Consider the following 144,179-nt stretch of genomic DNA (forward strand, 5'->3'; position numbering starts at 1 on the left):
AACAATAATTACAATTATACAATAGATGTACAAGTCCTACACATAGAGGAAAGGGACCCAAACTCAACCAATGAGAAATTTTAGAAATTAAAAAACAGATGTGTATATCCCCACACCTATTATTAAACGAGCAAACCAATTCAATTATTCACCTCTTTTAGATAAGATCGCAACCCCTGGATTGAGGCAATACTTTGGACCGCAGTCCATCATAGTTAAAATTATCTTAGCTGATGCTTAACTTTAGTCCAATCATTGTAGTATAAATGGTGAATGTGTAATAATGGATGCAATTTGTTAAAAAATGGTCATTGATGTAAGTGTACATTAAGCTATGGATCTACACCTAAGAAGTCAAGATTATCTTTGCATTGGAGTCACGTTTATCATCTTTGGGAAACAGTAATGTACTTGAAAATGGGCTTATAACCAGAAACCTAGGTTGTGCTATAACATTAATAATAAATTGTGAAACAAGACTAAAAACAATGTTTGTTTAGGTATAATATATTGCATACACGTGTAAATTTATCTATTTCCTCTCGCAATTTGCTTCAAATCATCAACTTCCTTATCGATCTTGCACTGTACTGAAGGGACTCTTAACATCCTACGTAATACTGAATGAATATAGCCTTACTTGTATCGACTGGGATGCATCGGCACATGTTAGGTTCCTAAACATCCCGAAATTCTATTTACCATTTACTTTTGAAATGATTAACTGAATGTAATTAAGGATATTTTCTTTCTTTGTTTCTAAAATAAATAATGATTTATGATACATGGTAGACATTTATGCTGCAACCTGCCTGATATCTTCCTCATTCGCGTAAAATTTAATTATTGAGTCATCGACGGACCTTTCACGGCAATGCATCTTAATTCTTATATTTTAACGACAGCAAGTCACTGATGTCTGAAACTTGGTAGATCGACGTATTACAATATTTATCTAAAACCTTTTGCCTACTCAACGTAGGAAGACGTTCAGTAGGATCACCAATGAACCTTGGCTATGTTTTCTCTGGGGAAGATTTTACATTGAGTTACATGCATTTCTGAGTTACATAACGTGTCTGCGAGCATTTCTTCTTTCGTAGTAAGATACGCACTTGTTCCGTGGGAAACTCACATACCAGTTTCCACAAGAACACTGGTCAGCCAGTACATTATGACCACAGACCTACTATCCACATAAGACCGTCCAAGAGATAATAGCTGCGTCACCTGGCGTGGAATGACTGCTAGTCAGACACATGCACGGTCCGTGAAGTATCAGTGAGCGTGCTGTCCGTGTGTAGAACGGGAAAGTCGCTCGTTCTATCAGAGTTTGATCGAAGGCAGATTGTGATGGCCTGGCGGCTCAGCCCGAACATTTCGCAAACTCCACGACTTTTCGGGTGTTCTAAGAGTGCTGTGGCGAGTATCTTCAACACTTGACGAAACCAAGGTAAAACCACTTCCAGGCGTCGTGAAGTCAACCGGCCACCCCTTATTACAGATTTCACACGTCGTAGTCTGGGCATACTCACAAGACAGAACACGAAGCGAAACATGGCGGAACTAACTTCAGACTTTAACTCTGGGCAGAGTACAAAAATGGCTGCACCGAACACTCCTAAAGCTGGGCCTCCGCAACCGACGACCCACACAAGTGTCTATGTTAACACCACGGCTACTACGGCTGAAATCGTCACCTAACCATCGTCAGTGTGCTTTGGTGCAGTGAGAAAGTGTTGCACGGTCTGATGAATCGCGATATCTTCATCATGCCGATGGGTGCGAATCCATAGTCTTACTGTTCCTTTACACTAGTGCTGCTGGATGGAGACAAGCTGGCGGTGGCTCCTTTATGCTCTGGGAAGTATTCAAGTGGGCATCCAAGGGTCCAATGGAGCTTGTCTACATCTCCATCTACATGATTACTCTGAAATTCACATTTAAGTGCTTTGCAGAGGGTTCATCGAACCACAATCATACTGTCTCTCTACCATTCCACTCCCGAACAGCGCGCGGGAAAAACGAACACCTAAACCTTTCTGTTCGAGCTCTGATTTCTCTTATTTTATTTTGGTGATAATTCCTACCTATGTAGGTTGGGCTCAACAAAATATTTTCGCATTCGGAAGAGAAAGTTGGTGACTGAAATTTCGTAAATAGATCTCGCCGCGACGAAAAACGTCTTTGCTTTAATGACTTCCATCCCAACTCGCGTATCATATCTGCCACACTCCCTCCCCTAATACGTGATAATACAAAACGAGCTGCTCTTTTTTGCACCCTTTCGATGTCCTCCGTCAATCCCACCTGGTAAGGATCCCACACCGCGCAGCAATATTCTAACAGAGGACGAACAAGTGTAGTGTAAGCTGTCTCTTCAGTGGACTTGTTGCATCTTCTAAGTGTCCTACCAATGAAACGCAACCTTTGGCTCGCCTTCCCCACAATATTGTCTCTGTGGTCTTTCCAACTGAAGTTGTTCGTAATTTTAACACCCAGGTACTTAGTTGAATTGACAGCCTTGAGAATTGTACTATTTATCGAGTAATCGAATTCCAATGGATTTCTTTTTGAACTCATGTGGATCACCTCACACTTTTCGTTATTTAGCGTCAACTGCCACCTGCCACACAATACAGCAATCTTTTCTAAATCGTTTTGCAACTGATACTGGTCTTCGGATGACCTTACTAGACGGTAAATTGTAGCATCATCTGCGAACAACCTAAGTGAACTGCTCAGATAGTCACCCAGGTCATTTATATACATCAGGAACAGCAGAGGTCCCAGGACGCTTCCCTGGGGAACACCTGATATCACATCGGTTTTACTCGATGATTTGCCGTCCATTACTACTAACTGCGACCTTCGTGACAGGAAATCACGAATACAGTCGCACAACTGAGACGATACCCCATAGGCCCGCAGCTTGATTAGAAGTCGCTTGTGCTAGCCATCACAGCGGCCAAGGAGTGTCGTACACTGATTGTAGATCACATAGACTCCTTCATGTCGATCATGTATCTCTGTGGTAGTGGTATTTTTAAACCAAATAATGCGCCATTTTCAGAAGTCCAGGAGTGTGATAAAGTGTTTCATGGAACACAATGGCGGGTTCCAGTTTGATGTGCAGGCCCCCAGTTCATCATATCTCAACCCGATCGCACACGTATGAGATGTGATGTAGCTTGGTGTCAGAGATCATGGCCCCTCTCACCGGAATTTACGGGAATTAGGTGACTTGTGCGTGTGCAGATATGATGCCACCTCCTTCAGCGACCTACTAAGCCCTCATTGCTTCCATGTCACGACGTGTCAGACGTAAATTTAAGAATATTTGAATGAGGACGAAATTGGCGCGTGGGAGATCTCGGGATATGTTTCGGTGCTAGTAGAAGTACCAACAAATTGAAGCATTGACTCAGTCAGAAATACGTCCGCCATTCGAAGTGAATCTCTCACCATCTTCGCGCGGACACGGAAGAACCTGGTTGGAAATGTACGTTCATTAGTATGAATATTAAAATTTCAGACCAAAGTACCAAGGGACTCTCGTACGGATTAAGAAGATAGTATCCCGGTTTCTGTAAGACAGTGTAGCCTTACTGGTATTGTATCGAAAAATGTGGAAATTAAGTATCGAATACTACGATAAAAAACGGAGATAAAACTGATTGAAAGGATCAGGAAATGTACTTATTTTATTGTTCACTATAGGCTCCGTTTGAGGACCGACTGAAGAAAAAATGAAAGTAACATACTTCATACAATTCGGACTTCCATATCATGTCGCTTCATGGTCTTTTCTCTTTCAGTACTGCTTTATTTCTTAACTTCTCCTGGATACAACACTTTTAGTGAAATTTTGATCGATCTCTTTTATTTCCTCAGATTTTTTTTCTTTTTCGTTTGGAAGGCCTTTTGTTTAAGAGTACCGTATGGCCTATCATTTCTGCCTTCCTTCGCTCCATTTTTTGTGAGCGTAGGAGTTGTGTCGTTTTCCACACCTATTTCAGGTCTTGCCTTTCGTGTCCACAAACTCTTAGTTAGTTTTCTCCGTATCCATATTGTTGTTTCTTCCGAATGGAATTGGTTTTCGTGCCTACAATACAGGTTGCAGTTTTATGTATGAGTGCGCTAGAGACACAAGTCATTTACTTATTAAGTAAACAGAGATAATTAAACTTCATAGATGTTTATTTATAAAGCTATAAATTTTTTCGAAGATGTTTCGTGTCTGTTGTGGACAGCATTAAAAAATCTTGCTAGTCATACACCAACTGTAAACTAAAGTAACGACTTTCACTAAAATTTATTTGTCTCTTGTGTTATGAAACAGCGTTATGACTTGAACGATATGGTTTTAAGCGTAAACAGTAGGAACTCAGTTAGAGGTTCTAAATGGTTTTTGCACGTTTTCAAGTATGACTGTAGCCTGAGATGCTTATAAGCATTAAAAATTTATTATACGTGTCGTTCACCGCTTTCAAAATCAGGTGAATCCGATGTCAGGCAGAAATGTAAACTGCCTTCCTGTCAAAATCGGAAGCCCCTAAATCTGTGTTTGACATTAATGTGAACCACGGCTTAAGCTCTTGAAATTTCAAAAAGAGGAAGTATTTGGATCGACTCTAATGCGACAGTGACGAAGTGGATTATACTTCCAACACTGGTTAAACTGTTTTAGTACCAGTCCTGAATCAGTTAATTTGTACCAAAAGTTTAATGGACGTGTGCAGGCCAGCAACAAGATTTAGATTTTTTCGACCTTTTATTTTCAGGCCCTAACAGGATATTACATTTACAGCAATCCCTTCTGCGATAAAGTTTAAGGGACATGTAGGTGACTGCAGTTAGTACATACTACTTTGGTTCTTAGATCAACTTCATGATTTGTGCATAAATAATATGTATGGCCAAGTGCATGTGCTATGTATAAATATTTTTGTAACTTTGGCCTACATTTCTGCCATTTACAATTTGCGGAATAACACATTGACTTAAATTTAATGCAACTGGGCGTCATGCTCTAAATGAGACACCTACATTTAAAAACAAACCAGTTATCTCTGTACCACACATGTAACTAGATTTTAACTGAAAATTTGTCTACAGAAGAAATGATTTGACTATTAATCCCAAAATTGGCTTTTCCCCTCGTGGTACGTTTTATATTAATGGGCAAACGATTATAGACTTTTTGTTGCTGCGTAATTAACACCTCTCCGGATCTAATAATAAATTTTTTTTTGTGGAATGTCAAGACATTTCTTCATAGCGTGGTGCTTGATGATAATTCTTTCTTTCTACGTTGATAAAGTGACCGAGAAAATTACTTGCCAAAATCACCTAGGCGAAATATTAAAAAGAGCTTATATCTTGGATTCTTTGTTTCTGAAACAACTATTAACGAAAAGCACACATTTTCTGAACTTCATTGTTAGGGAATTTCACTTAGGTATTACTTCCAGCTGGCATTTTCTTCTATATACACAAACACATTTTCGGACCATTTTCCTGTACTCGCTGAGTCTAGTAGCTGTCTTATATTAATAAAAGAATAAGTGTATATTTACTACACTTAGACGAGCAATCCTTCTAAAACCAAAGTTTTATGTACTAAGTACCTGTTTGTACTAAAGCATGGTACAACAGCACAGAATACCACATAGTAGAGTTGGTTATAGATAGATATTAGTAAAGGAACTGCATGACCGTTAATAACATTTTTGTTTTCATCACTATTATCAAGAGGTTTAACAATGGCGTATCTGGTTCTGCCCATAAAATACACACTTAATGTTGCAGCACAAATATCAGTAAGAAAGTGATAAGTTAGAACGACTGTTTAGATTTCTGTCTAGTGTTGCATTAACACCATGTAAGATCTTGCAATTGAAACGTTCATAATACCATGAAATTTTTACAAATAATTTCGGTGTTAGTATCAGTTGCTTCGTTCTTTGTAGAGTGAAGTCTTCAGTACACTACATTCCTCCTTGGTGTGGATTAAATGATTCTACTTCACTTACTCCAGTTGACTATTAAATGTTACTTATAAGTCGCAGTTTAGGCATTGAATTAAGTCGTCTTGAGTACTAGGTGTTTCTACCGTCTTTCATTCGACAATAAGCCGCACAATTATTCATATAACGAAATGATTGCACCATTTGTGGTCTCTCTCTCTCTCTCTCTCTCTTCCTCCTTTATTTCTTGATTCGAACCATATAGGTTTCAGGAATTTATTCTTACCTTTAAGTGTGGTGAGAGATACATAATATCTAATGGGACGTCTTCATTTGTGTAGTTTGAGTATAGTTTTACTGCAATCTTTTCTCCATTTATTGGCGTGCCATTGTAACCCGCTTCTCCGTCAAGAAATTTGCAGTCACACGTGATTCATGGTGATCTACTTCAATAAAAGTAGTTGAAAGTTTGGCAGCACGAACTGCATTTCATCTAAGACCATTTATGGACAATAAAGTGTTCGATACTAGGAATATGGAGTCTCGCGTACTGGGTAGTGCATAGAGTCGACTTGTAAAACTCGACGGACTTACTGTCACTGATGTAGTGCCCTCAGGTCCTGACAGCTACCTCAAGCGCCGGAAGTAGGGGATTTTCTGATAGGCTGAATACTATAGGTCAGTCGAAGTGTGAAAATAAAGAAGGGAAATATTGGTCAAAAAATTATTAATCATAAGTAACTGAGAATGCGATAGAAAACAGTTCCCAAAAATTAAAGAGAAATACCTAATTTATCATCGTATTCACTTTCAAGACCGGAATTTTGATGCTGAATTTTGATAGAGATCACGGAAAGAAACTGGTATCTACTATTGTGCGGTACTATTGTTTGTAAATTGTGCGTGTCGGTTAGGAAATTTGAGAGTATAAAATTTTAATTTGTATATTTCTTTCGTTAGTAAAATAGAAAATTTTGAACTTACAGATTGTGTCCCGTCTTCCTCTAGGTCTCTTGGAATCCCACAATTCACCATCCGCTTAGAATGCTCCGGGCTGACAACAACTTGCCTTTATTAAAGAAATTATTACTTCCACTCCAGTGTGTTCCCTGATCCATTTACTTGTTTTCTTGTTTCTTCCAGTAATTACCCATATCCATCTCTCCATTGCATGCTCTGTAACTTCCACTTCTTCAGTGATTTTCTCGTTAAGAGCTGATAGTACACAGTGATTTTAATTCTTTCATTTCAGACCGATAAGAATCTCAGTTCTGAAAACCGTATTTAGATTTCCCAAACATCTCCAAGCCATTATTATCATCTCTTTATTATCTGTTTATAGAAACATAACTTAAGCGTTCCTTCATACTTTAAGGGTTTGTCATTATTAAGTGAATCACTGGGAAAAGAATGGCAAATTTTGAGCTGCGCGTTGTAGTATTAGAGTGAAACTTAGGAATTACCCCAAATTTAAGTGTTAGCTATGCAGTGCAGGTTTCTTCGGACTTTTCATTTAAATATTAAGAACCAGTCATGAAATCCTGAGACGCAGGATGAGAATCGGAATTAGTATTGCAGAATAGTGTGGCAGGAACACGAACAGCGGTAGTTGTTATTAAACAGGGACCTGCAAGTTCGCTACCAAGCAATCCCTAAAAATCGATTAGAGGTCGCAGCCAACAAGAGAAGTGCGTGCAGATATTCCATAGCATAAGAGAGAAATGCTAGTCACGTCGGCTGAGCAAGCAGCACGAGTAGACGAAGAACAGACGTCGCTCGCAGGCAGAAATAAGAAATGGAATGTTACTGGAAGGAGATACAGGACATAACAAGAAATAGTGAGCAAACCTCAACTGTTGGGGAAATGATCTGCTGGCGCTTGGTGGAGGATACTGCCAAATTACATCGCCAGATGGCCGAACTCAATTGAAACATATGAATTCTCATACTAGAAGCCAGTATAAGCCACCGAAAACTTGCAACACAAACTGTGCACTGAGACAGTGACCAAGCCAGAGGGATTTGAGATGAGCTCTGGTCGTTAGAACACACGCTTAAAGGCCACCTCAGAAGTAGTATCGGAATGGGGTTTCGAGAGCATGTTGCGTTAGCATTTTTCTTCTTGAAACTTCCTGGCAGATTAAAACTGTGTGGCCGACCGAGACTCGCCTTTCGCGGGCAAGTGCTCTACCAACTGAGCTACCGAAGCACGACTCACGCCCGGTACTCACAGCTTTACTTCTGCCAGTATCTCGTCTCCTACCTTCCAAACTTCACAGAAGTTCTCCTGCGAACCTTGCAGAACTAGCACTCCTGAAAGATAGGATATAACGGAGACATGGCTTAGCCACAGCCTGGGGGATGTTTACAGAATGAGATTTTCACTCTGCAGCGGAGTGTGCGCTGATATGAAACTTCCTGGCAGATTAAAACTGTGTGCCCGACCGAGACTCGAACTCGGGACCTCTGCCTTTCGCGGGCAAGTGCTCTACCAACTGAGCTACCGAAGCACGACTCACGCCCGGTACTCACAGCTTTACTTCTGCCAGTATTTTTCTTCTTCTTCTGTCGTGGCCCATATTGTGTCATCCATCGCCCAGTTGGCTGTCCGAATTGAGAAGCTTACTGTGATCCACGTGCTGTTTGTGGCTTATCCATTCATCCCGGCACTTTTCTGCTGTCTACAGAAAGCCGTGTAGAGTTGCCTCTGGGGATGACCACCTACGTATTAATGTTTCATTTCACTCTTTATGTAATCTATCAGTGAAACACCACCCTAAGAAATGCCGTTTCGGTTAACTTAACTCTGCTCCTATCTACACTCCTGGAAATTGAAATAAGAACACCGTGAATTCATTGTCCCAGGAAGGGGAAACTTTATTGACACATTCCTGGGGTCAGATACATCACATGATCACACTGACAGAACCACAGGCACATAGACACAGGCAACAGAGCATGCACAATGTCGGCACTAGTACAGTGTATATCCACCTTTCGCAGCAATGCAGGCTGCTATTCTCCCATGGAGACGATCGTAGAGATGCTGGATGTAGTCCTGTGGAACGGCTTGCCATGCCATTTCCACCTGGCACCTCAGTTGGACCAGCGTTCGTGCTGGACGTGCAGACCGCGTGAGACGACGCTTCATCCAGTCCCAAACATGCTCAATGGGGGACAGATCCGGAGATCTTGCTGGCCAGGGTAGTTGACTTACACCTTCTAGAGCACGTTGGGTGGCACGGGATACATGCGGACGTGCATTGTCCTGTTGGAACAGCAAGTTCCCTTGACGGTCTAGGAATAGTAGAACGATGGGTTCGATGACGGTTTGGATGTACCGTGCACTATTCAGTGTCCCCTCGACGATCACCAGTGGTGTACGGCCAGTGTAGGAGATCGCTCCCCACACCATGATGCCGGGTGTTGGCCCTGTGTGCCTCGGTCGTATGCAGTCCTGATTGTGGCGCTCACCTGCACGGCGCCAAACACGCATACGACCATCATTGGCACCAAGGCAGAAGCGACTCCCATCGCTGAAGACAACACGTCTCCATTCGTCCCTCCATTCACGCCTGTCGCGACACCACTGGAGGCGGGCTGCACGATGTTGGGGCGTGAGCGGAAGACGGCCTAACGGTGTGCGGGACCGTAGCCCAGCTTCATGGAGACGGTTGCGAATGGTCCTCGCCGATACCTCAGGAGCAACAGTGTCCCTAATTTGCTGGGAAGTGGCGGTGCGGTCCCCTACGGCACTGCGTAGGATCCTACGGTCTTGGCGTGCATCCGTGCGTCGCTGCGGTCCGGTCCCAGGTCGACGGGCACGTGCACCTTCCGCCGACCACTGGCGACAACATCGATGTACTGTGGAGACCTCACGCCCCACGTGTTGAGCAATTCGGCGGTACGTCCACCCGGCCTCCCGCATGCCCACTATACGCCCTCGCTCAAAGTCCGTCAACTGCACATACGGTTCACGTCCACGCTGTCGCGGCATGCTACCAGTGTTAAAGACTGCGATGGAGCTCCGTATGCCACGGCAAACTGGCTGACACTGACGGTGGCGGTGCACAAATCCTGCGCAGCTAGCGCCATTCGACGGCCAACACCGCGGTTCCTGGTGTGTCCGCTGTGCCGTGCGTGTGATCATTGCTTGTACAGCCCTCTCGCAGTGTCCGGAGCAAGTATGGTGGGTCTGACACACCGGTGTCAATGTGTTCTTTTTTCCATTTCCAGGAGTGTATAAACGTCGCATTCCGCGTTTCGCTTTAAGTATTTACATGGCTTTGTAAGACAATATTTGTGTGTGCGTAATGGCTCTAATTCTCAGTATTCTCGTAATTGTTACACAACAGAAATTATATCTTCCAGTTATGTGATTAATTTCTACTTGATTTTGATACAGTAAATGATATACAAGGAAGTCACAATTTGACAGCTGAAAGATGACACTATTAAAATCTAAATGATTAAAATTCTTAGAAAGAGGAGATGATATTTATGTAAACCAACCAATTTCCAGACAAGACGAACCACGTCCACAACTAACATATCAAATACAACTCTGATGCTAATAATGGAAATGAGGTAAACGGAGTACAGTTTCAGTACGTGATATAATTACAAAATGTAACTGTCTCACAAACGACGGAAAACAGATGGGAATGAAGCGTAGGCCACAGTCCAACAGCAATCTTCCGAGCTCTCAACTTTCCACCACAAGTTGGGACGATAGTCTCCAGTGAGGGTATTCTCACTACAGTCGTCCGAAGAGGAATTTCTACGTATACTGACAATTCATACTATTACGAGCTCATCCAACAGATGATGCTCCTGCCGTGTGATTCTGAAGTTCAGCTTACTCATTTCAATCACTCGTGTTATGGTTAAAGGAAACGCTCTATTTTAGTCCGAAAATAGTGTTCATAATTGGATTATGCGCAGAAAAGAGAAAGACTACTTCTGTGCCCGAAACAAATAGTGCGAGTACGTCAGCGGCATCCTAGTGAATGAAAATGTTGGAAACTTAAGAGCTCGAGTGATCATATAATGCATGCTCTCATGAACCGTATTTATATCCATGGCGCCATAGGTCTCTTGGGCCTTAGACCATTGTCTAACGCAAGTTTTCCACCTAACGTGTGTAGCTGGAAACATCCCCAGAGTTACACTGACATAATTCGTTGTTTAACTTGTCAAAAAAGAGTTTTTAGGTTTTAATGTTTTAAATGATTCGAATATTGTTGGAGAGGCCATATGGACGGTCACTTTAGCAGACCAAAGTGGGCAAATATACAGAGACGATTAGTATCTCAGAGCTTGGGGTGCCTCATTCCACAGTTGGTGAAGCGTTACACAAGAAACATTTTTCTCACCATTGACTCACAATGATAGGTTCCCGGTTACGTGATTGGCTCGTTGTCTTCTTGAGTGACAGAAGCCAGTGCGACATATTACATAAATCGGTATAAATGTTTGTTGCTTTCTTGGTTAACTGAAAGAATATAATATGCCGTTCTTCGACTTAATATGCGCCGTAGGGGTAACCAGGAAAGATACTTTTCGATTTAGAATCCGGTATGTTGTCCTCAACGGTGAGTGTTCATGAGAGACAAGAGTGAGTACACTAGTGCTCCAAGGAATGTGTCAGGACAGCTATTGTTCTCTGTATTCATAAATGGTCTGACAGACACAGTGAGCAGATTGTTTTCAGATGGACACTAAAGCACATGGAAAGTATCGTCGTTGAGAGCCTGGAAGAGAATACGGAATGACTTATAGGAATTTCTATTTGGTGTGATGAACGGCAGCTCGCTGTACATGTACAGAAATTAAAGTTAGTGAAAGCGAGTAGGGAAAGCAATCCGCAAATGACCAAGTACTACATCTGTGATGTGCGGCGTGACACGGCCACGTCGAATAGATATGCAGACGTAACGATGCGAAGCAATATGAAATGGGACGACTACGCAAGATTGGTAGAAGGGAAGACGAATGGGCGGTTTGGTTTATTGGGCGAATTTTAGGGAAGTGTAGCTCATCTATAAAGTAGACAGCACATAGAATATTGGTGCGACCTATTCTTGAGCACTGCTCGAGTGTTTAGGATCACCACCATGTAGGTATAATGGAGCACATCGAAGCAATTCTGAGGCGCGCTGTTAGATTTGTCACCAGTAGCTTCCATGAATCTGAATATCTGGAGAGAACACGACAATCTTTAAGTGAAACGCTACTGACAAACCTCAAAGAACCACATTTGCAGCTGAATGCAGAACGATTCTACTGGCCCCAACGTTCGTATCAGTACGGACGGTGAAGACAATTTAAGAGAATTTAGGACATGAGAAAGCAGGGATCGTACAGAGCAACACAGTCGTTTATCTCTCCTTTCATTCGTAGGCGGAAGAGGAAAGGGGTAAAAGGTAGGAGTGACCACACGATGACTTGCGGATAATGGGTGTAGATGCAGATGTAGACTGACATATCAGTAGTGACTGGATGGCTGGTGTATTTTCAGAGGGCATTTTCCAAAATCACTACCCAGAATCACTCCGCCAAAATTCCATTTTGTTCGTGAATGGTAACGTCTGTTATATTAGGACTGAGAGAGATGGCATAGTGATAAGACAATGGAGTTGCGTAGAGAGGGAAAGTGGTTCATTCCCCCCTCGGCCGTATGACGTTATGTTTCGCAAATTTTCCGTCAATCGCTTAATCACGGGTCAGATTTTTTGAAATGGACACAGCTGACTTCGTTCTGCTGTCCCCCTTCGTCGAACTTATGCTTCCTCTCTAATGACCATATCATCGCCGTGACGTTGTCTATTAATCTTCCATCCTAATTAATCCCAGTAGGAAGGTTTTACGAGACCGCGTACTGGACAGTTTTACAATTTCGCATTACTAGCCAGGATGGCGGGTCTAAGGGCACAGTGACATTCCAAGTTTTATTCTCCTCTAAAATGTCTAACGCACAATATTTACAGCGTTTTCTTTGTCAGCAGTGTATTCATTCTTTTTGGGATAACCCCAATGTCTCTTTATAGTGCCAATATTAGTTGTACAACAAAATGAAAACTCTCGGTGTCTTGGGTACTACATTTAGTAAAGTATCTGTGCTCCTCTGACGGGTTTTCCGTCACATGAGAACCGGACTGTCATAGAGCTGGGCCTCAATGAGATTGGAACTGGATTAAAGAAAATCATTATCGAAGATTCATTATGTAATCTTTTTTTCCTTTTCTCTTTTTTCCGATTTTGCTCCCTGCGACACATGTCAAGGAACTGGTCGGTAGCAAAATTTGGCGAATTTGTCCTCTTTCGTATTATGCAAGCATTAAGTGCGACAGGCGGCTGCCTCTGCTTCGGGTCAGGAGGTAACGGCAGCTTTCATTCACAGAATTACAAACGACCAGAAAGTATGCAGAATACACGTCACAGCAGTCAATGAAACAATCCTACCTTTACGAACCGGATCTGTATCTCTTTGCACTCATACTTAGAATGTCACAAATAAAATTCATTTATCAAGCTGTAATACCCGCAAACCGACAGGAAAACCTACATATATTACGTTTCATGGAATGTGCCGCATCAGCTTGGTGGGTGAATACTTACGGCTTCCATCAGCTTGTCTCCACAGCGACAGAGCAGAAACAGCTGGAATATGGCCAGTACGAGGTACGTCATTAAGTTTGTGCCTTTTAAAGGGCTCGCCAGGTCTGCTGACTGGAATTAGAGAGCAAATGGAAAACAATAACATGATAGAATTTGTCTGTGTACACTGAAAAACGAGAATAAATATTGTTATTTAAGATGTAGGCGTATTTTGTAACGAGTATGAAGCACAAACATTTCCATTCAAAGATTACTTCACTAAATTTTAGAAATGACGCAGGAGTCAGTAATTAGAATCAGTACTTACTGCTGTGGCCTCGAAAGCAGAAAAGCTCAGTATGATGAGTTGTAGAACGAAGTTTACGAGCATAGACGTCCAGTGTAGGTCCTCTATGTCACCAACGATCCTGCAATATGAGCGGTCTCATGTACGTTTTGGTTACAACAAAAAAAAGAAAAAGTAGAATAGAGGAAATTATTGTCAATTCTGATACGGTGATAAATGTTACATGGAACAGTCATCATAGTGCAGTAAGTATCATATAGAATATTTGAGACACTAAGCTAAACCATGAAGATAAGATCATATCTAAGGAAAACGTTCGAGGTGACTGCAGCAGACTAAATGAGATGAAAACAATCGAACGTTCCTGGCCTCCACTACACGTATATACTACCCCTAGAAATTGAAATAACTCGTAATATGTCTCATGTTTCATTTCTTTCCACATGCTTGCTCTCAATGGGATTTCATTCATTTATGAGTTTTCAAATATCTTTGGATATTGATAAATCACGAGGACCCATCTCTGTGGAAGTTCAACAAATTAAACAGCTTTTTCTCTCTTGAAACATGCATAGTCTATAAATTCGTGACGAATCTCCATCACAGAGTGAAAACTGTATATTCTCACGCATCAAAGGTTTTCTCGATGCAGATGTAACCTAGTAAAATGTATTTCCTAGCATCCTTTCATTATGTAAGTTCCTTCAACAGATATCGGCGGTGAAGAAATAAACTCTTTAATAAAATATTTGAGAATCAAATTCAGTTACATAAAATGTCAGCAAATTTACTATTACCTTACAACTGTTTAATCACTAGGCATACAATGAATGCTACTACCAATGCACTCATTAATAAACATGCAGGAGATAGAAACACAAAACATGATCGGTAATGATGGATATTTCAATTACACTTTTAGAAGTGGACGACTATGCATAATTCTGAATGTAGACTCATGATAAGAGTTTAACCCCAACTGAACACCGGTGGCCTACTGCAAGTTTCGAATAAGTCTACCATATCAAGGAAGGTTTATTTGAACCCACTATAAGAAGGTTTAAAAACGAAGCGAAAGAGCTTAACTGTGTGGAAAATTTATAGAGCTTGCCTGTCTGAACACCACATAGCCACAGGGTTAGAGAAGGTAAATCAAAAAGATGACACTCTAATACTTTCTAATGAAGAATTTGGGAAAAGAGTTGTTTCACACACACACACAAAAAGATAAGAAGTTGAATAACACTGAAACAAATATATTCTGTTAGGAACCAACACACATAAGGGTGTGCTTGTGAATTAATACGGTAAGATAGATCACTCTCACAGCAAAAGTGGCCTATCGTAAGCTGTCATATTTTTATGTATTTTTGGTTAGGTATAAGACAGTTATCAAGCACATGTTCACATGCAGAGATGTCAAGGTCACAAGAATCTTCAAGGCGAAAAGGATGTTGAAAATCGCAATAAAAATACAAGTGATATTTATTATCTTTGTTAACAACAAGAGTTGAATAGTTTCACTAAAATTTTCGAATATTCTTTTCACCAGAAATTGCCTGTGTCGATGACGTTCGTGCAATAGGTGGCGAATAATGGTCGTCCACTTCATCCGTCGGCACATTAAAGAATTTTCTACAATGGATCAAACCTATGGAAAACAAAGAAGTAAAAATGTGGTGTTACCGCCAGACACCACACTTGCTAGGTGGTAGCTTTTAAATCGGCCGCGGTCCGCTAGTATACGTCGGACCCGCGTGTCGCCACTATCAGTGATTGCAGACCGAGCGCCGCCACACGGCAGGTCTATAGAGACTTACTAGCACTCTCCCCAGTTGTACAGCCGACGTTGCTAGGAAAGGTTCACTGAGAATTACGCTCTCATTTGCCGAGACGATAGTTAGCATAGCCTTCAGCTAAGTCAATTGCTACGACCTAGCAAGGCGCCAATTATCCTTTGCTATGTATCTAAAGAAGCATGTACAGCAACAAGACCAATGTTCACCAATTGTGGATTAAAGTATACCAGCAGCTACGTACTTTTCTTTATAGCATTCATTACGTATCCTGTTTCAGACCTCACGCTAGCCTGCATGAGTTTAAGCGCGTGCCTTTCGGTTACCTGTCACCGTGGACTGGCTGTCTTGTCACCCCACAACAAAAAATATTAACATTCTCTTTCACTAGTAACTGAATATACATCTTCACTGAGAAATTTTGAAATGTTTATAAGATAACTGGATTCTTTGCTATGCTGTATGTTAGACAACAACAAGCTGTTAATAGTGTTTGGTGATTTCTGAAGGGATTCCTCCAGTAAAATGATCTGAAAAGCCTATTTCGGTTTTTTAATTGAGTCTCTGTAAGATATAATGCATAGTAATTTATCATAAATGAGATAATATCTAACAGTTTTCCTCTATCTGAAAATAAGAATTAGTAATAAAATTTCTAAGAACGTTCTACAAGAGATGATCTGGTAAGAGAGTTACAGTGAACTAATGATAAATTTGCCCTGTTTCATGATAAACTCATAACATTATTTGAAAATAGCTTTACTCATCATCTAATCAGAAAGGACGTTAAATACCTATGAAAAATTATAGATTACCACGAAAATTAATCCATAGGGAGATGAGGAGGGACATGAACCTGTATGAAGAACGAATACAGATCCTGTGATAGTTGCATACCACAGAGACTACTCCAATCTGAAAAATAAATCAAAATCAAGGAACTTGCACATTATATTAGAAACCAATAATTCCCATAGAAGACTTAAGTCTACATAAATGTCTTGAAACATGAATCAGAGCAACAGTCAAATAACACAATAACTCCAACGTTTTACAAATGATGACATATGGTAGGCACGTTTAATAACGATTTCATAAATGCAATGTAATATGTATTGACAAGCACTTCATGAGAAAAATCAAAACAATGTGTTGAAAAAGCAACTCACACAAAATTCAATGATTATAATGTATGGCCCATTCCTCCTTCTAAAAGTAAGAAAAATATATATTATCCCAAAAGAATATGTTCATTTCAAAGTTTTTCTAACAGAGCACTAAGGTTTTCTTTGCATATAGTAAATACTGTCTTGTCCGAAATATGTAATGCATAACTAACGGAGGATTGAAATATTTCATTGTAAGAGGTACCAGTAAGTACTAACAGTTTCTCATATGAAATAATTTTCCAAAAGTCTTTAGAAATTGATATATTCTAGATTAGGAATCTGATTGAAACACAAAATAACAGTTTGGATTTCATAAGATTTGCTCAAATGAGAATTTCATTTGCACATACACACACCAAACTGTGCAAGCATTAAATAAAGAGTTAACTGGTAAATTATATCACCTATCTAAGACATTTGACTTCGTTACTCACATTATCACCACTGATAAACACAGTTCTTGTGGAACCAAAGGTATGTTCTACCAATGTAAAATGTCAGAGATAAACAAAGGAATACAAAATATTGTAATTAGTAATTCAACTAATGGGAGTACGGGAGATTAACTTATTTGAGCAGAAATCATTTATAGGGCCCCACAAAGAACAATATAAGATCCACTATTATTTTCATATATGTAAGTGACCTTCCATCTCATATACAACAAGGAGAAACAGTTCCTTGTGCAGATAAAACCAATATTGAGATCAGTCTGTAACCTCCCCCCTCACTTACCGACCTTAATGACAGTGAGAAATTAAACCGCGTGTACCTAATGGAAATTTGGGAAAAGCAATCGTCACCGAAGTTAACCTGTCGGTAAAGAGGGAGGAAAGGGTTACATCTAAATGAAAAGAAAAATGCAAATGAAACTGGTGGAAATTAATTTTGAAAAGGGATAAAGTTAATAAAGAAAGTAAATGTGCGGCCGTTACGTTAACAATTAACTAGCGGTAATTAGATATTTGAGATTTGGAGGAAATCACGGTCGCCAGTCCTAAGGACAATTACTATAGTAACTGAAAAAGTAAGGTTATTACACATATAATTAGCACTAGAAGCGTGGCAACTGAAGGTTGACACGTGTAGTGTGAAAACTGAAAGTTTGTCAGAAGTAATAAATTTCGCTACACTCTGACTTAATTTAGCAGAAGAATTAATAAAACCAGAAAACTGAAAGTTAATTTAGTGACTGAAATTAATAAGAAGCTTTCTTTCTGAAGCACATCGAAATCCAGTAAAATACGGTTAGTCTTGGACTACCTCAACAATCATTTCAAAAGCAACTTGACTCTACGCAATTTAGAAACAAGAGATTTAACTTTGAACTTGAATTAAATGATTCTGAACAATTAACAATAGTAAAATTTAGTACGTACCAAGCTGAGCTGCAGTCACAGGTAAGCTAAAATATGCTGACAAAACTCGCACTCTAAATTTGTGCTCGTGTAACCTAAATATTGTAGCCAGCTACTGAACTTTGAAATTAAAGCAGTGAAATCTAATCATATTATTTTAATGCTGGCGTTTGAATTTCAACGACACTCGGGTTCATTTCGGAAAAGGAAGGGACCCTGCTTGGCAATGCAATTGGGACAATGAGCAACAAAGGTTCATGCTAAGTTGCTGTAATTTTGCGAGGCAAATGGAACAATTTGAAAAGCTGAGGTCTGCCATACAGTTCTGAAACTTTACGTGCTTTTAGTCTTCCTTGTTGGTTGATTGAAGGTTTGAAGCCGTCGATCGAGGAGGTGGCGACGGTCACTCATTGTCGGCCGTCGCTGTTGCAGAAGCTGGATGTTGGCGCGCCTTCTTCTCGACACGGTCACCAGGCGAAACGGGCTCTTGATGTGCGCCAGCTAATGCTTCCCGTCCGCGACACCATGTCAGAAACTATCATCGCGAGTCGAGCGCAATTACATGCTGCCAAACCCCGAAAGCGCGGCAACTCGCGGGAGCGTCACACAACACCTGCTCCACTCGCTACTCCCGCCAGACTCTCACCGTTCTGCCCGTGCTCCACGCGGCAGAGTTCACACTACCAAAGATCCTACACACTTTGATTCGTCACACGACCTATCGACGTAATCGTTCGATAGCAGTTTTCCCTAGGCAAGACCCAGCGTAAAAATACAAATAATATTTACGAAACAAACCAATTATACATCGACATGAGTGCATAAATATATATATACAAACAGTAAAACAATTACAATATATAAAGAGACAGAAATGTCATATCTTGAGGTAACAAAACAAGGAAAAAAAATAATAGTACAATAGATGGAAATAGGAGTATATGCATTTCCGGCGTTACACGTGCCCCACATTGTCTGAGGATGTTCGTGTAACGTAAACAGACTCAGAAAATGTCCCAAAAAAGAAACAGCGGAAATGCATATGCTCAAAACATCAACAAAATTTAGCATTCGTCTAATTAATCATAAATCAATTTTTAGACCATAATAATTGAGTGGGGACACTCCTAATCTTATTCCACTCTGTCATCTTGCACAAAATAAAACAGGTTGACAACATATTAAAATTCATAGAAGATATAGAAAATGGTTTAGCTATTCCAAAATCATTAAAATTCGTAACACTATGAGAAATGGAATACTATTTGCAAAATTAATCAGAGTACATGGTCATAAAAACAGGTAGATCAAAATACGCAAATTAATAATTAATTACATAGAATACACATATTTATGTAACCTTTTCATAATTAATATTCTCGTCATGTCCAATTAACGCTAAACAAGAAAATAATATACAGCAGATAAAATAAAACATAAATATTGACAGCAGAATCCTTTCACATCAGCTGTCCGGGAAGAAAAGCAACTCCACATTCCGTACTCGCGAGTACAAAGGATGCCGACAGCGGCACAAGAGCCAACAGCGGCACAAGAGTCGACAGCGGCTCGCCTCGCCAGTATTGTTGCGCCCGCGTGTGCGGCACGCTTGATCTCACTCGCCCTTGTGACGGCGTTTCCAGAACGTCCGTTTCACTGAATTCTTTAGGAAAAACTCACTCCCGAGTAATCTCAAGGAGTCCCTTAATACTATCACAGTGGATAACTCAACACTGTCCATCATCACACGCATGTACTAGCCTGAAACTTAAAACAGCGTCTAAGTACATCGGCAATGACTAGTAAAACACATATTCATGAAATCTTACAGCTAGTTACAAAATCATATTTACGTTGCTTAATCTACTGTGATTCAGCTGAAAACTTAAATTAGCAGCTTGGATTTTTCAATTGATAAATAATCACTTTCTCTTAAATCATTTAGTCAAAATTAATTACTTATTAATTACAACTTCTTTAATGTCCTCTTGGTCAGGCAAAAGCATGGCAATCTAGCAAACCTTAAATCTTACACTCTATTTTACATACTGTATAAATTACCCATTGTGTGGTATTAATCGATCCTAGGTTGGTACAATTTCAAGTCTACAATATTCCGTAAGCATTTGTGTGAGGTATACCAATGACTTTATATGGTCCATTATAAACAAACTTAAATTTAGAGATTTCATGGTCTATCTCGCTCGATTTCTCATGAGCTTTTACAAGTACTAAGTCTCCGATTGCAAACTTAGCAAAACGCGCTTTAGCGTCATGACGACGTATGCGAGCATCGGCTTTTAGCTTCATTACTTCTCGCAAACGATCCTTTTTCACACCAATACTAATGTTAATCCGTGGAGGGAATTTGATTATCTCTTCCAATTCACTTTCTACACTTTTGTCAATGCCGAAATTCCTCATGTTACGGCAGTTCAAACTCATTCCTACGTCAATGTCATCCGGCCAGTTAACAATGTGCATAGGCTGGTATTGCCTATGCACACCGTCTCCTGCCTCGTCAAAACCAACTGCCATTGTTTTATCTAGTGACATACATGTCAAAGTTTTCCTTTCGCAGTTAATCACTGCACGGTACTTTAATAGCCAATCTAACCCGATAATTACTTCCGTAGTTAAGTCTGGCACGACGACAAACTCTTGTTCAAATCGTGCCCCACATGTCTCGAAGTTGACAAAAATCTGTTTTGTGACCGGTTTACTGGCCTTCCCAGTAGCACCGATAATTTTCACTCCTGTTACTGGCATAACTACGATGCCAGGTCTGTCTTTCAGTAACTCAAATATTTTCCCAGATACAGCACTCAATTCTGCACCGGTGTCAATCAACACGTTTAGTTGTAGGTCGTGCATATTAACAGACACTACTATCTGTCTACACTTGTCCTCGACTGTTTCTATATTTTCCCACAGTAAATCCTCGTCTATATCCAGGTCATTCCAGAAAAAACCATCCGGCTTTGATCCTAAATCCGGTTTATCTGGCGGCCTTTTCAGCCTCTGTTCACATACAGTTTTAATTTCAACACGTTTGTCCTGAGGCTTAGTCTGTAGCGTCGCCTCCAATACCGAAACCTTTTCCTGTAACTCGTCAACTAGTGAGTGTTGCTTTGCTATCAATTCACTAATTGTCACCTTCGTTGATTCCTCTTTAATCAGATTGATCTCATCTGCCAATCTACCTGGAGACATGTGCCCAGTAGTATCTGCAATTACTTCCTCTGGATCTGCGCAACCCACACTGCTATCGTCTGACAGTATAACGTCAGCTCTAACCACATACACACTGTAATCTACGTGGTTTTCTACCAATCGTGTCCGGCTATCACTAAAATTTTCGTCATCTTTCTCCTTAATACTCTCGCAATGTTTAAACTGGATGTTCGCGTCGGATGGGTCGGCTACTTCTACCATTACAACTTTCGGTAAAGTCTGCCGGTTAGGGCCAGAACTTTCCGTTACTACTTCAACATTCAACTCCTGCGGGACGAAACACGACGAATCTTGCTCGTGCTCCCCATTAACATCAACTATTTCTGGTAAAGTCTGCCGGTTAGGGCCAGAACTTTCAATCACTTCACAAATACTATCTTCCTGTGGGACGAGACGCGGCAAATACTGCACGCGCTCCCCATAAACACTTCTCCCATACAGACCCCTATAATCTCTTAGTTCGTCGTATAAGCGACCGAACTGCCTCAACCAGACCTCATCCCTCTCTGCATCCCCTTGCTCGATGACGGACGTTTTATCCGACATCTGATCTTCTCTCAACAATTGCGAATCATTCTTAAACTCAATCTCCAGTTCCGCTGTGGGTATTACAGCTGGCAACTTATAATCGATTTCCGGAACACTACTTAAATTGTTCTCACTGACAGTGAATGTACCTTCTACTGCCGTGTATACAGCTGATCTACTACTTGTGGGCGCACTCCTTTCTCTTAACACTGGCACACTCTCCCGCCGTTGATTATTCCACACGGAATTTTCATATCGACGACACCTGGGTTTTCTCCTGCTATTGGGCCGCCAAAATTTCTCCACGCCCGGTCGGCCCCTCACCGGCGCAGCTAATGGTTTCCCTGTCTCGTCCCAGCAGATACGGTCCCCGGATGCTGCTGAGGCGGCTGATCACACCCTCTGGCGTTATTACTATTGCGCGAAGCCCGTATCACGCTAGTATGATACTGGTTTCCGTTATTCCTGTTATTATTTGCATTGTACCGATTGTTATTACGGTCCGAACCATTATTGTTATTGCTGCCTTGGTTGCGGTAGGCATTATTCCCATGGTTATCGTAGTTGTGGTACCCATTGTTGTTACCACGGCCTCTACCACTGTCGCGATTATTGCGCCAATTGTCCTCATCCTCCACTCTTTCCAGGAAATTATTTATTGTTCTGTAATTGCTCCCTACGTAGCGTTTTGTGTCATCTGGAAGCTATTTGTAGAGTTCCCAGACTATTTCGGATTCCGTGCGGCGATCACGCAAGTATTCCAACTTGCGGATCCAGCCCTCACAAAACTCCTTCATCCAGCCGCGCGAATTCGCATCGAAAGGCCTCGATACGACAAATTCGCGCCAGACACTTTGCTGTTTTTGCTCTGACCAGTATTCAGCCAGAAACAAATTTTTAAACTCGTCAAAAGTCAGGTTCGTAATGTTGAGGTTTAAGCCCCAACGCTTGGCATCACCAGCCAACACATCAATAATTGCATTAATTTTTCTCTCATCAGTCCATGATCTGGGTAAAACTCTTTCACAATTTTTAATGAAATCCGTCGGGTGTATACCGCCTTTTTTCAAGGGGTCGAACCGCTCCTCTTTCGTCAACAACTCCGAACTATGTGCACAGATTGGCACATAGCTCTGTTTTTCGTCAAGTTTCCTTTCTAATTCCGACACCCTCGTAATCACTTGGCAAGTGGTTGTCGCAAGCGTTTCCACTTCCCTCTTTTTCTCTTCGCAGGTATTAGCCTGCTTCGTCACTTTGGTATCTACTTCGGATACTAAAGCCTTTAAAGTTTCCACCTTCTGTTGATCCTCTTTTCTCACTAATTGAATTTGTTCCGTCACCTTATTCTCGATGATCGGAGCAACTGCGTCTCCTACACTTTTCTCGATCCTGCTAATTTCGGAATCAAAACGAGTATTTATGCTCGCAATTTCCGCCTGAACATCTATCATTTCCTGTTTAAGATTACCGATTTCGGTATTAATCACAACAATATCTTCTTTGATTTTATCAACTTTTGTGTTAACAACTCCAACATTGTTGTTAACAACGTTAATAGCTTTGTTCTGATTGTCTAGCATCCGTTCAAATTTTTCAGACTGAGCTTCTTGCTTGACCGATTGACTCTTGATTTCGTTAATCAAAACGTTCAATAAATCAGTTAAATTCCCGGAAACTACCGGTTTTACTTCCGTAGCGGCTTCCTCTTTAATTGTCCCCCCGTATTCGTCATCAAGGGATTCAGATTTGATTTTCACTTCTGATTCCGAAACATTTTCTAAAGTTTGGAATTCCATTTCTGCTCTTTGTTGCGGTTCGCCGGTCGCGTCTTTCATGCTAGCCGCCTGCCCCTGAACAATGGGTACCGCGGTGCGCGTTTCCCACAGTTCGACCGATTGTTCCGTATCCAAGTCTACCAAATTTTGGTAATTGTTGCCTTCACTCATTTTAATAATTTTCAATATAAATGCCAAATCTCAAATCTAATTAGGATTCCTCACACTAATATTCTCGCTGACGTATCGACCATTTCGTAACCAGTACTTTGTTACGAGATTTGTACAATGCAAAATTCGTGTCCAGAACAACCTCAAATTTGAAGATTGTCCTGTCACGAGTCGCCACGTGTAACCTCCCCCCTCACTTATCGACCTTAAAGACAGTGAAAAATTAAACCGCGTGTACCTAATGGAAATTTGGGAAAAGCAATCGTCACCGAAGTTAACCTGTCGGTAAAGAGGGAGGAAAGGGTTACATCTAAATGAAAAGAAAAATGCAAATGAAACTGGTGGAAATTAATTTTGAAAAGGGATAAAGTTAATAAAGAAAGTAAATGTGCGGCCGTTACGTTAACAATTAACTAGCGGTAATTAGATATTTGAGATTTGGAGGAAATCACGGTCGCCAGTCCTAAGGACAATTACTATAGTAACTGAAAAAGTAAGGTTATTACACATATAATTAGCACTAGAAGCGTGGCAACTGAAGGTTGACACGTGTAGTGTGAAAACTGAAAGTTTGTCAGAAGTAATAAATTTCGCTACACTCTGACTTAATTTAGCAGAAGAATTAATAAAACCAGAAAACTGAAAGTTAATTTAGTGACTGAAATTAATAAGAAGCTTTCTTTCTGAAGCACATCGAAATCCAGTAAAATACGGTTAGTCTTGGACTACCTCAACAATCATTTCAAAAGCAACTTGACTCTACGCAATTTAGAAACAAGAGATTTAACTTTGAACTTGAATTAAATGATTCTGAACAATTAACAATAGTAAAATTTAGTACGTACCAAGCTGAGCTGCAGTCACAGGTAAGCTAAAATATGCTGACAAAACTCGCACTCTAAATTTGTGCTCGTGTAACCTAAATATTGTAGCCAGCTACTGAACTTTGAAATTAAAGCAGTGAAATCTAATCATATTATTTTAATGCTGGCGTTTGAATTTCAACGACACTCGGGTTCATTTCGGAAAAGGAAGGGACCCTGCTTGGCAATGCAATTGGGACAATGAGCAACAAAGGTTCATGCTAAGTTGCTGTAATTTTGCGAGGCAAATGGAACAATTTGAAAAGCTGAGGTCTGCCATACAGTTCTGAAACTTTACGTGCTTTTAGTCTTCCTTGTTGGTTGATTGAAGGTTTGAAGCCGTCGATCGAGGAGGTGGCGACGGTCACTCATTGTCGGCCGTCGCTGTTGCAGAAGCTGGATGTTGGCGCGCCTTCTTCTCGACACGGTCACCAGGCGAAACGGGCTCTTGATGTGCGCCAGCTAATGCTTCCCGTCCGCGACACCATGTCAGAAACTATCATCGCGAGTCGAGCGCAATTACATGCTGCCAAACCCCGAAAGCGCGGCAACTCGCGGGAGCGTCACACAACACCTGCTCCACTCGCTACTCCCGCCAGACTCTCACCGTTCTGCCCGTGCTCCACGCGGCAGAGTTCACACTACCAAAGATCCTACACACTTTGATTCGTCACACGACCTATCGACGTAATCGTTCGATAGCAGTTTTCCCTAGGCAAGACCCAGCGTAAAAATACAAATAATATTTACGAAACAAACCAATTATACATCGACATGAGTGCATAAATATATATATACAAACAGTAAAACAATTACAATATATAAAGAGACAGAAATGTCATATCTTGAGGTAACAAAACAAGGAAAAAAAATAATAGTACAATAGATGGAAATAGGAGTATATGCATTTCCGGCGTTACAAGTCCAACAGGAAACAGAAGAAACGAAAAATTATGATCTTAAAGAAATTATTGAGTGATTCTCCCCAAGTGCCCTCACTCTTAATTTCAAAAAGTCACTTGTTCAGTGGAGCACATCTTGAGGTACTATAGCAATGCTAAATGTACAATAACTAAGGCAGAAAGCAAAAAAATTTCTAGGCCTAACAATCTTGAGAATTTAAACATGAGAAACACATTTTTGAACGTGTACGAGCTACAAATCTTAGGGAGAGACAGATCAGAAAGTGAACATATTTTGCCAGTTTTCCTTCTGTAACATTCAATGGAATAATGTTTTACAGTAATTTACCTTTAAGAAAGCTTTTTGTGCTGAAAGGCCTGCTGCATAATAATATACTCACCCGGGATTGTCCTTTAGACACTTTCAAAGTGTACAGGACGTCCCAATAATCTTGGTCTCTATTCAAGGATATTACACGAACAATCATTCGAAGCAAAAATGCCTAGTAAACATGGGGTCTAAAAAGCATATCTTGCGAACTATGAAAATTGTTTCTTCGATAGTGAAAACAATTTTCCTCTACTGCAACGTTTTTGCGTTCCGTATTTTGGGAGGAGTTAGTAGGGCCAAAACAAGAAAAAATAATCTTGCAAAAGTGGGCCCTAAAATGTATACCTTAACAACCATGAGCACATTTTTTGTCTTCGCTGTTGTGAAATACATTTTTCCTAGTAAACGTGTGCTCACAGTTCATAAGGTATGCAAGGAGCTTGTTGTAGAAGGGGCGGTTACACAGTATCAGGGATGAAGAACTGTTCAAAGCCCTTAAGGTATGGATTTTAAAGCTCATGTTTACAAGACGTTTTTGCTTCACGTGGCTGTTCCTGTCATATCCCTAAATCCTGATCGTTCCTCCGCGGATACTGGGTAATTATAAACCCCCCAACCATGGAACTTTGTTCCAAAAGACACACTTCAGTTCAAAAGGAACAGATACAATACCTGCAGGAAAATATACATTGATTTTTTCCCATTATGGTAGTCGTTCCTACGAAGTTGCTCCTCCAAAGTTTTCGATCACTCACATGGTCATATAAAAGTCAGACATATAGTTAAATTCAAAAACGGCTCACCTCCAGAGGACGTCATGTTTACAAGTAGATATGAAATTGGCATACTTCGTCAAAATATAAGAGGTATTAGAGATAAAGTTAGTGAACTGCTCATAGATATTGACTCTGAAATAATTTTTATATCGGAGCACCACTTACATAATTTGCCAATTCAGAGGTTTTCTTAACCAGAATGCAGATTAGCTGGTAGTTTTTCATAGAGTTCCTCGGAGGGAGGTGAAAACAGTATTTCATTTGAGTCCGGACACATATCGCGGCACTACACTGAACAGATATTTGGATGTTGTGCAGAGGCAGTTGAGTTAAGTGAAATTAAACTTCTAATATTTGTTATTTATAGGTCCCGTGACTCTGACTTCAGAATATTTCTGCTCAAGCAAGAGAGGTTCTTGATTCACTTTGTAGGAAATACTAGAAATTAGTTCCATGTGGTGACTTCATTACAAATATTTTATGTGATGGAGCAAGAAAAAGGATGTTGGAAGGTCTAAATTCATATGATCTGATGCAGAATATGTTTTTTACAACTAAGGTGCAGGGGAACACTAGCACAGCCATAGGCCACATTTTTATTGCTCGAACAGTCCACGGGTGTACTGCCGATCCATAGTGTCCAACGGGCAAAATATTTCGGCAATCAGACATGTCGCCATCGTCAGGTGCGCTGACGAACTGAGCTCCTGAGGGTGGGCTGTCGTCTTAAATCCCCTTTCCACGCGATGCGTTCTTCCGGCGGTCCGCGCCCGCGCGTCAGTGGTCGGTGAGACGCTGGCATCGGCGTCTGTGGTGGCGTCGGTGTAATTGCCTCGTCCGTCCTAGTCGCCCGTTCGTTTCCTTTGCTGAGCGTCTTTTTAATTAGACTCAATGCTGGTTCCCATGCCCTGCTGAGGTTGTAGCCGCAATCTCGGTTGATGAGTCCGTCCCTGGCATGAAACTCGATAGCCTCTCTACCGACGCTGCCCAGTATTTAGATGTCTATGGAGGACCCAGGTATGTTGGTAGCCCATTTCGTGAGTTTCGGACAAACAGTGCTCTGCGACCGCCGACTTGTTGTGGTACCCACGTCGAGTGTGCCTCCGATGGTCTTGGCAACGATTTTCAATTGTGCACACTGTCTGTCCAATATAAGTCTTCCCAGAATGACACGGAATCTGGTATATACCGGCCTTCCGCAAACCGAGATCGTGTTTGACTCTTCCCAATGATGCTCGCGTTTTGTTTGGTGGGCAGAAGACAGTTCCTACTCAGTGTTTCCTCAATATTCGTCCTATTTTCCCCGATAGTGCGCCAGTATACGGTATCTAGGCAGTGTCTATCTCTTTTTCCGTGACTTCTTCCGTCTCTACACTCTATATTGTAGAGGTGGGGCGGAGAGCGCGTCTGAATGGCAATTCAGAGTACCCGTTTTCCCGGAATACAGTTTTGAGGTGTTCCAGCTCTTGGGACAGACTCTCTGCGTCAGAGATGGTGCGCGCCCTGTGCACCAGTGTTTTTAGCACCCCATTCCTCTGTGCAGGATGGTGGCAGCCATCCACTTGCAAATACATGTCGGTGTGCGTTTTCTTCCTATATACCCCGTGGCCCAGGATGCCATCCGCTCTTCTTTTGACCATGGCGTCCAGGAATTGTAATCTTCCTTCTGCTTCGGTCTCCATAGTGAATTTGATGTTCGGATGGATGGAGTTCAGGTGTGTAAAGAAGTCCTGGAACTTTTCCCTTCCTTGGGGCCATATCACGAACGTGTCATCCAAATAACGTAGAAAACAAGAAGGTTTCCATTTGGATGACGCCGAAGCTTCCTCCTCGAAGTACTCCTCATAGAAATTCGCGACCACAGGCGAGAGTGGGCTCCCCATTGCCACTCCGTTTGTTCACAGTATTCTCCATTAAAGAGAAAATACGTGGAGGTCAGAAAGTGCTTGAAAAGTTCGGTCGTCTTCTTGTCAAATTTCTATGCAATAAGCTCAACTGACTCTCGAAGAGGCACCCTGGTGAATAATAAAACAACGTCAAAACTTACCAAGATCTCTGAGTCTTTCAGCTTGAAGTTGTCGAGGCGTTTTACGAAATCGACAGGATTACGAACGTGATGAGGGAATTTACCCACATAAGGGCTTAGTAATTCTGCCAGGTATTTGGCCAGTAAATATGTAGGTGCCCTAAAGTTGTTGATAATTGGGCGTAACGGCACCCCTTCTTTGTGGACCTTAGTGAGTCCATAAAGTCTTGACGGTACAGGTCCTTGAGGTGTCAAATCATGGCGACCCCCTCCGCTAAATCTGCGTCCTTGAGAAGAGCTCTAGTCTTGTTCTCCACCTTCTTTGTGGTGTCAGCGTTGATCTTCGTGTAAGATTCGCCACTTAGCGGGCTCAGCATCTTCTCAATGTAGTCCTTATGGGAAAGAACAATCGAAGCATTGCCTTTGTCAGCAGGTAAGACAAAAATCTCAGAACTCTGTCTCAGGTCTCGAATGACGGCCCTCTCCCTGCTGGTAATATTCGATTTGATCGGTTTAGTTCTCGTCAGAGCACGGCAGGTAATTCTTCAGTTGCTTCAGGTGGTTGTTGCGCAGCAACCTGTTCAAGTGCACTGACAATGTCCGCTACTGGCGTGAACCTAGGTGTGGGTGCAAAATTAAGTCCATTCTCCGGAAAAGAAAGTGCATCCCCAGTCAGCTCGATGTCCGTGAGATTGATGACCGTCTTGCATGGAGCTTCCAGAAATGGTTTGTCAGAGAGACGACAGAATTTAGGTATCTGACGTCCCGAGGTCTTCTTATGTGCAGAATCGGCGGTCACCCAGGTAACACCATCAATCCAGTCCCAGGTCTCGGAATTAAAATGTTGGCAAGTTGTATATGTAGTGTAAGTAGTTCCTGGGAGTTGTACTCAAGGTTGCGTCTGGTAAAGTGTACCCTCTCACATACCAAAGCGAGGCTAGCATGCTTCATAATTCTCTTACCCCGGGGCTACGGGGTACACAGGAAGAAAACTTACACGGACCCGTGTTTCCAAGCAGATAGGTGCCACCACCCTTCGCAGAGGAATGAGGTGCTAAGAACACTGGTGCACAGGGCGCGCACCATCTCTGACGCAGAGAGTCTGTCCAAAGAGCTGGAACACCTCAAAACTGTATTCCGGGAAAACGGGTACTCTGAACTGCCATTCAGACGCGCTCTCCGCCCCACCTCTACAATATAGTGTGTGGAGACGGAAGAAGTCACGGAGAAAGAGATAGCCTCTGCCTATACACCGTATATTCGCGCACTATCGGGGAAAATAGGAGGAATTTTGAGGAAACACAGAGTAGGAACTGTCTTCTGCCCACCAAATAAAACGCGAGCATTATTGGGAAGTGTCAAAGACGATCCCGGTTTGCGGAAGGCCGGTATATACCAGATTCCGTGACATTGTGGATGACTTATATTGAACAGACAATGCGCACCATCGAAGATCGTTACCCTGAACATCAGACTACCCCAACAAGGCGGCGGTCGCAGAGCGCTGTTTGCCCGAAAGTCAAGAAATGGACTACCAAAATACCAGGGTCCTGGCGCAGATATCTAAATACTGGGACAACGTCGTTAGAGAGGCTATCGAATTTCATGCCAGGGTCGGACTCATCAACCGAGATTGCGGCTGCAACCTCAGCAGGGCATGGGAACCAACACTGAGTCTAATTAAAAAGACGCTCAGTAAAGAAAACGAGCGGGCGACTAGGGCGGACGAGGCAACTACACCGACGCCACCACAGACGCCGACGCCAGCTTCCCACCGACCGCTGACGCGCGGGCGCGGACCGCGGAAAGAACGCCTCGCGAGGGGAGGGGATTTAAGACGACCGCCCTCCCTCAGGAGCACAGTTCGTCAGCGCACCTGACGATGGCGTCATGTCTGATCGCCGAAATATTGTGCCCGTTGGACACTATGAACCGGCAGTACACCCATGGATTATTCGAGCAAGAAATACGCCGGGTGAAACTGAACCATCACATCATATTTTAATTCATTCTTCATTACTAGATGTGCATTCTGTTAGTAAAAGAGAGAATGCCCTTTCAGGCCATGGTGCACAAATTTTAACACGAAAAGGCTTTTGTACTCAAACAAATGTCACATATAATTACAAATTCTTAAGGGAAGTTAATCCAACGGCAATAGAGAGTTTTTTAATTACAGTTTGTAGTAAAAATATTTCTGTTACTGACAATTCAAAAATATGTACTGTATTTAACAATCGTTTACTGTGCATTGCTGGCGAACTAAATAAAAATTTAATTTCTACAGGGAATCATGTAACTCTCTTTGAAAATGCCTTTCCGAGACTGACGTCTGAAATACTCCTCTGTGGTACTGACAAAGGACTCTCATGGGATAATATAGACAGTTTCAGACCTGTTTCTAAGCCATCAGTGTTTGCTGAAGTTCTTGAAAATGCTATGTATGTAAGAACAATTGATCATTTTATGTCACATAATTTGCTATCAAGTGTACAGTTCAGTTTTAGAAATGCTATATTCTCTTTTCCCTGAGAGGTACTGGATTGATTAAACAAAAGTTGTCAAACGCTAGGCATTTTTTTTTTGATTTAACTAAGGCGTTTGATTTTGTTGATCGCAAAATATTGTTCCAGAAGTTGGACCATTATGGAATATGGGGAACAGCTCACAGTTGGTTCACTTGTTACTTTAACAACAGACAGCAGAAGCTCATTATTCACAGTGATGAGAATGGCTATGATGTGGGGTCTGAGTGGGGTATGGTCAATGGCGGAGTGTCCCAGGGATCAGTGTTGGGTCCACTCCTGTTTATTATTCATATAAATGATATGCCCTCTTGTATTATGGATAACTCTAAAATATTTCTGTTTGCTGATGACACTAGCTTGGTAGTAAAGGATGTTGTGAGCAACAGTGGCTCCGATTCAGACAGTGCAGTCAATGACGTAAGTTCATTGCTTGTAGAAAATAAAGTAATGCTAAATCACAGTAAGACTCAGTTTTTACAGTTGTAACTCACATTTCAACAAAACCCGACGTTTTAATTTCATACAATGGCCATGTGGTTACAGAAAGTGAACAGTTCAAATTTCTAGGTGTTCAGACAGATAGTAAACTGTCATGGAAAGCCAACATTCATGATCTTGTTCAAAGACTTCTGACGTAAGGAAATATTATTACTGTTATTCTTTCTTTCCTCAGACGTTATGTCTGGTCCAAAAATGGAAAGTGATGTGGACCTTGATCAAGCGTGACTTCCTTTTAACTGTACGGTATATGTTACATTGCATTTAGGAACTTTCAGGTAATTGAACATGTATCAATAATTACAGATTTCTGTAGTTGTATATATAAGTTTGGATGTAGCTGTATTGTGTTGATGTACTGGTGGATATTGTGTGGTATGACTCCTGTAGTTGATAGTATAATTGGTATAATGTCAACTTTATCCTGATGCCACATGCCCTTGACTTCCTCAGCCAGTTGGATGTATTTTTCAATTTTTTCTCCTACTTTCTTTTGTATATTTGTCGTATTGGGTATGGATATTTCGATTAGTTGTGTTAATATCTTCTTTTTATTGGTGGGTATGATGTCAGGTTTGTTATGTGGTGTTGGTTTATCTGCAATAATGGTTCTGTTCCAGTATAATTTCTATTCATCATTCTCCAGTACATTTTGTGGTGCATACTTGTATGTGGGAACGTGTTGTTTTATACGTTTATGTTGTATAAGTTTATGTTATTATTGTTATTATTATTATTATTATTATTATTATTCATCAGATTGAGAAGGGGAAGCAACATATGCTTGCGTGGCTCCCTTCCCAGTTTAGAAAGTGCCGCGTACCATTGTGGAACAGTGAGACTTTGTGAGAGCGATGTGCGATTTGAGAAGTGAACTTTTGCTAAGAATTTCCAGGACGTCACTGGCACTGAAAATGTACCTAAGTACCAGTTTAAAACTAAGTTTGAAGAATATTACAAGGGGGGAATATAAGTAGTATGTTAACGTCGGCCTCTTCTGTCCACACGAAACTGTGAAAAAACTTGGCACATAGAAAGTAAATGATTAAGGTTGTTCAACTACCAAAGAAAACAAAAATTTAGAGTAATTGGCACTATAATTACGAGCTTGGATTTAACACAGAGATAACATGTTAACACCTACGTCAATGCCAATCACAGAGCGTGAGTCGTTTGAAAAGTTTAGAAGTCACATAGAAATGTTCATTCGTTAACCACTCTGCGTTTTTCACACACACTAGTCCCACATGCAACAACGCGACAGGTTTTAACAAATTTCAATTCTTATAATGACGCCTGTGTAATGTTGCGTCCGTATTACACAGAAGATAAAAAGTGGACGATGGGTTGTGCGCTTGTTTTTTGTAATATTCAAATGTCTTCAGAGTTTGTTTTTAACATCATTGTTTTTACGCGCGCTCTAAGTTAGTCTGTAGTTTCTTAGGCACTTCAGTGGCGCTGGATTCATTTCGCCTGGTAAATCGTCATAATACACCATTACAATGCGTAGTTAAATACTATACATTGGCAAATAAATGGGTCTTGGCCTCTTCCCTTACTCAAATCAGTGGTTTACGTGACGAGATGTGGCGGTGTGAAAATACAACATCTCCGACTTATTGCTACCATTTTTACTACTCGAACGGTATCTGAAATGAGTGATGGTTCGACACGAAAATTAGTCTACTTTGCTTGTTTTCATTCGCTTATGTCATTTGGTATTATATTTTGGCGTAATTCTTCCAATTCTAAAAGGATGTTTTTGGCTTAGAAACGAGCGATTTGGGCAATAAGTGGTGTAAGTTCGTGAAACTCTTGTGGACCCCTGTTCAATAGTCTGGGTATTTTGACATTGGCCTCTCAATATATATATTCTTTACTGTCGTTTCTTGTTAACAATATAAGCTTCTTCACAAGAACAAGCAGTTTTCACTCAGTTAATTCTCGGCAGAAATCTGACCAGCGTTTGGATCGGACATCCTTAATTCTTGTGCAGAAAGATGTGCAGTGAACTTCTGCATCCATTTTCAATAAGCTACCACAAGAATTCAAAAATCTTAGAAGTAATCCACACGCTTGCAAATCGAAACTGAAGAGTTTCCTCGTGGGTCACTCTTTCTATTCTATTGAGAAATTCCTTCAACACTTAAGCAGATTCTTATATTGCTGACTTCATTTACTGAAACTTGTTGCTCTACTTTTTTTGGGTTCATAAACTTTTTATTTTTATCTGTTATTACATTCATTTTGTAATTTCATGTACTGACACGATCCATCACCTTGGAGATTTGCTTCTCAAGTTGGTCATACACAACTTGACGTGTAAATAACTGTAAATATTTCTTCTTCACAACTCTTTTATTCTAAAAGGTAACCTATTTATTTTTATATAAATGGTGGTGGGCTGGAAGTACTTATTAACACTGCATTAAAAAAAAAAGCCTTCGAAACTGTCGGTATTTACACATATTCTTATATGAATTTAAAGGATGTATGTGAAATGACTTCTTCCAGTTCATTATGATTAACTGTCTTCCTCTTCTTGCGGTTTATCTACGGTTGGCGCCCCTTCTACGCATCCCCCCCCCTCCCGCCCCCCCCCCCCTCGCCATCTTATCCTGTCTTCACTTTCCTCAAGAATCATATTCCTTGCTCACATTGTCTCCTCCACATCATTATTCCTGTTGCGTCGTGTGTGATCCCTTTTCTTCCGCTGATTTGATGTCTGGCGTGGTATTCTATTTGGAATCTTGTCTTCATTCATCCTATTCTCATTGACTTTTCTTCCGCTGTGATGATGTCCATCGTGGTATCCTATATGTTGTTCGGTCTTCATTCATCCTATTCACTTGGCGCATTCACATAAGCTATTTTCTGGGATGTCGTCACATATATCCCCAACCATTTTCATCCTTTGTCAGATTACGTCATTTATTATCCTATCCATTCTAGTACAGCTTGAGCATTGTCTTACCTAATCCCTCTTTGTGGCAAGCAGATTATTCTAATTCTGTTTTGCTTTAGTCTCAGGCCTTTGCTCCTTGCAAAACTACTCGCAGAACTGGAGTCTAATAGATTCTCTGCATCGTTGTCCTACTTATCTTTTTGTTCCACAGAACAGAGCTCGTTGCCCTAGTCACAGCTCGTCCCTTATTAAATCTACAACTTTATTAAACTAGTTTATTAAATAATACCCATTTATTAAATATTTACGAAAGATATTTTGCCTGTTCCCTACTTAGAATTACTTCTGCATCGACCTCCAAATTATTTACTTTTTCTGATCCAGTAGCCAAGCACTCACACTTCTTCATGTTTCTCTTCAGGCCAACCTTTCTACATTCCTCTTTAAGCTTTCTTATCATACAGATCACATCATCTTCATCTTCTGCTATTAAAATCTGGTCGTTGCAAAATACAGGCTGAATATCTTGACAGCCCTTGCTGTCACTCCTATAACCTGATATTTTTTACGCAAGTCTGCACGACTGCTCCTAGAAACAACTTAAAGAGGGCCTGTGAAAGACCACATCCCTGCTACAGACTACTCATCTCGTATTTTTCTGTTCAGCTATTCCAAGTCCTTACTCTCGCTGTGTTGTGTTCATGTAATTTCATAACAGACTTTAGCAACCTTTGATCTAACTCTCTCTCTTTCAACTTTCCGCACAATTTGTTGGTAGGTGCAGTATCGTATGCTTTCTCTAAATCAACCAGTGCAACGTGTGTCTCCAGTACAGCATTTGTAGGTTTTTCACATATCAGTAACTGTACTAACGATATATGGAACATAAAATTAGGTGAAGCCGCTAATCTATGCGCCATCAGCTAGCACTAAGGTTCCATGCTTTGGTGGATCTGCGTAGAAGTGGTCATACAGTACGTGCCATCGACAGTCTCCGAGAATCCTGGGGCCTGTATACTTTCCACCAGCGTAACCGAGAGCCAGTACTATTCGCTGCTCCGTTCAGACACATAACCAAGCTGATATGGTTTTCTGCATCAGCAAGGATGCTGCCCATGGCAAGCTACCACTCAGTATATGTTGCAAACTCCTTCCTAGTAACAGTCATCACTTCCAATGCTACCGTTGATAATCCGTGTCGAAGGCATCAAAATAACAGACGTTGTTGAGTAAGCATTCTCAACTCCGCACTTGGTGCACTACTGGAGAATCCATACCACAGCTTCGCCAATAGATACACGTACTCGTGTCATTCAAACTGCCGGTTGTACCATAGTTAAAACTTCATCGATCAAAGAACAATGAGGATTAGCGGAGATGAAATATGCAGATCTTAACAGGAACTACGATCTTTGTAGGTGAGGTACCTATCGTTTGGATTATGAACACATTAGCAGGTTGTGGTGTGCATACTGTAAGACCTTCGGTACACACACCATCAGATTATTTGACTCGTCGCTCTAACGAAGTAGGCGAGTGTCAGCAATATGTCTCGTGGTCTTATCGTGGCGTGTTTATCTTCTGCCGTTAGGTCAGACGATAGAAATGCCACTTGCATGCTTAGAGTAGCAGATTGACGGTGACCAACATTTATTAAAATAATTACAAGCATAAACATTACGTAACTTGATTCTGGAGGCTGTTTATAGTTGACGATCTGAAGTTCCTTTGGTCTTGGTACGTTAATCTTATTCTCACATATCTCTGATACTTGACAAAGGGTCTATACATTTCTCTTCATGGCTACGTACAGGAATATGATAATCTTATTAGGCGCAAACTGAAACTTGACTGTAGACTGGTACAGACTAATGCAGACTGGTACAGACTAATGCAGACTCTAATCGGAGATCTGTACACTCGTTATAATACCTCGAGCGTTCAGGTATCACTGCACGAGAGTGATCCACGAGGAGAAAAGGTTCTACGTTAGCAGCGATCTCATTGGCTGCGTAACATATTAATACGCACGAGCACTGCGCCTACACTGTTGTGCTTAAAGAGGCGCGCTCTAGTGGAAAAGTTGTGTACGCGCTGACTACGCGGAACTATGTAAACAACACAGGTTCTGGACTGTTGCCAAGATGGCGGCAGTTGCTTGAGCAGTATGTCGTGGTGCTGGACACAGTGAGAAGAGTGTTTGTGAGTGACAGCACTTGTTTACCTGAGCAGCATGTCGTGGTACTGGACACAGTGAGAAGAGTGCTTATGAGTGACAGCAGTTAAGTGGGTAGCATTCCAGGGTACTGCACAGAGTGAGTAGAGTATCTGTGAGTGGAGCCAGTTACCCGAGCAGCATGTCATAGTAATCGGCGCTGTGAGCAGAGTGTTTGTGAGTGGCAGCACTTGTTTACCTGAGCAGCATGTCGTGGTACTGGACGCAGTGCGCAACCACATTGTGCAGCTCTCTCTCCTGCGTGGTCCCTGCACGGCGCAGTGTCCTGGCGGCAGCGATCTCCCAGCAGTTTCGCAGTTTATCTCCCAGCTCCTGTGGGCACAGTTTCGCGAGTTGAAAAAGTACATGAAGATATATTTCTCTACACAGCTCTTCAAAAGTTGTTTAATGTAGGCTAGCACTTCTGTAGCACAAAGATTTACTGACCACAGACATTAAAGAGATATGCTTTACCGACGTAAGGATACAACAATGTGTACAACATTACACTGTATGAATGTAATATGTCTCGGTGTTCTGAACTCAGTTACTTGTCCACATTGGTGCAATAGGTTTATATTCTCACAAAACCTTTTACTGTAGGAAGACGAGTGTAATATGCATTAAGTTCAAGAAAGAAGGTGGAACAATAAAAATGAAGACCAAGAGAGATGTGCATGGATTATAGGGGTGTTAGGTCAGGATGCGATTTTTCTTTTCTGTTCAGTCTGTATGTGGGATAAGCAATGAAGGAAAGAAAATAAAGGTTCAGAAGTGGAATTTAAATTAAGGACAGTAAGATTTAAAAGACTGTCTGATAAAATTGATTACATGCATATACCAGAAGAAGGATTACAGGATATATTAAATATAATGAACAGTATACCGGGTACAGAGTACCGATTCAGAGTGAATAAAAAGAAGGACATGAGGGTAGTAGAAATCAGATAGGGACAAACGTAACATGATTTTCGAGGGCCACATACTTGACGAAAGGGAGTAACTCTGCTGCCTTTGATCCAAATAACACATGTTGGACGAATCAAAGACTAGGCATGAAGGAGACTAACAAAAACAAACAGAGCATTTCCTTGGAATCACAAGTGTTCTAGTATGAAACATAGAAATTAATTAAAAATAAATATATTGTACCGTGGAGCTCACAATAGTATGTGAGTGAATCATGCAATGTTGGAAAACCGGAAAAGAAGAAAATCGAGTGGTTTCTGATGTAGTTTCGCAGAAGAAAGTTGCAGATTGGTAGACTTGTAAAGTGTGATGTCAGGGAGTTCTCGGCAGATGTTCAAAAAAGTTCAAATATATGTGAAATCTTATGGGACTTAACTACTAAGGTCATCAATCCCTAAGCTTACACACTACTTAACTTAAATTATCCTAAGAACAAACACACGCACCCATGCCCGAGGGAGGACTCGAGCCTCCGCCGGGACCGTTCTCGGCAGAATCGGCTTTGAAAAGACTATATGCAAAATACTAAGTAGAATGATAACTTCATACAACATTTGTTAACACATATGGGAATAACTGCTATGCCGTTAGAGGGAACGTTTTCCGGTGACACATTTAGAAGAAGATAGAGAATCGAATATGTGCAACAATTAATTCAAGATATATCGCAATACGAGTACTCCAGAAACAAAGTCATTGGCACCCAGGACACCCATGAGAAAAATTTTGAGTTCATGTTGGCTAATTCATGTAATGGCAAATCAGGGTTGGGCACTAAACTAATTCGTATTGGAATGGATGAGTATGGTAGGTTTTCTATATGAGAGTGCCTAATGAAAGGAAAATGTAAGTTTAAATATGTGCAAAATGTGCAAAGGAATGTTAGCGCAAAAGAGATTTTTGTGTATGGTCAGAAGTGAAAGTCCTTACGACTTACAACATGGAATGATAAAACGATAAAATAATATGAGTTCGTTACGGATACAGAGGGAAATTTTCGTGTACTAAAACCAACAAAAGGACTGTGAGTTAAATTATGCTGTCCTATATAGATGAGATTAGTAGATATGTGCTCCCTCCGTCGGAGGTTCGAGTCCTCCCTCGGGCATGGGTGTGTGTGTTCTCCTTCGCGTAAGATAGTTTAAGTTAGATTAAGTAGTGTGTAAGCTTAGGGACCGATGACCACAGCAGTTTGGTACCATACGATCTTTCCACAAATTTCCAAATATGTATTTATGTGATAATTCGTGTTCTTCTGTTCCTGTATGTGTTATCCCTTTCAGACGAAATGCATTCCTTAACTTTTATTATACATCTTGAGGAGGAAATATCTATAGGAAATTTTGAATTACTTCGTTTTATTACGTATTATTTTATATCATCATTTACGTTTGTAGATTTATGTTGCATACAAATTTTCTCAGGAAATATTTGTCACATATTTGCATTCTGCTCGCCCGCATTCTTACACCATATTACCAGAAGTATCCCTACATCACTATGTAATGCGCCGTACCTCGAACTGGCCGCAGGTGAGCAGCATGAGCGTGATGAACATGATGTCGGTGACCATGATGAGCATGCCGGCAAAGTAGATGGCCAGGCACTGGAAGGCGTACACGGCGCCGTACACCCGCCGCTGGCGCACGTCGAACGGGTACCAGGCGCCGCTGGGGAACTCCGCCGTCTCTGACATCCGGCTGCGGGCACGCGTCACAGCACTGCACGGCGTGGCACATCCAGCCAGCAACACGTCTTCTGATACATCACGTCTAAGTCTTACAGTTGCCGGTAAAACACTCAGAACAAATACAATGTTTTGGGAACGACTGGTTTTCTAAATTTCCTGGTGTCAGTCAACGAACTGGCTCTATAATATGCTGGGAAGGGGACACAGACTGATGGTATTTGCCAAACGTACACTTGTCACCGTTTTCGATAGTCAACCTCTGTCAGCATGTAATGTCTCTTGCAGCGGTCTCTCCGCGATATTTTCAGAAATTTTATAAATTATATAACTCAGTTCATATCTCGAAATATCTCTCCTTATCTTACCGATTATCAATGCAAAGTAGTTTCAAGCCCAATTATTCCTTGGAGCGTCCATTTACTCCATGGAATAGCTTCTCTGCTATCTATGTTTTCTCTTATGAAAAGAATAGGAACTTCTTGCCGATGAGTCGTAAAAGAAGGATCTATATTGTCAGCTTACTACGCCGTGTTGCACGGGATCAGTGGGGAACGTCTGCTTTACACTGGACGAACCTGCCGTTTTGAATGCTCAAGATATCCAGTTACTTTAAATAAATAGGCTAACACGGTCTCACCAGCAGATCACCGAAAAATAATAATTATTACAAATGTTTCCAGGAGATCGACTGACAATTTTCGTCGCACCGAGACTTCGAAATTGCTTCACTGCCTTATGGAATTTAAGTTAAGCTTAATTTAATCAGGACAGAACAGTATTGAACTGTGTGAATGTGATAAGCCTGCTTTGTCAATGAAAATTCCCTTAATATACGCATGTTTTTGCTATCCTGATCAGTGAAGCTAAATCAGGCCGGTGTGAGAGAGGTTCTTTAAATTTTAGAAATATTAAAAGCACGTAGGTCCCTATGCCGCGAGACTGTCCTACAAACATGTAGTTGACGCTAGAGGACCATTTATTCTAGAACGTTTGCAGTCAATACCTTTTTCAAGATAACTAAGCATTATGACTTCAGTAAGACAAATTATTTGAACGATTACAATTTTAAAATATATACAGTTGTTATTAAATCATCAATACAAGTACAAATCTCAAAGATAATTTGTCTGGACATACACGTGACACAGCAACTGAGCAAATAAGGGCCAGAGGGTGGGAGAGGACTGTTTCATAGAAAAACTCGATAGAGTCAGTTTTCCATGAAGGCGTGTGAGGATGATGAAAGGACTTTGGCATGTGTCTATCACTCCCTGTTGTTTATGTGGCAGCGTGTTGACAGATGGCCGCTTTCATCTCACGTGTTCTCAGCTTTACGGACGAGGCCGTGAGTGGAGTAGGTCATTCCTTCTCCGACGGCAGGTGAGATAATAGGCACAGCGATCTCAGCGGCGGCCGACGTGGTGTTGCTCTCCTCGGGCACCTGGCGACTATGTCTGCGTTAATTGTATCGCAGAAATGGCGTAGCATGATATTAGGAGGCTGAGGCCTACAAAGGAAATTTGTTGTTGCTTAACGATTTGCCCACTCGACGTGGATCTAAAATGAGTATGTAAGAAAGTCACGACAAAAAATCATTATGAACCGCAGTGGTCTGACTCAGAATCAAAAGACTGAATCCATCACAGATTACCATTCCTCCAGAAGACAAAAGTCGCTCTCTCTTGTGATTCTCGTGATTGTAATCACTGAACATTCAGTTGAGCGGACAATTGGTAATTTTTACTATTTGTAGTATAACGGTAATATAACTGAGGAAGTCACACTTTTAACTCCTTAGTCATCAGCTGCTTCTTGCACGATGAATATATGTTGTCTAACTCCAAATCTCTCTCACTCTCTCTCTCTCTCTCTCTCTCTCTCTCTCTGTCTCTCCCTCTCTCTCTATCTCTCTCTCTCTCTCTCTCTCTCTCTTTCTCTTTGTCCCAACCTCTCTCTCTCCGTCCGATCAGACGTTGAAGGCCCCACGGTATCGACCGACCGCCATGTCATCCTCGGAACACAGGTGTCACTGGATGCGGATATCGAGAGGTGTGCCGTTTTCAGTTCTACGTGGTTGGTGCCGCTACTTCTCAGTCGAGTGGTTCCTCAATTAGTCTCAGAGGGGCTGTGTGTACTCCGCTTTCCAAAAGCGCTCTGCAGACGCTGGCGGCCAGCCATCCAAGTGCTAGTTAAGTCCGACAGTGTTTAACTTCGGTGGTCTGACGGGAACCGGTGTGACAGCTGCGACAAGGTCCTTGCCTATGTTGTCTAAACTATTTCAGAGCATTTGGTCTGCTGACAACTTGACTAAACAATAGCAAACAGCGTAATCTACATTTGTACCATGTAAGCCATATTACGTCGGGTAACGGAAGGTACTTCTGGAGCCACTAACCGATCCCCTCTTCACTTTTCCAGTCACGGATGGCGCATTGAAACATCGATTATCGGTAAACTTCTGTATAAGCTCTAACTTCTCGAACTTTATCGTGTTGATTATTCCGAGACTTATATGGGCGGAAGCTATAATTTGTTGACTGCTTCCTCAAGGCACTCTCACGGAATTACAATAGTAAACCTCTCTGTGATGTCCAACGCTTCACTTGTAGTATCCGCCACTGGAGTTTGTTGACTATTTCTGTAAAGCTCGCTCGCCGAATAAACGGTCCCATGACGAAAGGCCTCACTTTTCGTTGGACTTTCTCTGTTTCCTCATTTAGTTCAACTGTCGTCAAGGAATCAAAGAGGGCACCCCAGATTGCATATCCTTGAAGAACACCAGATGTGTATTTCGTTTCATTACATGGGTTCCTCTCAATTAACTGTAGACTTTTCATTCGCAGACCTGAGGCGATTATCAGCAGGTCCGCAATTTCATTATGAACCGCTTGTAACGAACTGTCAAAAATGCCTTTTGAAAATCTATATTTCGTTAAATATTTTTTCTAAAACTTCAAGTATTGGTTTGCAAACTTATATGTGGAGCGTTTAGCTACCGTTAAGGCACTCCTTTTCTAGTGAAAGTTAGAGGGCTATTGGAAAGTGGAGTGCACACAGCCCTTGTGAGACTAATTGAGGAACTACTCGACTGAGAAGTAGTGGTTCCAGCCACGTAAAACTGAAAACGGCACAGCCACATGCCCCTTCATATCCCTATCCCGTGACACCTGTGTGTTGAGAAAGACACTGCGGTCGGTCGATACCGTTGGGCCTTCAACGTTAAGCAGTACCACGAAACGAGAACCATTAGGTGATGAATCTTTCTGGCAGGTTAAAACTATGTGCCAGAATGAGACTCGAACCTGGGGCCCTCACATTTCGTGTGCGTGTGTTCTACATTCTGAGCTAACCAAGCACCACTCACAACCCATTCTCACTGCATTACTTTGTCAGTACCTGATCTCCTACAGCCGGCCGGTGTGGCCGTGCGGTTCTAGGCGCTTCAGTCAGGAACCGCGTGACCGCTACGGTCGCAGGTTCGAATCCTGCTTCGGGCATGGATGTGTCTGATGTCCTTAGGATAGTTAGGTTTAAGTAGTTCTAAGTTACAGGGGACTGATGACCACCGATGTTAAGTCCGATAGTGCTCAGAGCCATTTGAACGATTTGTTTTGATCTCCTACATTGAGAGTTTCATAGAAGTTCTGTATACCTTGCGGGACTGACACTTCTGGAAGAAAGGGTATTTCGGAGACATGGCTTAATTACAGCCAGGGAGATTGTTTCCAGAATGAATGATCACTCAGCAGCGGAGTGTGTGCTGATTGTAATTGTCATGTTTTATACTGTGCTGAAACAAGAAACGTAATATCAGTGGTGAATTGAAGCAGACGGTGCTGGAACAGCTTCGTACGATTTCGGTGCTCTCAATCCGACGAATGCAGGTTGCTGCGTGTGGAGTGCTTGTTATATTGGGTTTGCGTTTGGAGAGAGGGACGAGGCGGAGCGCTGCTGACCTGTGGTTGGTGCTGTTGGTGCTGAACATGGTGTGCGTGGTCTGCTGGATGAGCAGCGGGTGGCCCAGCCAGAAGAGGCAGACGACGGTGCCGTACACGAAGTAGACGAGCGTGTAGGCGCGCGACCGCCGCAACCAGCGACGCATGCGCCCGGGAGCGCCTCGGCGGAAGCTCTCCCCCACCTGCGGGCACAAACCTTGCTCGCGCTCTACACTTACTACTACGACCAAATTAACTATTGTCTGGTGCTTCAGAATGTGCATCACCAATGAATACTTTTTTCCTCTAATCAAACTGAGCCCCAAGGCATCCTCCCTCTTAATTCTGTTCACTACCTCATTACGTACTTAGTCAATTACTACAGTATGTAATTTCGCTGTCTCTCTTTGCTTTGTTATTGCTCGCGTAACTAATATATTAGATAAAATATGTTGCTACGAAAAGAGCCCTGAAATTCTTTTTAGGGTTGTTGTGCGGTGACTTTCTTTGGATCATTAATTTTCGACAAAACAAAATATATTATGTTCTTATTATTCTGGGTTTGGGGTTCTATTAAAGGAACATTGTTTCGTTACTGTAACTCGCTATAAAGTTCAACATATCTTCCTTACTTAACAGTTATGGAAAAGGTTACTGAAAATTATTTCGTTATCAATACTGATGTTACAGTACGCAATGTTTGTTCAACATCAAAATTTTGCACTGGATTTTTGTTAAGAGTAAAACACCAATAAGTACCACGACTAACACGAGTATATGAGACCACTATCAGAGAAAAAGATGTTTTCACTATAATGTTTGGCAGACCAGAACTACGCACAGCAAGATTTCTTTTATGTTATGAAGGTAAATTATGTTTTTGCACTGTTAATATATCATCCGTAGCCCGCGTCCACCTGTAAAACATATCATAAAATCTGCTGCTCTGCCCTGTAATTCCGAAAGCTTACAGAAGTAATTTTAGTTCACTATTACCTTTCCGCATCTTTGCGGTATGATTGGTTTCATTTAATGGAGTCTGAATGCGCTGCTGCAGCGGCTTGTTCGTTCGTAGCGCAGCTCTGCACCACGAATAATATTTAAATATCTCAAAACGACACAGATATTATCTTAAAAAAAATCTGTACATAATTCTATACAAGTATAAAACATGACACATAATGCTTTCTCTTTATTACATAAAGTTCACACAATCGTTGTCCACGCAATTACAATCACCCAGTTCAATTATTCTTTTCTCCTTCCTTACCACATATAATATGCGTTTTGCTAAGAGACGTTACAGTAGCTTTCTTCGGTAGTAGCAGATTTTATAATCTTACATTCTCTACTTTTCTAATCTCTTTACCACTCAAGTACTACTTCCATGTTACACTATATTACAAGTACTTCAAGTGTTGGCAGTGCGTAAAACTAGTACTGTCTCTGACTAAAGAAGCAGTGTTACTTTCAGTGTTCTTACACGTCTCCATATCTCTCCGAAGACAGAGGCGAGGGTTGTTCAAGATCCAGTCTATTGTACAGCCAGCTTTTTCAGCTAAATAAGCAGCTACACCAAATAATTTGTCTACCCCACGAGACGTCGTGCTACACATAGTGCAACACCGCTTCTGTACTCGATAACAACGTCAGGTCGCCGAGGAACGTGAAGCGATAGGTCCAAATATGGCAATAATGTGACTTAATGGGTGCAACGTCTACTGTTATTGTACTTTTTTTCTGTCTTTAAATGAACGTATTGCGTGTCATCTCCGCCACGCTTGGCTTTCCAACTTCCGTATCTTGTCTTAGGCTGTTACAACCTCAAAATCCTAAATTTGAGATGAGTTTCAACTACATTTTACTGACTGTCCCAGTGAGATTATCATACGGTAAAACTTTCCAACTTTCACGGTGTATGTTTGCGTTCACCAGTCATTGTACTACATCACATATTTCTGTTAAAATTAAATGTAATTATATGAAATGGGCTATCTTTAATTAAAGTATTTCGCTATGGAAACATTGCTGAAAGGCTCGATCAATAGGACCAGTAATAAAGAAGGCTATTTTGATTATCCCAGGCGTTCTATAATTGTTATAAATGACGTGACTAGTTTCTCGATTAGTCTGTCCTCTAGCCTGAATTAAAAGTTAAATTGCTTCTGATTGATATCTGTAAACGTATATCCACTATAGCTATACAGTAGATTTTGTAAAGAAGTGGGGTACATAGTTTCCCTTTGAGGTCGAAGTAGTATACTGAAACTTCCATAGCTCTTTTAATTAGCGAAGTTGTATTGGGCAGTGATAGCTACCTAACAACGAAATACTACGAAATTACTAACACGACCACCACTTCCCACAGTACATGTTACTACTAAAGTTTCTCTCCGTTTTAGTTCAGACTATGTGTAAGGTGTTTTGGCTGTTATGAGTCACACTCGGTTACGACTAACTACGTTGACAAAATTCGTAAATGGTACGTATCACTTCCGGTATAAAAGGTTTGCTATATTATTATTTCAGCAAAATCTAGTAACCAATTTTAATGTTCTCCTGCGAACATTCTCAGTGATGGGTATCGTCGTCTTTTTCTCACTGGAGATCCAAACTCACGGATACAGAATGACACACAACACTCCATAATCTAATTAAGAGAAATACGTGACATAGGCTGTGATGTTGATTTTCGACGATAAGTTAATTTTTACTGCATTTATGCAAGGCATAAATGTCGTTCTCTTTTTCACAACAGGAAAATCCAGACCATTCACTTAATTTATATCCCTTGTGAGCTAAAACTACCTGTACTTTGGTGACGAAAAGCTTATGCTTCGTATATTCAAACACTGTGACTGTGGCTCTCAGCTACAAATTCGGTGTGAACAAGAACTGGTGGCTAAAGATGATGATTTGTAGATGACACGCATCTCCCTGGCTAGGTACGACAACTGATACCGAAGTTCCTTCATGTAAGCTGTGCAGAGGACTCTGCGAAGGAGGAATGTTTGTGGCTCACCGCTCATCAAAGAAAGATCATTCGTCGAGTCTCACCGAGTAAATGTTCCGTTGTAAATCAATTGAGGACCGATTTCTTCACAGATGAGCTCCATTTAAAGAAAGGGAACTTACATATTAGATGTTTTGATGTCTTATAAAACCTGAATCCATGAAATATTAGTGAAAGATGTGGCTACTGATCAGAAAGAAGTCCTGCGATGCACGGTTAAGTAGAGTGTATGCAACGTAACTCTACTCCTATGCGGATATATAAGTAATGATACGTAGGTAAGGGATTGGCATGCCATTCGTATCTGTCGGCCGTGCGTGCGGTAAATGCAGCAATATGACCTATTGCGCCATTATTACCAAATGCGTTCAAACAGGACCAACGTGCGGTTACTCATTTCTTGGCTGCCTTTGGACAAACACCGGTAGACATCCAACGGTTAATGAACATTGTGTATGGGACACGACGTCTGTCGAAATCCATCGTTGGGGAATGATGTACCAGGTTCTGCGCTACTGCTTCATGATAACGCGCTTCCCCACATCGCAAATAGTGCAACGCAGAAGTTAGGCCAACTCAAGTGGAAGACACTCAAGCGCCCAACTAATAATCCTGATCTCTCCCCATGCGGTGGTCACCTCTTCGGTCTCATATAAAAGGCTCTGTGAGGCCTACGATATCTGTCGGACGAGGATGTGCAGCTGGCAGTTACCGACTTACATGCTCAGCAGAATAGCTGGTTGAAGGCGGTTGTCTTCAAGCGCATGCGCGGTGGCATCATTGTCTCAATGTTCACGGCCATTTTGCCTCCCTTCATGCTTGGCGTATCAATTATGGTCTGTTTCGTCTTATAACAGAAATTTTTTAGTCAATCCTTATAGATTTATAAGCCTCCGTAATTTTACAAGTTGATAGTTACGTCTTCTGTACAAAAATAAGGTCACTTGAACGTCATACAGGTGCGGTAGGTAAATTTTTGACTGTGAAACAGTGACTGATCGCCGAGAGACCGTGTTATAGGCGAACAATTTAATTGCTAAGTATTTCAGCTCGAACTCTCGATTTTAATCATGTAGATTATGTTTGTTTAGCTCTCTGTTTTATCACCAGAGTCTAAACTCGAAGACTTACACACTGAGTTCTAGCAACTCTCCTACATATGTGCTAGCTACGATAAAGGCAAGTTTGACAGCCTCATGACAGTTACTTCCTGTCGTGATACATAAAACCCATTAATAGTAACAAAATGATTGTGCAGCTGCTCGGGTTGCCACATTTTTCATATATGTGACCTTTGATACACAAAACAAGTTTCCTACGTTTCAAAATTATTTGAATGCATAACTAATTTACATACCATGTTTTATGCAACTAAAACATCTTGAAAAATATTTAACATGAGATTCATGTTGTCGGAAATCTGACTGAAGAGATATTGATTCATAAGCCTATTTAAGTACCATGCGACGAAAAGCGTTCTGAGACTCTATAGTTCACTGAAAAAAGTGAACTGTATTGTTTTAGCTATTAAGAAACACAGTGTTCTTAATGGCGTGTATGGCTCTGATGCCTCTCCTCTTAGACGCCAAGCTAGTGCTAACACTGTAAGACAGAAAAGTATTTCCGTAAGGTATTACCTACATATACTACGAAATAAGAGTGTGTAGTGTGGTATGACGATATTCATAACATTAGTGGCCTTCATGATAGACAAGACTTTGGTTTATATAGCAATTTGACAATGAGAAGTTATTAACTATCGCCTCACGTAGCTCAGTCCATGATGATACTACATTGAAGACAATGTCTTGACATTGATGAACCCGGAATCATATGTTCTCAGGAATTTAGTTTACATGCCTTCATAACATTGCAGGAGTGATAAAAATCGTGATATACATCGTATCAAGTGTGTTACTTCGTCTCTTCGGCATATAAAATAGATACTTACCACTGAGTCATGTCAGCTAGAATAACAAGTAGATAGTTTGAAATCTATATAAAATGAATAACGACACTTTTGAAAGTTATTAAACCAAATAACATTTTATTCCATCCTTAACCCATATAATACATTCTATTCGGTGAATTTCACTCATCTATGTGACACAGTCCCGTCACAAAAAGGAGCATAAACACGTTCCCTGCGTAAATTTTTATATCTTTTAAGTACCAACAATTTTCAAAATTAAAGGTGTATGAAAATTCCAGGCATATGGTGGCAATGGACGTAGCTTTCACTGCTGCGTATTAATCCAGTGTGATGGGCTCGAATATTACTGCAAAGTGTCTTTGGGCGAGAAACTGAAGTTTCGAGATACCGTACCAATGAACCGATAATTTTCAGTCCACCTAACCGCAATAAATTGGAAACGCAATCCCCTCATTAGATAAATTGCCACGTTGTTCATAGGTACCGCATAAGTTCCCTAATTCGATTTATCCAGAGCTCATCACTTCTATAATCAGCGTAAATTCTACACACAAATCTCATATTTCCATTCAGCGTTCAATCAACAGATTCTCATTTCTAATACACGTTCGTCACACACGTAAATACTTTTCCATCTTAAGCCGAAGCAATCTTGCAGTATTGAAACAATATTCGGTTCAATTCCACTGTAATTTAAAGCCTGCAAATTCTGAAGAACTCCATTAACTAGGTGTTTATTATAAGACAAACCTTAAGAAACGTTTTCAAGATCAGTTATTGAGAAAGCACATGCCTAATATTGAAACGGATGCTTATTTTCGAGGATGTGTACATAACACTGAGAGGGTATGAGGCACCAGCATATAGTGAAGCATTTTTGACTGATTCACGACAGTCGCAAGGTATGTTCAAATGCTTTACTAACAACAACAGTTTCATATAAAATGGAGAAATCAGTGACATACTAGGTGGACAGAAATAGGTACAGAAAAATATTAATGGACTTGACAAACGTACTATGTTTTAGTGGTGCAACGAGTAGGAGAGTAAATAAGCATCCTACATTAAAAATATGACCTGTTTCGTCAATGTCTATTAAATTTAAAAAGTGAATTTTAGTTTCAGTCCTGTAATAGCCATCCTGACACACAAGTAGCATTATCACATTTTAAAAAAGTACGAAACAAAAACGGACGATATAAGAATCTAAGTTTACCCAGGGCCAGTTGCATGTAGTTTGCCTACTATAGTATTACACCAATGATTCTTTGATTCTTGTTCACATGGGGCCTAGTATAGGCTGGCAGTAAAATATATGCCTAAGATGAAATATATTTGGTCCACTTGGGACAGCATGCGCTACCTAATGTTCCATAACGACGTACATAAAAGTAAGATTTTTCCAGGCCTCATACTTCGGGTTCTGTTAGGTCAGGTGTTTTGGGTAGTCCTTGGGCAGGGGAGCATTTGTATATCCAGCATAGTGATCGTCTTATTGTAACGATCCTACTGTATAAAAATTTGAAAGGTACATACTTCTTCCAGCTTGTGCAAATACAGCAAATATATGGTCTACTATATGCCTTAACAGGCAACATTTAGTTCGTGGGAGGTTCCTAAAATAACTGAAAAACAGAGTTTTTGGTCACGAAAACCAATCTACGATTTGAAGGTGGCTATGCACAGCAAAAGCCTGAACTTTTTTGCATACATTACTAAGATCCCGATCGCGAAGAATCTTGAAAGTATTTTCTTGGTGTCTCTATCTGCATTCGACATACAAAGGTTCAAAGTTAACCGACTTCTACATGAAAGAAAGGCACATAATATCCGGTGTGAGGCGAAAATGTATTATATAAAGTGACGTACCACGGAGAAATATGCTGTAAAGTCTCTCCTCCATCATCAGAAGGGTTCTGGGAACACCATGTACTTCAGCACATGTAAAATGTTTGTGTACGTAAAATATGACCTGAGATGTAAAATTAGTTTTGGGATACTTTAGATTGATCGAATTATGCTATTAAAATTCTACTGACAAATAAAGTTCTGTTTATATGAGTTACATGCCCTGATGTAGCAGGAAAAAGAAAGGAACGAGCGGAAAAATACTCGTATCATAGCACAGAAAAGTATGCTCCAGTTTTAAAAGACTCTGACTTAAAAGTAAGGCACTTTCTTCAGCACCTTCAAATATTCGCCAAAAATTCTGTTTTTTTTAAGGTAATAAGTACTTACTGTAAGATAGTACGTGGATAAAGAGCGAAGGAGACAATGACAGTGAAAGAGAAAGTGTTGGAGACAGTGGCAGTGAAACATATTTGACAACGACAGAATATTCCTAGGATAAGAGTGAAGGAGACAGTACCAGCGAGAGCGAAATAATGAGAAGGAGACAGTGGAAGTAGTGGAGAGCCAGTAATAATGAGATACAGAGACACTGACAATGACAGTGAGGAACCGAGATATAGTGACAGTGAGAAGATATTTTAACATTGGGAAGGAATGAATGAGACAGCGGCAGTAACAGAGAGCAAGGGACAGACAGTAACAGCGAGAGGCGACAAAAGTAGTATAATACAAGGAAGGAGACTGTGGCTCTGATACTGGAGACAGTTACAGAAATTTAAAGAGACAGTGAAGATGATTTGGACTGAATGAGCGTGTGAGAAAGGACAAATGGGCGTGGATGAGTACGAGCGATTTACAGCAATGGAGTAATTGGCGTTAACGAGTTAACGTTAGGAGAGCCTCTCTGACAAGGACAATGAGGAATAGAGAGGAAGTGGCAGTGAGAAGAGACGATTGCAATGGGGAAGAATGAATGGGATACAATAGAATCAGTAATGGAGTGCAAGATACAGATAGTGGCAATGAGAGGAGACAAGTTAGTAATAGAACATAACGAAGGAGACAGTGGCTGTGAGACAGGAGATAGTGACAGAGAGGCCCAAAGAGATGATGACAATGCCTTGTGCTGAATGAGTGAGTGGAAATGGGCATATGGGCGATTTACAGCAGTGAGTGTGACTGAGTTAAAATTAGGAAAGTTGGAGCGAGTACGAGGTTAGTTGCATTTTAAAAGTATGTCAATTTGTTTGAATGCCAAAATATTTAAGAGAAACTTCAAAGGTGCTGAGGGACCTAGAATGACCCTGCTGGTACGCCACTTTTCACTCAGAGTCCTTTAATAAAGAGAAACATAGTAGCTTTTTTTGTGCTGTGATAGGTGATTCACGTGGAAATGTTCCTCAAGTGATTGTGGTTGCACGATGGGAATTAACAGATTTTGCGTGTGCATTGGTAGTTGGAGCTAGACACATGGGACATTCAGTTTCGTAATTCGTTAGGGAATACAGTATTCTAAGATCTACAGTGTTAAGAGTATTTTGAGAACACCACATTTCAGGCATTACCTCTTACTAAGGACAACACAGTGGTTCATGGCAGTAGTAGGGTAAAGCTGATATGAGGACAATTTCGATATAAAATTGTTACATAATTGATATGCTAATTAATTACATTCATCAATGAACTTCCCCCATCTGATTATATCATGGGTATTCCCCAGCCAGCATATGTCCCCTTCAGTAACCCCTCAGGGAAGTCCCCTCCCCTCCTGCCCTCCTACTTCCCCTCCTGCCTCCACTGACCGTGAAAGAAATGGCATTAAAAATCGCTCAGTCCATGTTACACAGCTGGACAGCAAGCATCTCACGACACTAACACACTGTCAATCAAATTCTCTTACACAATTCAAGACATTGGAATATTGTTTAAGCAATTTGTGGGGTGGATTTCACATTGTTTATTCAATTTATTCAAACACTTTATTGACACTAATCAAGGATTGGAGATTTGGAGCGGAACGTCTCTGTGTGCTCGCAATATCGATGTTTATTTGTAGGATTTGAGGCAGTATAGAATATTCTTTATTTAAACAATTAATGGGTGAATGTCTCACTACCAGTTTTGGTTGGAATGTCATGGTATGCTTGGACTGGGAGGACTGTGGTTGGTGAGAACAAAATAACGAAATCATTAGTCCAATCGCACATGGTGGAATACTTTAATTACACTTTCTTGCTAAATATGTCTTATACTCACGTATCGGCCGCACGGAGTGGCTACGCGGTTAGAGGCACCATGTCACGGACTGCACAACCCCTCCTGCTGGAGGTTTGAGTCCTCCCTTGGGAATGTGTGTGTGTGTTTTCGTTAGCTTAAGTTAGTTTAGGTAGGGTGTAAGTCTAGGGACCGATGACCTCAGTAGTTTGGTCCCTTAGGCATTCACGCTCGTTTACTCACCTGTCATCATCAGGTGATTACAAATACGTTATAGCACAAATCAAGTCTGACCAATTCGACAATGCTTGAGCATCACACACACACACACACACACACACACACACACACACACACATCTTCATAATGCCAAGAGAAAGAATATCACGTAATTAAATTCCGATGACAAATACATCGACAGGTCACATTCGAGAAACTGATCCACTCACTATCCCACTAAATATATGTGTCAGAGCACATCTGACGCTGCTAGAGATGTGTATCAGTGCCACGTGTCACCATTCATTGACTACGTGAGTAACAGGAACAGCAGCTGCACTGGCCAGCAAATAGCATATTTCCACACAAACCACTTGCGAGTTAACCCCTTCTCAAGTGGCTACTTGTTCTTGAACAAAGCATCAGGTTGTAGTAACCGCTTGATATTTGATATTTGGCAAACCACCCCTGATCTCTCTCAGCTGGCTAATCCCTGTTTGTGAGTGAACAACTAACCTTACAAATTAATTGTTGAAAAATTACAAGAGCCAAATAGATTGCTTAAAATACTCACCACCACCTTACGATGATCCTTCCTCATAATGTAACATATTTTCAACATTTGAGAACCACATGCAAACATCATTCAAATGGAGGAAATAAATATATGCCACAAATTATTCGCAGGGCTAAATATATCCAAGGTCTTCTATGCACTGACGTTAAAGAACACAAGCAATCTCTCTCCCTCTACAACGTTGGCACAAAGCGTATCTGGCGAAAGAAATCTTCTGATCGCACACACTCGCCATCATGGGTCACATGCTGCCTGCCGACTAACAGAGAGCGACGGCTGTGCTGGCAACATTGGCAGCTTGTCTCCACGTATCCACACACCAGCCACATGAAGTGCTCTGGGGCTAGAGAGACTGTTACCATTGCCATATAGCTGCCTACCAATCACTTACATAAAGGGAGAATAATCGTCCAATGTAAACACTCACCATACTGTATTTTCACACGCAACACAAATGTTCACTTCAGTCGCCGCTCTACCAGCATACTGACTTGTTCACTATTGAGCCATTCAGAGGGCGCCGCCACTGAGACTTGTCCCTATCACAAGAGTCGTTAGATCAGACCATTCTTTGTACCCACCAGTTGCTTGAGGCTAAACTGCGGCTTCCAGTCATTTTCTGTGTATACTGCAAGACAAGCACATGGGGCTTGGATGTATAGTTGTAACTGCAGTTCAACCCCAAAAACAGATTCCCCAGTTTAAAAGACCCAGTTCACCTGTTGGAAATGGAGATGCTGTTATCCAAACACCTTGAATTTCTCCAGCAAAAATGTAGATTCCTTCTTTTTCTGCGAGTTATTTTCTAAGACAGGAGAAATCGGACCATACAGGCGTTTTCACATCGCTAAAGAATCGTTACATCTCAAAATACAGTTCAAAAGTATGATACAGACTATATTTCTTCTAAGTATTGTCTCATCAGGTAAAAAGTCTGTTCTTATCAACATAATACCTGTTATGTCCTACATCCCTGGCCTTGGAAACTACACTCATTTTTTGCTCATAACAAAGTGCTCAGAGTATCACTTTATTGATTCCGTAATATAGCTGATTTTATTACGATGGCCGTGTGCCCCTTTGTGGGAGATTGCAATTTTGTTAAAAGTTCTCGCAGCAACGAAACAACGCTTGATTATCACTCCTACTCGTGAAGCATATGGTGATACACTCGCCTTCGCTTCCATATGCCTGGCGGCACATTATTGATATAAAATTATACACTAATTAATTAAACAGATCATGAGAGCCCCTTTGTATGGGGAGTAATTTTTTTTCTTGCAGTCAGATTGCACTCGGCAGGTAGCTTAAATGGGGATCCCTGGAAAAAGGCGATGTACTTTTCGAAGGGCACTGTTGTCAAACGACGTTCGAACCAAACTGCAGAAGTATTCTACATCCGCGATCAAACATTTCGCGTAAGGACGACAAAAACTAGATACGAGAAACGAACGTATATGCGGCTTTTCGCGGATGAAGCTGTAGTATACAGAGAAGTTGCAGCATTAGAAAATTGTAGCGAAATGCAGAAAGATCTGCAGCGGATAGGCACTTGGTGCAGGGAGTGGCAACTGTCCCTTAACATAGACAAATGTAATGTATTGCGAATACATAGAAAGAAGGATCCTTTATTATGTGATTATATGATAGCGGAACAAACACTGGTAGCAGTTACTTCTGTAAATTATCTGGGAGTATGCGTGCGGAACGATTTGAAGTGGAATGATCATATAAAATTAATTGTTGGTAAGGCGGGTACCAGGTTGAGATTCATTGGGAGAGTGCTTAGAAAATGAAGTCCATCAACAAAGGAGGTGGCTTACAAAACACTCGTTCGACCTATACTTGAGTATTGCTCATCAGTGTGGGATCCGTACCAGATCGGTTTGATGGAGGAGATAGAGAAGATCCAAAGAAGAGCGGCGCGTTTCGTCACAGGGTTATTTGGTAACCGTGATAGCGTTACGGAGACGTTTAATAAACTCAAGTGGCAGACTCTGCAAGAGAGGGGCTCTGCATGGCGGTGTAGATTGCTCGCCAGGTTTCGAGACGGTGCGTTTCTGGATGAGGTATTGAATATATTACTTCCCCCTACTTATACCTCCCGAGGAGATCACGAATGTAAAATTAGAGAGATTAGAGCGCGCATGGAGGCTTTCAGACAGTCGTTCTTCCCGCGAACCATACGCGACTGGAACATGAAAGGCAGGTAATGACAGTGGCACGTAAAGAGCACTCCGCCATACACCGTTGGGTGGCTTGCGGAGTATAAATGTAGATGTTGATGTAGATGTAGATATACAGACAGTCTTCGTTTTCCCTGCTCTACGGGCGAGTGGAATAGGAAAGGAAACGACAAGACATTGTGCAGGGTACCCTCCTCAACCCTCCGTACAATGGACGAAAGATACAGCGTCCAAAGATTTGGAGGTCAGGATAACCACCAGCTAGAACACCGGAACAGCGATCCTAGTGCTGGGCGCAGTTTGCACCACCAGTGTGAGGAATCAACGCTCTTGGCCTCTTCGAAAGTGGAACACCGATACCTCTGCTACCCTGTCACTGTGGAAGATGAGTTTTAATGTCATCACCTTCAAAAAATTATTTGGAAAGCTCTACAATGCCGCAAATTCTTGCACTTTCCATATGCTGCCATGTCTTCGATATTTTTGTCAATAACGAACACCGTATTTGCCTTTTTTTTCAACCGTCCTGTGTGTTGTGGTAGCAGATTAGCTCCCATCATGCCACATCCCGTTCTCAGTGAAAGCTAACGGATCGAAACGTGTTAATGTTGGTTTAGCACCTGAGGAAGACCTCAAAGTCATGGTACAAAAACAAAATGTGTGGCTGTGTATGCAGATGTAGTCATACACTTATCGAATGTATTTCAGCAAAAAACAATGTATCAAACCGCTTATGAAACAACAGGATAATCCTCTGTGGTGACTGATAGTGTGAGGTATATGGTCTTCATACAGGCGACAAAACCTTACAGAAGTCGGCGCAAGTGCCCTCGATTACTGGCTGCCTGCTCCAATGGAGCAATGCAGGTATTTTAAATGGGATTGCCACATATGGTCGATGTCAACACGCAGACTGTATTTTTTTCGGCATATTGGAAGAGAGAGACGCGGTAAAGTCCTAGAGTTCTCTACTAGGTGACTTAGCAAAGTTTCTATAGTTCACAGTTTCACTCCCTTGGATGCTACAGCCGGCCAGTGTGGCCGTGCGGTTCTAGGCGCTTCAGTCTGGAACCGCGTGACCGCTACGGTCGCATGTTCGAATCCTGCCTCGGGCATGGATGTGTGTGATGTCTTTAGCTTAGTTACGCTTAAGTAGTTCTAAGTTGTAGGGGACTGATGACCGTAGATGTTAAGTCCCATAGTGCTCAGAGCCATTTGAACCATTTGATCCCTTGGATGCTACAAAAGTAACAAGGAGAGAGGGACAGAGATAGACGGACTGTGCTGTAAACACCATTACACTGTCGTATTTCTGTCGTGCTAATCATAGTTATACTTTAAAGGGGATTAGGACATGTTCAGAAGGATATTTGTAGACAGTCATTCAATATCAATGAATTGTATGTGTTACGCTTTTGAATTGCTTTGTGCAGTGCACGTATTCTCCACATGGTTATCAATATCCTCGTGTACGTTAGCGGTCTACCTTTCTCCTTGTGTTAGCTTTCTATTTAGTCAGTGACGAGTGAAGGACTAGACAGTCTTGTAACTAATGGAACAGTGCTGGCGGAATGTGAGAGCTTTCATGAGACGTGGAGGGGAACATATCTTACTTGTCGCAATTAGGTGGTTTCAGATGATATACCCTACTGGCCATTAAAACTGCTACACCACGAAGATAACGTGCTACAGACGCGAAATTTAACCGACAGGAAGAAGATGCTGTGATATGCAAATGATTAGCTTTTCAGAGCATTCACACAAGGTTGGCGCCGGTGGTGACACCTACAACGTGCTGACATGAGGAAAGTTTCCAACCGATATCTCAAACACAAACAGCAGTTGACCGGCGCTGCCTGGTGAAACTTTGTTGTGATGCCTCGTGTGAGGAGGAGAAATGCGTACCATCACGTTTCCGACTTTGATAAAGGGCGGATTGTAGACTATCGCGACTGCGGTTTATCGTATCGCCACATTGCTGCTCGGTTTGGTCCAGATCCAATTACTGTTAGCAGAATATGGAATCGGAGGGTTCAGGAGGGTAATACGGAACGCCGTGCTGGATCCCGACGGCCTCGTATCACTAGCAGTCGAGAAGACAGGCATCTTATCCGCACGGCTGTAACGGATCGTGCAGCCACGTCTCGATCATGAGTCAACAGATGGGGACGTTTGCAAGACAACAACCATCTGCACGAACAGTTCGACGACGTTTGCAGCAGCATGGACTATCAGCTCGGAGACCATGGCTGAGGTTACCCTTGACGCTGCATCATAGACAGGAGCGCCTGCGATGGTGTACTCAACGACGAACCTGGGTGCACGAATGGCAAAACGTAATTTTTTTCGAATGAATCCAGGTTCTGTTTACAGCATCATGATGGTCGCATCCGTGTTTGGCGACGTCGAGGTGAACGCACATTGGAAGCGTATATTCGTCATCGGCATACTGGCGTATCACCCAGCGTGATGGTACGGGGTGCCATTGGTTACACGTCTCGGTCACCTCTTGTTCGCACTGAAGGATCTTTGAACAGTGGGCGTTACATTTCAGATGTATTACGACCCGTGGCTCTACCCTTCATTCGATCCTTGATAAACCCTACATTTCAGTAGGATAAAGCACGACTGCATGTTTCCGGTCCCGTAGTGGCCTTTCTGGATACAGAAATTGTTCGACTCCTGCCCTGGCGAGCACATTATCCAGATATATCACCAATTGAAAACGTCTGGGCAATGGTGGCCGAGCAAATGATTCGTCACAATACGCCAGTCACTACTCTTGATGAAGTGTGGTATCGTGTTTAAGCTGCATGGGCAGCTGTACCTGTGCACGCCATTCAAGTTCTGTTTGACTCAATGCCGCTATTACGGCCAGAGGTGGTTGTTCTGGGTACTGATTTCTCAGGATCTATGCAAGAATACTGTTACGGTTCAAATGGTTCAAATGGCTCTGAGCACTATGGGACTCAACTGCTGAGGTCATTAGTCCCCTAGAACTTAGAACTAGTTAAACCTAACTAACCTAAGGACATCACAAACAGCCATGCCCGAGGCAGGATTCGAACCTGCGACCGGAGCGGTCTTGCGGTTCCAGACTGCAGCGCCTTTAACCGCACGGCCACTTCGGCCGGCTAATACTGTTACGAAAGGGACTTCAGGGTTGGGCTCTATACCGTTTCTTCTAAGTACTATGGAGAAACATATACTTCCTCTCACATACGTCTCGGGAAGTGACTGCAGTGAGACAGTTAGGAGGTGATACGCAGGTTTTTACCGAAGGTCAATCAGCGGCTCAAATTCCATGTTTTGTTTCCACGACAGATAAGCGACAACATTCTTTTGTGAGTTTCGTTTGTCTATAAACGAATGGGGTGACATCTTAATAGGTCTACATCTATATGCATACTTCGCAAGCCATCACGCAGCGCATGGGGGAGGGTACCCCGCAGTCACAACCTTTCCTATTCCACTCGCCAATAGACAGAGGGAAAGAAAGACAGTCTATATTCCTCTGTAGAGCGTTCGTTTTTCGTATCCTGTTTTTGTCGTCCTTACGCGAAATGTATTTAGGCATTGGTAAAATCCTTCTGCTGTCTGCTTCAAATGTTGTTTCCAATAGTGTTCGTTGAATAGAACATCGCATTCGCTCGAGGGCTTCCCATTTGAGTTAGAAGTTGCGTGTAATCAGACTGAAAATAAAAGAATTACTGCCCATGCAAAGGGACTCTCATGATCAATTTAATTTTTTAGTCAATCAATTTAATATCAATGACGTGCCGCCAGACGTGTGGAACCGAGGGTGAAAGTGCCACTCACATATTTCACGAGTAGGAGTGATAATAAAGTGTTTCTTCGTTGCGCGGAGACCTTTTAACGAAATTGGGCAGAGAGATGCGGTTATCGTAGTAAAATCAGCTACATTACTGAATAAACAAAGTGATACTTAAAATTAACGTGATAGTCGAGCATGCTGCTAGGACTATATCAGGAGCCAAAAATAAGTTTACTATTCTCGGCCTCTGATGCAGGACGTTAATGACATTAAGCTTAATGCTTTTTTATCAGCTGAGAGAATTCTTAGAGGAAATACAGCCTATATCACACTGTTGGACTGGATTTTCACAAGTAACGATACTACAGCGATTTGAAAACTCGTGTATGATCTGATTTCTTCTGTCTTTGAAAATAACTAGTAGAAAAAATAGCGAATCTACATTTCGCCTGAGAGTATCGGGATGTATGGACAACAACATCGGCATTTCGGATTGATAAAGCGGATTCCTTAAACCGGGGTGCCTATGTTGGGGTGGTATGGCAGTTAGAACTATACGTCCCAGCCATGCGTGCTTGTATCGCAGTGTCCAAAGCCAGCAACCGACCGAAAGCCATGGCTTACCCTCACGTGGGCGGTGGGTACAAAGAATGTTCCAACCTATTGCATCTTGCCCGCTGCGACAGGGGAGGGTCCCGGAGGCGTCGCCCTCTGGATGGCTGAATAATGGACAAGTCAGTATTCTGGTAGACCGCCGACAGAAGCGGGCGTGTGTGTGGCGTGAGGAGATTCAGTATGGGGTGTGTTTTTGCTGGACTGTTATTCCCCCACGTTGATCGGTTGACAGCTGAGCAGTCAGGATGACAGTCTCTCTGGCCCCGAAATGTCTCGTACGGCCGGCGTGTGCGTATGTGGAGGTCAGTCTGCAACCACTGGCATGGCTGGCGTGGCCACGGCTCTCTGGCAGCCGGCAGCTGGCGAGTCTTTGCGAGCGTGAGCAGTCGGATGGCTTTTTTCGTTGTGGTGGCTATGGGACTCTGTAAATTAGCTTGTGCCGAGTATATGGAGATTTTGAGGGCCACCTCGCTGCCCATTCATCAGATACTCTCGTGAGACTCTTTCTATGGCTTCTCCGAATTCGTTGGTTAAAGTCATAGACCTATGACTAATTTCTCCTTCACGGAAGGTTCGCTGTGTTTTCTGTTTATGGGAGTTCGTTCAAAAGAACTAAAGTTTACCTTAATGGAAGCAAATCGTTTTCAATGCAGACGTTAGTCGCCACTGTTTGTGAAGTGTGTAGAAGATGCGTGGTCTATGTTACAGATCTAGTGGAGTTACGTTAATCAGAACTGCCTGTTAAATTGCTTATATTACAAGTGTCTAACTGTCGACATTGTTGAGGGCTGAACTGTGTATTGTTCTTTAAATACTGTAAAGTGTAACTTCTTAGGGTCTTTTCATCGCAATCATTTTGGTTAAGTATTTGTAAAGCATTTTATTGAGGTGTTAGTTGATCCGCCCTGAGACTTCTGTTGCAGATTCTGCTAAAATAAGAATGTACTTTCCCACGGTAGCCGTTGCTGGCGACCCGGTGAACAAAGTTTCATATATGGCATTCGGTTACTGAGCTACTTCAACTAGTGGAGTTTACATTGGTAAGATGTTGTTCAAATGTGTGTGAATATCTAATGGACCTAACTACTGAGGTTATCGGTCCCCAGACTTACAAACTAATTAAACTAACTGAAGCTACCTTATGCTGAGAACAACACACACACCCATGCCCGAGGGAGGACTCGAACCTCTGGTGGGAGGAGCCCTAAACCGCGCGGCCACTCTGCGTGCCCATTCGTAAGAGCTGCCCGATTCGTTAGTTACGGCTAGCGTCTTACTGCAAAAAGTGTCAGAGGCCAGCGAGTTAGAATTTTCTCCCACTTGAAAACAATGTTTAATGAGTATTCCTGCAGTATAATTAGTAGAAGTAGCTGTTTGTCAATAATTTTTGGGGCGTGTAAGCTTTATTAGTTTTCTCATTCCTGTAACAAGAGTGCTACCCAGTTGTTAAGCGCTTTGTTGCTTATCAATATATTCGCTGATTGCGCAGAAGCTTGTTTTTCATTCGTTCGTGTTCGGCTCTTAAATGGTAATATAATGAAATATGTGGTACCATTTGTAAAGCTGTGCGCTGTTAATAGTTCTCTAAGATAGTTTCTTAGTGTACTGTAGTTCACGTTGTGTGGGGCCCGCCCCATCCACCAGCACATTCATTGCTGGGGAGTTCACGCCACCCACCTTGTCCATCAGGTTATCCTGCCTAACACGAGGCTAAATCTTACCTCTACAACTTCTCCTGGTTCTGAGTTTTTGTCTGCAATGGACGTTGGCTTGTGCGGCTACTGTTAAGTGCTATCAAATCTGCTGCAGTTATTTAAGATTTTATACTGAAAAGCCAATTGAAATTTTTTGTAAATATTAAGGTTTTGATTACTAAATGCAGCTTGGCTGACTTCAGATACCTGTTAATGTTTGAAAGATTGCTTCGTTTCATAATTGTTTAAAAGACTTTTTGCTGACATCAGTTGCTAACATCATTTCGTCGTTAATATTTGACAAGTTGTTTAATTTCTTGATTGATTTAAAAAAACTATTTTACTGAGGTCACAAGGTTTTTGACTGTTATTTAAATAAAAGATACCGCATATTATCAACTGTGTGCGCTGCATTCTTGTTTCGGACCGAGCCCTGTCACTTAACAGAATATTAAGCTGAATTAAGGTATCTGCACCCATTTCACAAACGTTGTGGTGGAGGAGTGGGCTTGAGTCGTCAAACATCAGTGCATACAAGACATTGGACATATTTAGCACCATGATCTATTTGTGGTGGAAATTTGATTACTTGATTTGTACAATGTTTGCATGTGATTCTCAAGCGTTTAGAATATGTTTTATCATGAGGAAGAATGATCGTTAGGTGGTAGTGAGTGTTTTAAGCGATTTTTTCTGACTCCTGTAGTTTGTCGACAATTAATTTGGTTGGATAGTGCAAAGGGATTATTTCCCTCTGTTCCCATCATTAGCCGATAGGAATATAGTGAAGAAGGATGTTTGGAGACGCTTGTTCACACACACACACACACACACACACACACACACACACACACACACACACACACACACACACACACACACGGGACGTAACCACTGGGGTGGAGGTGGTTTTCCAGGTATCAAATATCAGAAGGTTTGTTCGACGTAAAGTAGCCGCTTGAGAGGGTCGTATGCACATGCAATCCTCCAGACATGTCCAGCCAACATGCACGGGAATACACGATGTGCTACCTGGCACAGCTGTGGTTCCTCGGACTCATGAGGTCAGTGGATGGTAATATGCGGCTCCAATGCGCATCTTTAGCTGTGTTCGACGTGCTATGTATATTTATTTAGTGTATTATTGGTGTGGGTCAGTAGTCTCAAAAGGGACCAGTCGATGTATTCATGATCAGAATTTATCTACCTTTCTTTCGCAGTCAGAAGACATGAGTGTGTAGTGCTCGTTTTTGATGACTTCATACATGATTAGTGCTACAAAATATTTGTAATTATCTGTTTTAGATGTGTGCTTCTCAGAAATATTTAACGGCAACTGTAATTACAGTATCTAACATGTGTGATCAGAATACCACTTTAATTACTATGTGCTCTCCAATCAATATGCACCCGCTGGAAGCACACAAAGACATGCCCACCGACTCTGGTGGTGAGACATCCTTTCACAAATTGTTTAAATAATATTGCACACTGCCTTGGCTCTTGAAAATAAACATCGATATAGGGAGCACACAAAGGCATCCCCGTCAAACTGACAATGCTTGGTAGTGCAAACAAAATGTTTAACTTTATTAAATGTACAATTGAAAATCCACCCCACTGTTCGTTTAAACAATGTTCCAGTTTCCTCAGCTGTTTAATGGAACGTAATTGACAAAATATTACTGTCGTGAGATGCTCCCAGTCCTGCAGCTCAGCACAGACCGAGTGATTTATCCCGCAATTTTCTTTCCAGCTGTGGGTGGATGGAGGAGGGATAGGGATTGAGATATCCCAGATGGGTGGCAGAAGGGGACATGTGCCGGCTATGGGAAACCCATGACGTCATGAGGCGGAGGGGGTAATAAATATCTTAATTTAAACAGATAGCATATAAATAAGATATCAAACGTGTCCTCGTATTGGCTTCACCCTATTACATCTACATTTCCATCGATACTCCGCAATCCACCTAGCGGAGGGCACCCCATAGCATTAGTAGTCAGTTCCTTTCCTGTACCACTCGCAAACAGAACGAGGAAGAAATGACTGTCTATATGCCTCCATATTAGGCCAAATTCCTCAGATCTTAACTTCGTCGTCCGTTCGTGTAATACGTGTTGGAAGCCACACAATCGTTTTGCAGTTAGCCGCAAATGCCGGTTCCCTAAATTTTTTCAGTAGTGTTCCTCGAAAAGAATGTCACCTTCCCTCTGGGGATTGCCTGAAACGTCTCAGTAAAACTTACTTGCTTTTCCAGCCTACCAGTAAAACATCTAGCATCTCACCTATGAATTCCTTCGATGTCTTTCTTTAATCCGATCTATTGTGGATCCCGCAGTACTCAAAAATACGCTGCGTTAGCGTCCTATATGCAGTCTCCTCTACAGATGAACCACATTTTCTTTGAATTCTCTCACTAAACCGAACTCGACCATTTAACTTTCCTAAACAATCATCTCAAGGTCGCTCCAACTCACATCGGTTTGCAACGTTACGCCCAGATATTTAAACGACCTGAGTGTGAGAAGCAGGACGCTACTAATACTGTATCCGAACATTACTGGTTTGTTTTTCCTATTAAGCCACGTTATCTTACATTTATCTACATTAACTTACATTTCTCTACATTCAGAGCTAGCTGGCATTCATCAAACCAACAAGAAATCTGGTCTAAGTCTTCATGTATCCTCCTGCAGTAGTCAGTCAAGTTGGACACCTTACCTTTACCACATCATCATCAGGAAGCAATCGCTGATTGCTGCCCACACTGTCCACCGAATCGTTCATATATATCTAGAGAATAACAGTGGGCTTAACACATTTACCTCGGGAGTTCCTGACAATTCACTTGTCTCTGATGAACAGTCGCCGTCGAGGGCAACAAACAGGGTTCTGTTACTTAAAAAGTTTTCGAGCCACTCACATATCTGTTAACTTATTCCGTATGCTTGTGCTAGTCTCCAGCGTGAACGATTTCTTGAAAGTAACATTTAAGATTTCGGCTTTCGTCTTGGTATTTTCAGCTACCACACCAGACTGATGAAAAAGAGATTGGATGGAAGCCTTAGACCCACTCAGCGATTTTACAGAGGACCGGAACGTTCTCGGGTTCTCTGCCAGATCTGTTGCTAAGTTATGACGGTGTTAGTAGCTGTATGCTTCGCGCATGGATCTTTTGAGAGACTGACGAATCCCTGCTAACCCTTGGTTGATACTAGGCCTACTGACGGCCTTCACTTAACTACCGAGAGAAGCGGCGATTGCTGTGAATTGTCAGAGCTAACTGACAAATAACACTTCGCGAAACAACCCCAGAAATCAATTTGGGACGCATGAAGAATGTATTTGTTAGAACATTGCGGACAAAAAAATGGCGTTGATGGGCTCTGGTAGTAGACGACCGAGGCGAGTTGTTGAGCCTCCACCACATTTAGGTGCTGCTCTCTGCCGGTCTAAAGCAGATCCGATACGATGTTAGGAGATATCCCATGACTTTTGTTTCCTCAGTGTCTATCCCTCGGAACATACTGACGGAATATTTTTCTCTCTAACTACTGTCACCAACTAGTACACATGTTATGTGATGTACCATTTACATGGCGTTAAATTATGGTCCCTGAATGGTCAAATAGTGAATACGGTAACTTGGTATTCACTAAAGATGCAGTGGAAGTGATTTCGGAAGAATAATCGGTAAGTCACGTGACAGTACCTACAAACCCAAAATTTCGATAGTATGTCCACAGGGATGTACAATAGCAGTATAGTGGCTAAAATATTTTCATTTAGACAGTTAGTTCAAGCAGTGTACTCCCTAACTTGAGCCTGAACGTACTGCTGAATCATCTACACTAATGCTGCCGGTGAAACGTATTCAATACGTTGCCACATGCACTGGAGATTCTTATTCACAGAGTTCCTTTGTAATAAATATCGACCAGTTTCGTCACTGTTATAGACCTCGCTGTCATTGAAAATACGCGATTCTTGGAAATGAAAGGTTATACGGCGCAAACAAACTGGTTCTCTACATCTGAAAAAAAACCTTTTAAATAATAAAACATGACCTACACAAGGAATCTGACTACCCCTGTTAGTCATGGTCAAAAAAATTGGCATAGTCTTTTTCAGAACGTGCAGAATCTTATGCGGAACCAATAAGACGCCAATTTTAATTTAAATATGGTATGCCAATGTTTACGTAAAAAAATTTGGTAATTCAGTACAATTATTATATAGATGCGTTAAATCACTTTAACGGGAGCCAAATGAACAATTAAAGTCAATATAATTCCAGTAAACCTGCAAAAGTAAAAAAAAAATAAATGTAGGAGCCTACATAGACATCGCGCCTCTGCTAGATGCCCACGAAATAACTAATTTTGTTTTGAAGCTGACAGCCAATGAGAAAATAGGTGCAAAAACACTATTGGTCAGTTTTCAAGCAGTAATGGCGGACAGCATCAGCTGGTAATATATGTAATTTTATGGAAGCTAATTATATTGCACAAAAAATAAAATGTACTCCCTCTATAAGAAGTTACACACAAACATTAAAATAAAATTATGATGAGCACCAAAATGTCTGAGAAGAATTTTGAAAAAAAATTATTAATGGAACTTTAATTTGGCGGGTTTTCAGCACTGTCAACAAGACGAAATAATGGAAAGAATATTTATTGGAACCAAACAATATTGAACCTTGATAGTGTGCAGGATTTTTAAAATAGATAATTTAACTGCAATTGTCTTTGATTTTGAAAAGAGAGAGACCGTAATAATTTTCTTTTATTGTCTTATCTGTTGCTGCAGGCAGTGCGATGACGTCGGCGGTGGTCCGTGCGGACGATGTGTGAAGCTAATCCTGGTTCGTGGCTTGAAGATAATGATGGATCCTCCTGTTTCATTAATATTCCAGTTACGGCGGTAGTCCACGTCTCCGTTGTTGTCGAATCAACTGGCAACACTGGCGCGATAATAATAGTTGCAGTGTGTGCGTTGTCGTTGCGCTTTCACGCAATTCTAACAGTTAGTGTCTCCACACGACAATGGTGTCTAGTTCACGGCTAATTGTCACAAGTTCACACAGTATGTAAAAGCGTCACCGCAAACACTCGATATACTTTTCAGGTTTTACTGTTCACTTAATACTGCACGACCTTCTATTAACACAGCGGACGCACTGTAATTAATTGTTCCTCCGCGTATCACCGTCTTTCATGCCGAACTTTGCAACGTTTCTCTACCCGCGAACCGGCCACGATACCACAACAGCTCGCACGCTCTCTATCGATAGTCGTTCGCTGTCTCTCTGACACAGTACTTCCCCTAGCCTAACCAAAGATTTACAAAGCATATAAAACCAGAACATTCATATTCGTACAATGTAAAATACAAAACAGTAGCAAAATGAATGAAGAAACAATGTGACGTATTAACAAATAAAGAATAGTTTAAATAAATGATACATACGTACTATGACAAGGTAATGCACAAAGGAAAGAAAATATTATCGACTTTCGGAGAGAGCAATGTCTTTACAACGGACAAGCCAAAATGTTGACCACTGCCCATCGCAACGTAGGATGTCGTGTGGTAGCGTTTCGGGCGGGTGATGCGGTAGCGGAAGTATGCAAGCGAAGCAGACACGGATGGGGATCACCCAAGCGAAGTTATGGGCTGCAAATACGGAAATCTATTGAGATAAGCCACTTTGATAAAGGGCAGATTATTGTCACGGAGGCCTGTGAACAAGGATCTCGAAATCGGAGAAGCTGGTCGAATGCTCACGTGCTACTGTCATGAGCATATACGGAAAGAGGTAGAAGGATAGTGAAACTACTACTAGGTGCTAAATAGCAAGTCTTCCACGACTATTCACAGAACGTGGTTTCCGGAGGCTTGTCTGATCTGTAAAATAGAATACATGATGGTGTGTGACATCTCTGCCGAAAGAGCTCACCGTTCACCGTATGTTGTTGAACATGGAGTTCCGCAACAGACCATCCCCACGTCTTCACATGGTGATTCTACGACATACCCAAATACAATTTAGTGGACACAGGACCATCGGGATTCCACCGTCGATTAATGGAAACGTATCGACACTTCTGGTGATCACGTTTTGTTACACTACCTTGATGGATAGTTGTCTCCACAAACACAGTCGTAAAAGTGAATGGCGGCTCGAAAGTCCGCAGCTCGTGGTCGTGCGTTCTCGCTTCCCACGCCCGAGTTCCCGGGTTCGATTCCCGGCGGGGTCAGGGATTTTCTCTGCCTCGTGATGACTGGGTGTTTTGTGATGTCCTTAGGTTAGTTCTAGGGGACTGATGTCCATAGATGTTAAGTCCCATAGTGCTCAGAGCCATTTGAACCATTTTTTGGCGGCTCGAAATGTGCAGCACACCATGGACGCACGTTAGTGACAGCAGTGTTATACTATGGGACACATTCTCCCGCGCTTGTATAAGATGTGTTATACTAATCGGAGAGATGTTGTCAGCTGCGAACCGTGTTCCCCGACTGCTTTGTCATCTTTAAGCAGTATAATTGTCCTTGCCTCGGAGCCATAACCGTGGTCAGTGGTTTGAGGAGCATTATAGTGAACTCACGTTGATGTCTCGGCGACCAAATTCTTCTGACGTAAATCCTATGGAACGCGTTTGGGTCGCTATCGGGCGCCAACAACACGTAAGCAAATCAGCAGCCCGTTATTTAACAGAATTACATACATGTGCGTAGACATCTAATGATACGTACCTCCACAAACCTTCGGATCCGTGATACGCAGAATCATTTATGTATTTTGTTGTGAAGGCTGAAAAACAAGCTGTCGAGCAGGATTCATTTTTTGGCTCACAAGTGTATACTGGTGCAATGAGAAGTAGGGAACAACCAAGTCTTTGATATTTTAACAATTTAGCAGACTTACAGTTAAACATACATCTTAATTGCAGTCTTTCTCTTTTATTAGAATCACTCACTTCATGATATTGAAGTAAATATTCCTAAAGAGGTTCTATTTTGGAAGTTAACTTTTAAAGGTGCTTTGAATGCAGCGGATAATAAAACCGGAAGAAATAACTGCTACCTTCCGTTGCAAAAGCGGCAACCGCAAAATACTGGGAGATACTCCCGCCAGATAGGGAAACTGTCACATCCACGGCTCCGAGAAAAGCGGAGCACAAAGAGACACCAGCGTGCGCGAAACAATTAGCACGGTGTCATCTTCACCGGTTTAGCCGCAGAGAGGGCAGAGCGGTTTCAGCAAGGTGTGGGGAACACGGTGTCTGGCGGCGGGGCTGGAAAACGCTTGCCGCAGTGTGTGCCGGAGTGCTTCGTCAGCACAGCGACGCACGACTAAGTGTCTGCTCACGTCTGCCACTCGCTCCTGTTGCCACTGTAGGAAAATATGTATGGAGATGGTATATGTTCGACCATGCAGCACTTTACAAAGAAATGATAACTAAATCAAGACCATACACTCGACAGACGTTGAAATACATCAAAGGGGACAGTTGAAAAAGTGTGCCCCGACCAGGGCTCGAACCTGGGATCTCCAGCTTAAATGGCACTTGCTCTATCCAACTGAGCCACCGAAGGCGCAAAGGATAGTTCGACTGCAGGTATTTATCCCTTACACTCTCCCCGTGAGACCCACATTCCCAGCTTAATGTCCACACACCACATTCGTAGTCTGTGTCTGCCGCAATTAATGAGTATAGTGGGAAGGGGCACTACGAATGTAGTGTGTGGACATTAAGTTGGGAATGTTGGTATTACGGGGAGAGTGTAAGGGATAAATACCTGCAGTCGCACAATTTGCTTTGCCCTCGGTGGCTCAGATGGACAGAGCGTCTGCCATGTTAGCAGGAGATCCCAGGTTCGAGTCCCGGTCGGGGCACACATTTTCAACTGTCCCCTTTGATGTATTTCAACGTCTGTCGACAGCGTATGGTCTTGATTTCATTATCATTTCAGTGTCGAAAAATGTGGACGATTTGAGTTCATCTCCTTGTCAACGTCGATAACAGTGGATACCTTATTGCACTGTGTGTGCTGTTGAGGAGAACGATGCAACGTTCCTTCGGACTTGCATGCATGTCCATGCGTCATACACTAATAGCCAAAGCGGTTAAGGCGACCGCTAGCGCAAAGCGTGAAGTCCAGTTTCGAGACCCGGTCCGGCAGAAATTTTCATTGTCGTCATTCGTTTATACAGCTGATGATTGTTCGTATTCGCAACTGCGATTGCATTTCATGGATAACAGTGAAAGCTTGTCTGGAAGGGATCTATGGAGCTACTATAGACCCACAACTAGGAAGACCAGAAATGAAACTGAACCAATGTCTTCCCTAATGTGAGGTTTACTCTTGCTGCACTTGCGGAAAGTATGGGCACTAGTCGATATACTAACTGTATTTGCATAAAGTAAGGGGAATACTGTCATAATGCGGAAGAACACTTTTAATACCACACTATTTTAACAGGCATAGTGTTGCAGAGTGTATGTCTTAGCCTTCCTCTGTCAACTGAAGTGACTTACCCAGTGAAACGGATGAGAACTACAGCGTGATGCTGACTCGGAACCCCGTTACAACTCGGCGTTTGTCACGTAAGCAAACCAGTACCAAAAGTGAGAGAAGCGATAAGTGTCAGAACGAAATACGAGGAACAAGTGAGACTGGGCCATAGAAATTCAAGTTTTATACTTCCATTTTGTATTCAAACAAGCATGTTTCTACTTTTGCCTCAATTCAAATGGTTCAAATGGCTCTGAGAACTATGGGACTTAACTTCTGAGGTCATCAGTCCCCTAGAACTCAGAACTACTTAAACCTAACCAACCTAAGGACATCACACACATCGATGCCAGAGGCAGGACTCAAACGTGCGCGGTTCCAGACTGTAGTGACTCGAATCGCTCGGCCACTCCGGCCGGCTCGCCTCAATTTTGCGGTCATCAGTCCTTTAATTGGTTTCATGCCACCCACCAAGCATTCCTCTCTTCCACTAACCTCTTCGTCTCGGCGCAGCAAGTACAAGAAATATACTCTATTATTGAATGTGGTCGAGTCTCCACCTTCCCGTACAGATTTTGCCCTCTAATTCGTCCTCTGTTGCCGTGGACGACATTCCCCGATTCCTAACACGCGTTACCTCGTATGTCCATTCTCATCTGTCCCTACTCCTAATCAGAGTTTCCCATACACTCATTCCCTCCTGCTTTCGTACCTCGTCAGAAGACTCAGTTTTCTGCATCGTTCTGTAACACCGTATCTTTGAAACACTTTAGTTTTCTACTTTTGAAGATTTATCACTATCCATGATTCATTTCAGTTAAATACTCTGCTCCAGATGCGCAATTGTGAGAATGTATTCTTCAAACAAGCACCTATGTTTGATATTCGACGTACAAGTGGTCCCATACTCGGGGAATGACTGTAGGAGATGCAGGAATCATGCATTGCCGTTCTAGATAATTTGCTAGTCGGGTAGTTTTCCGTTACCTCTTTCTGACCTTTTATGAACAGTCCAGTAGGTATTTGTGTTGTACGAATGTTTGCGTTCACTTTTTATACTGTATTGTCTTGCGTTTGTGCTGTTATGGATGAAGGGAAGGGAGAGGGTGGAGCACGTTGGCAGCACATAGGGCACTTCTCTCCAATTGCGCAAATGGAACCGCTGAGCTTAACATCAGTCTATGTCGGATGGATCACTATCAGCAGTGTCAAATGCACTTTTGTGAAGGATGACGGATATGTCTGGACTTTAATGGCGCAAAGACAGGTGATCAGCAACCTTACGCCACCACCTATCCTCCTCTTGCTGGCCAAATGCTTGCAGTGAAAATTTCATACACCACCAGGATTCGAACTGGCATACCTCCCAGTCCAGTGGTATCGCACAAGGGTGCGTTATCGGCCTCGAATACGGAGGCGGGTATGTTTGATATCTTTAAGCTGCCTTCGCCTGCTTATTATATCCTGCTTGCCTCGTCCCTGATGAGTTACTTTACCTCGAAAGTAGCAGAATTCCTAAACATAGTCTACTACGTGCTTGAGTGTTATCAGTAACCTAATTAAACTATTCCAAAATAATTCGGCCGTTCTTTTGCTTACTCCCAGTCCACTTTTCCACTTCCTGAGCTCATCAGACATTCTATTCAAAACGTCATACACGAATCTTATAATTGATATCCCTTAACCTAGGATTTTGATTAAATTTTTGAATCTTTCTCTCAAAAGTACCATTGCTTCATCTCTGTAAAAATAGAACAGTAGGGGAGAAATATTGCAACCGTGCATTACGACGTTTTTAAATCGAGCACTCCTCTTTTAGCCTTCGATTCTTATTTTACCTCCTGGTTCTTTCACTCAAGGTATATTCCCAATTTGTCCCTCCAGTTTTTATCTATTTTATGAGATTTCATGTAACAATTAGCTGTTTTTAATAACTTCTACTTGAAACGATAACTTATCGCAGTTTCAGCAGTAATTTTTTCCCCTGCAGCATTCCATGTTGCATTTGTTTACGTTACTATTTCTTTGTATTAACTGATACGTTACTACTCTGATTAGATCCCAAGAGGTTTCCTGTCCATCTTTGTTGGAAGCATTATAATCGGTGACATATCTTGTACTCATATCGTAGACGTAGCGTGGACTTCCTCGTCACTGTGGTTGTTTATAATATTTAGACAGAATACTTACAATTCAGCACACGATTTAACGAGGCACTCGTATACCATTATCCAAGCTCCATCCATCTCTTTTGACGATTGTCTTCTATTTACCTTCCAACAGCAATGACGTAATTAATCTTGATGCATGTAAGTGGTGTTAGAGCTTCCTGTTGACTAAACACTGTGTGTTCAGGACTGCGTCTAGGTTCGTAAGTTGCAACCGAATGAGAAACGCCTGACGGGCAATTCTTGATTGTCAGAGCTAGTCACTATTCTGTTGTATTCCGAGTTCATACGTAGCAAAGTAAAAATTGTGAAGTTGTGTAAGCATCCGATTCTATTTTGGTTTAATTATCTCTGTGATAGTTTGTAACGGGTGAGAAAGAATGGTTGCGCATTCTTCGTATTCCACGTTATAAGCATGGGCATTCTTCCAAAGATTACCATTTAAATTCCTTATGCGTCACTGATACTCTTTTCTACGGACTGTACTAATCTGTTACGAGCCTACGAGCGTGTCATAGATATTTTTCATGACAGCTGCCATGCCTCCTTAACAAGGACCTCCCATGACGAAGTAGTAATTCAGAATTTGTCGCCTCAGAGTGTGGCATTCCGCTTCTTTTACAGATTTCCACATTCTCCCATAATTTCCGCAACAGACCTAACGAGTAAGTCTGTCATTCGTCTTCTCTAATACTGACTTCGCTGGCTCATCACATTCCGCATTTACAGCACATGACGCGTTCCAATTATTTACCGCTCACCACGTTATCGCATTTTGTCAAGTTTTTATGTTTGTTGTTGTTAATATTATACTTTAAAAGCAAGTTGTACTAAATCACAGGAAGTAGGAATGTCATGAGCAGAAAATGTGACAGACCCGGTTACCCGATCATTTACACGTATCAATGTTTTAACATTGATGTTTCTATCGTATATCTCCGAAATTATCAGCTGTAATGTATATTTCCGTCAAATATTCGTCGACGAGTACCATGTACTAGGTTCAGTCCGCCCAAATTCTTCGGCGAAATAAGTAATTTATAAATATGCTCTCAATGATAGAATTTTGATATCACTCGAGCATGTGTTACAGTTTCGAATGTCTTTCGGAGATTTATGAAGACATAACTTAGTTGTTCTCGTGTGACTAATGTTTTAGATTTTTCGAATGCGAAAAGGACGAGCTGTGTCTCTCGTGAATGGCGCTTCTGATACGAACGCTTACTGTTTGCGAGAGGCATTTTCCAGGAACGTCATTGTGTTTCAGCTTAGAATAAGTTCAAAGGTCCTCTGACAGACGAACGTTGGGTATATGGTCTTTTATGCTCTGCGTCTATTCATACCGTTTTTTCACAGCAACTGCCTCTGATGTCTTCCATTCACAGTGCTACGGATTCTACATACATAGGTGCAGAGAAGCATTCAAATGTACCGTGTATTCTGCAGAAAGAGAACGTTTAAAGGCGAAAACATACGCACTAAAAGAAACCTATTATACACTTTTAACACACATTTTTTCATTCAGAATATCGCATCCATTTACTTAAATTATACATAAACACATTTTCGTGATGGAAACAGAAATGTGTTCTCCCAATACTTGGACGTAAGTACTCAAATAAACAAAACACAGCGCTCTGGTACTTCGTTATCGTACCTTTCCTATGAATAAATGCTGCCTAACTTCTTGGCATTGAGTGTACGTGCTTGCTGGTTAATTTCTAATCAATATTATTCCATTCCTGCAAAATACTGTCTTTCAGTCTCTTTTAATTGTGATGTGGCGTTTACTGATCCTACCTTCTAATTCTTACCAGATGGTCTCGATCGGGAACAAGACAGGTGAATCATTTAATGTTTTGAGTATAAGTGGTGTGTTGTATACGATCAGCGGCTGGAAATTAAAATTATTTCCCAGATTTAGTTTTTGAGTGCGTCTGCGCTGATGTTTTTGTAGTATTGAAAGTTTACCGTCTAACCTCCTTGCCTAGGGACGCCAGATGAAAGTTGATGTCGTCAAGCCATGAATGAAAATTGCGCAACGGAAAACTGGGGAGGGGAGTTTGAGAGTGCTACCTAGAGAACGTGCCCTTTCTGTACGATACTAAGCAAGGGGCTGGAGGGCTCACACGCTGATGTGTTGGTCCCTGCATTCTATAGCTTTTATTTAAAATAAATTCCTTTAACTTGATTTCTTTGTGATTTTCAAGGTATGTTAAAGATTGATGACAGTTGATTACATATTTATTTTAAACAATATCAGTCGACTTTACAGCGATTGCAGCAACTGTTTCAGTTTACAGATATTACAATTTTACAACTTATAGCTCGGGTATATTATATACTAATCATCACTCACATTTCTACGGGCAAGATGGAATTGCGTTGACCAAATGTATACCACACAAAGTCTCCCAATATTTTACATAGGACATTCACTATGTGAGGAGGATAACGGGCAAACTGGTGACCAGATACTTTAACACAGGGGGTCAAATTTCCGGAATTTAACGAGCACATTCATTTCCTTACACAATCCGAAGCTGTAAATAAAAGAATTAGTACAAATATTCAAATACCTCTTTCCATGCGTGAAAATTGAGACAGACGCACTGAGAGCACGTCTGCTCACTTAGCCCCTTTCTGTAACACTCCCCAGAATATGGCGGGCACCCGGAGGTCTTCCTGGGCCCCGGTGGAGGATATGGTGGAACCATTTGGCTGTGACCAACCTCCCCACCCCAAATCTTGTGACACTGGAAAGTCTTTGACATTTACCTGCCTGTGTCTGCCCCGGTAGCTGAGTGGTCAGCGTGACAGACTGTCAATCCTAAGGGCCCGGGTTCGATTCCCGGCTGGGTCGGAGATTTTCTCCGCTCAGGGACTGGGTGTTGTGTTGTCATCATTATCATCATTTCATCCCCATCGACGCGCAGGTCGCCGAAGTGGCGTCAAATCGAAAGATCTGCACCAGGCCAACGATCTACCCGACGGGAGGCCCTAGCCACACGACATTTCCATTTTTTTACCTGCCTGTGCTGTCTCTCTGATCCACTACCCAGGAGTAAGGTTGGCACTACTGTACTACAGAACTACTTCCCAACAAAGATTTGGCCACGCTTTACGGAAAGGTGTGAGGAGGATTAGGAAAGATCATGTGCAGATTCACATTCACGTACCAAAAATGCATAATACACGACACATATAAATTATGAAGCCTGACACATTTCTTTCCACCCGTCCACATGGGTTCTGTTGCACCCGCAGCCGGCCGCGTCGTGTAATAAATCTGGCTGCGGACCCGCCTCAGTTTATATTTCCCGGCGCGAGCGAGCAGCAAAACCTGCTGCTTATAGAGCGGAAACTACTGTACCGTTTCTTAACATACTTGTCTATGTTGCCACCAATGAAACCAGGCTCACCCCCACCACCTGACGCTATACGTCCCCATACAATCACGTTGCCGTTCCCATCTTTGGCCGTAGCTTCCATAGTTTTAGGATTCTACTCAGTATTCTTCAGCTTCCACCCGTTTATTCGTCCATCACTGCGGTATACACTGAATTACCTTTCATCTGACCATAAGACACGAACCCAGAACTCATTTTTCTTCGTTACCTATTCAGTGGTAAGGTCTAAATACTTGTCCTTGACTCCGTTACTAACACAAGGGTTTTTCTGGGAATTATACCCACTAATGTTCAGAGATCTACGAACTGTTCTTTCACGAACCGCCTTCTACTCAAAAATGAGACGTGCTTATTCATATGATCCAGTTTCTGTTGCTGCTATTCTGGAATTTTGCTTCAACATTTTCATCATTTGCCTATTATTTCTAGAAGGAAATTTTGGCCCAGTACCCGTCCTAGCCTGGTTTAGTGTGGTATCACTCGCGTTATAGCGTTGGGTGATACAGTACACAGTGGACGGATTCCTGTGTACAGCTTCTCCAATGTCCTAGCGTGTCTTACTTTGCTCATGCGTACACTGGATCGTTGTTCCCTTCGATAGGGTCGTAAGTTTTCGCTCCACGCGGACTGTAGCCGTTAGCAGCTGAACGAGCTTGCGTACTGTACGGCAGCAGACACGAATGAGGAGCTCCGCAGGTACAAACAACAACAATTCCACCATTTACTGTATTTACCCCTGTATCATACAGCGCCCTTGAATACGTGGGTCATAAGGTGAAGTAAAGTTGTTACAGGGATTCATATGCCCAATAATATAAACTAATATACACAAATTCTTATCATTTGCGTACTTTTTATGTGTATGAACCAAACGATAAGGCATAACTGGCTCACAAAATAACAAATATTTCCACCATCTGTGTCGATTAATTCAATATTTATAACTGCGTACACCCGCCCACAACCTCCCACCCCCCTCATGTTGTTGTTGTGGTCTTCAGTCCTGAGACTGGTTTGATGCAGCCCTCCATGCTACTCTATCCTGTGCAAGCCTTTTCATCTCCCAGTACCTACTGCAACCCACATCCTTCCGAATCTGCTTAGTGCATTCATCTCTTGGTCTCCCTCTACGATTTTTACCCTCCACGCTGCCCTCCAATACTAAATTGGTGATCCCTTGATGTCTCAGAACATGTCCTACCAACCGATCCCTTCTTCTGGTCAAGTTGTGCCACAAACTTCTCTTCTCCCCAATCCTATTCATTACTTCCTCATTAGTTATGTGATCTACCCATCTAATCTTCAGCATTCTTCTGTAGCACCACATTTCGAAAGCTTCTATTCTCTTCTTGTCCAAACTATTTATCGTCCATGTTTCACTTCCATACTTGGCTACACTCCATACGAATACTTTCAGAAATGACTTCCTGACACTTAAATCAATACTACTACTTTAAGTGCCTCATTTCCTAATCTAATTCCCTCAGCATCACCCGACTTAATTACACTACATTCCGTTATCCTTGTTTTGCTTTTGTTGATGTTCATCTTATATCCTCCTTTCAAGACACTGTCCATTCCATTCAACTGCTCTTCCAAGTCCTTTGCTGTCTCTGACAGACTTACAATGTCATCGGCGAACCTCAAAGTTTTTATTTCTTCTCCATGAATTTTAATACCCACTCCGAATTTTTCTTTTGTTTCCTTTACTGCTTGCTCAATATACAGATTGAACAACATCGGGGTGAGGCTACAACCCTGTCTTACTCCCTTCCCAACCACTGCTTCCCTTTCATGTCCCTCGACTCTTGTAACTGCCATCTGCTTTCTGTACAAATTGTAAATAGCCTTTCGCTCCCTGTATTTTACCCCTGCCACCTTTAGAATTTGAAAGAGGGTATTCCAGTCAACATTGTCAAAAGCTTTCTCTAAGTCTACAAATGCTAGAAACGTAGGTTTGCCTTTCCTTAATCTTTCTTCTAAGATAAGTCGTAAGGTCAGTATTGCCTCACGTGTTCCAGTGTTTCTATGGAATCCAAACTGATTTTCCCCGAGGTTGGCTTCTACTAGTTTTTCCATTCGTCTGTAAAGAATTCGTCTTAGTATTTTGCAGCTGTGACTTATTAAGCTGATAGTTCGGTAATTTTCACATCTGTCAACACCTGCTTTCTTTGGGATTGGAATTATTATATTCTTCTTGAAGTCTGAGGGTATTTCGCCTGTTTCATACATCTTACTCACCAGATGGTAGAGTTTTCTCAGGACTGGCTCTCCCACGGCCGTCAGTAGTTCCAATGGAATATTGTCTACTCCGGGGGCCTTGTTTCGACTCAGGTCTTTCAGTGCTCTGTCAAACTCTTCACGCAGTATAATATCTCCCATTTCATCTTCATCTACATCCTCTTCCATTTCCATAATATTGTCCTCAAGTACATCTCCCTTGTATAGACCCTCTATATACTCCTTCCACCTTTCTGCTTTCCCTTCTTTGCTTAGAACTGGGTTTCCATCTGAGCTCTTGATATTTATACAAGTCGTTCTCTTATCTCCAAAGGTCTCTCTAATTTTCCTGTAGGCGGTATCTATCTTACCCCTAGTGAGATAGGCCTCTACATCCTTACATTTGTCCTCTAGCCATCCCTGCTTAGCCATTTTGCACTTCTTATCGATCTCATTTTTGAGACGTTTGTATTCCTTTTTGCCTGTTTCACTTACTGCATTTTTATATTTTCTCCTTTCATCAATCAAATTCAATATTTCTTCTGTTACCCAAGGATTTCTACTAGCCCTCGTCTTTTTACCTACTTGATCCTCTGCAGCCTTCACTACTTCATCCCTCAAAGCTACCCACTCTTCTTCTACTGTATTTATTTCCCCCATTCCTGTCAATTGCTCCCTTATGCTCTCCCTGAATCTCTGTACCACCTCTGGTTCTTTTAGTTTATCCAGGTCCCATCTCCCTAAATTCCCACCTTTTTGCAGTTTCTTCAGTTTTAATCTACAGGTCATAACCAATAGATTGTGGTCAGAATCCACATCTGCCCCTGGATATGTCTTACAATTTAAAACCTGGTTCCTAAATCTCTGTCTTACCATTATATAATCTATCTGATACCTTTTAGTATCTTCAGGGTTCTTCCATGTATACAACCTTCTTTCATGATTCTTAAACCAAGTGTTACTTATGATTATGTTGTGCTCTGTGCAAAATTCGACCAGGCGGCTTCCTCTTTCATTTCTGTCCCCCAATCCATATTTACCTACTATGTTTCCTACTCTCCCTTTTCCTACACTCGAATTCCAGTCACCCATGACTATTCAATTTTCGTCTCCCTTCACAATCTGAATAATTTCTTTTATTTCATCATACATTTCTTCAATTTCTTCGTCATCTGCAGAGCTAGTTGGCATATAAACTTGTACTACTGTAGTAGGCGTGGGCTTCGTATCTATCTTGGCCACAATAATGCGTTCACTATGCTGTTTGTAGTAGCTTACCCGCATTCCTATTTTTCTATTCATTATTAAACCTACTCCTGCATTACCCCTATTTGATTTTGTGTTTATAACCCTGTAGTCACCTGACCAGAAGTCTTGTTCCTCCTGCCACCGAACTTCACTAATTCCCACTATATCTAACTTCAACCTATCCATTTCCCTTTTTAAATTTTCTAACCTACCTGCCCGATTAATGGATCTGACATTCCACGCTCCGATCCGTAGAACGCCAGTTTTGTTTCTCCTGATAACGACATCCTCTTGAGTAGTCCCCGCCCGGAGATCCGAATGGGGGACTATTTTACCTCCGGAATATTTTACCCAAGAGGACGCCATCATCATGTAATCATACAGTAAAGCTGCATGCCCTCGGGAAAAATTACGGCTGTAGTTTCCCCTTGCTTTCAGCCGTTCGCAGTACCAGCACAGCAAGGCCGTTTTGGTTATTGTTACAAGGCCAGATCAGTCAATCATCCAGACTGTTGCCCTTGCAACTACTGAAAAGGCTGCTGCCCCTCTTCAGGAACCACACGTTTGTCTGGCCTCTCAGCAGATACCCCTCCGTTGTGGTTGCACCTACGGTACGGCTATCTGTATCGCTGAGGCACGCAAGCCTCCCCACCAACGGCAAGGTCCATGGTTCATGGGGGGAAGACCCCCCTCATATATATATATATATATATATATATATATATATATATATATATATTCAATGCAACCCTCAACGCTTTCAAACACCATGCACAAAATGTTCATATTCTCTTGCTAACTAAGGGCAAACCATTAGCTTCTCTACAGCGATAATGAAAGGAGTTTTTTGTACTGTTGCTGTGCTGCGGTATGTGTCTGCATCAGTGGCTGGACTTAAGAGTTTTAAAGAAAGAGATGTAGCTGTGTACAAGATCTTTCGAATTTCTGAGTTCGCCAACAAAGACTATATTGAGTTCACTTATCAACCTGATGCTCCTCTCGTTTTTCATACAAAAAGGACCTGCTCATTTTTTCTGTAGGATTAATAGTGTGTACATAATGAGAGAGAGAGAATAAGAAAATCTCTGAAGTAGTTTTTGAAGGCCTTGTGAGTCACAGTAAACCCATTGGTAGGGGCAGCTGATTCACCACCCTCTGTATATAGTGTGTGTGTTTGTGTGTGTGTGTGTGTGTGTGTGTGTGTGTGTGTGTGTGTGTGCGCGCGTTCCAAGTGGATACGAATTTAGATGTAGGATTACTGTATATCTTTTTGTAGACTTCAGATCCAATTTCAGATGCACGTCATTCCGGGTGGAAATTATTGACCTCTTTATTGAATGTGAAGGGGCTAACAATTTCTGCCATCTTCTGACACATAATTTGCATAGCTGTGACTGAATAAACTACTGTAGACTTAATACATTACCCATGTTAGGAATTCCCAGTTAGCATTAAAGTTTCGTTATTAATATCTCTACATTTTCTTAAGCAGGGAAAGTGTAAAACTTGGGTTGCAGCAACAGTCTTTCTGTAGTACTATAAACATAGGTTGTTCTTTAAATTTTATTATTATTTTGCTCATATATGTATATTTGTCAGAAACGCCGTCTAAGATGTGCTAAAATCATAACCCTCTCCGTCGTACGTGGATTAGATGTTCACATTCCGTGTTTGAAGCGGGTTATTACAAATTATTTATCAGCATTCGTTGCTTTAATACCAGAATCGTCGCTAAAGCTTGTTTTCTTGAGAATACCCTAAAAAAGATCAAGTCTCTTCTTAGCAGCACAGGGCTTCCTAGAAGTTGGGCTGTTGTCTGATAACGTCTGATCAGTGCTCCGAAAGACTGTAATTAGCACCGACATTGTATGAGCGATTTTCCTTTCATTCCGTGCTAGGGAATGTACACCATCTGTGAATAATTTTGCGACTGACGTCCTGAAGCCGATGACAGATGCATCCTACCAACGACAAGTAAACAACGTCTATCATTGTTATTTATTCTGATTCCTATGTATCCGTTCATGATCTCGGTAGACTAAATGTTTCTGAATTTTACTGTAAACACCCCAACTCCAGGTGAGAATTCACCATATCTATCCTTTATAATTCTCATACGGTGTTTCTAGCGGCAGCAGACCAGAAGGCCTTAATCATTCCTTGGGAGCATCGTGTGAATTAATACCAATTTTGAGACGCAATTAATAGAGGGTAGCTGCATTCTCCATAACACCTGTCTCCCGGATAATCTAAAAGCAGTCTCAGTTCAAAAGCGATTGACATCGTTGGAGTTTCGTAATTTATTACGACCTGCGTATTCGACTGCTCCTGAGATGACTTCTTTCACCTTCCTGGGAATTTTTCTTTCGTCACTCACTGAGTCCCCGCTGGATTTTTTCCCTTGGAGGACCGTAAGTCCCATGAGATTGAGTACTATGCACTGAAGTGTTCGCAGTCCCCTCTTATGGCTGCCTACATGAACGAACAACTGCAGGTGAGGCAAGGCTTGCTGCCTTTACCTTCTCATCATCGTTGGGAACAAGAGTTCAAATGGTTCTGTGCACTATGGGACTTAACATCTATGGTCATCAGTCCCCTAGAACTTAGAACTACTTAAACCTAACTAACCGAAGGACATCACACAACACCCAGTCATCGCGAGGCAGAGAAAATCCCTGACCCCGCCGGGAATCGAACCCGGGAACCCGGGCGTGTGAAGCGAGAACGCTACCGCACAACCACGAGCTGCGGACGGGAACAAGAGTCATGAGTTTCTTAACACACAACGTATACAACAGCTTTTTCCTCCGTAAAGCTCACTAATATCCTGAATCACGTGAAGAACCTGTGGACTGTCTTCCACACCCAATTCAAGCCATTATCGAGGCTACAGGCAGTGTTACACGATATTAGCTCGATGTCACCTGTGAGTGACCTATATTTTGTTCTGTCTTGTAGTATTCAGAGGCCGAAAAAGAGTAATTTATATACATTTGATTTTGAAACATGGACATCTGTGCCGTGAGTATAAACTTTCCGTAAAGTTTTGGTATTTTTCCAACTTTTTACTCCTCTGGTGTAATCGCTGGTTGTGTAGAATCTTTGCCAGAGAAACTTCTGGCGCGGATGAGGCCCGCAAGCCGGAGTTGATGGGCAGCGACGGGAGTCTTGAGTTCGCAGCAGCACGAGGAAAGCCGGCCGGGCTGGCCGAGCGGTTCTAGGCGCTATGAGACCGCTACGGTCGCAGGTTCGAATCCTGCCTCGGGCATGGATGTGTGTGTTGTCCTTAGGTTAGTTGGGTTTAAGTAGTTCTATGGGACTGATGACCGCAGAAGTTAACTCCCATAGTGCTCAGAGCCATTTTTTGAGCACGAGGAAAGTGGCGAGGCGGTCCCTGTATTGGGAGCAGCCCGTGTACATGCCGGAAAACGACTTGATCGCACCTGGTGTGATAGCGCGGCCTAGTTCTAGTTGGGAGCCGTTGTTGGAAAGCTGTAATTTGGAAAGGAGCACCCCTTTGGCAAGAAAGAGAGCTTCAGTTGCACAATACTGGTGTAGGAGATCGGCGGTTAAAGCAACGTTTTGAACTCTCTACTGCCTTCACTATACTGTCGTTGCACCCTGATTTCATTTACACACGAGTACTGGATAACTCCACATGAAGCTGAATTACCTTGTTGTCAAGAATTTACCATTTTGTGCGTTTTAGTTGTTCGTCATGCGAAATTGTAATTGAGTTTGCCCTTGTCAGGTGCCACTATTTCCACTCTTATAGACTGGTCATTTGTTTGTTTTAACTGTTCATATCACAAGACCGTGACTGTGTTTCCTCTGGTGGGTGCCATTATTTTGTATGCTTTATGGTTGCAGCGGTAACTGATTTATGTTCCAGATCATATCACGCTCATTTAATGATGTGTGTAATGTATTGCCAGGAAGTGTGTGCAAGACTGATACGTGAAATAAAATAAGATTGCAAGATTTCGGCTCTGTAAACCCATTGAATTATCATCGGGTGAATTTTAGTCCTGCTCATTTGTTCTTGAGTTAAGTAATTACATTTTGTAACTGAACAGTTCGCATCTCTTACTTAGACGTTTATCTGAAGCACTTTCGCATCCACATTTGTTTTGAAATTGTTCGCTACTTCTCTCCAGTAAGAGTGCAAATCATAAACTGTGGCACGAGAAAAACTGGTGTATTCAAACCTGTGATAAGGGGGTCTCGCTGTAATTTGCTGTTATGTATTTGAAGTGCTTTTGTGAAATTGGATTTCTCTGGCGACTATTTTTAGGTTTGAATTGCTGTCAGTTTGTTATTATAAATTTGTTTAAGAGGTACTACATGTATTTTTCAGATAGCATTGAGGATTTTAATTTTTTATCACAAGTAGCCCTCGAGTTTGAGTTGAAACTTTTAATTGATGTTATAATTGGGTTGGGCTCAAATTTGACTCTACTGCATCACCGGTATTTTATACTTGATATTGGATCAGTGTAAATATTAACAATTAAAAGTAAGCCTTGCAATGGCTACCGTTTAAAAGAAGAAAAAAAAAAAATAAAAGGGATAGAACGATATGTTTTTAATAACCGTTGAGTAAGAATTGTTTGTTAATAAATTTGTTTTAAAGGATGTCTGAATTAATGTTAGCCCAGTACTGTACCACCCCTTCATAGTGCCTTCCATAGCATAATCTTTACTCTGATTCAATGAAAATAGTTAAAAACTAAGCTTTTCTTTTAATGTGTGTGTGGTTCTGTGTTATTGGCCTTCCCTTCACCGAAGCAACCACAGCTGCATAAATTATATTGTTGTTGATTAGCAAATCAAGCCCTCAATATCTTTTAATATATTGCTATATTTGTACCATTGTTTCGGCTACTGCGATGTCCAGATTAAAATTTACAGATTGTAAAGAAAAAAACATCAGAAGAGGCACCAATGTTAGCACGGAATAGGGGATCCTGGAGGAATATTATAAAGGGGACTATGCTCCAGACTGAACGCTGAAATGCATAATCAGTCATAAATGATGATGATGATGATGTAAAAAAATTATTATCGATACTGACATTGCAATTGCATTTCCAAATTCTATTTCAATCTAATGACAGTAGCTGAAACAGAGTTATACATAGTTATTCACTGTTTGTATGAACGCCTGTCAGTGAAGGCACCAGAGAAGCACCCAAAAGACGTAATCGTATGTCAGTGTACCTTCGTACACGTAGCCACCTACTGCGGGTATGCAAACGATTGGAATGACAGTTCTGTGGGAATCGTACAACTGCCTCCAAAGTGCATTAGTGTAAATCTATTTCAGTATTAAATCAAGACGTGCTACGGCATAAAAGAGACGTCACGGATTCACGTGTCGAATGATCACTGTGGAGGGCATAGAGATGTCACATGTCACACAGCGTGATAAGTGGCTGACAGACTTTGATAAGGCTCTGGGCCAGTTGGTCGAATCGTGCAATTTCCCTGTTTGGGGGCAAATTGGATGCGACAGTGGCCCGTTGTTAGACTGTATGGGAATTCGAGGGAAGGCATAATTTTCGTCGAGGTTAGGGTCGACAATGTCTGACCACCATCACAGACGTCCGCTGTGTGGCGCACCAAGCGCATCGAAGTGCCTTCAGATACGCTCCTGCCATCTCGGAATACGTAATGAACTACTTGACACATTCTATGTCATTCCGAACCATGTGTCACAGAAAAGGAGCAGCCGGGATAGTGAATTACGGCCCCTTGCACAGGCTGCCGTGAACAGCACAACGGGAACCGCTCAGTGTGACCAGGAAGAATGGTCCGCAGATGAATGGTGTCACACCGTGGTCGGTGACGAATCGCGATTCTGCACTCACTACCTCCAAAGATCATCAACGGCGAGTATGGCGGCGACCTAAGGAAAACATATGAGATGGTGCCCCATTGTAGGCAGCTGACGAAGCTACGGGCAAGTGGAAGAAGTGGACAGATATGTGAGTGGCTCGAAGACTTCTCAAGTAATAGAACCCAGTGGTCTTCCTCGACGGCGAGTGTTCAGCAGAGAAAAAGGTATCGTCAGGAGTGCCCAGGGAAGTGTAATAGGACCACTGTTGTACTGTATAGACATAAATGTTTTGGCGGACATGGTAGGCAGAAATCTGCAATTGTTTGGCTTATGATGCTGTGGTGTACGGTGTGGTGTCGAAGGTGAGTGACCGTAGAGTTAGATAAAACACCCAGTTGGTGTGACGAAAGGCAGTTACAAAAAATGCAAGTTAATGGGGATCAGTAGGATGAACCAACGTTTAATATTCGGATGCACTATTACTAGTGTCCAGTTTGACACAGTCAAGTTATTCAAAGTCTGGACGTATGAAATGAAACGAACAAATGAGAACTGTGGTTGGGAAGGCGAATGGTCGACTTCGGTTTATTGGGAGAATTATAGGAATGAATGCTTGACATGTGAAGGAGACCGCATATATATCACTGGCGCGAACTATTCTTCAGTACAAACGGCCGTGGTGGCCGAGCGGTTGTAGGTGCTTCAGTCCGGAACCGCGAGACTGCTACGGTCGCAGGTTCGAATCTTGCCCCAGGCATGGATGTATGTGATGTCCTTAGGTTAGTTAGGTTTAAGTAGTTCTAAGTTCTAGGGGACTGATGACCTCAGATGTTAAGTCCCAAAGTGCTCAGAGCCATTTGAACCATTTGTTTTTATTCTTGAGTACTGCTTGAGTGTTTGGGATCCGTACCAGGTCGGATTGAAGAAGGACATCGAAGCAATTCAGAGGCGGGCTGCTAGATTTTGTACCGATAGGTTCAAGCAACACTTCAGTGTTACGGAGATGCTTTGGGCAGTCCCTAGAGGAGAGCGACGATCTTTTAGAGAACCACTGTTCAGATAATATAGAGAACCGACTTTTTAAGCTGACTGCCAAACGATTGTACTGCCGCCGGCGTACATTGCACGAAAGAATCACGAAGACAAGATGGGAGAAATTAGGTCTCATACGGAGGCAGAGAGACAATAGATTTTCTCTCATTCTGTTTGCGAGTGGAACGGGAAAGGAAATGGCTAGTACTGGTACAGGTTACCCTAAGCCACACACCGTACGGTGGCTTCCGAAATATCTTTGTAGATGTAGATGTAGGTCCCATCCATCCAACGTTTTGGTGACGCACAGCAGTCTTACTCCTGGTCTTATAGAATGGCGACCCAAAGGGTATGATTTCGGACCACAGCTATTATTGATCGAGTAAACTCTGACTTCACTACGCTACACCACGGATGTCCTGCTCCCTCGAGTGTTATCTCTGATGTGACACTAAACGTAGAGCCGTTTCTTCTGCAGCACACACGTCACGTGTGTGCCTATGAACTGTGTGAGTGATGCTGATCTCCAGTGATGGGTAAGATCTCCAGCTCAAGCCCCGACAGGACTTGCGTGGCACCAGTGCGAAAGTCAACACCGTCCTAATGCTGTATTCTGCAGAGGAAGAACAGCAGTAAGCCAGCTTGCCTCAAGAGAGGATATAAATGCTTTGTGGTGCCCTTCTTAACAAAATGTACATGCCCGTAGGACACAGAAGAGGTAACGTCGAAGTAATAGCTGCGTTCATACTGCCAAGTTCTTGTTGATCCGATTTTGCAATCATCGACGTAACTCAAAGCATGAAGTTTCTTTCCGTTTCCTCAACAACTTTTCTATTTTGTCAAGCGGCTTGTATTAAGCTATCTGGATGTATTTATTCATAAAATATCCTCAACTGATTGCGGTCGCTTTCAAGCAATTTCTTTTCTGTATTGGTGATATGATCGTTGCTAGTCTACCTCATGTAGTCTGGAACACAGGAACCTTTAGAAATCACATTTCGGACTAGAGGATCTCTTGATAATCAAGGTACAGCAAAGGTCGTCCAGATGCGTTAGCCCTACAGACATGCGAGACAGCGAGTGACCTTGGACACGAGCCGCCAGTAGGCGTCCCTGCGGAGTGTGAAGTAGGACAGCCGGTACCAGGAGCCGCCCACCAGACTGGAGACGGGCAGGTTCTTGCCCAGCTGCTGCACGTCCGCGATGTTGAGGCCGATGTCGGCCAGCTCGCACAGCAGGTGCATCAGCAGGCACGACCACACCAGCGGCTGGATAGTGGCCCACAGCGGCTGGCCTGCGAAACCAGTCACCTCTTAAGCGGCATACAGCTGCGAAAGAGCGTCAGGCATGCGAGCGCCGCGTATTCGTGTTCATTTTTATTTCAGTTTTGTGTAACTGGACATATCTTGCATTGTTGGCTTCTGGAAAAATCGTCAGATTGTAACAGATAACAAAAAAGTCCAGAAAATTCCTAAAATTGAATTACGATATTGTCAGATTGAAAGTAATATGGGAAACAGTATTACATACAAATAATAATAATAATAATAATAATAATACCCGTGGAGGCCCGGGCAAAGAATAGGCCTCCGGTATGTTCTGCCAGTCGTAAAAGGCACGAAAAGAACAAACCACTAATAGGGCTAACCCCCCTTTTAGTGTGATTAGTTGGTTCAGGACAGAGCTAATGAAGCCTCGGACAAGCGCTGTCATGGTCGGGGACGACGTTTGAACCCTATGACGTCCACAATGGTAACGACACTGCTAGCCACACGGAAAATGATATAAATCCAAATAGAAGTGTTTTGCAGGATATGCTTCCTGGAACCACTCTAGGAGGAAAACAAAGACAGAAGATGAGATGGTCAGATGAAGTTAACAGACACCTCATGTTCTGTTATTACCAAGCAACAAACTTAGGAGCCAACACAACTGGATACAGATCACAAGTATGCACAACATTTATTACCAGACAGCCACCGAGCGAGGTGGCGCAGTGGTTAGACACTGGACTCGCATTCGGAAGGACGACGGTTCAATCCCGCGTCCGGCCATCCTGATTTAGGTTTTCCGTGATTTCCCTAAATCGCTCCAGGCAAATGCCGGGATGGTTCCTCTGAAAGGGCACGGCCGACTTCCTTCCCAATCCTTCCCTAATCCGATGAGACCGATGACCACGCTGTCTGGTCTCCTTCCCCAAACCAACCAACCAACCAACCAGACAGCCAGAATTAAAATTTTTACCAGAACAACGACTAGCTGATCAGATCCGTATAATAATCAAAAATAACAGGATACCCCAGTCAGAATTAGAAAACATCAAACAACAAGTACAACTAATACTGGAACAAAATAATGTGCAATCAGAAGAAGAAGAAGAAGAAGAAAATACAGTAATGGACTTAAACATCCCAGAGCAAACAAACAAAGAACAACACGCATCAATTAAACAATCAGAGGAAAACGAAATCTTAAGACAGCCACCAGAACAAGCACAAATAGAACACGAAATGACACACATGTTACATATAGAAGAAAAATTTCAGTTGACATATATAGAATACAAAGACACAAATACAGACATTAGACCATTCTTGCATAGACCACCAAATAACCCACAAGTCGAAACAACAATAACAACTATCAACACAATCATACACAACAAAATAAATGAAAATACAACTATGGAAGAGTTACAACTACTGGTTTATATAGGAGCACTCACTACACTAAATATACACACTAGGCAGAGATCAAAACCAAACAACACACAGAAGAAACCCACAAAACCAGCATGGCAACACAGGCTACAGACCAGAATAGAAAAACTGAGAAAAGACATCAGGCAGCTAACACAATTTATAAGAAATGAAATGTCACACAAAAAACGAAGAAGGTTAGGCAAAATCTCACAACAAGAAGCGATAGAGCAATTAGATGAAAAGATGCAGAAAATACAAGCATTGGCTAAACGACTTAAAGGATACAAAAAAAAGTGAAAATAGAAGGAAACAAAACCAAATATTCAACACAAACCAAAAGAAGTTTTACCAGACAATAGATAACACACACATTAAAATAGACAATCCACCAAACATAACAGACGTGGAACACTTCTGGAGCAACATATGGTCAAACCCGGTACAGCATAACAGGAATTCACGGTGGATACAATCAAAAAACAGACGCATACAAGATAATACCACAAATGCCTGAAGTGATAATTTTGCAACATGAAGTCACCCAAGCAATTAATTCTATTCACAATTGGAAAGCCCCTGGGAAAGATAAAACAGCAAATTTCTGGCTAAAGAAGTTCACCTCAACACATTCACATTAAACTAAATTATTTAACAGTTACATTGCAGACCCATACACATTCCCTGATACACTTACACATGGAATAACTTATCTGAAACCTAAAGATCAAGCAGACTCAGCAAACCCAGCTAAGGATCGCCCCATAACATGCCTACCAACAATATACAAAATATTAACTTCAGTCATTACACAGAAATTAATGACACATACAACACAGAACAAAATTATAAATGAAGAACAAAAAGGCTGTAGCAAAGGAGCACAAGGATGTAAAGATCAACTGATAATAGATGCAGTGGTGACATATCAAGCTATAACTAGACGTCGCTACACTACGCATGCATTGATCACCAAAAAGCTTTTGATAGTGTACCCCGCTCATGGTTACTACAAATATTGGAAATATACAAAGTAGATCCTAATTGATACAGTTACTAAACATAGTAATGAAAAATTGGAAAACCACACTTAATATCCAAAGAAATTCAAATAATATCACATCACAGCCAATACAGATTAGGCGTGGAATATACCAAGGAGACTCATTAAGTCCTTTCTGGTTCTGCCTTGCTCTGAACCCACTATCCAACATGCTAAATAATACAAATTATGGATACAATATTACTGGCACATACCCACAAAAAATCACACATTTACAATACATGGATGATCTAAAACTATTGGCAGCAACAAATCAACAACTCAACCAATTACTAAAGATAACAGAAGTATTCAGCAATGATATAAATAAGGCTTTTGGAACAGACAAATGTTAGAAAAATATCATAGTCAAGGGAAAACACACTAAACCAGAAGTTTACATATTGGATAACCACAACGACTGCATAGAAGCGATGGAAGAAACAGATGCCTATAAATATCTAGGATACAGACAAAAATAGGAATAGATAATACAAATATTAAAGAAGAACTAAAGGAAAAATATAGACAAAGACTAACAAAAATACTGAAAACAGAGCTGACAGCATGAAACAAGACAAAAGCTGTAGATACTTATGCTATACCAATATTGACCTACTCATTTGGAGTAGTGAAATGGAGTAACACAGACCTAGAAGCACTCAGTACACTTACACAATCACAATGCCACAAATATAGAATACATCACATACATTCAGCAACAGAAAGATTCACATTAAGCGGGAAGGAAGGAGGAAGGGGATTTATCGACATAAAAAACCTGCATTATGGACAGGTAGACAATTTAAGAAAATTCTTTCTAGAATGAGCAGAAACTAGCAAAATACACAAAGCAATCACCCATATAAATACATTGGCTACACCATTGTAATTTCATAACCACTTCTACAACCCTTTAGGTCACATAACATCAACAGATACGAAGAAAGTAAATTGGAGAAAGAAAGCACTACAAGGCAAGCACCTGTATCTTCTAACACAGCCACACATTGATCAAGACGCATCCAACACATGGCTTTGAAAAGGCAATATATACAGTGAGATGGAAGGATTCATGATTGCCATACAGGATCAAACAATAAACACCAGATATTACAGCAAGGATATTATTAAATATCCCAATACTACAACAGATAAATGCAGGCTTTGCAAACAACAAATAGAAACAGTAGATCACATCACAAGCGGATGTACAACACTAGCAAATATAGAATACCCCAGAAGACATGACAATGTAGCAAAAATAATACATCAACAACTTGCCATACAACATTAACTAATAAAACAACATGTTCCCACATACAAGTATGCACCACAAAATGTACTGGAGAATGATGAATACAAATTATACTGGAACAGAACCATTATAACAGATAAAACAACATCACATAACAAACCTGACATCATACTCACCAATAAAAAGAAGAAATTAACACAAGTAATCGAAATATCCATACCCAATACAACAAATATACAGAAGAAAACAGGAGAAAAAATTGAAAAATACATCCAACTGGCTGAGGAAGTCAAGGACATTTGGCATCAGGATAAAGTTGACATTATACCAATTATATTATCAACTACAGGAGTCATACCACACAATATCCACCAGTACATCAACGCAATACAGCTACATACAAACTTATATATACAGCTACAGAAATCTGTAATTATTGATACATGTTCAATTACCAGGAAGTTCCTAAATGCAATGTAACATACACCTTACAGTTAAAAGGAAGTCACGCTAGATCAAGGTCCACGTCGCTTTCCATTTTTGACCAGACGTAACGTCTGAGAAAAGAAAGAAAGATAATAATAATAGCAATCACAATCATATTGAAACACTTAACCGTACAAATTGCAACAAAAAAGAAATCAAGGTGGAATGTCGCATCGTTTTGTAATTAGAAGAGGAGTGAGGAAAGATGATAAACTCCTACCAAAGCGCTTGTACTGTGTTTAGAGAAAGTGGTCCAAGAGAGGCGAAAACTAAAATCTGGGCTTAAAATCGGCGAAACAATGAAATAGAAAAGAAAAAATATTACGACATTCTCCTACCTACTGCAGATGGACTGGCGATTCTACGACAGCACACTTAAACAACATTAAAAACTCTTAAAGAAATGGTAAAAAGAGTGTTCCTCCAAATGTAAGTGGAACGTCAGTGCTCGTCTGGCAACAAAGTGGGACCCAAGATTCGTAATACTAAATACGAGAAAAATGGAGAGTTTTCCACTTCAAATATTTAGTTGAAACTCTTCAGGAAACTGTGAAGGGAAATAGTGACTACGATACTCTTTGTCATAAAATCTGAAGCAGCTTTCTGACTCACAAGAGACGACTTTTACAAGAAATTTATCTTAAGATACACAACGTAGACACTACATCACATTCACCAATCCCGAGTGTCTTTATGGACCTGAAACAATTTTTAACGGAAAGAGATATACTGAAGAAGTCCAAAAGGCAGAACGAAAAGTAATTAGGAACCTTTTAAACCCAAATTATAGTGTAAATGCAATAGTCTCGAAGTGAAAAGTACACCACCGTATATTTGGATATGGAAAAAGAAAAACAGGCTAAAATGTTTCTACTTCTTTTTCTTGTGCTTTTCACCCGAATTGTCATAGGCTCGGGACGGTTATTAACGGACTTAGGATGGTCAATTTAAGGGGTGCCCAGATGCCCTCAAGCCACCGCCTCTGTACCCCTCGGGAGGGAATATGTGTACGCCAACTGTCTGCTTGCGACGGTCGGAGTGACCGTGCGGTTCTAGGCGCTACAGTCTGGAGCCGAGTGACCGCTACGGTCACAGGTTCGAATCCTGCCTCGAGCATGGATGTGTGTGATGTCTTTAGGTTAGTTAGGTTTAATTAGTTTTAAGTTCTAGGCGACTGCTGACCTCAGAAGTTAAGTCGCATAGCGCTCAGAGCCATTTTGTCTGCTTGCTGCGTTATTCATGCGAAACTGAGAGAAAGATTAATTGTTTGTTATTCGTGTAACTGAAGCGGGATCTTGGTACCTTCCCGGTATTCACGTAGTTGAATGTGGAAAACCACCTAAACACCACATTCAGGGTGGCCGACACACCAGCCCTCGTCGTTAATTCGCAGCACCGGGCGGACTCGGTCTGTCCTGGCGCATCTCCCCGTCTCTGAAGCGCCGTTTTAAAATGCACAGCTATCCATGCGAGTGCAGGATAAAATTCATTAGATAATACATGAATGGAAAAACTCAGATTAACTGTTCAGATTGTGTAATTCTGCGGAACATGCTGTAAAGCTAAAATCGAATAATAAGCATTTTTATGCAGAAAATTCACGAATGGACATTTCGCATGGCGGAAAAACTAGGCAACGCAGGAACAACTTGATCTAGTGAGCGATTTGGATTCCATCCTGAGAGAATGGAGGTAATAAGTTCACAACGAAAGGCTTAGACAATAATCAGAAAATGTCCCATGTTGTCAATGACATGTTCCAGAACGGTCCAACCTGATTAATATCTATAATAATCTGATAATAATGTGAAATGAATTTCCATTAACCAGCGGAGTGAGCACTAAACTGAAACTCCCTAACCGATGGCTACTGTGTGCCGGACTGTTGCTGTAACCCAGAAACTTTGCCTTCGCAGCCAATACCTCTACTTTTAAGTCAAGCACGTATGACCCTCCTCTACGAGTTCGGCACGTAGGAGGGAAGATACTCGCCAGTGGTTCGTGAACGGTTCCTGGATATTTTAGTAGGTACAACAATTCCCAAGAAAGACAATGGCTCTGGGTTCGAGACCCCGTCAGGCGCACAGTTACTATCGGACTGTGTGCTACAGCACCGTTGCTAGATGCTTTAATCTGTGTAAAGTGAAAACAGTAATGGCTGTAAAGGGCAAAAATCTATATTTCTTCAAGAAAAGAAAGTCAACGAAAATAAATTACAGGCAGGCAGGGCCCAGTGGGAGCTGTAATTACCATATGCCAGTGAAACATGGTAGACATGCTAATGCGTTAATGTGGAACCGATTTACGATGGAAAAAAGTGGTTCCAATTTTTACCACCTTATGGAAATTTGATGCAATAGAGCAACTTGTCCATGTCGCCGGTCCTCATACAGAACACATTGTGTAAGCGGCAGTTAATAATGACATCGACGATATGTATTTCCCACTCCTTTCACTTATTCCGCCCACGTCTCGTTCCTAATCCACTACACATGGAAAAACTTCTATACGTCTTTCCTGCATTAACAGCGCCAAATATGCACTTGGTGGCTAAAATTGGAACTAATTTTTTTTCCAGCGTACATCAATTCCACATTAACGCATGAGAATATCTACCGAGTTTCGCTGTCATATGGCAATTACAACCTTCACTAAACCTCTGTAAGTAGCTGCACTTTAATTATAGCCACCTGGTACATTTGAACTGAGAGCGCTGATAGTAAATGACGTTACTAAAGTTGTGGGATAGTAGGAAAGATATGGCTCTGAGCACTATGGGACTTAACTACTGAGGTCATCAGTCCCCAAGAACTTAGAACTACTTAAACCTAACTAACCTAAGGACATCACACACATCCATGCTCGAGGCAGGATTCGAACCTGCGACCGTAGCGGTCACGCGGTTCCAAACTGACGCGCTTAGAACCGCACGGCCACACCGGCCGGCGGAGTAGGAAAGAAAGACGAACGTACCGAACACAAAGAATAAAGAGTAGGGAAAACAAAGAGGCGTCATTGACTGCGATACGGTAAGAGCAAATAGGTAAGACAGGAGTAATGTAGAGCATTTGATTTAGTGTTCGATTGAGACAGCTATCCTTATAAGTTAATTTTTGGGGAAAATTACGAGCGAGCTGGTGCGTTCCTGACGCCAGTTTCCGACAATTGTCATCTAGATCTTTGAGTCGACTTCGATGGTTATTTGCCTTCTTCACATCTCTGGCGGCGGGATTTAACGGCAGCGCGCGCGCTCTGTGAGAGGCGGGTGCGGGTATCCGCGGTGTGAGGTGGAGTGACGTCACACTGTGTTCGTATGTAGCACGCCGAGAGGCCGAGTCGGCATCACGAAGGAGCGTGGCCAGCCGCTACGACGTGTTTAATCGTGCAAGGCACATCCATTGCCCATGGTGATGGGGTTTTCCTAGAGGTTGCAAGGACAAGTTCCTTTGAGTCTGCTACAATTGGAGTCGTCGAGTTGCTTCGGTGGGTTGTGTGCATCTTAACTGAATATTCCAATGTACTAAAACTACACTCCTGGAAATTGAAATAAGAACACCGTGAATTCATTGCCCCAAGAAGGGGAAACTTTATTGACACATTCCTGGGGTCAGATACATCACATGATCACACTGACAGAACCACAGGCACATAGACACAGGCAACAGAGCATGCACAATGTCGGCACTAGTACAGTGTATATCCACCTTTCGCAGCAATGCAGGCTGCTATTCTCCCATGGAGACGATCGTAGAGATGCTGATGTAGTCCTGTGGAACGGCTTGCCATGCCATTTCCACCTGGCGCCTCAGTTGGACCAGCGTTCGTGCTGGACGTGCAGACCGCGTGAGACGACGCTTCATCCAGTCCCAAACATGCTCAATGGGGGACAGATCCGGAGATCTTGCTGGCCAGGGTAGTTGACTTACACCTTCTAGAGCACGTTGGGTGGCACGGGATACATGCGGACGTGCATTGTCCTGTTGGAACAGCAAGTTCCCTTGCCGGTCTAGGAATGGTAGAACGATTGGTTCGATGACGGTTTGGATGTACCGTGCACTATTCAGTGTCCCCTCGACGATCACCAGTGGTGTACGGCCAGTGTAGGAGATCGCTCCCCACACCATGATGCCGGGTGTTGGCCCTGTGTGCCTCGGTCGTATGCAGTCCTGATTGTGGCGCTCACCTGCACGGCGCCAAACACGCATACGACCATCATTGGCACCAAGGCAGAAGCGACTCTCATCGCTGAAGACGACACGTCTCCATTCGTCCCTCCATTCACGCCTGTCGCGACACCACTGGAGGCGGGCTGCACGATGTTGGGGCGTGAGCGGAAGACGGCCTAACGGTGTGCGGGACCGTAGCCCAGCTTCATGGAGACGGTTGCGAATGGTCCTCGCCGATACCCCAGGAGCAACAGTGTCCCTAATTTGCTGGGAAGTGGCGGTGCGGTCCCCTACGGCACTGCGTAGGATCCTACGGTCTTGGCGTGCTTCCGTGCGTCGCTGCGGTCCGGTCCCAGGTCGACGGGCACGTGCACCTTCCGCCGACCACTGGCGACAACATCGATGTACTGTGGAGACCTCACGCCCCACGTGTTGAGCAATTCGGCGGTACGTCCACCCGGCCTCCCGCATGCCCACTATACGCCCTCGCTCAAAGTCCGTCAACTGCACATACGGTTCACGTCCACGCTGTCGCGGCATGCTACCAGTGTTAAAGACTGCGATGGAGCTCCGTATGCCACGGCAAACTGGCTGACACTGACGGCGGCGGTGCACAAATGCTGCGCAGGTAGCGCCATTCGACGGCCAACACCGCGGTTCCTGGTGTGTCCGCTGTGCCGTGCGTGTGATCATTGCTTGTACAGCCCTCTCGCAGTGTCCGGAGCAAGTATGGTGGGTCTGACACACCGGTGTCAATGTGTTCTTTTTTCCATTTCCAGGAGTGTATTAGGAACTGTTCTAGCTGCTTACTTCGGTGTCGTGACTTGATATCTAGACGGCAGTTAAGGAAGTGTAGCTTCGCCCAACAAACAGACACGACGCATGGCTGCATACGTAGCTAGAAGTGCAACAAGTAGTGCGTAAGTCGGTGTATGGCTTTCCAAGCCACGCCGGGATGTTTCTCCCATTCTACCTTGTAGTTCATTATTGTAGTCTGGCGTTTGAATGTGCACCGAGATAATTGTGTGTCTTTTTAAAGTCTAGGCCATTTTTTTATTGGTGGTTTTAAACAATTGGTTCATTAAATTGTATGGGCGGTGACTGGCCAAGAAACTCATGGAGGTTAATTGTGGTTGCATTTAGTTGTGACGTATATCACTGAAAGTTATTGGTAACCTGTTCTCTAGATAAGATTGCGTGTCTCATGCCTCAGAATATTGTCTGCCGCTGGTGTGATTTATGTTGCAGATCATTGGCAGTGGTCGACGCTAGCAATCACTGGTCCAAGTACCACGGTGGCAGCGTGATATTTAAGGCCCTCCCCGCCCACCGCCCACTTGCATATCGGGTTACGTTGTTACTGTATTGTGATTACATCTTTCCCGTGAAGAGTTACGGTATCTGAAGTTTAAATTGCAGTGCAAAGTAGAGTACATTTCTATATCATTTTCTGTCCCGTGGATCTATTATTTTGGTTAAAATCCTTTGATGTGCTCGCGTCTATCTGATTCATACGCAGAATTAAAGGGCCTCATGTTAGGGGCTATTTGTCACATTTTTATGTTCTAGTAGCAACGGTTTTATGAATATTTTTCATTATCAACGTGGTTAACAAAACTTAAAAACATTGTTTGGTGAAATTAATGCACCTCCTTAGTCATGGAAGTGGTTTTTGTTTTTAGTAGTAAAGCTTTTATGAATATTATTTTATTTAAGGAAAGTTGGCTAGCCAAATGTTGCAAGATATGTGATTTGGACTTAATGATTCAGTGAAATATTCGAGTTTTAGCCAAACATCAACGTTGCAGCGAACAGTCGGCTTTCTAGGAATTCTCAGTGTATAACAAAGAAAAATTAGAATGTCATATTAAAACACAAGAATATGTAAATCGTTAAAGAAACTTTGTTGTACTCTCCTCAGTGCATTTGAGTTGTTGTATGAAAAATTATTTTCCTGACTGGTCTATATCACTGCTTTCTCCAAAATTATGGAAGAATTTTAAGAATGGTGGAGCTGTTTTATACCCCTAGCTGCTTCCCCTGGGTCCCACACTTCTTTTAGACGGTGAAGAATTGTCTATTAAAAGTTGGTTGTGCATTGATGGTAAATGCCGGATGCACAGGGATGTACTTTACATTCAGTTGAAACTGCATGGAAAAATGGGGTAACAAACTATCGGAGTCGGATCCATGGAGCTAGATGTAAGAGTTGCTCTACAGCTGCTGTGTGCTGGTTCAGCATATTGACGAAGGTAGTTTCGAGCGATAATTAAAATGATTCTCTCGTCTGGCAGCCACATCCGGAAGTTTGTAGAACTGCAGAACTTAGGAATTGTCTGCCAGATCCTTCTTTTTACATTTAAAGTATCATATAACTTCACTTCTCAAAACTGAATTTAGCAGACCTGTGAGCATTTCCGTCGGATAAGAGCTGTAGTAATATCACTGAATTGCCAATATGGAAAACAGTGGCATTGAAATAATTCTCGTACACTGAAATTGCAAAAAATGGCTTTGGGTTGGATCCACATAGGACTTTGTATGTTAAAGACATCGTATTTATGTTTTGTACCCAGCTACCTGGTGTTAGTTGTAGCTGTAATAGACGGTTTTCTACATCACACACAGCCATGCCAGATGCAGGATTCGAACCTGAGACCGTAACAGCAGCGTGATTCCGGACTGAAGCACTAAGAACCGCTCGGCCACAGTGGCCGGCTGTAACTTTCTGTCCGTGGAGTAGTATACAGGTCTTATTCCATCGCGGGCACGACACGTGGTTCCAGTGGTCAAGAAAGTACGTTATTTGGATCACTCAGAGTTCCGTATTCTAACTAAATGAACCGGTAGTGTCTTAAGATATAAGTCTTTGATGAAGATGCATCTAAAGCGACGTTGATCAGCTTAGTAATGTCGCGGATGCAGCCTATTCACTCTGGCTGTACAGCGATCGATTTGGTCTGCTGATCGCCTATTGTGACAGCTTCCTTTCTGGGTCTATTATATCGCAAAAGTGAGTCCAGATTGGAAAGCGGTCTACTCTCAATTGTTGTCGAGTCATAATATTGTCTTCGAGGAAAGACTTGGAGAAAAAAATGCATCGGCGGCAGGTTTTACTCGACTACAGTGAAATGGAAAATTTGACGGTTTTCAACGAGCATCCTAATTTGTGCATCGTTGGATGGATCGACGTCCGCAACTTTGACGAATACCATCAGTGATTTAAGAATCTTTTGAAAAATAATCGGTGGCAGCACTTTTTTCATGGGTTGCTTCAGGACCAATAATCCATGTAGAATTCGCGATTGATAAATTATTCCTTGGAAATACGAGGATTATTGAGGAAAGCAGATCTGATCGATCGCGATTTCGGAAACACACTGAAAAACTTTTCTTTTTTCAACAGTTACCTACACTTCCCTGTTTCTTCTCAACTTAGGCGTTGTTCTGACTTTGAAATGTGTCGTAGAGGTGTACCAAATTTACAACACTCTCATCATACAAGGCAGCAGCCTGTGCTTTCCACCAATTCTCCACGCTGGTCCACAGCTAGTTGTCTGAGCCAGAAAATTGTCCTCATAGCCAGCGTCTCATATGATGAAGCTCAGGGAGAGCCACTTACGGGCTGTATTGTAGGTGATTGTACACTTTCCATTGAAAACGCTGCATGAGCATCTTCATTCCCGAGAATTGCCATGAAAATGTAAACATGTCGTTGTCTGCAATACATGAGGCGTCGTCTCTCTCCTGACACTCATACTTGGCGGGACTCGGCATTTGCTGGCATTTATGTTTACTTGACGTCAGCCCCAACTAAGAGAGTACCTGACACTGACACTGCACACCATCGCACTTCTTTTGACACATCGGGTGAAATATCTGGAAGTGATACTGAACCGGAAACTCAGCTTCAACGACGACGTTCAGGGTAATTGCAACAGCATCATGCACTTGTTTCATCAATTATACCCTCTATTGTCGAGTCAACATCTGAAAGTGATGGGCAAGCTATGTCTCTACCGAACAACAAACCTGCCACCAACGTCATATGGATGCTACCTCAAACCGCTGAAAACTATACAAAACCGATGCCTACGGTTAATGCTTGGAGCACTTAGATGGGCAAGGATCAGGGTCTCAGTCAGGAATTGCACGTGGAGACCATCAGTGAAATAATCGTATAATAGACACAAAAGTTGCTCGCTACCATTGAGGCTTCAAGGACCAGTACGAAACATCTTGATTATGTGGAATCTTGTCGTCCCCGAGAGGTGGCATCGCTTCAGAGTCCCCCGCACCATCATCGAGACAGCCCAAAGACATAACGAAGTAACGCATGTTTATAAGCAAAAAAGGAGAAAAAGTAATGTAACGTAATGTGACAGAAATATAAACAAACTCCTTAGGAGGGTTAAAGGACATAGTACCTAATATCCTTTCTAGTGGAAATGAAGAGAAAACTACCCCTACACCCTTTACACTAAAAAGTCCAGCAACAAGGTAGTATTTGTTCTGCGAAACCTACAACAACAACAACAAAAATCGCTGAAGATTATTCTGTCCCATCTTGGCGTGGTGGTACACCATCCTTCTATTGGTTCTAATTAAAAAACAGTTGCAGGTTGCAGTATGTTCATTACTAACTTCAGAACGACACGTTTCGCTCAGGTAGGGCATCATCAGCTTTCCTGGAAAATATAAAGGGACAACGATATTGCAACACATGCGGCGTGGTCCTATTCTGGACTACTGAAAAGCAAAATAAGCTTCGAAAAGCGACCGAATAAAATAGTATAGAGAAACGTAATTACCTCACGTAAAAGATCAGAAATTGTCTTCCCAAAATCATTCGTCAAAAAGGCACAATACCGCATAAAAAATACTAAGTAAGAACTTATATGGAATAATATTTAAAAATAGTGCAATAAAATCACTGGGATCAGGCATTAGTAGAGAGTGAAGGAGAAACCGAAAAGTGCATATTCCCTCATGGAGGAGACGGCAGGCTTAGCAGCGCAGTACAGGACTTTGCGAGCAAACAGTGAACAGCCCACACTCTACAACGACCCGAGAGGCCCATCCGTTTTCATATGGAGTACACGTACGGAAAATACGAGCTCATGCAAGACATTGGGCTATTTGAAATAACAGTTGACATGCGGTGCCGTCGTAAGGTTTACATTGTGATAACGGCGTAAAATTCAAATTGTAATGGATGAATTAGAAAACAAATAAAACCTAATAGATGATAAGGGAATATATCGTACACATTGTAGAACATGCTAGACCGGAAACTGTGCACTGAAACATAGGAAACCCTTATGGTCAAATGCGTTGTACGACAACAATGAAATACAATACGTAGAGCAATAAAATGAAGATTAGACTACAAATCTGTAGCTGAACGATAATAATGCCAAAAAGGTAAAATACAACTGCATGCTCGTGACAAGCGACCGAGGCCCTGGTAATGAACAGTTAAAAACTAATAAATTTGTCTATAAATGGGAAACATGCAATAATAGAAAACTTGATTCTTGCTGCATAACTGATCATTGAGTAATGTATCTTTCTTAGCGCGTGAATGTTTAACAATTTCGATCTCTTCAAGCAGACTGAGGCTCTTACATTTGGAAACGTGGTGCAAAACCCGTAAGTTTCCGAGCATATGTGGCTGATGGCCACTGCATTACTTTGCTTAGCGAAGGCGAAATTATGCTTAACCTGTTCCTTCTTAGTGAGTAAATGCTCCTGAAACCTAATCTTGGAAGCCCCTGCCGACTGGCCTTTATCAGCTGCTTGTTATTCACAGTACTCGATCATATATAAGCTAGAGGCAGCATATTTACCTTTCTGTGGACGCCTATTGTGAATTCATTGACCCGGTCAGTGTGGCCGAACGGTTCTAGGTGCTTCAGTCTGGAACCACGCCACCGCTACGGTCGCAGGTTCGAATCCTGGCTCGGGCATGGTTGTGTGTGATGTCCTTAGGTTAGTTAGGTTTAAGTAGTTCTAAGTTCTAGGGGACTAATGACCTCCGATGTTAAGTCCCATAGTGCTCAGAGCCATTCGAACCATTTTGAATATATTGATACTGGATTTTATTGTATGTGGTATGAACTGTTCTTATATTCTGTCCACGAAAGCGTTTAGTTCTGGCATAGGACACATTACCTAAAAATCGAAACTTTGCTGACCTTTTATTTTGAGGCGCAGGACCGAGGGTGCTTTCTCGGTCGCGTGGCGATGTCTAGTGCACGTATAATTTGTCAGTGATGGAGGGGCTGTAGCCATTTCTTTCAGATGACCTGACGACGACCTATCCGAGCGTAAACGTCGTTCTTAATAAAGCACATTCTGCAACCTACGACTGTTATTTAAACAGTAGGAAGAATCACTGTTTGCTAGGCATCTTCAAGCGGCCACTGCGCGCTCAGAACCGGCATACTCAAGACACTGCCCAAAAGATTTGTGCAAAGCTCCTTCGGATTCCGCGAGCCGGAGTGGCTGCGCGGTTAGAGGCGCCATGTGACGGATTGCGTGGGCCCTCCCGCCAGATGTTCGAGTCCCTCGGGCATGGGTGTGTACGTCGTTATTTTAAGTTGGTTGAAGTTAGCTTAAGTAGTGCTTAAGTCTAGGAATCGATGACCTAAGCAATTTGATCCCTTACGAATTCACACACACACACACACACACACACACACACACACACACGAACACACACACACATCGGATTCCCTCTGTGGCTTCCATTTTGCACCCGACCGAACCTTACTTTCCAAACAGCCTGCGTGACATCCAATTGAGTAATTAATATATTAAGTTCTTCACGAATGGGGATACGATGTAAAGTGACGAAAGAGAACGATCGTAACCCGGAAGTCCTTCCATGGCCCACGCTCTCCGTGGATCTTCCACGAACTGAAAATATATTTTTTATGTTTTCTAAAATTCTGCGTGGTGTCTGTTTGTTCTAAGTCGTGTCTCCCTACCACTTTCGCGCAACGACGCTCTGAGCGTGTTTTTTAGGGAATTGACATGTTTGAACCTGGGACCTGTTGCTGGTAAGGAGACGCCAGACCACACGTGACATGTAGAGTTCAGAAGAGTTCAGTGAGACTACCGATGATATAATCAAATACTTAATGATTTCAACGTCAGCTCTACTGCACTCCCTATAAAAGAATTTTAATACTAAATAAATCTAGTGGAAAGGGTTCAAGGCTTTTCTATAATTAGTTAGCTGGTAAAATAACGTCGAGAAATGAGTTAAGTTTACCATTGGAATTTTTATTCTACTCACAAAACATTATTTATAAATTGTACTATTGATACAAAGAAATATTTTAATACAGGATGATAATAACCAACTGCATTCAACAAAAATGTGAACGAATATTCCCTGAATGGGTTTCCAAGATCTTTAATGGATCGAAGGATGACATATGCCATATCACATCTATAATCTAGGTTCAAATTAAGTTTCATGAAAGAGGAAATATCAAAAATGGTCTATAGTGACCTTCAATTATCTTTAATTACTTATTTAACTTATCGTAAATTACAGTGGCTGAAGTGGCTTCTCAATAATTATATAACAGAAAATTCATCGCGTCTCAGATTTTAACATCAAGTAGCAAATGCGAATTCCACGAAGTTTAAATGACGATCAACATTAGTATTACGTAAAAAAGGGATGCAACAGATGAGACTTCTGCAGTTCTGAGTGAAGCCTTATGTGCTCTTATGCAGCATCGCGTGCATTCATTACCTTGTTGGTGGTTATGCAGCGTCAGGGGCGGCTGACGGCACAGCTCCACACACCTCGCCGTCTCGGTAGCAACTCTCTCGAACTTATCCTTACTACTGTTTACCAAAGTTGGTTTAAGAAAAAGGTATCTGGCTGTGTTTTCAACTGGCCAATCAGCGTCTCATTGTTAACCTTAAGCTCCGCCTACAAAAATTCTGTCTATCCAATGAGAAACGTTATACTTTTTGTGGTGAGGCAATGTTCTTAACGTTTGCTAATTAACAGAGACGCGTATAGTATCATGCTAAAACTAGCAGTTGGTGTGGCCCTTTTCGTGTTATCATAAGATCAATACTGCTCTTCTGGAGGGCTCTATCTTTTAAGATGGGCTGGGGAATGGACCTCTTGGCGGTGTGCTGAGAATGCGGGTGTCCCATTGTCCCACTCTTACCGTAGGAGCTTCTAGCCTACACGGCTCTGCTCTCGGCTTCTGTTCTCGTTTCTCCCCTCGTATCTGCGTCTGTTTCATGGTGGGAAGGTATGACATGCATTTAGACGTTGTTGTGTTAGTCTGTGGTGTTCCATTTGCTCACTCGTTGATCGTATTACTTTGGTTAATTTAATGTCAGGATTTATTCGGAGCTATGTGACATACTGCCGAATTTGCTATAATGTCAGGGTTTTCATGGAAAGTGTTGGATTTGCCTGACACCTTACAGTTTTTGGGAACACTTTGATCGTTATGTTAGCCGTGTCAAGATTTTCTTACAGATGGGAGAAGAAGGTTTCAGAATCAGCGAAGTTCCTTTTCTTTATTGCCCTGTAGTGGCAGTTCATCAGGTCTGTTTATTGCAGAACGAAAGGAAGCCTTTTCGTGTTCAGGATGACTTAGGATGCGGCAAGAACAGTTACGTCGGAAGATGTAGGTTTGCTATAGATCTGAGGACGCTTTTGACATTGTCGGCACCATTTGGAAGGCTTCCTTCCAGTTCAGGTTTCGCGCACTGGAACCTCTCGGGGACAGAGCTCACCTGGCCGTGGCAGCAGCCCAACGAGCCGGCACAGCCAGACGTTGAAGCCCAGGTAGTGGCGCGGCGTCGTGACGTCGCCGCGCAGCGTCTGCAGGAGCCCAGGCGCCCGCTGCCCCCGCGCCCGCTGCGGCGCGCCTCCCGCCTCCGCCGCCCCCGCTGCGTCCGCCACCTGTCGCAAAGCACGGCGCCTCACTGGCCACATTCCGCGTGCCTGAACGCCGCTGCGCCGCGCCGCGCATTTTCTGCGGAAATGCCCCGCGTGTGCCAGCTTTATGGACGAGGCTCTGGGGACGCAGAACGTCGCCCAGAAAGAAGCACCCTTCACGCCCTTGGCTGGGCTCCAGCGCGCGGCCGTGACAAATTTACTTCGCAGAGAGCTTTGCCACACTCCTTAATAAGTTAGACAATGCACTCAAGCTACTCACACAGACATTAGATTCTCTACTGTTGAAAATGTGAGTGCATGTGAACTCTCAAGATTTCAGATTTTTTTCAATTTTATATTTATCATCTGAATACCTGGTGCATTACGCAGTTATCAATCCAATTTCTCAAACGCAACTACTTCTGCTTTTAAAAATCGAGTTATTTCTACATCAGAGGAAGTGTATTTGTGTCACGAACGTACGCAATAAACTGACAATTCCTTGAAATTGCCGGTATATATGTATTAATTCCCACTATGCATTAAATTCATGTATGCATTAATATATGCATTAAATTCCTCTCAGAGTATACTGATACAATAGCTCCATAATTAGCAATTACAGACAACCGCTCGCTCACAGAAAGATCCGTACCTAAAGACTGGAAAACTGCTCAACTCACACCAATACTCAAACAGGGAAGTAGGGGTAATCCGTTGAATTACAGCTGCATATCACTAACGTCGATTTGCAGTAGCGTTTTGGAACATATACTGTATTCTAACATTATGAAGTACCTAGAAGAAAACGATTTGTTGACACATGGTCAGCACGGATTCAGAAAATATCGTTCTTGCGAAACACAACTAGCTCTTTATGCTCATGAAGTAATGAGTGCTATCGACAGGGGATGTCAGATTGATTTCATATTTTCAGATTTAAAGAAGCCTTTCGACATCGTTCCTCACAAGCCTCTAACCAAACTGCGTGCCTATGGAATATCTCCTGAGTTGTGCAACTGGATTCATGATTTCCTGTCAGAAAGGTCACAGTTCGTAGTAACAGACGGAAAGTCATCGAGTGAAACAGAAGTAATATCCGGCGGTCCCCAAGTAAGTGTCATAGGTCCTCTATTGTTCCTGATCTATATTAACGATGTACGAGACAATCTGATTAGCCCTCTTAGATTGTTTACAGATGTTGCAGTCATTTACCGTCTTGTAAAGTCATCAGATGACCAAAACGAATTGCAATAAGATTTAGATAACACTTCTATATGGTGCGAAAAGTGGCAATCGACCCCGAATAAAGAAAAGTTATTCACATGAGCACTAAAAGAAATTCGCTAAATTTAGATTACACGATAAGTCACACAAATCTTATGGCTGTAAATTCAACTAAATACTTGGGGATCACAATTATAAATAGCCTAAATGGGAATGATCACATAGAAAATGTTGTAGGTAGAGCTAACCAAAGACTGCGATTTCTTGGCAAAACTCTTAGAAGGTGAAGCAGGTCTACTACAGAGACTGTTTACACCACACTTGTCCGACCTATTCTGGAGTACTGCTGTGCGGTTTGGGATCCGCATCAGGTGGGACAGGCGGACGACATCGAAAAAGTACAAAGAAGGGCGGCTCGTTTTGTATTATCGCGAAATAGGGGAGATAGTGCCACAGACATGATATGTGAATTGGAGTGTCAATCATTAAAACAAAGGCGTTTTTTGTTGCGATGGGATCTTATCATGCAGTTTCAATCACCAGTTTTCTCCTGTGATTGCGAAAAAATTCTGTTGGCACCCACCCACATAGAGAGAAATAGTCATCACGATAAAGCAAGAGGAACAAGGGCTCGCACAGAAAAATGTAAGTGCTCGTTTTTCCCGCGCGCCATTCGAGAGTGGAACGGTAGAGAGACAGCTTGAAGGTGGTTCACTGAACCCTCTGCCTGGCACTTTATTGTGAATAGCAGAGTAATCATGTAGATGATGTGTAGATGTTGTCTTTCATTCAGCTGCAACAAAAACTTTAGACTCGGTCAACGGGGAACGAGTCATCAACACGACCAATATTAGTAAGGTGAATAAAATATCACCCAACTCCACTAGATTCCATCAGGACACCGGCTAATTTACAACAGAAAGAATAGTCAGGCAGTTAGATTCTATATAACCACCAATATTATGAGGAGTAAAGAAGAAGTACTTAAATCCCTAGGCCAGGAAAAAGAGTAAGTGATGAGTCTAAGAGCTCTCAGTTGGCCAACTTTTGTTTTGCTTATGACTTTCCACGATTGCCTGGGGATGAAACGTCAGGGTATGTCTTAACATATCGACCAAGGCCTCTTAGCTAGAAGTTTTAAGTAAAAGGACATACATAAATCCAAAAAATTCAAATAATATCTCTAACTTTGTAAACAACATTTTTTTAGACAGTTAAAGGCACCTTATACTAGTACATAAAGTGCTTTATTAGATTACTTACGTCGTGAAAACCCAATGAAAATTCGTCTATTTTTTTCGTGTATTGAAACAGACACGACTATTTTACAGTTTCACTATTCGTAAGGATTTAAAATCCTCTTTGAGAGATTGTGGCCTGTGTTACTGATGAATGAACCTGTAATTTGGCGCATCCCAGTACAAGCACACATCCACATATTTTATTTCAACCGACGTTTTCTGATACGAGTGACGCACTCATAACTGCCAGTGAACCCAGACGTATACTTAAATTAAGATATGCACACTGAGCTTACTGAGCAATCAGATTCCATTTATGTGATAGGGCTACGGTCATGAAAAACAGGCAAATGATTTAAAATTCACTTTGAGACTATGTGTCCATTCACTACGGTATTTTTAAGGTCATTAGTTCATTAAGATATAAACAGTTTTTGAGGTTTCTGAGCATCAGTCATACAAGCAAAGGTCCCCTGTTCGAGTCTCGGTCCGGCACACAGTTTTAATCTGCCAGGAAGTTTCGTATCAGCGCACACTCCGCTGTAGAGTGAAAATTACATTCTAGTCATTCAATAATTTTTAGATGCATACACCGCCACTTGACTGTATTGTTTATTTAATTACGATCCAGGTTTCGGACTTTTATGCCATTTTGAAGATACTGAGTTTATGTCATTTATATCCGGCAATATATGTTACTGACAAACTCAATCACTTGGAAATGGCATAAAGGTCCGAAATCTGGGTCATAATTAAATAGACAACAATAGGTCAAATAGCAGTGTGTTTATTCAAAAATCATTAGGAAAATCATCACAGTATGTACCAGCGCCATAGATCAAAACTCCAGCGACGTAATTTGACAGTCGAAAATCATGTTTAGTCTTACTAAGGAAATTGGCACAAACAGCGTTTATTTTGTCGTGTAGTTTGCTTCTACATTCTGATTTACCAAGCTGTTAACGTATAAGTAATATTACGTAGGAAGTTGATAGCCATTTTTTTTCTCTTCTCAACCTACACGTTGCTAGGAATAAATCGCTGCGCAGAATAGAATTTCTTATCTACATAGTTTAGGATTATAAGTATGAATAAGAAGAATTTAGCAATGTTACATAAGAAACTAGGCGGTATATTTCTAACATTATAATACTCTTTAGAATTATAATCTCGTGTATCCTTCCACATAACACATCTTATTAGCTGACTGAGATTGATGCTTCTGTAAGCAACAGTCAAGTGAGTGTAACTTCTAATTTCTAAACAACACATTCTTTGTTTCACTGATGTTTTAACATCAATGCTTAGTTTTACACATTCGGCAGGAAACAGGCATCATCGGGAGCCCGTCGTTCTTTAGTGTGATAAAATTTGCGTAAGTGTGGTTCTTTTGCTGTTGTGTGTGCCAATGAGGTTAGATCACCAACATATTTCTTCGTCTCTTCGTTTTCAAATAACGTGCTTGTGAATCAGTATGGTTACGCATGTCGTTGGTACGAAATGGATACTACATAATTTAGGAAAAGTAAAATAAAAGACACACAAGTTTAAAGGAACAGCTGACGATATCCTCTCGATCTTCCGTAGGGGTGGCTGCGTGGAAATTCCGTGACGTTCCAATGAGTGTCAGTCTAATCCCCTTTTGGTGAAGTGATGAGTGTGACAGACTGAAACCTTGCGGAACTTCAGCGACCCCATCCAGATGGATGCCCGAGAAGATTTAATTACTTCTGCTGGAAAACTGTATCCCAAACTTTCCTTAAACGACGTAGCGCTGATAAAAAAGTTAATAGCAGCCTGAAGGCTGTCATTTCTGGAAAAGTAGTTCTACGCGCACGTTTCCACTCACGAAGTCTGAAGTCTAATAATAAGAAGTTGTCAGAAAACAATTCGTGGAACTCAAAGAGTATGAAACAAAAACATAAGGGAAACAAACATGAAAATATTGCCAAGCGCGGGACGGCGGGAGGAAGTTGGCGGCCCGATTTCCTCCGCGGGGCGGCGCTGGAGTTGGCCGCGCCCCGTGGCTGACTGGCCGGCAATCTTTGCCAGCGCGCCGCGCAGAAGTCTGGAGGGAAGCCGTAGCGCGCCGCCGGCTCTGATTGCAACCGCCAATATTCCTCTGCAGCTCCTGCAGAGTTGGAGGGGTTCGTCCGGCTGCTGCTGCTGCTTGGCTTCCGACGGCGCCCCGGCCGTCTCCGTTACTCGCTTACCGTGCACCGTGTCGGCAGCAGCAGGCAGGCAGGGTATGCGGTCGCTTCCAGCGGCGCCACAGTGGAATCCGATTTGTATTAATTAGCAGTGACGAGGCTGCTGCAGAGCCAAGTGGGGGAAGCCAGCCTGTTTGGTATCTGACAGCCGACACTACTCAACTTCCGTGAAATGTCACTTCTGGAGGATCTTACCAAAACACTGTGTCCTTAATTACGTCTCAACGAAAGTGTTGTCATGCCAATTTACGACAGACAAAAATACAAAGGAAAATCCATCCAAAGTTTTGCGAAATGATTTGTCTAAAAGAAGAAACAATGAAGCGGGATAGGAAAATATCTTACGTGTCCTCGAATGAGGCTCGACACCATTTATAGCCAAAATGGCACTGTAAATGTTTCTTTGATCTACTTTACTTACAAATTTTAGAAAAAAACCATTTCCCTGTGTTTTTCGGATTCATTTATTTTCAAATTTTGATCAGTAAGCATGAAATATGATCCAACTCAATATCGATGATTATTCTACACTACTGGTCATTAAAATTGCTACAACACGAAGATATCGTGAAATTTAACCGACAGGAAGAAGATGCTGTAATATGCAAATGATTAGCATCTCAGACCATTCATACAAGGTTGGCGCCGGTGGCGACACCTACAACATGCCGACATGAGGAAAGTTTCCGACCGATTTCTCATACACAAACAGCAGTTGACCGGCGTTGCCTGGTGAAACGTTGTTGTGATGCCTCGTGTAAGGACGAGCAATGCGTACCATCATATTTCCGACTATGTTAAAGGTCAGATTGTAGCCTATCGCGATTGCGGTTTATCGTATCGCGACATTGCTGCTCGCGTTGGTCGAGATCCAATGACTATTAGCAGAATATGGAATCGGTGGGTTCAGGAGGGTAATACGGAACGCCGTGCTGGATCCCAACGGCCTCGTATCATTAGCAGTCGAGATGACAGGCATCATATCCGCATGGCTGTAACGGATCGTGCAGCCACGTTTCGATCCCTGAGTCAACCGATGGGGGCGTTTGCAAGACAACATCCATTTGCACGAACAGTTCGACGACGTTTGCAGCAGCGTGGACTATCAGCTCGGAGACCATGGCTCCGGTTACCCTTGACGCTGCATCACAGACAGGAGCGCCTGCGACGGTGTACTTAACGACGAATCTGGATGCACGAATGGCAAAACGTCATTTCTTCGGATGAATCCAGGTTCTGGTTACAGCATCATGATGATCGCATCCGTGTTTGGCGACATCGCGGTGAACGTACATTGGAAGCGTGTATTCGTCATCGCCATACTGGCGTATCACCCGGCGTGATGGTATTGTGTACCATTGGTTACACGTCTCGGTCACCTCTTGTTCACATTGACGGCACATTGAACAGTGCACGTTACATTTCAGATGTGTTACGACCCGTGGCTTTTCCCTTCATTTGATCCTTCCGTAACCCTACATTTCAGCAGGATAATGCACCACCGCATGTTGCAGGTCCTGTACGGGCCTTTCTGGATACAGAATATGTTCGACTGCTGCCCTGGCTAGCACGTTCTCCAGATCTCTCACCAATTGAAAACGTCTGGTCAATGGTGGCCGAGCAACTGGCTCGTCACAATATGCCAGTCACTACTGTTGATGAACTGTGGTATCGTGTTGAAGCTGCATGGGCAGCTCTACCTGAACACGCCATCCAAGTTCCGTTGACTCAATGCCCAGGCGTATCAAGGCCGTTATTACGGCCGGATGTGGTTGTTCTGGGTACTGATTTCTCCGGATCTATGCACCCAAATTGCGTGAAAATGTAATCACATGTCAGTTGTAATATAATATATTTGTCCAGTGAATAGCCATTTATCTTCTGAATTTCTTCTTAGTGTCGCAATTTTGATGGCCAGGAGTCTATTATTAATAGTTTAAATGGCTCTGAGCACTATGCGACTTAACTTCTGAGGTCATCAGTCACCTAGAACTTAGAAGTAATTAAACCTAACTAACCTGAGGACATCACACACATCCATGCCCGAGGCAGGATTCGAACTTACGACCGTAGCGGTCGCCCGGTTCCAGACTGTAGCGCCTAGAACCGCACGGCCACTCAGGCAGTCTATTATTATTAAGGGTATATAGATTAAGAGAAATCAGAGAAGTTTCTATTTGTACTATACTTTGCTATTAAGTTTATTTATTCAACATGAAAAAGAGAACAACATTTCGACACAAATGTAACGTTTTATTCCCCTTGTAGAGGTTACTTATTTTATGCTTCATTCATTTCAGTTCAGTAGCAACTATTGGTGAGATATTTTAACTCTTAGACAAATGACTCATATTGTTTGTACATACCCTGATTCCTCTTAAATCTGTTTGTTCGCTGGTTAGTTTGATACGACAATTGTCCATTTCAGACAACTCGTTTGCTATAAAAATTAGGAAGAATAACCATTGTATAATTTTTGCCTCACTCAAGTAATTAATCAGATCTGGCCCTGGTCAGTTCGCTGCCCCATTTTTCCTCTTCCCACTCTCAGTTTGGCTCTGAAAATTCGAAAGAAAAGCCTGTGAATAATGTCTAGGGAGTCTCGTTCTCCGTCCACTCAAGCGTTCGACAAAAAAATTTAACAGTACACTTACGATCAAATGTTGAAAGTGAGGAGGTGACTGAAAGCCTCTACTAAAGAAACCATTTCGCAGATACCATAATGTACCGGGTGATCAAAAAGTCAGTACAAATTTGAAAACTGGATAAATCACGGAATAATGTAAATAGAGTGGCACAAATTGACACACATGCTTGGAATGGAATGGGCTTTTATTAGAACCAAAAAAATACAAAAGTTTCATCTGATCAGAATAGCAATAATTAGCGTGACAAAGTAGGACAAAGCAAAGATGATGTTCTTTACAGGAAATGCTCAATACATCCACCATCATTCCTCAACAATAGCTGTAGTGGAGGAATAATGTTGTGAACAGCACTGTAAAGCATGTCCGGAATTATGGTGAGGCATTGGCGTCGGATGTCGCCTTTCAGCGTCGATCACGATACACTTGCGACTTCAGGTAACCCCAAAGCCAATAATCATACGGACTGAAGTCTGGGGACCTGGGAGGCAAAGCATGATGAAAGTGGCGGTTGAGCACACGGTCACCACCAAACGACGCGCGCAAGAGATCTTTCACGCGTGTAGCAATATGAGGTGGAGAGCCATCCTGCATAAATATCGTACGTTCCAGCAGGTGTTTATCAGCCGGGCTGGGGATGATGCGATTCTGTAACATATCGGCGTACCTCTCACCCGTCATGGTAGCAGTTACAAAACCAGAATCACACATTTCCTTGAAGAAAAAAAGGCCCGATAACGGTTGATGCGGTGAATCCAACCCATACCATGACATTCTCGTCGTGCAATGGAGTTTCCACGACAGTTCTAGAATTTTCGGTAGCCCAAATTCTGCAGACCCTCGGTGCGTGAAATGAGCTTCGTCGGTCCACAACATGTTACTCAGCCAATAGTATCTTCCGCCATCTTTTGAAACGCCCACACCGCAAATTCCCTCCGCTTCACTAAATCGCCAGGTAACAGTTCATGATGCCTATGGATTTGGTACGGATAGCATCGGAGGGTACGCCTAAGTGCCAACCAAACAGTAGTATATGGAATGTCGGTGCGACGTGTGACTGACTCCCCCGTTCATAGAAGAACCCGCTACAATCTCCATTTCGTCCCGAACTGTCTCAGCAGCATTACGCCTTGTGCTCGGTCGGCCACTACGGGGTCTATCGTCTAAAAAACCCGTGGCTTCGAACTTCGAAATCATTCTCGCCACAGCTGCATTTGTCAATGGACCTTTACCCATTCGGATCCCCTTCCTATGGCAATAGGATCGTAACGCTGAACTAGCACATTCCCCATTCTGATTATAGAGCTTCACAAAAAGTGCCTTTTCAGGTAGCGTCAACATGCTGCGACTGCTGGCTCATCTGCTTCTCTCTCTCATTACACATCCTTTTATACATGATTGTCATGCGCAGTCACTGACGTTTTGCTGTCCAGCGCCATTTGTCGGACATTTTGTGAACTTTGTTTTCTTTGGTTCTAATAAAATGCCATGTTATTCCAAGCACGTGTATTAATTTTTACCTATCTACATTATTCCATGGTTTATTAAATTTTCAAATTTATACTGACTTTTTGATCACCCGGAACTTTGATATCTAAATATACACTTCGAAATATACCTTTCAATGAGTAGCTGAGGGTACTTCTGGGGACTATGGTTTTTACCCCGTTCCGCTTTCAGTTATACTACAAAAAAGGGCGATTTGCGTTCTCCCTTCCAACAGGGCGAACTGTGTGGCATGATTTTCGTCGAGAGCACAGGAGTCTAAAGATGGATCAGCCGTTAAGCTTGTACGAATCTCGCATCTCACTGTTGCTCTAATTTCACGGTGTCAAATTATTTTTTTGCTGTTGGTGTAAGGCTGCGTCTATTGACCTCCCCTTCCAACAACTTTGTAAGCACTGTAGTGCACCATAACAACAACAGTGAATTCTATAACTCCAGACACGTCCTCAAAACCATGCGAAAATTTAGTCTATCGTCTGGAAGCTCTTCATGCGTCCAGTGAAGAGCATTTTGAATATTGGTTGCAGATAAATGAAAACATGGAACATAAAAACAGTTGGAGATAATATCTTGTCTGTAGGCAGATCATGTAAAAGATATACTCTTATAACATTGGATATAGTCCCGTACGTAATATAACATTCAGCCATCACGAAATGCGCCACTCCGGTTTGGATTCTCTCTAACTCCTCATAGAAGCCACCCAGTAGGGATACTAGACTGATGAGCTGAACTGAAGAACCGCCCGAAAGAGCATTTCGAGAGCTGATTATCCAGTTGCATATTCTTCCAATGAATCTCAATCTGATATCTGCTTCTCTTACAACATATTTTTATACGTATCGAGAATCCACCCTAAAACCCTTATAAGGTACAACTCACCTCACACGCCCTTTAAGGAGGGTTTTCAATGTTTAGAATACGTCCAGCTTATGTTTACGTAAACCCTTGTCGCCAGTTTTGTATCTCCTCGTCGCCAGTTCGGAAAAGGCCTTGTCGCTACTGGTATAGAGGCCGAGTTGCCACTGTTGTTATGGTAGGCTGAGTTTGTGAGTTCGTGAAACGGCTTCTGGTGCAGTGCACCGCTAAGACAATTTCTCCCGGCCACTATTACACAGCGAAGCCCCAGGGTCAGGTGACAGGATAGGAGAACGAAGGTTCTACAACACTCCAACAAATTAGTAAGAAAGTCACACAAATGAGTTAAAAGGTGTACTTATCTTTGCGACTAGTTGAATAATCACGTCTGCAACACTGCTTACAATATGCCACGAAAAGACCGTGAACGGCTACGTGCAAATAATCGTAGGCAAATTTCACAGTATATACCAAATGCCGGGTAGCTTAGAAAATTTAAAAAGGGATATGGCTACGTTAAAGTTAGATATAGTGGGAATTAGTGAAGTTCGTTGGCAACAGAAACAAGAGTTTTGGTCAGGTACATACGGGGTTATAAATACTAAATAAAATAGGGGTAAAGCAGTAGTAGGTTTAATAATGAATAAAAAATAGGAATGCGGGTAAGATACTACAAACAGCATTGTGAACGCGTTATTAAGGCCAAGATAGATACGAAGCCCACGCCTACCACAGTAGTACAAGTTTATATGCCAACTAGCTCCGCAGATGACGAAGAGATTGATGAAATGTATGATGAGATAAAAGAAATGATTCAGATAGTGAAGGGAGACGAAAATTTAATAGTCATGGGTGACTGGAATTCAGTAGTAGGAAAAGTGAGATAAGGAAACGTAGTAGGTGAATATGGATTGGGGCTAGGAAATGATAGTGGAAGCCGCCTGGCAGAATTTTGCACAGAGCATAACTTAATCATGGATAACACTTCGTTCAAGAATCATGAAAGAAGGTTGTATACATGGAAGAAGCCTGGAGATACTACAAGGTATCACATACATCATATAATGGTAAGACAGAGATTTAGGAACCAGATTTTAAATTGTAAGATACTTGCAGGGGCAGATGTGGACTCTGACCACAATCTATTGGTTATGAACTGTAAATGAAAACTGAAGAAACTGCAAAAAGGTGGGAATTTAAGGAAATGGGACCTGGCTAAAGTGACTAAACCTGAGGTTGTACAGAGTTTCAGGAAGAGCATAAGGAAACAACTGACAGGAATGGGGGAAAGAAATACAGTAGAAGAAGAATGCGTAACTTCGAGGGAGGAAGTAGTGAAGGCAGCAGAGGATCAAGCAGGTAAAAAGACGAGAGCTAGTAGAAATCCTTGGGTAACAGAAGAAATATTGAAATTAATTGATGCAAGGAGAAAAAATTAAAATGCAGTAAATGCGGCATGCAAATAGGAATACAAACGTCTCAAAAATGAGATCGACAGGAAGTGCAAAATGGCTAAGCAGGGATGGCTACAGGACAAATTTAAGGATGCAGCAGCTCATCTCACTAGGTGTCAGGTAGATACTGCCTACAGGAAAATTAAAGAGACCCTTGGAGAAAAGAGAACCACTTGTATGAATATCAAGAGCTCAGATGGAAATCGAGTTCTAAGCAAAGAAGGAAAAGCAGAAAGGTGGAAGTAGTATGTAGAGGGTCTGCACAAGAGCAATGTACTTGAGGACAATGTTGTGGAAATGGAAGAGGATATAGATGAAGATGAAATGGGAGATATGATACTTCGCGAAGAGTTTGATAGTGCACTCAATGACCTATGTCGAAACAAGGCCCCGGGAGTAGACAACATTCCATTAGAATTAATGACAGCCTTGGAAGAGCCAGTGCTGACAAAACTTTACCATCAGGTGAGCAAGATGTAAGAGACTGCGAAATACCCTCCGACTTCAAGGAGAATACAATAATTCAAATCCCAAAGAAAGCAGGTGTTGCCAGATGTTTAATAAATCACAACTGCAAAATACTAACACGAATTCTTTACAGACGAATGGAAAAACTGGTTGAAGCCGACCCTGGGAGGAGATCAGTTTGGATTCCGTACAAATATTGGAACACGTGGGGCAATACTGACCCAACGACTTAATTTAGAAGATAGATTAAGGAAAGGCAAACCTACGTTTCTAGCATCTGTAGACTTAGAGAAAGCTTATTACAATGTTGACTGGAATACTCTCTTTTAAATTCTGAAGGCGGCAGGGGTAAAATACAGGGAGTGAAAAGCTATGTACAGAAACCAGATGGCAGTTTAGGCGTCGAGGGGCATGAAGAGGTTGTGAATAGAATTGGAAAGAAGAGAAATTTGTGGGACAACTTGACTAGAAGAAGGGATCGGTTGCTAGGACATATTCTGAGGCGTCAAGGGATCTCCAATCTAGTACTGGTAGTATTGGAGGGCAGCGTGGAGGGTAAAAATCGTATAGGGAGACCAAGAGATGAATACACTAAGCCGATTCAGAAGGATGTAGGCTGCAGTAGGTACTGGGAGATGAAGAAGCTTGCACAGGATAGAGTAGCATGGAGAGCTGCATCAAACTAGTCTCAGGACTGAAGACCACAACAACATCAACAACAACGATACAAAATGCTGTTTACAACTGTCTGTTCACTTCTAAGAGTTGACTAAACGACGTTTCCTGTGCAAGTCAGCCCTGGACGATGATCTCTAACAAGGTGGGCGAGAGCTGCTTATCTGTCTTTCGAGTAGGTTTCTTTTCGTTGTCATCCCGTCATTGGCAGATTGTAGTCGGCCGACAGTTGGCCAAGGCGAAGTCGATATCTTCGTCCTCAGCGACGCCTGTGGCGTTGGTGGAACTCGCCCAAGTGGGGAGTCTCTATGACACAGGCACCAGCTCGCATCTTTGCGCCTGTGGTGCTTTTGCCATGGCTGTATCTTGTTGTTACGAAACGGCTTATGTAAACAGAAGTGCTACTGTGTACTGTGTTTTGTGTCGTACCAAGCATGTGTTAGCGACATATATATGGACATGGCCATTTGCACAAGGTGCTTTATGTTTTTTTTTAGTATTTTAGTTATTATAAACCTTTTATAGTCCGCATGGCAACTTCGCGTGCGGGCCAACGTAAAAAGAACAGGTTTCACAACTAAAGAGTTTGTAAGAGCTGAGCCGGCCTGAGTGGCCGAGCGGTTCTACTCGCTACAGTTTGGAACCACGGGACCACTACGGTCGCAGGTTCGAATCCTGCCTCTGGCATGGATGTGTATGATGTCCTTAGGTTAGTTAGGTTTAAGTAGTTCTAAGTTCTAGGGGACTGATGACCTCAGAAGTTAAGTCCCATGGTGCTCAGAGCCATTAGAACCATTTTGTAAGAGCTGAAAATGACGGCAAAGTCTGTTGAAACCGGTTATTTTAAATAAAGAAACATTTTAGCGTCCTAGGTTGTTGAATGTATTTAGAAACTAAAACAGAGCGTTCCATCAGTCTTCTCAAAACGAAAAAAAAATCAGTGTTTCATTTTCGTTCTGCTTCAGATCACTCCCTGCAAACACTTCGAGATATGTTCCGGTACTACTGTTTCCTGTAATTTACCACCTGTAGCATAATCGAGGAATGATTGATTTTTTCAGCTATTTTTGTGCAACACGTCGCATTAACTTGCGCTGAGTGTCAACTGCCTGTAACTGAACGATAAACGACCCTCTGTATGCCTTCCTACATTTTTATTCCGTTCTCAAACGTTTGTGACTTTTCTATGCGTTGAACATCCAACGTTATCCTACATCGTGCCTGTAGATTGTGATCAATAACGACTCTATAAAACCCCAGTTTGGTAGCCCCGAAATGAATGAGTAGTGCCGCTGCATGGCGATAGCAGATAGCGCAGAGCGTGGCAATGCGGTACATGAGAGCGATTTCAGTGTCCCCGTTAATGCGTGTCGATAAAACTAGTATCTCACTATACCGATTTGGGACCGTTCAATCAGAGATTTATTTATTTATTTACTTACTGATGGACTAGTGCACATAGTGTAGGGAAGCAGCCTACTCACGCTGTAGTAAATTCACATCAGTCTTTCCATTGTGTGCCAGCCTAGTCCGCTGTAACTAGCTCTGACGTCATAAATGTTGCGCAATACTTTAAAAATCAAGCAAATAACCTGAAACGGTTCTAGCATGTCATGAATAATACTAAATTAATATGCGTTGAATATCAGTTCGATAACTTTAGCCATTTTCGAAATTTGGACGTTTTTCTGTAAAAATCATTGGCACAACAGAAAAGAGCTAGAGAATAAAAAATTTATAATTAGATTCATTTTTCATAATTATTTAATAAAAACAGTACTTTGGGTTTCACAAATTAAAATTTTAGTGGAAATTCACGATTTTCTGGTTTTTGTCTTAAAACTTGAGGAAGCAAGATAGATTAAGTAGGCTAATAAATAAGGCAAGGATGTTTATATTTAAGTAGGTTGGAGATCCGCTATAACTATGAAGATGTGAAAAGTTTCATTTGAATACCTATAAAACTATAGCGATAGCGTGTCTCCAAATGGCCAGTTCAGAGCTCGTCTACTGCGTGCAGTGTAATTAAATTAATTCTCTCTCCCAAACTATTTAACTTAGCCACGTCAAAATTTTATTATCAATATTTACCTGCGTGCTGAATGCACATTTAAATTAAGAGCTTCATCAGCCATCAGAAAGAGAAGCTATAATTTATTAGGTAACTTAAAGTGGTGCATTACTAGCCCAGCGGCTAGTCGGGAGAGCCGATTTGATCAGGCGTTTCCTTAGCCGTCCGCACCGCGGCTTTATATATAAGAACGTTGCGCGAGGAAGCAAGGCCCCAGTTCTCTCTAGACGCTGAATAGCACGCCATCTGTGTCGGGAATCGCGTCGCGTCGGTATCATTGCTACAAACAGCCTCGGATGCCGTATTAAGTTACTCGAGATACGCGTAAACATGAAATCATTTTCAAGTGAAGTGTTAATTTTGGGATGATTTTCATTATCTAGCTTCAGTTTGCGTATTGTCGTATTTTCACATGCCATCGCGGGACAAACCTTCTACCTTTATTTAGTGTGGCGTTTGATGAAACTAATCATCAAATTATGGCGAGCATTCATTTGAATATTCAATTTGGACAATTATAGTTGCATCAGCGCATTAGACTCTGAATTGCTCTGTTAGTTAGGTTGTGTGGATTCTTTTGTTTTTCATCTGTGACTTTCAGAATATACTCAACTATTTTTGGAAATCGTTTTTGATTATAAATCCCGGACAGTCTCCTAATTCCTCAGAGCTATAAGCTGTAACTATAAGTGTATTCTCAGATGAAGTTGGCTCTAGGAATTCTAACTACAGGCTTCACGTTTTACTAATCACTTTCTGGTTGCCAATATTGTAGTTAGAGAGCCGGTGTTGAGAACGGCGAAAGACAGCATATATAACATTCCAAATAATAGGAACTGGTTTAACATTCTACAAACCTAACTTTTATATAAACAACATAAAATTGATAAAAATTCTATCCGCCGTCCCACAATAGGACGGACAGGAACAAATTTTATGACGAGATTCAGAGAACATCTAAATCTCAATGACGTAATCCTGTTTTCATTTACCTCACTCCCGAACGAACGAAAAAGCACCGCCCGTGTAATAACATAATGTCTGTCAAAACTGGCACACCATAGTGGAAGATGGTCTGCAAAATATTTTGGAAGAAATGAGAAGTTTCCTTATTATTAACGAAACATACTGATTTTATTTTGAAGGAACAGAGCCATTTGAGACACGAAATAGTCATGGAAAATTTCGTCAGTATTTGCATACATGGGCAAACAAAATGATGGGTTCACCACTGGTACAACACATTACCATCCATAATATGGCGAAGGAAAACCGTTGGGATACAAAAATAATTCCTGCCTTCTCGGAATGGATAAACACAGATCATGTATGGTTTTTATGGAATTTTAAACCCTTCTTCTCTCGGTAGTGGCATATAAAATCAACACAATAGAGAATAACGTGTATAGCTTTGCTTGTTATGATTAGCACGTCAAATAGTAAAGACACAAACCTTCAACTATAGTAGACTGTGGGGAACTGCATCAAACGCCTTGCGGAAGTCAAGAAACACGGCATCTACCTGGGAACCCGTGTCTATGGCCCTCTGAGTCCCGTGGACGAATAGCGCGAGCTGGGTTTCACACGGTCGTCTTTTTCGAAACCCCTGCTGATTAGTACAGAGTAGATCTCTAGTCTCCAGAAAAGTCATTATACTCGAACATAATACGTGTTCCAAAATTCTACACCTGATCGACGTTAGAGATATAGGTCTATAGTTCTACACATCTGTCCGGCGTACTTTCTTGAAAACGGGGTTGACCTGTGCCCTTTTCCAATCTTTTGGAACGGTACGCTGCAAGAAGGGGGCAAGTTCCTTCGCGTACTCTGTGTAAAATCGAACTGGTATCCCATCAGGCCTTTCCTCTTTCTAGCGATTGTTATTGTTTTTCTATCTCTCTGTCATTTATTTCTATATCTACCATTTTGTAATCTGTGCAACAATCTAGAGGAGGAAATGCGGTGCAGTCTTCCTCTGTGAAACAGCTTTGGAAAAAGACATTTAGTATTTCGGCCTTTAGTCTGTCATCCTCTGTTTCAGTACCATTTTGGTAACAGAGTATCTGGACATTTTGTTTTGATATAAGACCAAAATTTCGCAGGATTTTCTGCCAAGTCAGTAGGTAGAACTTTCTTTACGAATTCGTTGAACGCCTCTCGCATAGCCCTCCTCACACTACATTTCGCTTCGAGTAATTTTTGTTGTTACAATGCTTTGGCTATGTTTATGTTTGCTTTTAAGTTCCCTTTGCTTCCGTAGACCTAACCTAACCTAACCTAACCTAACCTAACCTAAACCATCTTGCTTGTCACATACTCATCCAATGCATATTGTACGATGGTTTTGAACTTTGACCACTGGTCCTCAGCACTATCTGTACTTGAGATAAAACTTTTATGTTGAGCCGTCAAGTACTCTCAAATCTACTTTTTGTCACTTTTGCTAAACAGAAAAATCTTCCTACCTTTTTTAATATCTCTATTTACGGCTGAAATCACTTACGCTGTAACCGATTTATGATCGCTGATTCCCTGTTCTATACGCAAATGTTTAAAATAGTTCGGGTCTGTTTCTCACCATAAGGTCTAATATGTTATCCCCACGAGTCGGTTCTCTGTTTTACTGCTCAAGCTAGTTTTCAGATAATGCACTTAACAAAATTTCACTGGATTCTTTGTCCCTGCCACCCGTTGTAAACGTTTGAGTCTCCCAGTCTATATCCGGTAAATTAAAATCTCCACCCAGAACTATAACCTGGTCGGGAAATCTACAAGAAATATTTTCCAAATTTTCCTTCAGGTGTTCTGCCACAACAGCTGCTGAGCCAGGGGGTCTATAGAGACATCTTGTCACCACATTTGAGCGTGCTTTAACCGTGACCTTCACCCAAATTATTTCACATCTCGGATCTCCGTCAATTTCCGTCGATACTATTGCACTTTTTACCGCTAGAAACACGACTCCCCATTCACTGTCCAGCCTGTCTGTGCGGTATGCATTCCAGCGTGTGTTTAGAATTTCATTACTGTTTACATCTGGTTTCAGCCAACTTTCCGTCCCTAGTACTATGTGGGCATTGTGGCCGTTTATTAATGAGAGCAGTTCTGGGACCTTTCTACAGACGTTCCTGCAGTTTACTATTACCACATTAATGTTGTCATTCTCTGTTGCGTTTTGCCTACTGCTACCATGTTGAGTCTAAAGAGGCGTCTTGTCGGACCTAGGGAGGGAATTCTCTAACCTAAAAAACGCACACGTGCACTCCACACGAATTCCGCTACCCTTGTAGCCGCTTCCTGCGTGTAGTGCACGCCTGACATATTCAGGGCGACCCTAAATTTCTCCACCCGATAGCGGAGGTCGAGAAATTTACATCCCAGATTTCCGCAGAATCGTCTGAGCCTCTGGTTTAAGCCTTCCACTTGGCTCCAAACCAGAGGACCGCGATCGGTTCTGGTAACGACACTACAAATAGTTAGCTCTGATTCCACCCCGCGAGCGAGGCTTTCCGCTTTCACCAACTGCGCCAACCGCCTGTATGAACTGAGGATAACCTCTGAATCCAGACGGCAGGAGTCATTTACATACGATCAGAATCTCTTTAGGTTTCAAGACAAAGTTTCATTGTAGAAAATATTGCAAGCGTCTCGCATTGAAGTCAGCGCTACGTTTCGAGCTTCTGTGCAAGTTCGCCAATCTTCTAGATTTTGGGTTCTTAAAATTAGGCATGCTTCTTTCGCCGAATCGGCAGCAGTGTTCTGACCTATTTTGTGTACCTATTGGGCCACCTCCGTCGTTTGTTACTTTATTTGGTATAAATCGCTGAATTACTGACGATACTATTTCTTTGAAATGAAGCCTCGTCTGATCTACACTTACCGATAGACTTTTAATTTGAAAGGAGTGGAGACTGTCTCTCAGGAAGGCGTCAAGTGAATTTTTATCTGATTTTCTTGAATAGATATATTTTTGTTTCTTTTTGAAGGATTTGGGTGTTCAGTCTCGCTACGACAGCACTGTGTTCACTATCCCCTGTATCTGTTTTGATGCTCTTTATTAGTTCAGAATTACTTGTTGCTAAGAGGACAAGCGTGTTTTCACAGCCGTTTGAGATTCGAGTGTTTATGTTTGCCTTTCTTTTTCTCGTAGTATGTTTATTAAATTTAGTGCGTGTTTCCGTATAGATGTGTAAGCTCTCATTTTGTAAGTGCATATTCGGGCGTTTCGTAGGTCAATTTTCTTTTGACCTGAACAACCAGCTACTTAGCTCACTGAGACATCAGCGTCCATTTGTGACGCATTAGGAGGGTAGCAGGTAGCGTATCGAGGATTCTGTCTGCTTTTATAGTTTACATTTCAGTTAATCTTGCTACGATGGTTAGGATGTGTGCATGCTGTGTGTGGATGCAGAAGGAGCGGGCCGTAGTTCGCGAACAGCTGAATCCGCTTTTGGCTACGATCAGACGCCTTCAGGCCGTTTCCTTGGGGTGTAGCGGTGACCGAGAATGCAGCGGGTCGCATGGGATACTTCCGGTGTAGCTTGTTTCCCCCTCAGGCTCAGCTATCGAGGCACCTTACGTACCCGACGCAGTGGATCCGCCCTCACAGCACAGTGAGTTGCGGTGGTAACCCATCCACGTCGCTAGAGTTGGAGAGCCAATGGAGACTGGCCGTCTGGCCTCACCCATGGACCCTGTGCATGGTCACGTAGCCGCTCCTTCAGCAGGGTCCGAGCAGGCACACGGGATGAGGAGTTTACTAGCTTTCAGGAGGTCCGACGCAAGCGGGTCATGGAGCCCCTTAGGCAGATATCGTTCAGGGCTATGCACTCGATGTGTCTGCCAGGGGGCCCCATTAGAGATGTGGAAGCGGCCTTGCATGCAGCTATTGAGCGTGCAGGGTGCAGTCGTCTGCAAGTTGTGGCTCACATCGGCACCAGCGACGTCTGTCGCACCGTACCTGAGGCCTTACAGTTCATACAGGCGGCTGGCGGACGTGCTGAAGGCCTGACGCATGGGGTGTAACCAGAGCTCGTAGTAAGCAGCATTGTTCTCAGATTTCATTTGGGGCCATTTGTTTGGAGCCGAATTTAGGGGCTCGGCTGAAGGATTCGTCGTCTCTGTAACGGCCTTGGCTGCAGTTGTCTTGACCTGCGTTATCGGTTGGGTATTTGAAAGGCTCCCCTTGATAGGTCAGGGGTGTACTGCGCAAAGGATCTAGCTACTCTGGTAGCAGAGTACTTGAGGAGCCCACGGGTTTTTTTTTTAAGCTGGACGGTGGTTTGAAGTAATCTGATGAACACTCACCAATCGACAAGGAGCCGGGGAAGTGTGATCGCGATCAGAGTGAAAGCACTTCGACTGTTATAATTTTATCAGTATAATGTCGAAGTACTCGTAAAGAAGTGTGACCACGAAGGCTTTCCCGGCGTAATAATTGATAATATTCTTCTCGGGTGTGCAGCCGGATCATAACGTCATGTTGACACAATAATTCAGCGGTCCACCTGGCCGCCATCTTCAGGTGAGAGTGCTGGTGCACGATCTCGCCGGAACTGACTTCCCAGCGCTAGCGGCGGCTCCTATATAGGTCGCAGAAGGCCCACAACGTGTGAGCGAGAAGGTGCCGTAACTGCCCTCTAGCGCAAGTAAACATACAGCGCCCCAGTGGTTGAAACAGGAGTAATCGAGATATCGCTATCAAAAATTAAAAATTATTTCGACGATCGAAACACAAACCATTGTTTTTTAATGTCTGATAACACCGGGTTCCAAGTTTTACTTTAAAGGTATCCCTTGTCTGTATTAATAAGATTATCAGATAATCGAATCTCTATGGATTCTTTCAAAACACAGTCCCAATAGTGAGATGCAGGGATAACCATTTGTGTTCCGTCATACAGCATTCTATGTCCCTCGGTGAGACAGTGCTCCGCCACTGCAGATTTCTCAGACTGAAGGAACCGTGTGTACCGCTGGTGACCAACACATCGGTGCTGAATGGTCCGGATTGTCTGACCAATATAAGCCTTCCCACAGTGGCAAGTAATCTTGTACACACCGGGCTTCCTCAAACCCAAGTCAACCTTAACTGAGCCAAGAAGCGCTCTAATCTTGGCTGGCGGACGAAAAATACTTTTGATATGTTATCTTTTTAGAATTCTCCCTATTTTCGAGGAAATGCTCCCAACAAAAGATAGAAAAGCCACGGATCTGCAGGTATCTCCTGGTGGTTCAGGCGAAGGTCCAAACTGGAAAGCACGACGTATCTGTTTATCTGTATAGCCATTCTGCTTCAACACAACCATGTGATGGTCCACTTTTTGTGTCAAGCTTTCTCCGTCTGAAATGCCATAAGTTCTTCTAGCCGACGTCCGCAGGACCCACTTACGCTGGAACGATGGATGACAGCTAGAAGCATGCAGATAACGGTCCGTGTGCGTAGGCTTTTGATAAACATAGTGTTTCAGTGTCTCATCATCCTTTCTGTGCACCAGAACATTCAGAAACGGAAGCATTCCATCACTTTCCACCTCCATGGTAAACTTGATGTTAGGATGCAGGGAGTTAAAATGATCTAGGAGGCGGTCAAGAGCTTCTCTCCCATGAGGTCACACCATAAATGTACCGTCGACGTACCCCTATATAGGGGTCGCCGCTTGCGGTGGGAAGTCAGTTCCGGCTAGATCGTGTACCGGCACTCCCACCTGAAGATGGCGGCCAGGTGGACCGATGAAATATCGTGTCAAGATGACGGTATGATCCGGCTGCACACCGGAGAAGAATATTATCTACTCGTAAAAAAGTTTCCGAATTTACTGCCATCCAGAAAGTTCTCGCACTTAAATTATGCTTGGGTCTGAGAGCTGGCTGAAACCCGAAGTGGGATTCTCTGAGACATTTAGCGAATCATGGAACTTATATCGGACAGACAGAATGGAGGCCATAGGAGGGGGAATGTATATCGCAGTTGACAAAATATTGTCTCCATTGAGGTCGAAGTTGAGTGTGACAGTGAAGTCGTGTGTGACACATGTACGTGAGACCACGCTAATTTAGTGGATGTTTTTACCCGCCATGAGATTCTGCTCTGCCAGTTCCAGAGTATTCAAAGAATGTCTATGGTCAGTAGCACGTAAATACCCAGATTATGCGTTACTGGTTGGAGGTGACTTTAAACTACCGAATGTAGAATGGGATGTCTATGGATTCATAACAGGAAGCACAGACAGGCAGTCATGCGAAGTACTGTTGAACATATTTGCTGAAAACTGTCTTGAGAAGTTAATTCGACAGCCCACATGTAACGGAAACATCTCAGATATGTAGATCTTATAGCCACAAAGAGGCCGGACTTTACCGATAACGTCAGTATGGGAAAGGTGATTAGTCGATCATGATGTCATTATAGCAATTATGCTTGCGAAAGTTAATAAATCAGTTAAGCAGACTAGGGGAGTGTTTCTGCTAAAAAGGCCAGATAAACAGTGGTTAGCATCTCATATACCGAGCGAGGTGGCGCAGTGGGTGGCACATTGGACTCACATTCGGGAGGACGACGGTTCAAACCCTCCTCCGGTCATTCTGGTTTAGGTTTTCCGTTATTTCCCTAAATTACTTCAGGCAAAATGGAGACATGGTTCCTGCGAAAGGGCACTGCTGTCTTCCTTCCCTATCCTTCCTTAATTCGATGGGAGTGATGACCTCATTGTTTTGTGCCGCCCCCAAATCAACAAAGCGTCTCACATAGATAGTGAAGTTACATCACATAGTTCCAGTATGATGGACGTAGAGGAATTATGAGCAAACTTTAACGAGACTGTAAATCGTGGTCTGTAGTATTATGTGCCTAGTAAGTGGATTAAGGACAGAAAAACCCAGCACGGTTTCATAAACGCTGCTTCGCCCTTAGATCTTTACACAGACGCACGAACCTCTACTAACCTTGGTCATTACTACCATCGATACATCAAAACATCTGCCAGAGAAAACTTTGGTTCTAAGCGAAATCTGTAAGTGGGCTTAAGGCTTCCAATCAGTCCCATCTTGATCAGTCTGTAATGGCTGGTGATGATAGCAAAACGAAAACGAAACATTTAAATTTCACGTTCAAGAAATCGTTCACGCAGGAGAATCGTAGAAACAAATAGGTCACCAGGACCTGATGGAAACCCCATTCGGTCTTTCATAGAGCACCCTACGGCATTGCCCACTTACGCAGCTTACATTTATCGTGAATCGGTCACCCAGAGCTAGGTCCCAAGCGGCTGGGAAAAAAGCGCAGGTGCCTCCTATATATAGGAGGGGAAGAGAACGGACCCACAGAACTACGGACGAGTATTCCTGACATCTCTTTACTGCAGAATCTATTAACATATTCTCAGTTCGAATATACTAAATTCTCTTGAGACCGAGAACATTATGTCCACGAATCGGCATGGTTTCAGAAAGTGCGTAACTCAGCTTGCCCTCTTCTCACGCCGGCCGGAGTAGCCGAGCGGTTTTAGGCGCTACAGTCTGGAACCGCGCTACTGCTACGGTCGCAGGTTCGAATCCTGCCTCGGGCATGGATGTGTGTTATTTTCTTAGGTTAGTTAGGTTTAAGTAGTTCTAAGTTCTAGGGGACTGATGACCTCAGAAGTTGTCCCATAGTGCTCAGAGCCATTTGAACCATTTGAACCTTTTCTCGCAACATATACTACAAACTGTGTATGAAGGGCAACAGGAGATTCTATATTTATAGGTTTCCGAAATGCATTTGGCACTGTACGCCACTTTCCACTATTTACGATGATGTGAGCATACGGAATAGCTTCCCAGATATCTGATCGTCAGCATTGCCCCAGGGAAGTGTGTAACCACCACTGATGTTCTCTATATACATTAACGACTTGGCGGACAAGATGGGCAACAATTTGAGGTTGCTTGCTGGGGATGCGGGGATGCTGTGGTGTACGGCAAGATGTCGAAGATGAGTGACTCAACGAGGATGCAAGATCACTTAGATAAAATTGCTAGTTGGTGTGATGAATGGCAGCTAGTTCTAAATGTAGAGAAATGTAAGTTAATGCGGATGAGTAGGAAAACCCAACCATTAAATTTTCGGATACAGCATTAGTAGTGCCATTCTTGATGTAGTCACATCGTTTAAATATCTCGACGTAGCGTTGCAAATCAATGTGAAACGGAACGAGCGTTTGAGGATTGTAGTAGGGAAGACGATTGGTCGACTTCTATTTATTGGGAGAATTTTGGTAAATCTGATTCATCTGTAAAGGAGACCGAAAACAGGACGTTAGTGGGATATATTCTTGAGTACTGCTCGAGTGTTTGGGATCCGTACCAGGTCGGATTAAAGGGAGACATAGAAGCAATTCAGAAGCGGATTGCTAGGTTTGCTACCGGTAGATTCGAACTTCACGTTTACGCAGATGCTTCGGGAACGTAAAAATGCGAATACATGGAGAGAAGGTAAAGTTCTTTTCGAGGAACACTGTTGAAAAAATTTAGAAAGCCTGATTTAAGGCTGACTGCAGAACGATTGTGTTGCCTCCAACATACATTGCGTATAATAATCACGAAGGTAAGATAAGAGAAATTATGGCTCACACGTAGGAATACAGATAGCCATTTTTCCGTCGTTCTGTCTGTGAGTGGAACAGCAAAGGAAATTACTAGTAGTGGTGCGGTGCACCCTCCGACACGCGGGGTGAGGCGATGGTGGGGCATCGATGAAGATGCAGATGTGTGCACTTTCTTTATCGCGTCAAGTGATCGTAACATTACCACGTGGCATTCAGTTTCGTGGTGGGCAGTGGTCACGATGTCTGTCAAATGAAAACGAGGGAGGTGGAAACAAAGCAAATAGACTGTTTATCATTTCAAATGTAATCGCTATAATTCGAAACACCTATCTCACGCTGTGAGACAAGACGGTTAGTGCCTTCATGGAGACTACTTGCGGTTCCATACGTAACCCATGATTGTTCCCAGGCGTGCACTTCTTCGTCCGGACCAGATCAATGGATTTCTTCAGGGCCCCAACGTATGCCTTCCTTCAGGGCTCCCAAAATATGGAAATATGGAGGGCTTCCAAAATACGGCTCACGAGGACAGATCGGGGATATACTGAGCATGTATAAATGCTTCCCTATTAAAGTTATATAGCGTAATGGAAACAATCTTGGCAACATCTGGGCGGGCATTTTGTTGTCAGATTGTTCCGAAAACGTTGTAGACGTTCCCCAGGTTGTTCTGAAAACGCTGCAGACGTTTCCATTGGAAGTAGTCATTCATATTCTTTACACTCTCGATCTCTCTCCATTCAGTTTCCATATTTTTTGAGCCCTGAAAAAGACACCCAATTAGCTTCGGCCGAATGTGTGCACGTCTGGATATAATCATGGTTCCATAGGCAATCGCAGACACTGACCGTCTTGTATCTCAGTGGAAACAATGTGTTAACAAATATGGAGATTACTTTTGAAAAAAATAAATAGTTTACTTAGTTTCTTTTCATCTGACTCGTTTGCGTTTTGCTGCTCTTATAGTAATGTCTGTATAACACTCCCCTCCCGAAATGAACTTTACATCTGTCGATTTCCTGCCTCTACGTAGGAAGTGCAGAATTCTATCTGCAGAGAAGTAAATGCAGGCGAAAATACTGAACGACGCTCTGTTAGCCCACATTTTCTTCAGAACATGGTCGAGAAGAAGCGAAAAGATTGCATTCCGGAAGCTAAGTAAAACTACTTCAATGTCGACGCCTGCACTTATTGAACTACGAGGGTTAACTGAAACGTAATTCCTCCACCTTCGTAACTCTTTTCAACAGTTGGCAGAATTGGTATGAGGCAGGTACTCCCTTGTTCCGTAGCCTCTTCTCTACAGCTTCAGTTGGCTGGAAGTCTTAGCGTCAAACATTTGTGCTGTTACAGTGTAAAGTATGGAACCCTGCGCAGACGGTCGGTCAATGAGATTTAAGCAACGTGCAGTCACAGAATTTTTGACAGTAGAAGGTGTCAGCCCAAAGGAGATTCATCAGAGAATGAAAGCAGTTTATGGTGATTGTGTTGATGTGACTACTGTGCGTCAGTGGGCGAGTAAGTTGAACGATGTTGAGGCGAGAACATCTGATCTGCGTAACAAACAAAGAGTTGGACGTCCTGTGACAGCAGCCACTGAATTTCACAAGCAAAATTTTGACAGATTGATTCAGGACGATCGACCTATCACTAAGAGAGAAATTGTAAGCACAACTGGCATTTCACAAGAACGTGTGTGTCACATTATGGGTTTGCTTGGCCATCGGAGGATCTGTGCATGATGGACACCCTGGATGCTGACTCCTGAAATGAATGCGCACAGACCTGAGATTTTCCAGGAACTCCTCTTGTGTAACGAGAATGAAGGTGACGCCTTTCTCCATTCAATTGTGACAGCAGATAATGAAAGATGATCTGCGGGGACATCATTATGCTTCTCAAGAAGACAGCTTTTGGGGCGCATATGGCTGCGACAAAGCACTCAGTCACGAATATTGAAAACAACTTAGACATCCTGCATAGAGCTCACAAGGGACGGTTCCTTAACATTTTAGAAGAGATCGAAATATACACCCATAAAAATAAAGATCCGGATTTAATCCTCAACGAACAAAGCGAATTCAATCATAACGCCTATTTTAGCATTTATGAAGACCTACTAAGATGACAACTGTTGCGTATGGAGATCCAGGCCAAGGGATGAGAGATGTTGCGCGGTGGAGAAGCCGGAAGACGCGTGCAACGCCTGGCGTCGTTGACGGGGCCCTCCTGTGCGGCCCTCTTGCCCGCGGCGATGGACAGCAGACGACTGAGCGGACCGCGGCACAACACCAAAGTGGCGGGAACCACGGAAGCAGACCGTAGAAGAAAACAAGTTCACACCAGCACCATAGATATATAAATCGCCCTATGCCTGTTAGATCGTATAAAAATGATAATTTTACTGTTTTTTAATCCTGACAAGTACAGATTTTAGCTTTGACATCTACATATTTTAATTACATATTTTTAATATAAAAAAGATCTACTGAATACAGTATGTGCAAATGGAATGTAACAAATGTACCAGACGCCACCTGTCGGTAATAGTGTCATAATTAATATAAATGACGTGCACTCTGCCAACCAATTTTATGTGACGTAGCATGTGAAAGTTGCTGAATTGGACGGGTTACTCCTGTAACTTAAATATCAGGTACGTTCTGGTACATTTGATGTTGATAAGATAGGATGAAAAAGATTTGCTTTCGTGAAATAGTAAATTAGTATAATTATTTTTACAGATCTGAAGATGGTTCTGAATGAACCGAAACCGGTCATATGAATAATAAAAAAAAAATTTGCAATCAAGACGGATTTAAAGTAACATTATAAAATCACTGATTGCTGTTATCCCATAAGACATTATGTCTGTTTTTGCAAAATCTCAAGAAGACGTTGAGAGAACTGAGAGACTTTGGTTGTGGAAGCAAGGTGTCGACTTCTTCCGTGACGCCTTCAGGAAACTTGTTCATCGTTGGCAGAAATGTATCCAACTCGTTTATGATTACGTGGAAAAACGAATATTGGTAACTAAAGATTACATTCTAAGGATTATTTCGGCATTTATTATTAAAATATTCCCATCCAAACACAGTTAATGAAAGTGGAGGTGTAACTTTTCATTCAACCCTCATACCTAGGAATGAATATAGCGAGTTGAGTTCCAGAGATCTTTGTGTGCAGAATCCTTGTTGACTTTTGTAGAGAAGATTTCCGTCCCTCAAAACTTTTCATTTCACAGCAATATTATTTGTTTATTTTATTGAATTTCTTAATTCTTATTCTTTAATTCCTCTCCTCCGTAGCAGTGTCGTCACCGAGGCTGACTGCCATGCGGGAGACCTGGGTTCGAATCTCGGTACTACCAGGGACTTTTACTTGGTGTGAGGACTTGTACAGGGAGCACTAAGCCTCGCGAGAACAACTGGGGAGGTGCTCGACTGGTTAGTAGTGGTTCCAAGTTCAAGAAACCTGAAAAAGACAGAAAGAACGGTGTGGTGATGATACACCCCTCCATACCGCATCCGATGACGCCGTTGGCGGAAGATAATTGGACGGACAAAATTGTGTGGACTCCTAAGGTACCAAACTGTCCCTAGACTTACAAACTGCTTAAACTTAAACGACACATACACCCATGCCCGATGGAGGACTCGAGCCTCAGGCGGGAGAGGCCACTGAATCCGTGACATGGAGCCTCAAACCGCGTGGCCACACCGCGCGGCTGACAGGACGGTCGACATAACCAGACTAGAATAGGACTAGAATAGGAACCTTTCCTATTCTTTCAAGTGGATGGGAGAAAACCACAACAGCTGCGTCAAAATCATTTATTTGTGTATTTATTTACACATCTAGTTCCGTAAGACCAAATTGAGGATCAAATCTCCAAGATCATGGATCGTTTCTGTATATGAAATCACATCATAGAAGTAATATAAGATAAAATAGAATGTTTATGAACCCAAAGAAGTCAAGCCGTAAGATTAAGCAAATGCAGTCAACAATATAACATAGGAAACAACTCAGTTTTTCAAGGAACTGTTAAATAGAACGGAAGGAGTCACCCATGAGGAAAGTCTTGCGTCGATTTGAAAGCGCATGGATTACTGCTAAGGTTTTTGAGTTCCTGCGTCAGCTTACTGATAATAGATGCAGCGGTGTACTGCACACCTTTCTGCGCAAGAATTAAGGAAATGTGATGCAAATACAGATTGGCTTCCTGAGCGGTATTAACTGAGTGAAAGCTGCTGATTCTTGGGAATAATCTGATTAATCTGATATTGATAACAAGTAACGACAGCAAAGAATATATATATATTGGGAGGCCAATGTCAGAATACGCAGCCTAACAAACAGGTGTCAGCAAGAGGTTCGCGAAGTTACATCACTAACTGTCCGAGCTGCTCGTTTCTGAGCCCAAAATATACTTTGAAAATGGAAAGAGCTACCCCAAAGTATAAGGCTATACGACATAAGCGAATGAAACTAAGCAAAGTAGATTAATTTTCGTGTCGAACGATCACTTACTTCAGACACCGTTCGAATAGTACAATTGGCAGCATTATGTCTCTCAACAAGATCCTGAATGTGAGCTTTCGACGACGGTTTTCTATCTGAAGACCTAGAAATTTGAACTGTTCAGTTTCACTAATCATACGCCCATTAATGAAATTAAAACGTCTGATTTTGTTGAATTGCGTGTTATAAACCGTAAAAACTCAGTCTTACCATGATTTAGCGTTAGTTTATTTTATAAAAGCCTTGAACGTATGTCATGAACTGCACTGTTTGAAACAGGGTCAATGTTGCACAAACAACCTTTTACTACCAAGCTAGTGGCATAAGCAAATAAAAATATTTTAGAATTACCTATAATACTAGAGGACACATCTTTTATACAAATAATGAACAGGAATGGCCCCAGCACTGATCCATGGGGCACCCCAATTTGACCGCACCCGATTTAGACCCCACATCGCAGCCATTCTCAACACAGTGAATAATGACCCTTTGCTGTTAACGTAGAAGGGGCATATTTGCGAGCTGCTCTCCATATTCTATAATCGTCAACCCTCTGGAGCAATGTTTTGTGGTCAACACAATCAAATGGCTTCGTTCAATCCAAAATTATGCCTAGCGTTCAAAACATTTTGTTTCATCCACCCAGTATCTGACAGAGGAAATAGAGTATAGCGTTTTCAGTTGTTAAACAACTTCTAAAGTCGAACTGTACATTTAGTAACAAATTAGGTGTGACTAAAATGATCAATTATCCTTACATACACAGCCTATTCAAAAAATTGAACAAACACTGACGGCATAGAAATAGGTCTGAAATTTTCTACATTATCCCAATCTCCCCTTTTATAATGCGGCTTTGCTACTGAGTTAAGTGAGTTTCAGGAAACTGGCTATTCTTAAAGGAAACATCACAAATATGGCTAAGTACAGGGCTAACATGTGCAAAAATTACTTTAATATTCTGCTAGGCACTCCATCATATCCTTGAGAGTCCTTAGTCATCAGTGGTTTAATTATTGACTCAGTCTCCCCCTTGTCTGTATCACAGAGTAGTATTCCAGACATCAATCTCGGAAAGGCATTTGCCAAGTAAGATAAATGATTCCCTGTAGAAACTAGGTTCTTATTTGAACCACCAGAAATGCTCAGAAAATGATTGTTAAATACTGTACATATATCTGACTTATTAGTAACAAACATATTTTTACTACGAACTGGCTTTGTATCAGCGACCTTGTGCTGCTGACCAGACACTTCCTTCACAACTGACGATACGGTTCGAATTTCATCCTGTGATTTAGCTATTCAATTTGCGTACCACTTACGCTTTGCTTTCCTAATAACATTTTTAAGCATCTTATAATACCGCTTGTAATGGGCTACTGTAGCTTGATTGTGACTAATTTTTTCATTTTGATGTAATTCCTGCTTTGTTCTATATAATATTATTATCCCAGTAGTTTCAGTCCTGAACCGGACTGCTGCTACTGTCGCAGGTCCGAATTCTGCCTCGGGCATGGATGTGTGTGATGTCCTTAGGTTAGTTAGGTTTGAGTAGTTTCTAAGTCTAGGGGCTGATGACCTCAGATGTTAAGGCCATAGTGCTTAGAGCCTTTTGAACCATTTTTATCGCACTAGTCAGCCACCCAGGCTGCCTTTTACTGTCAGTTTCGTGATGTTATAGTCACATCTTCAGGTAAGAAGCTGTTGATCTTTCATTACATAATGTCCTTGAGACTGCATAAGGGTAACCGATGAAGTCCCCAATCTTCCAACACGAAATTGACGTCACATGGCAAACAACCGTCATGAATAAAATAACAGGAAAAAGGCATAGCCCACACATACGTGAGACATCTCAACAGGCACCAGTCATTTATACTGGTGTCACATAGGCACAATTAGCAATCCACATCCAAGAAACACTGAGCATCGGCGCCGTAGCTATAATGCCACGAGACTATTCGTTATGTTATTTCTGCCGCAACTGTTTGTTTCTCAGTCAGTTCAAATGTACGAATATCTTCACAACTGTAGTTGCCCCACACACCAAGTTACCTGCACTATTTTTTAATCCGTACTTCAATCGCATTTAGAGCCATACTTCTTCCCACATACACCTATGTAACATATATTTTTAGTGGTTTATAGTATAGACAAACAAGCATCCGAATGACTGTTCGCAAATCATACAAACGTTAACTCAACCACAGGAGGCATCAACCTCAGAAAGTTTAATACGGCCTCTGGCTGTGATGTACCCTTAGTTGGAGAAAATGAGAGTCCGTAAGTTTCAGGGGCGTCTTATGCAGCCAAATCCTGACGTTGTTAATCAGATCCCACAGTGTCACCAAACTGCTGGCAAGGTAACAGTTATGTTCCACTCGCTCTTCCCAACAGCCCCAGACGTTTTGTATGAGATTAAGGTAATGATATTTAGGGGGCTAGTCGAGGTTCAGCTTGGTATCTGAGCGGGAACTATATGCGTACAGCCCTGCGAACACGACTTTTGACAAGATGGGAGCATCACACTCATCACTAAGACGTAGATGGAAGGTCACCAAGAATGATGAAAGAAACATCTTGGTTCATACCCACAATGACGTGAATGAGGAGGGAGAAAGTCTGATACAAAAAACACCACAGAATCACCTCCAGGCACCTCTCAAGCACTACTCGTTAAACGTCCCATTACACTTTCGATACAAACGACGCTTTGCATAACTTGAAAAGAGGCAACAATGTGACTTGACGAAGCACACTACACGGCTCCAACCACTTCAAATACTGTGTTACCTGAAGACGTTCTGCTTCATGTGCGACAGTTATCAATGACCTTTCGCGTATACCCCAAGTATCTTTCGCAAGGTTCTGTGTACTATGTTCGCCCGGGAACTGATTTCGACAGGTTTTCGTTCAATGACAGCGGTAACACATGTCCGCTTTGATATCGACCAGTAAACACCCCATCCCTTGACGAACTGCCATGTGTAAAACAGATTCACATGCGATTATTTTACGAATGAGGTAATGTTTTAAGTAAAGTATCTGACGATAGGCATGTAAGTGAGAAAAAATTACTTAAAGATTTCAAATCATGCGTAAAATTTGAACTATCAAGCACTGAATGGGTATAGTTTGAGGAATCTGCCTTCTGTTTTAAGCAGAATCTTATTTTTCACGCATCTTAATGCTTAAGGCGTCCTTTCTCATCAGCTATAAGTCGCCGAACGATATAGCTTAGCAGGTACCTGCAGTGGTATACGCGGAAAGCGTCTGTAATATTTTTCGGCAATACAGTCAGTTCTAAAGAAGCAATAAATTAAAATGTCGTTGCTGATGCTACAATTTTACTGTATGAACAGCGAAAAGGTAATAAGCGATAAATTTTTCTCCTTTCATCGTTTTGTGTGCGTTCTTAGAGAGAAAATATTTCGTGAAGGTTTTAAAGTGTGTGCAAAACTTAGTGGAAGATGCAAAGTGCTCTCCTTTTGAAATACTCGGTAAGTATAGTCTGGGTTATTTGCACGCACAATTTCTCGTTGTACCACTTATTGTGATAAATCTTTAACGTAAGATTAGGCCTTTAATTTACACAGATTATGACAGCAATTTAAATTTTTACATTCGGTCAATAACTGTATGAAATGTAGTTAGTTGGTTGGTTGGTTGTTTTGGGGAAGGAGACCAGACAGCGAGGTCATCGGTCTCATCGGATTAGGGAAGGACGGGGAAGGAAGTCGGCCGTGCCCTATGAAAGGAACTGTGGTGTCACCGCCAGACACCATACTTGCTAAGTGGTAGCTTTTAAATCGGCCGCGGTCCGGTAGTATACGTCAGACCCGCGTGTCGCCTCTGTCAGTGATCGCAGACCGAGCGCCACCACACGGCAGATCTAGAGAGACGTACTAGCACTCGCCCCAGTTGTACAGCCGACTTAGCTAGCGACGCCACACTGACAAATACGCTCTCATTTGCCGAGACGATAGTTAGCATAGCCTTCAGCTAAGTCAATTGCTACGACCTAGCAAGCGCCATCACCAAGTTTATATTGAGATGATAATACTGTATCAACAAGACCAATGTTCACCAATTGTGGATTAAAGTTAAGTATTCCAGCAGCTACGCACTTTTCTTTATAGCATTCATTACGTATCCTGTTTCAGACCTCACGCCAGCCTGCGTGAGTTTAAGCGCGTGCCTTTCGGCTTCGTCTCATTGTGTCTAGGCTGTCTTGCCTAGACACAACAGGAACCATCCCGGCATTTGCCTGGAGCGATTTAGGGAAATCACGGAAAACCTAAATCAGGATGGCCGGACGCGGGATTGAACCGTCGTCCTTCCGAATGCGAGTCCAGTGTCTAACCACTGCGCTACCTCGCTCGGTGTAGTTAGTAAACACAACCGTGGTCACACATAAGATTTTATTTATATACGGTCACGACAGTGTTTACTAACAAAAATATAATGTTATTAGATCGCTGAACAAGGTACCTAAAATGTTTAACTGTATGAAATGTTGTTGAATATCAAACTTTTACAGGGCGTGGTAACCGTTACCCAACCTGACCTAGATTGGCTGTACAGGGGCAGTGATGTGACAAATGGAATGTAAGTAAGTAAACCATTAAATGTATCAACAGCAATCGTCGTTGCCTGTTCAAAAAAATGGCTCTGAGCACTATGGGACTTAACATCTATGGTCATCAGTCCCCTAGAACTTAGAACTACTTAAACCTAACTAACCTAAGGCCATCACACAACACCCAGTCATCACGAGGCAGATCGTTGCCTGTTAATACATTTATGCCACTGTGCGACGAGACGGTGAATGCCTTCATGGGATGGTGTTTGCGGTCACCTATGGAACCATTTACATCTACAATGAAGAGCAAAAGATACTGGTACACCTGCCTAATACCGTGTAGGGCCCTGCGAGCCTGCAGAAGTGCCGTAAGACGACGTGGCGTGGACTCGACTAACGTCTGAAGTAGAGCTGGAGGAATCTGTCACTTTCAATCCTGCACGGCTGTCCATAAATCCCTAAAACCATGTGGGGTTGTACATCTCTTCTGGACAGCACGTTGCAAGGCATCCCAGATATGCATGATAATGTTATTGTTTGGGGAGTTTGGTGGGCAGCGGAAGTGTTTAAGCTCGTAAGAGTGTTGCTGGAGCTACTCTGTAGCAATTCTGGACGTTTAGGATGCCACATTGTCCTGCTAGAATTGCCCGAGTCCATCGGAATGCACAATGGACATGGATGGATGGAGGTGATCAGACAGTAGGCTTATGTACGTGTCACCGGTATCTAGACGTATCAGAGGTATCATAGCACTCCGGCTGCACACGCCCCACACCACTACAGAGCCACCACCACATTGAACAGTGCTCTGTTGAAATACAGGTTCCATGGATTCACGAAGTTGTTTCCATAGCCGTACACGTCCATTGACTCGATTCAATTAGAAACGAGACTCATACGACCAGGCAACATGTTTCCAGTCATCAACAGTCGCATGTCGGTGATGATGAGCGCAGATGAGGCGTAAAGCTTTGTGTCGTGCAGTCATCAAGGGTGCACGAGTGGGCGTTCGGCACCGAAAGCACAGACCGATGATGTTCCGTCGAATGGCTCGCACGCTGACACTAGTAGTTGGCCCGGCATTTGAATCTGCGGCAATTTGCGGGAGCATTGCACTTCTGTCACGTTGAACGATTCTCTTGAGTCATTGTTGGTTCCGTTCCTGCAGGACCAGTTTCCGGCCTCAGCGACGTCGGAGATTTGATGTTTTGCCCGATTCCTAATATTGACGGTACACTCGTGACTTGGTCGTACGAGAAACTCCCCACTTCATTGCTACCTCGGAGATGCTGTGTCCCTTCGCTCGTGCGCCGACGATGACATCACGTTCAAACTCATCTAAATCTTGATAAACTGTCATTGTAGCAGCAGTAACCGATCTGACAACTGCGCCGGACGCTTTTCTTATATAGCCGTTGCCGATCGCACCGCCATATTCTGCTTGTTTACATCCCTCTATATTTGATTGGTTCAAATGGCTCAGAGCAATATGGGACGTAACATCTATGGTCATCAGTCCCCTAGAACTTAGAACTACTTAAACCTAACTAACCTAAGGACATCACACAACACCCAGTCATCACGAGGCAGAGAAAATCCCTGATCCCGCCGGGAATCGAACCCGGGCGTGGGAAGCGAGAACGCTACCGCACGACCACGAGCTGCGGACTCTGTGTTTGAGTACGCATGTATACGCCAGTTTCTTTGGCGCTTCACCCTGTAATACTAGGATTCCTATAGTTTCCTATTCCACTCGCATTGGCCCTGATTTCTCTTATATTACCTTGGTTGTCCTTAGAAGAAAAGCATCTTGCCGGCAGTAGAATGGATTTGATGTCAGCTTCAAATGCTGGTTCTCCAAATTTTCTCGGTAGTGTTCCTCGAAAAGCACGTCGCCTTCACTTTTGAGTTCCTGGAGCATCTCCGAAACACCTGTGTGTAGTTCGAACGAACCGGCAGCAAATCTAACAGCCCCCTATTGAATCACTTATATGTTTTCCCTAAATCATATCTGGTTAGGACCCCAAACATTAGACTTGTACTCAAGAACAGCTCGCACGGTGTCCTATATGCGGTCACCTTTATAGATGAAATACACTTTCCAAAAACGCTCTCCATCAACCGAAGTCGAACATTCGCCTTGCCAAGCAGAATCCTCACATGCTCATTCCATTTTTTATCGCTTTGCAGGGTTACTTCCAGATATTAAAACGGCGTGTGTGTCCGTCAAGCACGCAACTACTAATGCTTTATGCGAACATTACGGGTTTGTTTGTCCTACTGATTCTCATTAACATACATTTTTTTTTTTACTTTTAGAGCTAGCTACCGTTCGTCACACCAAGTTCAAATTTTGTACACGTCATCTGTATCATCCTACGGTAACTCATCTTCGACAGCTTTCCGTACGCCACAGAATCTTCATCGATCAACAGCAGATTACTGCCCACCCTGTCTGTCAAAAAATTTATGTATATAGAAAATAATAAGGGTCCTATCACACTTTCCTGGGTCACTCCTGACGACGCATCTGTCTCTGATGAACACTCTCCGTCGAGGACAACAACTGGGCTCTATTAGTTAAAAAGCCCATGAGCAACTCAGATTTCTGGAAACTATTCAGTATGCTCACGTCATCGTTACAAGTGGAAAGCGGCGTACTGCATCAAATGCATTTCAGAAATCTACAAATATGGAATCTGCCTGTTACCCTTCATCCATAGTGCGCAGTATATCGTGTGAATAAAGTGCAAGCAGAAGGTCACACTAGGAATGCTTTCTAAATCCGTGCCGATTCGTGGACATGAACTTTTCGGTTTATAGGAAATTTTTTATTTTCGAACTCAGAATATGTTCTAGAATTCTCCAGTAAACCAATGCTAAGGATATTTGTCTATAATTTGGCCTGGTCCTATTTTCTTCACTCTTCTTATGTACATGAGTTGTAAGTAGGCTCTTTAGGTTTTTATGTTGGTAACGCCACGTAGCGCTCTGTATGAAAATCACTGACTGTGGTGTGTGCAGTCTGTGTTTGCATTGTTGGAATTTTTGCTATTGTAGTGTTGGGCAGTTGGATGTGAACAGCGTGTAGCGTTGCGCAGTTAGAGGTGAGCCGCCAGCAGTGGTGGATTTGGGGAAAGAGATGGCAGAATTTTGAGAGCAGACAATCTGCACGTGTGTACATCAGAAAGAGTAAATTTGTAATACTGTATATCATGATCTCTCTCTCTCTCTCTCTCTCTCTCTCTCTCTCTCTCTCTCTCTCTATATATATATATATATATATATATATATATATATATATATATATATATATATATATGATAACTTTTGAATATTATTAAGGTAAATACATTGTTTGTTCAAATGGCTCTGAGCACTATGGGACATAACATCAATGGTCATCAGTCCCCTAGAACTTAGAACTACTTAAACCTAACCAACCTAAGGACATCACACAACACCTAGCCATCACGAGGCAGAGAAAATCCCTGACCCCGCCAGGAATCGAACCCGGGAACCCGGGCGTGGGAAGCGCGAACGCTACCGCACGACCACGAGATGCGGGCCATTGTTTGTTCTCAATCAAAATCTTTAATTTGCTAACTATGCCTATCAGTAGTTGGTGCCTTCAGTAGTTAGAATCTTTTATTTAGCTGGCAGTACTAGCGCTTGCTGTGTTGCAGTTGTTCGAGTAACGAAGATTTTTGTGAGGTAAGTGATTCATGAAAGGTATAGGTCATTGTTAGTCAGGGCCATTCGTTAGTAGGGATTATTGAAAGTCAGATTGCGTTGCTCTAAAATAAAATTGTGTGTCGGTTTAGTGTTGATCAGAATAAGTAAAGAGAGAAATGTCTGAGTACGTTCAGTTTTGCTCAGCTGTTTGAAAATCAAATAACGTAAGAGGTTTATCAGCACGGTAATTCATTAATTTTCTAAGGCGATGTTTCAGAGTCACCTCCGCTTTATTCAAGCCGCGTGGAACTTTTCACTGGACGAGAGATTCACGATTACAAGCTAAGTAAGGGGCCAGTGCTTTAGAGTACTCTTTGTCAAACCGAAATGGTATTCGATCCAGAACAGTCGACATACTTGTTTTGAACTCTTTGAGGTATTTTCTTCGCCATGGATGCTTAATACTTTCTCATCCAAATGGGACTCTGTGCGATGGTCAAACGACGTTATGTTTCTACGATTTCGTACGCGCCGTCTTCAGCTGCCACACCAGACTGGTTAATGAGTGTCTGTGTGGAGCCCTTAGATCCGCTCAGCGATTTTACATAGGTCCAGAATTTTGACTTGTTCTCTAGCAGATGTTTTGGTAAGGTATGACGGTGGTACCTGTTGTGTGCTTCTTTACAGACGCACGAATCTGTGCTACACTTTGCCTGTTGTCATTTGCGCGTTCTCTTTCCAACCGAGAGTACTACAGCCTTTGCGTCTAAAGCATTTTTAGAATTTCGTTCCTAAGCCACGGTGGATCTTTTCCGTCCTTAATGCACTAACAGGGCACATACTTGTTCAGAGCACGATTTACAGCGTCATTAAACTGTTCCTCTATGTCCAGTATACTGGAACTAAACGACTGATATTCATTTGTCTAAGTGAGATGCTTAACGTGCTTATTCACTCTTTGTAGCAGTAATACTCACTTAATCTTCTTGACTGATTAATTAACTTTTGTAACCATGGTGGCCGTGATGACACCATGATGACTAATCTCCGTTTGTACACAGACGTCATCGATAAAGTCCGGCTGTTTGTAACTACAAGGTATATTTCCTTGGCGTGTGGGCTACCGAGCTACCTCCTCAAGACCGTTCTCGGAAGACGTGTTCAAAAGTACTTCGTATGACTCTCTCTCTGCATCCCCTGGAATGAATCCATAGACTTCGCAGTCTATACTCTGTATGTTAAAGTCTCGTTATTATACCCAGGATTGCACCTCCTCGTCCGAAGCAAATCGACACCATGAAAGCCTTTTCTCCTGGCTCCAAAAATATAAAAATCGCATAGGGAAGGTCTGGATTGTATGGAGGAAGTGTAATTGTTTCCCAACGAAAGTTTTGTAATGTAGTCGAAACAATCTTGGAAACAAGTGGGGCTCCCACCGCGAAGATGTGCATTCCTGAGTACAATCATGATTCGCTGGGCAACCACAAACATTTTTCCGTGAAGGGATTGACCGTCTTGTTTCACAGCGGATAAAGAATATGTTGTAGGTTGTGGCGATTATTTTTGAAATAATTGACAGTTTACTTACTTTTCTTCCATCGGTTTCGTTTTCACTTGCTTGCCCTTACAAATTCTAGACACGTGACCCTCACCTCCACTGCCTGTCGATTAAGATGATCTTTATTCCACCACTCTTGTTCTGCAATGCTACATGGCATATTTGGCAAACGATCTGAATGGCGATGTAACAAGGAAATATTCCGTCACTTTGGCCTGTGACTAAGGCCACCCTAAGAGCCATCCTCTGTGCACCCTGCACTGCTCGTCTGGAGGAAAGGTGACGCAGAAGCAGAGAGCAGGCAGACCACACGGTCTCACCTGGTAGCGCCCGCCGCCGCTGCCGCCCGCTGCGACGCCCATGCCGGCCCACGAGGCACTGCCACCCCCTTGCCACCCCCGGTCCGCCGCTGCAATTATTCATGAGGGGCCGTGCGGGCGGAGGCATGGCCTGCAAGGCCAGCCTAGCCACGCCCCCCTTACTCCGCCCCCGGCCTTACTTCTTCGCCGCACGCCAGATTTCCCACAGTGCTGTTGCAGAAGTTGTTCTTCTTAGTCTGGCTTCGCACGCCTGCTAATGCAATATGCAGCCGGCGGGAAAATTTTACGGTCTCTCTCTCTCCCTGTCTCCGAAGGCCGAAGTAACTGAATTAAATCCCTTCCCGGTAAGAAGTATCTGACAATAAAAGTTAGTGCGAAAGCGTGATAGCTGTGCTTTCCGAATTAGCATACAAAAGAAAGACATTACGTTGTACTCCTGTGGATTTTTCCAGCTGTCTACATGTAGACAGAAGGATATTTCAGAAAACTTCTTTAAATTCCTAACCCGAGTATACAGCTATTAAGCAAATCTCGAAAATAATGGCAAAGGATTTACTCTAAGTCTTATTACTACTCGACCACGCTGCTCTCATAAGTTACGTAACATAGGAATAATAACTTTTTATTTCCAAATGAATTTCCTATCGTTAAGAGATATAATCGAAGAATTATTTGTCACTGCAACTGGATGTTGTTATTTCAGGCATAGCATTTTTATATGTGATACGTGAAAGGTACCATAACTACTAATGCATTAAATAAATTTTGACAGAGTGGCTGTATCAAATTGAATGTAAATATGAACTCTTAGTCCAGTTATGACCCTTCTATCTATCACTCTAGAAAGTGTAAAGGAAGTTAAATTGTTGTATCTAGTTATTTTTCAATGTGGACATTGCTACTCGTTTTGCACAAGATGGATACAATGTTGAAC

This window comes from Schistocerca piceifrons, chromosome 7 (genome assembly GCF_021461385.2).
Source record: "Schistocerca piceifrons isolate TAMUIC-IGC-003096 chromosome 7, iqSchPice1.1, whole genome shotgun sequence".
In the NCBI taxonomy this organism is placed as follows: domain Eukaryota; kingdom Metazoa; phylum Arthropoda; class Insecta; order Orthoptera; family Acrididae; genus Schistocerca; species Schistocerca piceifrons.